This window comes from Ostrinia nubilalis, chromosome 13, assembly GCF_963855985.1.
Source record: "Ostrinia nubilalis chromosome 13, ilOstNubi1.1, whole genome shotgun sequence".
NCBI lineage: Eukaryota > Metazoa > Arthropoda > Insecta > Lepidoptera > Crambidae > Ostrinia > Ostrinia nubilalis.
Genome location: NC_087100.1, coordinates 8,800,129 through 8,915,040, shown reverse-complemented (window position 1 = coordinate 8,915,040; position 114,912 = coordinate 8,800,129). Strand labels below are relative to the sequence as shown.

Here is a 114,912-nt window from a genome sequence, read left to right as displayed (position 1 = left end):
ATGCAAGTAGGAAAAGGGACACGGAGGGTCAGTAAGGAAGATATAAAAGAGGAGCGGTCATATTTAGGGCATGAAAATAGACAATGGTTTAGGTCACCCACTTCATTTGCGTCTCCACAGTCGCATTTGTCGCTGTTTACAATCTTTAATCTAGCCAAATGAAAGGGGAGGCAAACATGACCCAGTCGCATACGAATGAGGCTACTAGTCCCTGCCTTATCCAGCTTCAGTTTGAAAAACCACGGTTTGAGAGGAACATGTGGTTGAATATTCCTGTAGTGTTTCGCTTTAGTTTGACTGCTGTCAGTCCATTGACTTTCCCAAGATTCCCTAAGGGAGAGTTTGGGAAGTGAAAGTAAGTCATGACTGTAATTTTTATATGGAAACAGGTCACCACAGGAAATTGCATCATTAGCTAAGCGATCGGCCCTTTCATTCCCGGGAATATTACTGTGACCAGGAATCCAACCAAATACAACTTTCAAATCTTTTAAGAAGCAATTGTATAGTAGCCGCCTGCAATCCATGATTACAGGGTAGAAAGTATTTGACTTAAAAGGGAATTTAACAAGAGCTTGAAGAGCACTTTTTGAATCAGTGAAAATAATAGTTTGTTGCAATTTCATAATTAAGATGTATTCAAGAGATTTGAAAAGGCCGAAACATTCAGCTGTAAATACAGATGTTTCTGGGGGAAATTTGATTTTTTGAACTATTTTTAATTGCTCATGATAGACTCCAACGCCTACTTGGCTATTGGTAGAATGCTTTGATGCATCACAATACATGTGTTGCCAGTTAGACCAATCCCTGTCAATCATAAAATTAAAGTTTGTGAGGGCATTTCGATCATCTTTGTAAACACCCAAATCAAAATAAATCTCTGGGGAGAACATTAACTCTTCATATTTACTACAAAAAATTGGCAGATAAGAGGAACTATGGGTAGGAGCTTGCAGAGATATGTATTTACGATAACTGATTACTAGACACGGAGGAGATTTGTGATACCAGTATGAGGAAGATTCTACATATTCTAAAAGAGCTGTAAGTTTTGAATGGAGGGGGTGATTCGAAAACTGTAATGCTCGGAATAAAAATCTATCACTTAAGTATTGACGACGTAGCTTAAGAGGTGGATCGACACACTCGACTTGAAGAGCAATAATAGGGCTCGACTTCATGGCACCAGTTACTAATCGAAGAGCTTTATTTTGGATCAAATCCAATTTACGAAGCCCCACTATACTGCAGGGTTCAAGAAAGAAAGTTCCGTAATCGAGGATACTCCTGATAAGGGCATTATATAAAAGCTTTAAACAGAACGGATGAGCGCCCCACCAGACACCAGTTAGACATCTAAGAATATTTAATAGTCGCTCACATTTAGAACTGATGTAATAGAAATGCGGAAGACCTGTCATTTTGGAATCTAAAATGATTCCTAGAAATTTGGCTTCATTTTTAACCGGGATTGGTTGATTATCAAAATAAACACTAATTGGGGGTGGGAAACGGATTCTAGAAAACAAAACTATTGAGCTTTTAGGAGGGGAAAGGCTAAGGCCATTTTTGTCTAACCATGATTTTAATAGGGAGAGAGAATATGTAAGAGACTCACACATTAACTGTATATTATTACCACTAACATAGAGGAGCAGATCATCAGCATATTGTAAAATATGTGCACTGTTATTCATAGAAGGTTCTAAATCATAGCTATAGATGTTAAATAATAAAGGACTCAAGACGGAACCTTGAGGAAGGCCCTTACTTAATAACCTGGATGAGATTTTGTTATCATGAATAACATTTATAGTTCGCATAGATAAGATATTTAGGATGAAATTTACGAGCAAACCGGGAACTTGTAGTTGTAAAAGTTTACTTCTAAGAACAGTTAACAACACATTATCATATGCTGCTGTTATATCAAGAAAAGCCGAAAGAACTGAAGCGCCACATGAAAACGCCAATCTAATATCAGTGCAAAAAATGCCAATACTATCTGCACAACTCTTCCCTTTTCTGAAACCGTATTGACTGTTGCTGAGCAAGCCTTTACTCTCCATAAACCATTCCAACCGGTTTTTAATTAAGTGCTCAGCTACTTTCATAAGAATGGATGAGAGTGCAATTGGTCTGTAAGAGTTGGAGTCTTCTCGTGGCTTATGGGGTTTCAAAATTGGAATTACTTCCTGAGATTTCCATGAAGGTGGAACGCAACCAGAATTGAAAATAGAATTTACAAGAGTTAGATAATATAACAAGCTAGAATTACTAAGGTTACACAGAAATGAGTAGGGGATCCCATCGCCACCCGGCGCAGAGTCTTTAACATAAGTTAAAATTCCTTTAAGCTCAGAAAGTGAAAAAGGGTCGCTAAGAACTGTATGTTCAATGTTTGTAAATAAAAAAGCATCATTGGGTATAGAAAGATTCTCAGCAACAGAAGGTGGAGCAAGTTTATCTAAAAATTCTTCAATTAAAGTATCATTATGAGACGGCGGCTGGGATTCTTTAAAAGCAGATCTAAATTTTCTTATGTTAGTCCAAACAAAAGAAGGGGAAACATCTGGCGAGATGGATAAACAAAAGTTTCTCCAGCCTTCCCACTTTTTGCGTTTTAATAATTTTTTGGTATTTGACATTATTTCAACTAATAAGTTAAAATTAGCTTCTGTTGAAATAGCACAGTAATTCTTTTCCGCTTCCTTTCTTTTCCTAACAGCATCTGAGCACTCGCTATCCCACCAAGGTGGTGAGGGGATTTTATTAGTATGACGACCGTTTTTAATAGGAAATACCTGATTAGCAGATTCGATTAATAAAGAGGCTAAAGCTTCAGCACATGCTGATTGATTGTTTTCACTAACAACCGGTAGAGATGAAAGACCTTGTTCCACCTTGTCCTTAAATAGGCTCCAATCAGCTCGGTCCAGTCTGTATTTCATTCGAGGTTCGCGATTATTCACATTCCTATTAATATCTGGGAATTCAATGACAACTGGGAAATGGTCGCTGCCATACGATGAAGGTAATGTTGACCATGATAATGACGAGGCTAAATTAGTAGAACAAAGAGATAAGTCAGGAGCGCTCACTCCTTCATGAGGCGCAGTCCTGCGGGTTGCAACGCCAGAGTTTAAGATACATAAATGATTGTTATCTAAAATTTCTAAAATCCTATTACCGTAATAATTAGAACTACTACTTCCCCAAGTTTCATGTTGAGCGTTAAAATCACCCATAATAATAATAGGATAAGGAAGGTTGCCAATAATGTTATCTATTTCATCATAAATGTGGGAAGTAGGATGAGGAATATAAATTGAGACAAAAGTTATATGATTTACTGAAACTGCAATAATAGAAAAATCACTACTGTGCTGAGGAATTGGGACATGGGAAAACGGAGTAGAGTGACTAATAAGAATAGCCACGCCTCCATACCCATCACTACGATCTTCTCTAACACAGGAAAACTTAGGCACTTTAAAAATGGAAACATGCTTAAGCCATGTTTCCTGTAGAGCAATAATAAATGGATTTTCTTTATTTATTAAATATAAAAGGTCACTTTTTTTAGTTAAAATGCTGCGGCAATTCCATTGAATTGCTGAAGCTTTGTTCGTTATGTGAAATTTTGTCTAATAATCTATCTTTGATTGAGGCAGCGTTGGACGGTAGGGATGACAAATTAGTTTGCAGAGAATTAATCAGGGCTACAATTAATTCTTTTAATGATAAATTACTTAAAGAGTTTGAGTATTTCTCATCGCTGTTAATTAAAATACTTTTACTTGGAGAGATTTCAGAGTTATATCCTTGAATGATTTCATCATGAGCAGATTTATCATAACCTTTAGAAAACCTAGGAGGAGATCTAGGCTTTAAGAAAACAGTTTTTTTGTATGAGGTCTTATTAGAGTAATTTGATGACACATGATTGTATGAATTCTGAGGTGTAGGAGATACTAAAACATCTGCATAAGATTTAGAACAAGGAGGGTGTAATTTAAGTGCCTCAGCATATGTAATGCAGTCTTTTGCCATAGATTCCTTTATGTTCTTTTGCCTATTATATTCAGGACATACTTTGCTAGTAGCCATATGAAGACCTGAACATAAACAACACCTCATTTCATCTTCCTCCACTGAACAGGTATGTCCTGAGTGGCCTAGACCACACTTAAAGCATCTAGGAGTTGAACGGCATTGACTTTTCACGTGGCCATACCGACAGCAGCTAAAACATTGAATGGTAGGATAGATATACAGGTCAACGGGCAGTGAGTTAAAACATAAAAACACTCTCTTAGGGAGGACCTGACCGTCAAAAGTTAACACCACTGTTTCTATAGGTACAAACTGAGCCTCACCATTAACTATATTTTTCCTTTTAAGGCGCCTAGCTTTCAGAATTTTCCCACAACCTATTGGTACTGAAATATTGCTCACAATCTCTTCTTCAGTCCAGTCTGTCGGCACACCTCTCACCACACCCATACGTGTCACATTAAAAGAAGGTATGAACGCTTTATATTTATTGAACTTCAAACTCCCGTTATCTAGAAATGAGTTAGCATCTTCAAATTTGGAGAAAGATATTGATAATCGGTTCCTTCCAATTCTCTTTAAACTACCATCAATGATGTTTCTAATCCCATTCTTTTTTAAGAAAAAGCCAAATGATATAGGATGAATGGTGCAGTTTTCATTAGGGTCAGATGGAACTCTTTGTATGTGAACAACATATGGTGCCAAATCTGAAGCTACATAAGAAGGTCTAGCAACTGGGGCACTTGGGGAGTTGGTTAAGTTTTCATTGGCCGACAAATTCGCAGTGGATGGAGATGGATCTAATGAAGAAACTATGGGCGCATCCTGTAATTCATTAGTACTGCTACTAAGAATACACTGACATTCAAAAACGTTTGTTGAATCGAACACATTAGATTTATTATGACGGCTCCTCCTTTTTTTGTTACAATGTTTGCAAACTTTTCTAGATAAAGTTCGTTTGCGTTTTGCATGCGAAACATTTGACTCACAGTTATTATTATCAGTTACCGATCCTTCAGTGTCCAGACATGAACTATTACGTGAAATAGTAACGTAATTAGATACCGGGGGGGCTGTCCCACCCGGGTCATGAGGATCGTCGTCCATTGGACGAAATGGAAAGTTAAAAAGTTAAAACTTACCCAATATGTGATGAGATATGATACACTAATATGATATATAAATAAAAATTAAGTTAACAAACTACACTGCACTACTTATCTGATCCTATAAATAGAAAATTAATGAAAAAATAATTTCTCCAAAAAAAGACGTCCACCGAAACCGACGTTTCCCGCGCTTTTTTTCAAAAAAAAAAAAAAAAAAAAAAAAAAAAACTTATGATGATGCCCCTTCGTTACGATTCGGAGTCTCTCGCTCGCTCGACTGCTCTCGACCACAACACTAGTTGAAATCTCAGATGACGGAATACAAAAATTTTAATTGTATTCATCGGATTATTTGTTTCAACTAAAGTAATTGCTGTCGGAGTTTGTAAATTTACCGTGTTTAATTTAAAATGGGTGACGGACAAAGTGAAAATCAGCCTTTGCTGCGAGATGGTAGGTGTACAAAGATTTCGTTGTTTTGACAGCTGATGATTCAACCAAGACTTATTTTTTGTTGCTAAACAAATGATTTTAGCTGATTGTGAACAGGTTTTTCGAAATCCTCGTGTTGTGTAACTATGTATGTTATTCGGTGCAAGTTTGTAGGTTGATCGGTAACTTTGTTACGTATTCCATCGAAGCACGCCTAATTAGAATTTTGCATTGACAGAGGAGGTGAATGTCAGCACAATATCTCCAATTGGACCAGACGAATTGCCTCCGCCGTATCTGCAGCAAGGGACGCCCATGGTGACATGCCGAGTATGTCAGGCTATGATAGACATCTCCGGGAAGAAAGAACAACATGTAGTTAAATGCTCTGATTGTAACGAAGCTACGGTAAGCCAAACTACATTAAAGTCAGCCTGATTAACACAAATGAAGCTCAATTCGATACATCTATAAATAAAAATTGTAAACATATTGTGGAGCATCTTTGTTATCTTTACTAATTGAGACCACGCTGATAAGTTTGTAGAAACAATATTCTTGAGATTAAATTATACTGAAGAAAGTTCCTTTACAATGTTAATACGGTATCTTAAGTTAATTTTAGTGAAGGTATTTGTAAAGTTTGCACCAATTTACTTTATTAATATTATATTTTTGTTTGTTTACAGCCTATAAGGAATGCTCCCCCAGGGAAAAAATATGTTCGTTGTCCATGTAATTGCCTGCTAATTTGCAAGTCTTCTTCTCAACGAATTGCATGCCCTCGACCAGACTGCAAGAGGATTATCAACCTTGCGCCATCGCCTGTAACACCACCAGTACCGACCTTGCCTGGCATGTGCAGAGTCATCTGTGCTCACTGCCAAGACACTTTTCTGGTGAGTCCTAGCATTATTACTTAATAATTCATTTAAAATTTTAGATATTCCTATGTCAAGACAGCTTGGCATAGGCCACCTGCTCTTTAATAATAAAAAGACAATACATCTGATTATAGTCTGGCAACTGATTGCAGAACAAAAAAAAAGATATTTCTATGCATTTTGTGTCATTTTCAACTGTTTTCCCATTGTGTAAATTATTTGTGTCATCAATACCATGTAGGTATAATTAATCAGTAATCATTGGGGGAGGTATATGTTCAGCAGTGGACATTTACTGTGTCACTCAATTATAATTTTGAATTTTGTTTCCTTATTAGCTAAGAAAAAATATTGAGTAATTTCATAATACAACTTATTGATAATGATACAATGTTGTTCAATTAAATAAAGTATAACTGTAGTTTTATCTTTACCCTATCAACTTGTACCTTTATGTTAATACTAGCGTTTGCCCGCGGCTTCACCCGCGTGAAATTTAGTGTCACAGATTGGCATAAATTTAAGCCTATATGTTAATCTAGGTTACAAACAATAATACTGTAAAGTTTCAACAAAATCCGTTCAGTAGTTTTTGCATGAAAAAATATGTCAGTGATTAAATAGGCAACATACATTGATTTTTATAACATAAAATGTGAATGTAAGATATATTTAACCATAGCTTTAAAGTAATACCTTCTAAAATCTATTCTCATTAAACTGGACATTTATGGTAATTCTATTCAGCACAAAACCTGACTGTCGAATTTAGATGTGTTAATTCTTAAGATGAGGGCTTTGCATTACTTTAGAAAACTGGTCTGTAGAGCTGACTTTGCCATAATAGCCCTTTGTTCTGAAATACATTTTTTATTTTACTCACAAAACAAGTTTCAGTCATCATTAGGAATTCATTTTTCACGACAGATATATAAAAAGTAATATAAAAGCTGTTGAAACATTGTTAAACAAATAATGTAATGCTATCTTTCCTGAACACTATAATCCGTGCCTTTTCAAGGTGAGAGTGAATATGCACTTACAGGGCAGATATGTACCATCCTAGACTGCATCTTCTCACTTAACACCAGGTGTGATTGTGAACAAATACCCGCCTTGCATGTATAAAAAAAGTAAACAATAAATTATTATCTCATAATTAAGTGTGCCTCTTAATGCTTGGCGAGAATGAACACGCGGGCGCGGGGTGGGCGCTACGCATTGTACTCAAACACGAAATCTTATTCGTGTGTCCAATGTCCATAGTGACCCGCGTGTGCAGCCAGGCCAAGTACTTAGTCATTCCATAGTCGCCACCAAAATTATTTACTTACTGGCTACCTAATAAACTCTTTGCTATAAGCACTGTTTAAAATTTTCAGTATCAGCTGCTGAAGAACGCACCGGTGCGGTGCCCGCACTGCCGCAAGGTGTCGTCGGTGGGGTCGCGGGTGGCGCGCGTCAAGGGCACAATATTCGCGGTGCTCGCGCTCATCTTCCTCGCCATCGCCATCGGCGTCACGCTCGGGACGCTCTCGGCCGCCAAGTCGCACGGCGGCGGCGTCTACGTCGCCTACGTCGGAGCATTCCTCGTCGCATTCCTCCTCGGCAGCCGCGCCGTCTACTACTTCGCGATGAAAGTGAGTACGATCGAGGGCCCCATGTAAACTATTACCGACATAGTTTGTGATAAAATTTGTATGACTAGAAAATATAAAAGGTTTCTCGATTCCATATTGTAACCAGCGTTATTATGTAGTTTGGTTTTATACTGTATTAATGTATAATTTAACCAATACAGTGACGGGTGGTGAGTTAATATTTCAAATATTATTATTATAGGAATGTATTGATCGACAGCCACTACGATAGAATATATTCATAGCTTCTAAGTTGTTGACTTGATCACCTAAATTCAGCAAAGTTATCATTGTCGGTTACTGTATCCCACCTGTATATCTGGTTCATGGATCTTAATTTGTCATATTTCAAAATGTAGTTCTGTATTTTTAAATGCCATGACACAATAATTTATGAGTGTCGCTTATCGTGCATGGTGATCGTATTTTAATGCGTTAATTACAATACCACATACTATCAAGCAATCACAAATCATGTATGTTGTTGACATAGGCAGCAATAAATTTTCAATAGATTTTCTAGGACAATAATTTATCTGCTTTACAGGCAGTGAATAATATAATATAGCCATTATATGACTTTAGGTGCGAGTTGATAGCCGATTGCAGACCATAACTGCAGGCCTCTTTTATGTATTCTAATTCCGAAATTGAATAAAAAGAAGTAAAAGAATATTGCATTAGATAAGACAACGCAAAGCAAAAATAGACTATAAAACACGAATAAACGAATACATATTATGTCGATGACTGTGTGTATGAATTCTTTAATAGATAATACTAATGTTGATAATTTTCCATTCATACGAAATTACTTATATCGCGGTATATTAACATCAGTGGCCATTGAGGTCAGTCCGCGCAGTTGTAAGGATTTAAAGACAGCTATGGGTGATAGTAGTCTACATACGGTTTTCAATTCACACCTCAATTTCAATTAACGATAAACATTTGAAAAAAATCTCTAGTGTATCCATTTTAAGCTCTACAAAATCGTATAGTTTGTTGTTTGATTGGTTGAGTATAGTGTGAATATTGAAAAAATCACCAATTTATATTAAAAGTTTGTTTGAATTATAGTAATATTATTATTAATAATTACCATAATTTAGCTAAATTTAAACATGTTGCATCAATTGTTACACTCATATGCGATCTCATTGCTAATTAATAAAATATGGAGAGTTAAAATATCGTATCAAAAAACGCTATTATTAACGACCTCAGTCGCGAAACTTTGGTCGCTCTGAATGATATAGAGATGGTGTGATATTAATGACGGGTTTCCTTCGTTACATACTGCGCTAGCTAGGTCAAATTAATTAAAATAACCAAGCATAGTGAATTGGAGGATTATACGAATCATTAAAATACTCCTGCACCGTTTTCGACTATAGTATAATATTGTGTTATAGTATAATATTATTAGCAATGAGATTATTAAATAAATTGAAAGGTATTTCTTGTGATTGTGTGCTTATACATGTAATTCGATTATTTATTTCAGTACCTCTAGCATGAACAACTTTCGTCTTCGAATCGTTTGCGTACTGGATAAAATTCGATACTCAATCTTCGAATTAAACGATAAAGTGACAATTTTCATTCTCAAAATAAGTTTTGTGCAACCACATCTCATACTAAGTTCACTTTACGACACGTTCACAAGGGCGCTGTTGTAGTTTTCATACTAAATCTTTTGATGGCGTTTCGAGTACGCAAACTATTTGAACTCGAAAGTTTTTCGTGCTAGCCGTACAGGGTTTAAACCATTGGGCGGTGTTAAATGAAATTACCAATCCAATTACTCTATTTTGTATTTTGTGACATGAAAATAAGTTCTGAATTGCTATGACATCTGTTGAGTTCTCTCACATTGATTTGTCATTCATCCTTCACCAAACACGACAATCATTAAAGTGAACGCACTCGAACCTGCACTGAACGAACCGAAAGAATTAGCCAATTACCGATGTGACGTGTGAGCGTGAGCCTTGGTCCAAGGCGTGAGCCTGTTGCGGTGAAGTGTGCGTTTACCTTTAGATAGGTTCATATTAACGCATTCACAAATAGCATGGAAGAAAGACTGACTCTTGACGGATTTATACGGATGCACCTTTTCAAAACGATTATTCATTGAATATATTATTTTCCTGTATATTCAAATCATGTCCTTTTGCTTTTGTATTATTGTTAACAATTATAAACATTTCGAATCATTGATGATAGTGTATGCAATTATTTAATGTTAATTATTTTACGATATAAATAACAATTCATTTTGCATGCATTATTCGACTTGGTTTTTTAATAGAGCCCTCATTTTAACTTTACTTACTGTTAATAAAATTGTATTTAATCTACTGTAAAGACGATACGAATAGTTTTTTTAATAGGTACACACAACAACACATGAAACGTTACACGTTGATCTTATTAGCACCCAAAATACTAAAAAATAATAATACATTGGCATGGTAACTGTTACGATTGATGTGTCGTCGAGTGTACATTATTATATTCATATTTGACTACGAATATTTAGTCAAAAAGTAGATTACTACCTTGCTTGCTACTCTGCCTACCTAGCTCCATGCTGGGTCTTGTTATATTTGTTATTATTTTATCGAAATGGCTAGCCTTACCTCCTTGTAATCTTATACGATTACAATAAAAATGCAGGAACTGTGTTTAATGATGTTCTCGTCGTTTTACGTTATTAGGTATGTAACATAAAAAGCGTATTCAGAATGAAAGCTCCTTCCTGTGAATTTCTACTTTGCCAATCACCACATAAAGTTGTAAGCCAAAACACGCTGGTACAGTAAGTGTCCGCTAGCGGATCTTCGAGAAGCGTACATAGTAACTCGAACATTACAAAAATTCCCATAAGGCTCTAGATTCCGCCTCAGTGTGTTATAAGCTTAAGATACTTTACAGACGCGCTATGCTAACGGACGAGCTATGCCTCGGATACTTGTATAATCTGAACCTTTTTAGCTGATCTTGATTGTGACCGCGATCAAACCTTTTTGGAGTTTTAGAAAATCTTGCAGTTATTTGCTTTTTATCAACCTAAAAAAGACTCGAAGAGATTTTACCGCGGTCATAATGTAAAGCATCGACCGCTTACAGGCCATTATGAAAATATACATCTTGATTATTGGACTGGTAAGGCTAGCAGACTTTTATTTGTTTTTGATGTGATATTATGCTTTATTCTTATAGTCAAACTATAAATTCAAACATTATGTGGATTAAGACTTAGAATTATTTGAGCATTCTGTTTTTATATAAAAATTTAAGTAGGATTTTCTGTATTACCATTATTTTCATAAAATGTTAGGGCTTTAACCATGTATTTTTAGTTGTAAGTTAAATAAATGGTACCTATTGAAATGATTTTCGTATTTTTTTATAAAAATACTGGGTCTGGGGAACTTAATGGAAAAATATAGCATAATATTAGAAATAAAAACTGGAAGTAAAATATGTTTATTTCGATAAAATAACAAAATACATTTTAGGTGTAACACCTAGTGGTTATCTTATTATCATGTTTACAAGAACCATTCAAGTAATAAATAAAGCACAAACCTCAACAATATGTGAGTGTGATATTACATTAAAATAAACTTACAACATACGTATTTTATATGTATTTACTAAAATGCTTATGTACAAAAAATACTAAAACAACCTTTTGAAAAAAACACATCACATATTTATGAAGTCGTAGCTGCATCATTTTATACAAATTTTGTGTAGTATCTCCAATTTGTACTTTTTGATTCCTTACAAGTTTTGGACTTAAATATTTGAATTCATGATCATATTATTATAAGGGTAAATACTTGAAAATTTTAAATACCTTTTAGTGATACCAACATAGATAATTACCAGCTTACTTAGGACTAGAAAACAAATATATTTCAAGAATCTTATGAGTGCTTATCTAAGTGTAAGTTACTACATATTATTTGAATAAAAATAAATCCTAGTTAAGGATGTGAAGGAATGCACAACATACAAAGCTGTATTGGTTTGCTAAATGCTATAATATTACGTTCTAGAACTCTAGGACAATACAAAAAATAAATTAGGTATACTGTACTTAATAAAATAAATGTTTCTTTTTTTTAATTAGTTAATCCGGTTGAATCTATTTGGCACCTCACTTTAATCTTTCTCTTAGTAGTTTTGCAGTGTTGTTTTATAAAATAACAACGGACAACACATTATTTCCTATGTTAAAACTTCTATTACTTGATTGTTTTGTTTCTTTTCTTTGGAAATACCAAATTTATTCAATCGGATATATTTATTATTGAATTATATGTATTATTAATCGTTAATTAAATTTTAAAAAGTTTGCGGAAATCCTTATCGATTTATACAGGTATAGAATTTTTGATAAATGACCTGCAAGGGTTGTCGACTACATTATTCCCGTTTTTGCACTTCTAAACGAGATCTTTGTTCAACTATAGAATGATTTTCTAAATTATTCAATCACGTAAATGTAAATTTAGAAAAAAGTTACATTATAAAAGAGGTAAAACATGCGAGTTATAAATATTGTGCAATATCAGTCACTCAAACGGTAGGTACTTAGTTTCTTTGTTTGAGAACTTATTTTTTAGTATTTGTTAGATTGTAGTTAGGCGTAATTTATATTGGTCTATGTGTGCGTAAATATTAGGTAGGTAAAACAGGGAGCATTAACAGTGCCCCAAAATTTTCTGAAGTAACATAGTGTAATGTAATAGATATTAAGAAAGCTATTGAATCGAATTATTGGAATGCTAGAGGATGAGGAATGCCACTCAATAATGGCACTGAATGAAAGTCTTCCACAATCTAATTTATGCACTTTTACAAATGGTCGTATTTTTCGCGCGTACTTTTAATTTGAAATGGACGCCAATTCTTGCCACACAGGTCGAATCAAATCGTTTGTGTTTGACAATCAATTATTGGGAACTACATACGTGGTTACGAATACCTTGTAGCCGCTTTATAGAATGATGTAGTTTTGTTTAGTGAGTTTTGTCGTACGTGTCCTTGTGCTGGTACCCGGACACGTAGCCGGAGCCGTCGACGAGGTCCTTTCTGCCGGCGATGCCCTTGCCTTTGCCGGTTTCGTCGAACCGCTGCCTGTGGGAGCCAGTGTACTTGGTGGTGTCTGTAAGTCGGTCCACGGCTGCTGCGGCGGCTTGGGATTTTGTCACCTGTAAATAGAAAACATTGTTTAAAAGTAAGTTGGTATTTTTTGATAAAATTACATACATTCGCTATTCGAAACTTTAACCTATGTTTGGGATAACTTTTGCTCACATCTCATGCATTAATTCTAAAGATAACATTTCTTTCAGTACAGCGGAATGACCTAGCAGTTGCTATGTTGCGAAACTTCCATGCAGTAGGCATCAGAAGGGGACAACAGAAACTAGTGTTGCAGAAGAAATAAAAGAACCGGTACAAGGAATACCGTACAAAAGCTGAGTTGAACATTGACTTACATGAGATGTTATTCCTGGCTGTCCACAAGTGGTGAGTTTCTTTTTTATGTCTTCAACCTCGACCTTTTTACTCTTGGCCAATTCCTCGAGGAATTTCTGGTAATCTTCAAGCCCAACTTTGAGCGATTTAAGTTTCTTGAAGTTTATGGCGGTGTCTGTGGTGGTAATCTTCTTGCCGTCGATCACCTTGGCTTGCTTCATCCACTTGTCACTTTGTGATAAAGTAATGTGCTTCCCGTCAGATTTTGGATCGCCGAACTTAGAAAAGGCTTTGAACGCATCCTGCAAGAACAGAAACACGAATTCATTATTGATATTGAATGTCTTAGCACAGATAATATAATACTAGGTCTTTGTTTGTAAGATAACTTTTAATACCTCTGAATAAGTATTCTACGTTCTAAAATGCGGTCGTACAGAACTAGGGTAGCTTATTGAACCAACACACAACTAAAACTATGACGTGGTGGGCCGCTTTCGCGTTGTTACAAGGGTGCCTATATATTTCTCCACCCTTTCAGGCGTGTTAGGTGCTACATTAGCATAATAAATGGCAAAAGTGAAAAAGCGTTTCAAGGACTCGCTAGAGGCTTTGTTTAGCGTACTTTGGTAGATGTTTAACAAACATTAATTTGTTGAAATACTTATAACAACTTTTTCTTTTTATTTAATGTGAAAGAAAATGTTTTATTAATGGTAATAATAATGTTAAATGCTTAAGCATAAAACTAAATTAATTACTTCAGTAATTCATTTAAATAAACACGACAGTCATCTGCTATATGCCCCTTGCACATACCTACACGGGAACTAATTTCAAAACTACATTTTTTTAAATTGGCCTGAACCTGTAGATAATGAATCGTAAATCGTCTGCTTCTTTTTTATCGTCAAGGGGAAATTGATACAATAATAATAATTGAGGTATCTTTGTAACGGATATAAGAATAAAGCCATTAAGTAGTCGTAGGCGGGTAATCTTAAAGATTGCTTAGGTATTTGATTTCATGTATCTGATTTCATAACTGCCATAGATGGAATGTAAAGCCCACATGAGTACCTACATGGATACTTATAACATTGTCTCCCCTCAAGGTATTAGTCCTAGTTAGCGCCGCAACTGAAGTTTCCTTATTAGTATGCAAACGTGCAACGTGCATTGTTCGTTCCTTTTCAGAAATAATTTTGTTGAGCAATTTTTTTCTATCTACGACGTGTATGTACAATACAATACGAGTCTCGGGATACTCTTACAGCCTGGCATCAGAAGGTCCATAGACGTCGGATTTATACCGTGACCCATGGCCGTGACCCAGCATACCCAGACACCAATTGGATTTGAAATAATTTTCGTATTTACATTTATTTTGTATTCAAAGAATTTGAATCAGCAGTCCGACACCGACACCGCCTTATCACCTTAAAATTCATTCTTCTTTTATTCGCTACTACTTTCCGCCCGCGGCTTCGCCTGCGTGGAATTTTGTCTGTCACAGATAATATTTTTATCGCGCGCGTCCCTGTTTCAAATACCGAGATAAAAACTATCCTATGTCCTTTCCCAGGACTCAAACTATCTCTATGCCAAATTTCATCAAAATCGGTTCAGTGGTTTAGGCGTGAAAGCAAGACAGACAGACAGTTACTTTCGCATTTATAATATTAGTCTGTGCCCCGCGGTGTTACCCGCGGTAAAATGTAGCCTATGTGTTAATCCAGGGTGTCAGCTAACTCCATACCAAATTTTATAAAATCGCTCCAGCCGTTTAGATGTGAAGAAGTAACAAACATACACACTCATAAACTTTCGATTTTATAATGTTTTACATTTCTTGAGAATTACCTATTGTGGTACGTAATTTGGTTATACGATACATTGTAGAGTGCATACCTTAAGCGGCACGGCATTGTCTTCGTTCTTGGCGGGCGTTCCGTTGGCCGACGCGGGCGCCGAGCCGTTCCCGTTCTCCAGCGAGACGTCCTTGACGTCGCGCGTCACCTGCTCCACGGAGTCCTGCGCCTGCGCTGATTCTTCCGACATCTTTGCCTTTTCTGAAATCTAAAATACGTAACTATGAGCAAACTAACAAACTTGAATCATACAGTAGGATAGGTAACAAATGGTCCACTTAAAGCACGTAATTTAAAAATATGCATGTAACGAATAAAATTGGTATGGCCTTACTCTCATGAAATCAAATACATGAGCTACTTAAAGCTGCCTACTTGCTCATTTTAAGCGGCCATCTAGTTGGCTATTTCGTCCATTCGTCCCGGAAATAATATTAGGTGACCTACCTACATAAAAATGTTTGGTCCATTACCAACACCAAGGCAACACGCAAACGATCGGGACGGGCGTGATGTCATACAAAAATAACCAAACATACTATCTAGTATCGAAGCTATAGCGGCTGTTTGGTGCTAAATGTGGCAATTACATCATCGACCTTGCGAACGAAACGTTTTGCAGCAAACTTGTAAACATCAGCTGAGATTCTTGTCGGTTCTATAGAAACACAAAGATTTGCTTAGCGAACTCAATAAGTAGGTAAGACTCCTTCAATTCATGACTGATTGAAATGTTCGAAGTTTACGACTTACAAAATACTTTGATGGATTTTAAAACAGGAGGCTCATCCCTTAAGGCTTTATGACAAAAGTTTTACTACTGGCTTTCAATTTGTATAATAGACAAGTAACTTACAATTGAATAACTTTTAAACAACCTAAGTAACTTACTTATAAGTAGGTACTTGTACAAACTTATTGCCTGTAAGTTAATTCTAATGCGTTAATTATAAGTAACATAAGCCTTTTACCCACAGTAAACAACCAATACAAAGACCAATCCTATTAACGAAATAGCATAATGCACATCATGTCACCATAAATCCTCTTAGATAATATGCTAGAAGCAAATTCATCTATCAACCACTTAAGCGCATGTGGGGGCTGTAACAATGCACTATTAAACACCTCCGCGATCTAAAACTGTGGGTGCCCTGACTATTAGCCGGGCTAAATGATCTGACCTATACAGATCAAGGTAGGAAGCGACGGAGGACCTGGAGCCAATCATTACCACGACCACTGGCCAACCAATCTTGAGATCTTTAAATTATAATATTCATGAGCTCTACACTCTATCGTATCGTACTTATCTATACCGGTCCCGCATTTTTGATCGTTTGTCTTTTGATTTATGTGAGAAAGAACCTATGAGTTACTAATAATAACCTGTAGTAACTCCTATACTCAGTTCATGTACTTATTTTTAGATTACTTTTGGTATTTGTTACGTTTTGTTATGGAACAATTGGCAGACATTATTTCTATGCATGTTTATACAAGTCATTTGTCTAGTCTAGAAGGTTACTGAAATGAAAATTATGTCCTTGGTTGTTGTTACAATAAGTCGCACTGCGACTGTTATTCTTCGCAATGAACAATGAATGTATTTCATAGATTGAGTATTCTACCTACACATTGTCAAATTTTTTTTAGAGCTTAACGTAGAGTCAGAAAATTGATTACTTTTATTAACTCGGGAACTAAACTATCCGGTTTTTCCTTTACTATAAAAAGACCACAAAGAACAAAGTCATCCTCATCTTGTTTGTTGAGTGGTCATTACTTTAATTACCTAAGCACACAAATGTTAGTCATAGATATCAATCACCCATCGGTATTGCCAAAAAACTACCTACGAGTGTGTAACGATTATTATTAACGTAAGATAAAATCTTTGTACGAAAAAATGTTTCCGCAATATACCAATTTAATTGCATGTACCTACTTAAGTATTAAGTAATTTTCTTTGATGTATTTGATACCAGCTCTTTAAAGGTGCTACGTTATCCTGTTACTACGCTTATCGTTTAAATGCACAATCTTCTATTAATTTCCCGTTGTCACAAACTAGTCGCTTCCTGCAAATAGTTACATAGTTGTTTGTTTTGCACCAGCTGGCATACTTATTAAATGACGGCCATATAACGTGTCTCGGTCGATGCCACAGACCTCCCCGACCTAGTTAGTTCCTTGGTGTTGTTTCTAGGATAATTAGAACGCAGATATTTTACTACAAGCGAAGTTTTTGCAATATCTGTTTAGATAGTGATTGTGAAGCTTTTGTCTGTGAACTGTAAAATGTGTGTTGCAAATGCAACAATCTAACTCGGAAAATATTGAGGGATTGTTATTATGTTGATTGTTCATTGAGGGATGATTGCTACGAGCTGCTACGAGATTTCAGTGTCGTAGCATAGACTTCAATAAATTGTTGTAGCATTTGCATGTTTTGGGGGTTTTAAATTAAATATTATTCCTTGTTTTGTTTTATTAATAATACCTCTGGAAACCCCTTATAGTTTTCTTGAATTAATGATTAGAATATAATTAACTAAACTTTTCTGTGCTATTACTTCGCTCTTAGCCTACTTATGCACCTATGGTCATTGGCCTCACGTTATAAATATACGTTCTTACACGCATGAACAATCACCTAAATGCTGTTAATTACTTTTATATTATATGCTTAATTAGTACTGGCATTTATATTTGTAAATAATATTAATTACATAGCTACTTGTGGAAATGTCTAAGCTTCAAGAGAATGTGCTAAACGTTGATAAATAACAAAAGTTACGATAGAACGCGATAGCACAGTGATATATTATTATTAATTATCCGTAAGGTTTAACGGTTTCGGACATAATTCAGTACCTAATACTGTAATGGTGATCGCTCGTTGGTACAAGGCTAATCTAGAAATGACATTACCTAATTAACCAAAATTTTAAACAAGCTTCTGTTGTTGTTTTTGTTGGTTTATTTATTATTACCTATATCTTGTTATAAATAAAGAAGATTAATACCATATAAAAGCAAGTAAACACATTGGCTCATTATCAAACATTACACATACAAAACAGCCGTTATCTTATCGTAAACTGAATTAGCGACTGCAAAGAAACATCGAATGTAAAATTACGTTACGAAAAAAGAAAAAAATAGAGAACTTAATTTATTAATAAGCCAAACTTATTTTAATGAATAGGATAGGAATAGGATAGCGCGTCCGCGTGACCCAGTCGGCAAGTTGACGTCATTCTGCGTCACCATTTATAATGATGACTCACTCTCTTTTTACTAGATCTAACAATAGTAAAAACATATTTTAGTCAAAAAGAAACCCAACAAAAATTCTAATACCTACCTTATTGAACTTAGGTATCCAGGCAATAGCACGTCTAAACTCACTACTAAGTATATTTAGAGTTGTATTAAACTTATTTAATCAATTTAATTAACAAAATATATGCTCGCTTATGTTTAAATCACTAAATACAATCAAGTTTTTCACAATCAAGTAGCTCGTTGGTAAATATCTCGTAAATAATGTTTTATCGTTGTTGGTATTACCTCATTCTTAAAATATCAATATCATCTACTGATACGGGTGTTTTAATGCACTTGGGCAGACCATTTATGTTTAATAAGTGTAAATAATTTTTTTTTTTCTGTTTTAATATTTTGTAAAATAGTGATGAATATTTTTTAATATCAGGGATACCTAACTAGCACAACAAAAATAATACGCTAACCGTGATAATATTGACCGTCAATTAATATTTATTGACGGCTCTACGTAAACATTATTAAGTATACCAGTCAAGTGATGTGTCATCATAATAGGCTGTAAGAATAAAAGTTAAGCAGGTACTTATCAGATATGGACATGCACCTTTATTTAACTGTACGTGCAAAGCATTACAATCCGAAATTAATCAATGTCTGAGTGATGTCAGAGACGGCGAATAATATTGCTTAACAATATACCATTTGAAACTATTGCCTATAAACTTAACATCACCTAAAGGTACACGAGACCATTATACCTAAATAAATATTTTTGTAGATAAGTAGTCGCTCATTAAGTAGTTATCTATTTCAGTTTTAATTGGAGTTGAAAGTGGCACTTCTTAATCTAAATAAACCTACTAAAAATTACACTTTAAGCATTTAAAAAGTCTAAAATGAGTGAACTCTACTCATTAAAACCTGCTAATTGAATAGTGTATCAAAATAGAATATGCCATCAGTTTAATAGCGTCAAAAGTTTTGAAAGATTTAATGGAACCCTCTTAGATGTGTTCCTTAACGTGCCTGTTGTGAAAATCTACTTGATGGAGTAGCTAAAGTTTAACGTATTAACTTCAAATAAGTACTTATACATACTTATATTAAAACAGCGACTACATAACTTAGTAATATGTATTTACCAAATCGATAAGCGAAAGGTTTAAAAACTGGATGTGTTGCTCTACAAATGGGGGGAAATCGGGAAAGTGTGTAGCGTGCGAAAAACTAGACACAAACGTGAACGGCCTTGCAAGTTTCTATAATCGAGTTTATAGCCTCTAGACTAGGCATACAAACTTTCCCTGTCGCTTACGACATTCACACAGATGCATGAATGTAAGTATTAAGTAAACACCGTAACAATTAAAATTTAATTATACTCATAATGCATATTAATATGAATATTATTCGTATTGTTCGATATAACTCTTCAATGGATCAAATTTTTCCAAGTGAAAATGATTATAATTGTGTCTAGTTTTCCACCGCGGCACAAAGGTGTCTTAACCTCGTACGTAACTTAACTTCAACTACTTAACATGTTCACAAAACAAAATAAATATAAAATGATATGTTCATACGAATAATCCCGCTTTTAAAAATATAGGGAAAATCTAATAAAAAGAATTACGGTACCTATTCTGAGAGTTTGCAATATTTTGGGACCTTGAAATTTTATTGTCGTCAATGATGGCTGTCCACCGATATAATTTATGTGCTAACTTGTAAACTTAGCACGTCTCGTATCGGAGCAGACGTGCAAATGAATTCAATTAAGGAAACCAATACTTAATTAGTTTTGTTTTAATTTAAAGGAAGCCAAGAAGGTAGGTAGAGTACGTACGAGTATACGAGTAATACCTACTTAACTGAAGGTATTTAATAACAATAGCAATTACAAGTAAGTTGTATCAATCCAACTAATTTCGTCAAGAGCAATAGATACATCAAAAAGGTCATTTAAATTGAACCTATATGTAGACTAAAGATTTAATTATGCAAATCAAATGACACACCGTCAGAGAGCTATAGATATCCACCGCTGTGAAATAAGGACTGAAATAACAAAATTGTGACACAATACCGCTGCGAAACATAACTTTGCAGGATTAGGATACTACTTACTACTTATAGAATAGAGTTAGGTTCGTTAGTATCGGTAGTTAATAGTTACGCATAGTTAGATCAATTTTTTCTACTAGTCTTTTACTATGGGGGCTAATCTTTCCGCATGATTTCACATACGAGACCTACTACTACCTTTTGTGTATTTTTACTTATACGTGACGAAACCAAGGTTAATGCAACAGCTTTGATCGGATTATATCAGTAATTGCTCGTCCAAATTTGAGTGCGGCGATACTTCAGATAAGGCTTATCGTCAGGAAACCACATATTGTTTATAATCGCTTACACCTTACGCTTACGAGTATTAATAAAATTATGCACTGATTATTAAAAACTACTTTTTATTTTCGTAATTAAATTGAATTATTATATTAGAACTATCCAAATAGTGAGTAACTAATTATTAAACATGACTAGTTATCAGTTTCACAGTCCTGAAAAACTTCGCAAACAGTGCAATTAAGCGTACGGAAATATGGGTTAATAGCAATATAAATAGTCAAACCCATGAAAACTGTTTTATATCCCCACGAGAAACGATTCGTTTAATATTGTGTTACAAGGGGGAGTGTCGAGACATCCATGGGGGTGGCTCTACTACACCCTCTACTGTCCAAATTCTTTGTTTGAGGCAAGCGAATTTGAGCACCAAATGGGAATTTCGATTCCACTCAATTTTATGCGTTGATAAACTTGTTTTATCTTCGCTTGTTTATGTAAGTTTCATAAATCACAAGTGCGAATAACTGGTTATAATATTTAGACAAAACAAAATTCGCCAGATAAATCTGTGTCTATTTTTAACCCGAAAATGGCGGGTCATTCTTCGTGACCCTCCGTCGGGGGTGGTTCAGTACGAGAGGATATGAATGCAAATATTGACTTACTCTGTGCAGTTAATGAGATGTGTTGTATGAGATCACATTCAACGTGTGCGGAACGTTTGTGGCGGCGGCGCGCGTGATCGCGGTTGCACTAGCACTGGCGGGTGGCGCGAAACGCCGCGGATATTGTTGACAAGCAGAGATGCGCCGCGCGGTTCGCCCAGCCCGACAACGACGCATGCGTCGCAATCCTGTCTTCCGGCTATGCTATGAGGCTTCTAATTAGGTGCTTAGCTAGCTGCTTGTAATATGCAGCATTAAAATCCTTAAAACAGATTACTTCTTGATTAAAACAAACCGTACCTCCCTACTCAGATTAAGTATGAACTGAAAAAAAGGTTTAATGAAATTAAAAATTCCGAATCTGCCCCTATAGTGCCCCCTATAGTGCAGGCATGAAACTGCCCTAATAGCAGAAAAAACTTACAATCAATGGCTTTTTGGGAACTTTGGCAACATTTATAGTGTTAGATGATACCTACTAGAATATTAGTGTCTACTGAAGATTAGCTCTTCTAATAAATAAGAAGAGAATAATGTAGTTTTCTTTTTTTAAACCACGGTACCTAGGTTCCCGTCTGGACGAGATCGCTTCATAGCAATAAGTTCGCCTAAATTGTGCAGTCTCTTTTGTGTACATATTTATTTCTTCTCTTGGGTCTTACTGCAATTATTTTGTTGTTAACAAAAATAGCATTAGTTTTATTGTTGACATAAAGACAACAAGGTAGGTGACAAGGACCTAAGATATTATGTACAATATTATGTTCTACCAACCCTTATCCATGTGACGTGCAATAAATAATTTGAATTTGAATAATAAGCTCCTAACAAGGTTCGTGGTAGGCACCTATGTATAATAATAATTAATCATTAAAACGTCCAGACTAAAAATAATATATCTATTTATTACGCTCGTTAGTTCCAGCCATTGATGCGTGAACAATTTTTTACTATAACGCTGTTGGTAACCGTTTCACATCCTGTGTCCCATCCCATAGCAACCCACATGAAAACACCCATTGAATCGTGCTCTTATTCTTGAGTAGGTTACTCGCGCAGCTCTATACAGTTGACCCGCTTTTGATATTCAATGATGAATGGGATGTTCTAATTTCAGCTGCAGCATAAAATTATTAGACAGTGAAAGCACAAATAGAATTCGAAATACCGTGTCATGCTTTTGTAGCGATCATGCTTGCTATAGTGCTGAGTGAAGTATAATGTAACTGTGGCTACTGTAGGAAAACTCATGATTAAACTATAATGAGGTTATCCTTTAAGGTACGTATGAATTTAATAATGGTTCTCTCTTGGTTCATAATGCGTTACAATTATTTAACAATGTATGTACCTATACCAAATTAATAGATGGACTTCGTTGAGCATTCCTTGCGTTTTATGAAAAAATCTTTCGTAAGTACTAAAACATTCAACGAATAAAAATAAATAATATATAATTTGAATACAAATTCTGTCAAAAATCACAGAAAAAACGTCCAGATAATTTTGTTTTATTGCTACGATTTATTGGTCACTAAGGCCTTTATAATGAACCACTACTAACATATCAGACATATTCATATCAGCTAATGAGCTAAGGATATTATTAATTAAACAGCAAAATAAAATTCTTACAAAATTATATATTCCGTAAAAAACAATTAATTCAACGGCAACAGCGTCAACAGCATTGATATATTAAATGTACCTACATAAAAAGCTCGTATCTAAATAAATGAATATTACTGTTGAGTATTAACTAATCCATTTTAATAAGCACACTACGTCAACTACCAGTTATTAAATACATAGGTTTGTATTTATTGTAATATATTAAGTAATTCGTTATTTAAAATATATGGAAACAAAAATAATCACTGAGAACAAAATAAGGCACTCCACAGACAGGAGTCGCCGACTTTATTGTGGTGAAACTTTAGAATATAAAGTTCTAAACTCTACCAAATTTTTAATGACTTGTGTGGAGTGCATAACACATTATTTATTACAAAAGTAACTGTTTAAAATGGCACATGGCCCACGATCACAGCAAATAGTATGTATAACAATAACCAAACTTAATACTTAAAATACTTTTACGTAAAAAGCTTAAGCTTATCACATGGTTAGAATTGACCTATTGAATTACACTAAACAGAATTGCTATTTAAATGTACTATGAAGGTATTAGGGAGAGCAGATCTCCAAGCTTAGGTAGGACCACATCAGGTAGAGGTGGTATCTTTTGATTGCGAATGTCATCCAGTTCCTTGTTAGAGGTGACACCAGTGAGTACAAGCAATGTTTGGAACCCACAGCGTACACCCAGCTCAATGTCAGTGTTGCATCTGAAATATTATAATATTTTCTTTAATACAAAAACAAATATAAATCAGTAGGCAGAGAAACTATCAAGTTTCCATAAAAAAATATGTAACTACTATAATATTTTCAAATTATTTTTAGTAATGATTGCATTACCTGTCACCAATCATCAAGGTCCTAGCAGGATCAAGTCCACATGACTCTAGATACTTTCTGACATAAGCATGAGGTTTGCCCAACACAAGTGCCTTTCTCTCTGAACATGTCTCCACTGCCCGCACCAGGGTACCGGTACCAGGCAACACTATTGAGCCAGCCATGGGGAACCTTTCATCAGTGTTTGTGGCAACAAATAGACATTCCTCAGAAGAGAGATAGGAGGCAGCTTTCATGAACTTGGGGTAGCTGACGTGCTCATCAAAACCCACAACCACAGCTCCCACTTCTGGGTCCAGTTCTGATGGCTGCATATTTTTGAAATCTGCTTTCACAGGATCTGGCTGTAATAAAATAAAGAGTTTTATTACTAATAGATTAATTAAAAATATAACCATATGCCACCAGATGCTTTCTTAACTCTTATTCATAACATATATCATATAATTTTCTTTTATCATAATTGTTTAAAAGATTTACTGATTTAGTAATTGGTATTGCACAAATTACTAATATAAGACAAATAACATTTTTAATAATGTTAATTTAATAATTATGTTACAATAATAAGAGGGATACTTACTCCAACACCAAAATTCCGAATGCCAACCGCCTTCAGTTCCTCCCCAATTCCATTTGAACCCAGTATGTAAACCTTTTTTGTGAATCCAATACCTTTTAGATAATGAGCTGCAAGGAAAGCAGTAGACAGAATTTCCTCCTGAAACAATAAATTAATAATGAGCACATAATACTTGAGTAACAAATCGAACAAATATATTTTTTTCTCTAATTAATTTAATATTTATAAAAAAAATACCTGGCTAGCAATGAAGCCCAATTCCTGAGCTTTAGCAGCAAACTCACTGCGAGTTTTCGTGGAATTATTTGTCACATAAAATATTTTCTTCCCCAATTTCCGAAAATAGTTCATAGCATCTGCTGATCCAGGAATGGCATTTTTATCGATCCATAGCACCCCTGTAATAAGAAAATTGTATTGTTAATGATGAAATCAAATTCAATTACTTGAATCATGGTCTGGCATTGAGCCATTGCATATTTAAATAATTTCAAAATGAGTGCACAAACTATTTACATACCATCACAATCAGTTAACACTGTATCAAAAGAGTTCAGAAATTCTTGAACTTGATCTTTTGTAGCATCTTGCAGGTTAAATACAGCAGATTTAAACATTTTATTGGACACGCTAAAACTTCTCGATTGACCACACGCTATTGCATTACTGTAAAAAATATTTTTATCAATAGAATACAAAGTTTTCCAGACCCGAAAGTTATTAATACACTTTAACATAACTATTACACTCAGTTACTCATAAAAATTAAATACCTAGTAATTATAGTAAATAAAAATTTACCAGAATGAAATCGTAAACCTAGCTCGGCTGTCACAATTGACATTAAAATGACATTGAAAATTTGATTGAAATGTTCTAGTGATGTGCTCGTGAAATCGATTAATTACATTTTCAAATTATAAAAACTCAAAATACATAGAAATTATTTATTTAAAATAAAATAAATAAGTTTCCGTGAGGCAAAGAGCTTAGCTTCCATTTCCCTGTTAACATGGGCTAGTGTCGGCTCTTATACCCATTTACCTAACACCCTGTAAATTAAAAATAATAAGTTGTTTAAATTCATACTTTGCTTTCTTCAAAGCGGCGCAATATACATTTAAAGGCACTGGGTCTCTATCAGAAGGAACTCTAGGGGTGGAATCTCCATTGGCGTGGGTTAACGGGCAAGGAGATAATATCTTGGATGGTTGACAATCACTTTTCCTACAATTTAACGTTCCACCAAACTCAACACGCTTTCAAAGATAACCTCGCAGCCGCCTGCTCACACTTGACATGACACAACTGATTGACAGTTATCTTTTTCTGCGCATCAGTCGGGTGTTACGTTTAGGAATCACAAACCTTCCGCTCTACAGATTTATACAGATAACATAATATTAAGATTGGTACTATTAATCATCAATAATAATTGCAGCATCTGTGTCCGGCGCCGACACGGCCAGCCTGACTATCGCACGGCCTCGTGCGCTTAGTCCAGGGTTTGTCCATCTGTAAACATTCAATTTCTCATTATCACAGCTCGTCCATTCCTGACTACAGAGCGTGCGAATATCAGATCATAGAATCACAATAAATACAGCTGATCAGGGCGTGATGACCCTCAGATGATCAGGAAACCAAACCATTACAGCTGGCCCGGGCGCGAAGCACGACCAGGAAACCAAAACATTACAGCTGGCCCGGGCGTGAGGCCCCTTCGACCAGGAAACCGGGGTTTAGGTAACATGGCCCGACGCGCAAGGCCTAAGCCAAGGCTCCTTCAACCATTTACCTCAAACCGCACCACTACTACTGCTGATCCAGGCATGCAGCCATGCGACCAGGAAATCAGGGTTTAGGTAACATGGCCCGACGCGCAAGGCTTAAGCCAAGGCTCCTTCAACCATTTACCTCAAACCGCACCACTACTACTGCTGATCCAGGCATGCAGCCGTGCGACCAGGAAACCAACATTACACCAGCGTGGCCCGGGCGTAAACAGCCCCTTCAACCACGGCAACAGGGTGGCCCGGGCGCCCTTGGCCCGGCCCCCTCAACTCACTCACTCACAAAGCCCCTTCCAGTTTACGTCAATCACAATAATTTCCGTCAACCTGCACTGCACCAACTCTCAATGTCTGAGCCAGCATCCTCCATGTAAAACTTGATGAGTTGCGTAGCGTAGGTGTGCATGCTGAAAGATTTATCTCCTTTGAATAGTGCCCTTCGAATCCCACTTCTGATAAAGGCACTGGGTCTCTATCAGAAGGAACTCTAGGGGTGGAATCTCCATTGGCGTGGGTTAACGGGCAAGGAGATAATATCTTGGATGGTTGACAATCACTTTTCCTACAATTTAACGTTCCACCAAACTCAACACGCTTTCAAAGATAACCTCGCAGCCGCCTGCTCACACTTGACATGACACAACTGATTGACAGTTATCTTTTTCTGCGCATCAGTCGGGTGTTACGTTTAGGAATCACAAACCTTCCGCTCTACAGATTTATACAGATAACATAATATTAAGATTGGTACTATTAATCATCAATAATAATTGCAGCATCTGTGTCCGGCGCCGACACATTCATTTGTTAAGAATGAAGAAATGCTTATAAGCAGGAAGGATCTATTTTGCTCTCTTTCGTATCATGATCATTCATGTCTATGATTTTTTTTTTAAATGAAGTTCACAGTATCGATTTATTAATTGCAGTTTCAAATTATCAACAATTCAAATGCCGGTCACGTGTTCACAATATTCTACATCCCTTGCTTGTCACATACTCATTCATACAACATGCGTACCATATTGACCTTTAAAGGTACAGCATTAAGAAACAAAATGGCCTCACCCTATTGCGTGCTATCACTGATAACATTGACAAGCAGCTGATAATCTGACATGACATCTACTATCACGTCAAACAGTGACAACAGTGTGGGAGTGTGGTGTGTGGTGGTTTATCAACAATTTTAATAATTTATTTTGTACTAACAAATGTTTCCGAATTTTACTTCTTTGTGTACATAAATTTAATAAATAATTTTATACCAAATTATATCAAGTAATGGATATTGAAGATATTATAACCGAGGTATGTGACGGAGGTATCATACTGATACGATACAACAAACCCAAGAAGAAAAATGCACTGAACTTGAACATGTACCGTCGGGTGATAGATATTCTTCAAGAAGCGTCCAGGGATGATAATGTCGGTGTTGTAGTGCTAACGGGCACCGGAGACTTCTACAGCAGTGGCAATGACCTCACAGCGGCATTCAACTATGAAGGAGTTTACGATCTTTATCCCGTATTACGAGACTTCATCAGAGCATTTATTGAATTTCCAAAAATACTTGTAGCAATTGTTAATGGGCCTGCCATTGGCATAGCAGCCACAACCTTACCACTTTGTGATTTAGTGTTTGCTTCAGAAAATGTAAGTATTGTTAAATGAGCAGTAGGTAAGAGGAAAATGATCTAAAAATCACTGACAGATCTGAAAAGTGTGCAGTACCTAAGTAGGTATCTAACCATAAATTATGTTTTTTCAGTCTTACTTTTATACTCCATTTACAAAACTGGGTATAGTTGCAGAAGGATGTTCATCATTTACATTTTCAAGGATAATGGGAGAAAGGAAGGTAAAACAACTTTTATAAGTACCTATTAATAAATGTGTAATATAAATATTTTGTTCTTTATGTACTTTTCTTTGTTCTCAGGCACTGGAAATGTTACTATTTAATTACAAAATGCCTGCTATTGAAGCTTTACAATGTGGTTTTGTTAATGAGCTCTACAAACCTGAAGAATTGCAGCACAAAGTTTGGGACAAAATAATTGAAGTGACTAACATGAAAAGAGAATCTTTGATTGAAAGTAAAAAGCTGATAAGGGGTCAAATAAAAGACCATCTGCTAGAGATAAATGATAAAGAGTTAAAAACTGTAAATGATATGCATCCACTTAAAAAAATAGGAAAAAGTAAACTTTGAAAGACATTGTAATAGGGTGTGAATTTTATGAAATACGTCGTATTATGGTATTATTATTTCTGAGAGATTAAAAATAAAAATATTTTTATTAAAATAAGGCTTGCTTAATTTTGCTTTAATTAAAGTATGGGCTACTTAAATTGCGGTGTGTAGGAAATAGGTTCATTTAATTTTATTTTATTATATTCACAAAGGTCTACCAACAACACATCTTTATCATTGCAAAATCCACACATTAGAAATTTGACTTCTGTGAACTAAGTAAGTTATTATACGCTAGTAGTAGTAACATACTTACTTGCAACTAAAGTACCTACTTACGCTCAAAGTCCCTCTTGCCGCTGCGTCCTGACTACAACAATCCCTCAAGCTAATTAAAGTAAAGCAACCCAAACAAATTAAAGTAGAGTAACAGACAATTTTAGTGACTAACAACATGGATCAATCAATTGAGATATTAGTCCATGCCATCTACTTGCAAGTTAAAAGAACTCTCTTAGAACTTATTTTAATTAAGTAACTCTTAAGTACTCGTACCTCATTTACATCTGCTTATGTTTCAATGATACAGTTTAATCTATACTTTTTAGTTTCTAATTTTAATTAAGTACGCATGACCTTCCCGATTAAAAACCGTCAATTACTCTACTGCAATTCATAAGCCCTCGTAAAAATGAACTCCAGAAGCTCAAGCTTTTCATCCATATCTGATTTATTTCGACCCAACAATCCTAAGGGATTGAGGTCTCGAGACCTTAGTAGCACTCGGTTGAGTGTACTGAAAAAGGAGATCCAAACGGACATACATCTTATACCACTAAGTAAGTTCCAGTCTCTACCTTTCGTAAAATCACATTAGCTTCGCAAGATTCCGAATCATGGATCATCAATATGATGCAAAACCTTAAATAGGTACATACATATACAGTGGCGTAGCTAGAGATGGGTAAGTGCTAATAATCCGATTAATAGCAATTGGCTAATAACGGATTAAAAGCAGTTATTAGCCATTAATAGCCAATAATAGCCGATTTCAGATGGTAACCCTGCTATTAATGTTATACTAATGATTAAACATATCCCTTCATAGTTTACAAATTTAGCACTTGAAATTTAGAAGGGACGTAGCTTAGGTACCGTAGAGGTGCATTAAGAAAGGAATACCCGAAATTCCCACGGGCACGGGAATTAGCGGGAAAATCCTTTTGTATGAAAAATCTAAACCGCTTAAGTTAGACGCTTGAAATTTGGCATGCAGGTACCTTAGTAAACTTAAAGCTTAGTTACAAGAGGATATTGCAAAATTCCCACGGGAACGGGAGTTAGCGGGAAAAAACATTTGTATGAAAAAATCTAAACCACGTAAGATAGACGCTTGAAATTTGGCATGCAAGTACCTTAGTAAAGTCAAAGCTTAGTTACAAGAGAATATTGCAAAATTCCCACGGGAACGGGAGTTAGCGGGAAAAAACATTTGTATGAAAAAATCTAAACCACGTAAGATAGACGCTTGAAATTTGGCATGCAAGTACCTTAGTAAAGTCAAAGCTTAGTTACAAGAGGATATTGCAAAATTCCCACGGGAACGGGAGTTAGCGGGAAAAAACATTTGTTTGAAAAAATCTTAACCGCGTGAGATAGATGTAGGGGGTAAAACGGGATCCACGCGTACGAAGTCGCGGGCGGCCGCTAGTCTAAATATTGTATAAAAGGAGAAACTGACTGACTTAGTGACATATCAACGCACAGCCTAAACGGCTAAACGTATGCACTTGAAATTTGGAAGGGACGTAGCTTAGGTACCGTAGAGGTGCACTAAGAAAGGAATTCCCGAAATTCTAACGGGAACGGGAATTAGCGGGAAAATCCTTTTGTATGAAAAATCTAAACCGCTTAAGTTAGACGCTTGAAATTTGGCATGCAGGTACCTTAGTTAACTGAAAGCTTAGTTACAACAAGGAATTCCCGAAATTCCCACGGGAACGGGAATTATCGGGAAAGTCCTTTTGTATGAAAAATCTAAACCGCGTAAGATAGACGCTTGAAATTTGGCATGTAGGTACCTTAGTAAACTGAAAGCTTAGTTACAACAAGGAATTCCCGAAATTCCCACGGGAACGGGAATTATCGGGAAAATCCTTTTGTATGAAAAATCTAAACCGCCTAAGTTAGACGCTTGAAATTTGGCATGCAGGTACCTTAGTAAACTTAAAGCTTAGTTACAACAGGATATTGCAAAATTCCCCCGGGAACAAGAGTTAGCGGGAAAAAACATTTGTATGAAAAAATCTAAACCGCGTAAGATAGATGAAGGGGGTAAAACGGAATCCACGCGAACGAAGTCGCGGGCGGCCTCTAGTACAGTATGAGTCTTGAGAAAGTGCACATATGAAAATATGCAGAACTACTAAACCTATTTTTATCGACAAAAAAAGTCAAATAATATCTGAGTTTTTATGATTTATTGACATTTTTCTGGGTATTTTATGTATTTTTTTAGTATCGCCTGTTATTAAGCACTAGCGGCCGCCCACGACTTCGTACGCGTGGATCCCGTTTTACCCCCTTCATCTATCTTACGCGGTTTAGATTTTTTCATACAAATGTTTTTTCCTAACTCCCTGCATGTACCTGCAGGTACCTGCATGCCAAATTTCAAGCGTCTAACTTAAGCGGTTTAGATTTTGCATACAAAAGGATTTTCCCGCTAATTCCAGTTACCGTGGGAATTTCGGGAATTCCTTGTTGTAACTAAGCTATAAGTTTACTAATGTACCTACATGCCAAATTTCAAGCGTCTGACTTAAGCGGTTTAGATTTTTCATACAAAAGGATTTTCCCGATAATTCCCGTTCCCGTGGGAATTTCGGAAATTCCTTGTTGTAACTAAGCTTTAAGTTTACTAATGTACCTACATGCCAAATTTCAAGCGTCTAACTTAAGCGGTTTAGATTTTTCATACAAAAATATTTTCCCGCTAATTCCCGTTCCCTTGGGAATTTCGGTAATTCCTTTCTTATTGCACCTCTACGGTATTTAAGCTACGTCCCTTCCAAATTTCAAGTGCCTACGTTTAGCCGTTTAGGCTGTGCGTTGATCTGTCACTAAGTCAGTCAGTTTCTCCTTTTATAAAATATATTATGTTCTTTTTTAACTACAATGTCGTTTATATAAATTACATTGATGTTTTTTAATATTTTAGTTCTTTTTTGTTTCTTTGAATAATATTTGATTATAATATTGATTTGATTTTAAAGGTGGAAGAAAAAACGTAAGAAACTATTAATAGCCATTGAAGTAATATTACTACGTATAGAACAGACATCGCGAACAAAATATGTACAGTGCGGGGTGCGGGGCGGGAATTTGACGGACAGCTGTCAGTCAAATCCATGACTATCAAGTTTCATAATTATGGCGATAAAATCTGCACCAGAAAATGTCGTACTTCATTGATAGGATTGCACGAATAGTGACGTTCCTGCGGTCGCCTCATCATAGACATTGTGAATCGATTGTGAAAATAAACAAATCGGCTAAATTGTGTTAAATTTTCATGGTGCTCAATAGCAAAAAGGTTCAGCTACTTACATTATTTTATTTTATTATATTGTGCGTTTCCTGTAATGTAATCTAAGCTCCCCTCCCTTAGACTAAAATTAGCCCTCCTAGACAAGTGACAAAACGTAGCAGTTGAAACATTCGAAATCACTTCGCTCTGCCGTTTTTTGGTGTTAGTTACTTCACTCTGTGATGCGATTTTAAAATTACAACTGGCGATTCCGAATTCACAACTGAGGGGACTGAGGCTAATCGTGTTACTTGTGCTACAAGTGCGTATGGGCTTCATACTGATGCTTAAGCCATTAATTATTTTTCTTCCCGATTAAAATCTAATGTAATCGATAATCGCCTTGAGAATCGTTAACTGGTATTTTCTAATTCGATAAAAAAATTACCCATCTCTAGTTTAAAACTGTCATCCAACAGCGCACGAAATATTATGAGTTATAGATAATGATACCATTACAGAGGCGACACTTCGTTTACGTTTAGTTTCTGCCTATGGAATTGGATACTGTAAGGAAACATCGTCATCATCATTTTAGCTACTGGACGTCCACTGCTGAACAAAGGCCTCCTCTAATGATTTCCACATCGCCCAGTTGATAGTGGCCTGCACCCAGCGTCTTCCTGCTATCTTCAGTCAGTCCATCTTGAGATTTTAGAAAAATTCCCACTCGTCACGGTAGGAACAAAGCTAGGGATGACCCACGCCTTCATTCCAGAACCAATAAAATAACTGAAAGTCAGAAACTTTCAGTTATTTTATTGTCTCTATTGTTAACTATCTCAGTGGTTGAGTACACGTATAATAGCTGTGAGGTAGAAGTTACTGGACTATTCCCACCTCTCCTTTTCACCGCTGCATCTCCTTTGTAGCTAGCACCTAGACTAGTTGATTTAAAGCCAAGTTATATCAGTTTTTAGGTAATGACTTAGTGCATCTAAAAATGTAAAACTTTCTAGTTTTTTGTAACATTGAAAAATCTAAAAAGAAGCATCATTTTTTTTACGTTCAAGTGTTTCTAAGAAATTTAAATGGAAGCTTTTGATGACAACGTATTGCTTACTTTTTCAGCTGTCGAACGAATCACTTTTATACTCATAGGTCCTGTACATCGGTAGATTTGGTAAATAAATGAATCCATCCGGACTCAGAAACTAAAAAAATTAAAATAGCTGTAATTTTTTAATACTGGATTTGTCGATTAAATTGATCATTTATTGCGCCCTAACGGGTCGGACACTGGTGACCAGACACACTGTACAATTATTATAATTTTAGCCTATCTCGTGAGCTAGGTGTCAATAATTAGGGTGATTTACTAACTAACCAGTCGCATACGAACAACAGCAGTGAGATTCAAACAAGTTTGATCCATGATGCCGCACGACTATTGTGTGAGCCCACCCGTAACCCAAGCTTATTTAGCTTAACACAAGGGGCTGGACGGGACTATTAGTAATTTGTACAATACAAAGTGCTTATAATCTTTAAAAAAATCTTTTTATTGCTGTATTTAACCTTCCTTTCGTATACTAATTTATGCGTCAGTGTCAAGTCTGCGATTTTTATTCTTTGAAATTTTCGTAAAATGGCTGCCGCCGCGGTGACGCCTTGTAATTAACAAATTAAAATTAAATTAGTGTTTTAAAGTGCATAAATGTACAACTTAATGGTAAAAAGTCATTCCTTGATTTTTACTTAATATGTATCTGGAGTTATTTGAACAGTATTTTCGTCTATAGGATGGCATATTTCAAAAAACAAAACTGCACTCAAGCGTGTTGTCACAGCAACCGCTGAGCACATACTAATTGAATTTCGGTCCATGGACCTGTTTGCGTGCCAGAAACAGTCTAGTTGACATGTCTTCTCTAGTACGTAGTACATTATAACTCAATGTTAATAGCAGGGTTACTAGCCAATGGATGGCTAATAATGGCTATTAATAGATAATAATCAGTTATTATCCAAACTAGCTGGCTACAAACCCATCTCTAGGCGTAGCGTAGCTAGGTAACCAAGGCCCTGGAGCAAATAAAAATGGGGCATGGGGCCCCACTGCAATCTAAACTGGTTAGATTTTATCTTTATTGACATTAAACTTACTTACTCCTGATACAGCTTTCGAATTTCTCTCTATTTATTTTGAAAATGAGAGTTTTCAAAGTTCAGTTCAACTGAGATTTTCTGGCCCCCGCCTTGCCCCTTAGTAGCTATGCCCCTGGGTACGTATTAATTTCAATCTATTTTTATTTAGAGGATGTTTACGAAATTCTCGGAACTGATCCCGTTCGAGGACTATCAAGTGCAAGGGCTGCTGAACTGTTGATGTACTATGGGCATAACTGCCTTACGCCAGCAACGCAAGACGGATGGCCACGAGTCTTATTTTTGTCTTTATGTACAGGTACATAGAGTTTATTCTTAGGGGGTCGCGAAGTCTTAGTAGCTAGGGGATCGCGGGCAAAAGGAAAAAGCCAAGGCACTACACTATATAATAAAATCACAATTTCAGTGAGAAGGATGGTCTTGCTTGCATGCTTTTTGCCTGTCTAGTGTACCTATGGTCCAAGATTAAATGGTCGCTAGAATTTTTTAGCCTGTAAAGGGGTAGCGCTCTACATTAACATCTTAAAAAGATGATGTTTACTAAATACCAATGTCTACTGATGTTGAGCATGCTCGTAATAACTCATTAGACGTTTGTTTTAGGGTTTTCCGTTCTAATATGGTTTGGCGCACTGTTGTGCCTCCTTGCATATCTGATAGAAACGTCTACGAAGGCCAATGCTAGCAAAGACAACTTGTATTTGGGATGTGTGCTCATTGGAGTTGATGTTGTTTGTGGACTCTTCAGTTTTTACCAAAGTTTCAAGAGTACGAAGGTAAGTTTTCGGCTGGAATAAGGCTTTCCTAACTACTTACACAGACACTCGTTCGTTTCTGATACAATTAGATAGGTACTTATGGAATCTCCCATCGTAGCAACAGTGATACCTGCCTTTAATGACAATACTAATGAAACATTCACAGATAATGAAAACTTTCAATAGCATGATACCGGAGTATGCATCTTGCGTTCGAAATGGGGTTCTGAACTCCAACACGCTTGTCCGAAATCTTGTGAAAGGCGACATCGTTCATGTGAAGGCTGGAGACGTGGTCCCAGCAGACATCCGCATTATTGATAGCAAAGGGTTCAAAGTAAGTTAACCTATTGCATCAATTCTTGGTAAACAGACAAGAATGTAGGACTTAGAGGCTATCGCACATTCTACTCAAGACACACAATATTACGATAACAAAACTTGTTAATTAAGAACCTCGTATTTAATCTATTCCGTTCACTCTTAGAATACTACTTACATATGCCCAATAGGCATATCAAGTACCTTGCTTTATTACATTGAAAGGTGGATAACTCTTCCTTGACGGGAGAAAGCGTGGCTGTTTCCCGAGGAAACCTGGAAGGAACTGCAAATATACTCGAATCGCCTAACGTAGCATTTTTCTCCACCCTCTGCGTTGAAGGATGGGCTTCAGGTAAAACGATTTGTATATTTAATTAATACTACTTTGACAAACGATTACCTACCGACATTACACAAGAAATTAAGCATTAAGTAACTTTAATGACACCTATTAAACGAACGACGTCTCGCACGGCGCAATTTCATTAGGTAAGCCGTGTTATCTAAGGAAGGTCACGATGAAACAGACGCAAATAAATATTTAGCATAGGTACCTAAGTACCTACATACCTACAGAATATTATCCTTATGTTTGTTTATTTAAGAACTGGCTTTACGCCTGAAATCGTTAAATAAATTATAGCCTGTAAAATTTCATGAAAATCCGTAGTTTTTGCGTGAAAGAATAACAAAACATCCTTAAAAACTTTCTCGTTTATTATAATGGGTAAGTATTAGTAAGTTGAATACTTAGGTATTGTATGTAAATAGGTTTTTTATTGGTTTTTCTGGTAGACGGTTTATTCGAAATACCTATCTAAAATGCGAACGAAATGATCATAGGTAGATAGGCGATAGCTAAATAAGGTAATGTCATTATCATACCCATTTTTATTATTGTCATAATCGTGGTCGATAAAGAATATGAACATTATGCGCAGATGGCATTATAAGCGTGTTGATGTAAAGTCCATGCTGATAAAGAACATGCTGTTACAAAAACAGTCGACAGTACTAGACTTGTTATTAGTATTTCTATTTATTTAACCTTTAACTATGGACGTCGGGTCTCAGAGGCCCACCCCACTTTTCAATTTCTCGGTTTAAATACCTTCCCGCCACGTGCTGCTCTTGACCATCTCAGTAGCTTCAGTTTTAACTGTGTTTGGACCGAGGAGGCATAAAATCGCGTCTTCCGGCAATTATTACGTGAGTAATAACCATCCAAAATTTTATCCGGGTCTGGGAGACCCGATGACTATAATTTCCATACAAACATACTTGTATGGATGTGACTTGTCAACTATAATATTTTTATAGTAAATCATTATAATATGTTGTAAATTGTTTTAGTTTAAGAATACATAATGGTAGAAAGTATCTGAGTACATCAGCTATATTATTAGCCCAACTATCTAAGAAACATTCCAGAAGTAAGGTTTTACTTGTAGACGATCCTTCTTTTGAGTTTAGATGTCTTAGAAGGTACCATTGCTGCAGATTCCGATTCTGAATGGTGTATATTTTGCCTATCAAAGCTCTCAAAGTAAGATGACACATGCCTGTAGAGATAATTTATCTTTAGTGTTCTAGGCCACTGTTTATAATTTTAGTAAGTTTAACCCTTGTCAAAATTTTTATATTATGTCTTTCAGAAATTCTGTTTATGTTTTTATGTTACACGGTTATTAATTAACAAGGAAAAAAATATTAGTTTGATTTATTATTAATCGACAGTAATTGAGGAGCCTTTATGTGATGCCAAGTCAATTAACACTGAAAAATGTCTATGTTTTTTAAATTTGCCAAGAAATAATTAAATAATGATTGAAAATTGATTACATTTACTACTAGATCCTTTATTAATAGTTATTAGATATATATCAACTCTTTGATAAATTCAAATTGGTTCAAATATGAAATTATGAAGAATTTTAGATAGGGGTCTGTGAGACCCGACGTCCATGGGAGTGTGATTATTTTTTCACGACTATAGTTAAAGGTTAAGTATCTGACAAACAGCAGTGGACGTCATTTGGCTGAAACGAACGAACGAACGAATATGTATCTACCTATATTATGATGTTACAATGTAATAAGCTAGCGTTATAACTTCATAACTTTATAGTCTCCTAATAGCTAAAACAATGCATATCTTTGATCATGTTAATATTTTGAGCTTCGTTCTGTAATACGCCATTGTAACATGTTAGCTATTATGCTCAAGTCATTATCATAAATGCCTCCTTTAAGTGAAAGTCAATTGGTTTTTAGGCTTCACCTAATTCAAAATTCCAGGTGTCGTTATGTGCTGCGGGGATCTCACAGCCCTAGGTCGCGTCGCGGGACTCGCGGCTCGCCTGCGTCCCGCGCCGTCCCCGCTGTCCCGGGAAATATCCCGGTTCATGCGCTACGTGTCAGTGTGGGCTCTGAGCCTAGGAGTATTCATAGCTGCAGCCTCGCTTGCCCTGGGCTACCCGTTTATGCAAACCACGGTATTCGTCATCGGAATGATCGTCGCTAATGTGCCTGAAGGTCAGCAGTTTGAACCTTACTAGACCTTTTGTGTCGTGACAAGCATTCAACAAAAAATATTGAACTTTTAACTTAAAAACAGACATGCTCTGCATGTGTTTTGTTCATACTCAAAGCGTAGTGTTCTACTGTTTTCTTGCGTCCCTATAAAATCCTACAAAATATCTGGTGGTCTTCTTGCCCAAGAAATACTTTCATTTATTTGAGTCACTTAGGCTGGGGTGCACCAACGATCACCACCATCGATGGTTATAATCATAATCACGGTTGAAATAAGGCGGTGCAACTCAGCCTTAAATTACTAAACCATTTAACCTGAATAAGTGGAAATTCACAGAAAATTCTACGTTGAAAGACATCGCTACAGTGGGTGGACTATCTACATTATTCTACATATAGGTACGAGTATGATGTTATGTACAGGTCTTCAACCCACAATCACAGCATCGCTTACGCTGACAGCTCAGCACATGATCAAGAAGAACTGCCTCATCAAGAATCTGGAAGCGATCGAGGCTCTGGGCGCGTGCACCACAATTTGCTCTGACAAAACCGGCACGCTCACTGAAAACAAGATGTGTGTTCAACATGTTTGGATGGCCAACAAAACTTATTCCGTGACAGATTCACAATTCCTAAGTAAGCGCAAAAACTTTTTATTTTCACCACAAAAATAAAAAAAATGTTTCCACTTTTTTTACTTAATTCCCAGTCATCTAAGGTATCTTAATGTTTAATGATTACTTGAATATTGATGAATTGAATACTTTTGTGTTTACATAGCCACTTTAAATAATATCCCCAAAAAACCTTGCTACGGGATACATACAGTATTTTATTACAAAAGACATCAACGTCATCCTCGATTTTCTTTTAATATTAAAATAAATTTTGATTTTGATCTATTGAACTTGAATTAATTATGAAGTAAGTAATAAATAGGTAAATGTGCACTCAGAAACCCTGTGTGATGGATGATATTATACCAACTAAGTATCACTCGTATTTCTGAGACACCATTAGGTACCAATTATTATTTCATTTCAGATATCGTGAAAAATAACCAAGGTGGGTCTAATTTGAATAATATTATTTGGAATACAGTGATCATGAAACAATCGTAATTTACGTCTCATTTCATTACAATGCTCAATTAGCATTAAAATTGACGTTGTACCTATTCTACTTACGCTAGTATTAGAAACACTGACATCACATTTTCTTGTAGCGTTTAACGCGTTAAAACTATGTGGTGCTTTATGCAGCACTGCAAAACTCAATATTGAAGGCGTATCAGGCGATGCTTCTGAAACCGCCATTTTAAAGTTTTTGAGCAAGTACGACGACTTGATTGCAATAAGAAATAAGTATCCTAAGGTCGCTGAAATTCCTTTTAACTCAGTGAACAAATATCAAGTAAGTTATTTTTGATACTAGGACATACGTAAGTCTATACCTATCTACTTTTCAAGCATGCACATCAGAATAATTTACAGGTAAGTTAAAAGATATCGCAGGGTTTACTTTGTAGTCTAGTCTCACGTAATTTAATTACTACACGCCATTTCCCCGCAGATTTTCTTATGGTATTACATATATACAGTGTGAGTCACGTTAAAGTGTACATATGAAAATAGATGAAACTAGACCTATTTTTATCGACAAAAAAGAGGTCAAAAAATTTTTGAGAGTTTTTTTTTATTTTTTATAGAATTTTTTTTCTTCCAATTACTTATTGTAAAGAAAACGTAATAACTTTTAAACTAAGCGGTATATCGTGATAAAATAAAAACAGTAATAATATTTAATAACAGGCGATACTAAAAAAACACATAAAACACAAAAAAGGCCAACAAATAATAAAAAATGATACTTTTTGAAAAAAATCTGCTTTTAAATTCGTGTTTTTTTGGTTATTTGATAAATTTCTCCAAAAAATGCCCCTATAACCGGTAGTTTTTATTACTTTGTATTATTCTCTATCGTATTATCTTAGTAAAACCAAAAATCGCATGTCTCTATCCCTATCACAACATTTGCTATGATCGTTTGAACAAAGGCCTGCCACAACATTATTCTCCGCTACAGGTAGAGACAATTTTAATTTTAACTAAAATGCTTATTTTACTTCGAAATCTTTTGTTTTTATTTTAAATCTAACTTGTCTTTATCAAAATTACAAATCTACAGCCATTTTCAGTTTCGTTGTTAACGAAGCGTTGAATGGCGCGTCCGGAGAGGCTTAGTTCAAACGATCATTGCAAACGTTGTGATAGGGATAGAGACATGCGGTTTTTGGTTTTACGAAGGTAATACGATAGAGAATAATACAAAGTAATAAAAACTACCAGTTATAGGGGCATTTTTTGGAGAAATTTAGCAAATAACCAAAAAAACACGAATTTAAAAGCAGATTTTTTTCAAAAAGTATCATTTTTTTATTATTTGTTGGCCTTTTTTGTATATTTTATGTATTTTTTTAGTATCGCCTGTTATTTAGCATTATTACTGTTTTTATTTTGTCAGGATATACCGCTTAGTTTAAAAGTTATTACATTTTCTTTACAATAAGTAATTTGAAGAAAAAAAATTCTATAAAAAATTAAAAAAAAATCTCAAAAAATTTTTGACCTCTTTTTTGTCGATAAAAATAGGTCTAGTTTCATCTATTTTCATATGTACACTTTAACGTGACTCACACTGTATAATATCTCATTTAACAATTCCGTTTAAAAGAAAACTATTACTGATGTGCTGATATTTTATTTGCAGCTCAGTATACATCTAGATACTAATGCTTCACGGTACATAGTAGTTATGAAAGGCGCACCCGAATGTATTTTCGAACGCTGCACGACTCTAGCTTTAGAAAACAATAATATTAGTTTGACGAAAGAAATCAGAGTGGCCGCTGAAAAGGCCAGCGATGTTCTAGCAAATACGGGTACATAAAAGATTTACTTAAAGTGAAAATAACACTGAAAATTATTCAAACTAAAATGTTTTTAACCAATTTTATGCACTTTTGCCAGGAGAAAGAATTTTAGCTTTCGCCGATTTGTATCTTGACCCCAAGGAATTTCCCTTGAAATATCCATTTGATACTGAAGAAATTAATTTCCCTATGCAAAACCTAAGATTTTTGGGAGTTATGGGACTGATGGATCCACCAAGAGAAGAGGTAACTAGGAGTTACCTACTAACATGACGTTACAAGACGGCCAAGAATCTTCTGTCTTTTATTTAAAGGTTCACTTGTTTTTATTATACCAAATTTTCCCATTCCAGGTGCGCAATTCAATACAAAGGGTAAGAGAAGCGGGTGTCCGTGTGATGATGGTGACGGGCGACCACCCTTCCACCGCCCGCGCAATCGCATTAGAAGTCGGCATCGCCACTTCACCCAAATGTCGTGTACTAACCGGCTCTGAACTCCGGAATATGACTCCAGACTTGCTTAATTGGACACTTGAGAAGCATTATGAAATAGGTCGAATACCAGCATACATTAATTCTTACAACTTTACCCAGCATTTTCAGCTCATCCTACCTAAGAACAACCTACCTATATAGAGATAGCTTCAGTAGCGTCTGAGTTATTATATTCTGATTTATTATCTATTTTGTTTTTAATCATAAGTATTTTCGTGCATCTTTTATAGTATTCGCTAGAACATCTCCAACTCAAAAGCTGCAAATTGTGGAAGCGTGCCAACGCGGCGGGGGAGTGGTGGCGGTGACCGGCGACGGCGTTAACGATGCGCCTGCGCTGCGCCGCGCTGACATCGGCATCTCTATGGGCATCACTGGTTCTCAAGTGCGTGATTACCTTCTTTATCTCTCTCTTTTAATTGTAATGTGCTCTACCTACATGTACCTCCTGTAGAAAAGTAGTTTTAGTGGAATTAGAATAAGTTTGTATTATTGTATGTACTCGTATCTAACGTATAGAGTACATAAGTAACAAAGGTTCAAATTCCAGGTTTCCAAACAGACCGCAGATATCATTCTTTTGGATGACAACTTCGCAACAATAGTTGTAGGGATAGAGGAAGGTCGAAAAATATTTGATAATCTTAAGAAATCCGTCTGTTACATCCTAATATCGAACGTACCTGAAATTCTTCCAGTATTAATGTTTATCTTGTTCTCCATTCCTCTGCCACTAGGTTAGTACATTTTAGATAATCAACTTCGTTTATTTATTAAGTAGGTACCTATACGTATAGCCATTTTTAATTTACGATACAAATATTACACCCAATGTACCTTTAGGTACGTCTACGACCGGCACTAGGATAATGGAACGTTTCCGTCATCGTGATCGTAGTCCTGAATCATCATTCTCTTCAGGAATTGGCAATTCCGAATTGTAATATTAAAACGCTGACTTTCCAGGTGTAATGACGATTCTCTGCATAGACTTGGGCACGGACATGTGGCCTGCTGTAGCTCTGTCTCACGAAAAAGCGGAATCCGATGTAATGGCGCGTCCACCTCGCACCGACGACCCACTGGTGTCCTGCCGAATGCTCACGCTCGTGTATGGGCATCTGGGCCTGGTAGAGTTCGCCGCTGGAATGTTCGCCTACTTCATGGTTATGGCTGAACATGGGTTCTATCCTCCGCAGTTATTCGGTTTGTAACTTGGGCGATTTCGAATATGAACAATATAACTAGTCAAAATACGTACGTGATGGGCCAATAGAAATACGCCAATTTCGTAAATAAGCTTATTTCTAAATGCTGTTATTAGATTAGTCTAACATAAATATGAACCATCTCAGTATTGCAATAAAAATAGGTTACTAAAATCACTAGGTACAGACAGTACCAATGAATGTTATTCGCTTTCAATATAGCAATAGTCTATATTGGCTCTTTAGTAATATTCATTGGTTAGTAAATCTTAATGATCATTTTTTTTAAAGTAAGTTAAGCTTTTTTTTATAAGTATGATAAAGTATGCTAACCATACTGCCTAGGTATAAGACGAAGATGGGACAACGAAGCAGTGACAGACGTCCAAGACTCCCTGGGCCAAGAGTGGACGTACGCTGAGCGCAAAGAGCTGGAGCGAGCGTGTCAGGCGGCTTACTTCGTGGCCGTGGTCGTCACGCAAATGATGAACGGCATCATCTGCAAGACTCGATTCAATTCGCTCTTCCATGTTGGTAAGAATGTGACTATTATTTATGTTTTAATTTGTTAAATAAGGAATAAGTACGTGCTCCTTCGATCCCTATACTAAAACTGTCTTTTTAGGAATGAAGAATCACGTCCTGAATGCTGGCCTGATATTTGAACTCATATTATCTAGTGTTATATGTTACGTACCAAGTGTTAATGTGTTCTTCCGGACGTATCCATTAAAATGGAGATGGTTAGTTACATTTCAACTTTTTATGGTATAATTTAATAGGCACCTTGAATATTTATTTATTGATCCTACTAATCAACCGTAAAGAAAGTTTCCCAAACTACGTAGCCGATCTACTTTCAGGTATTAATTAAGTAGTAGATTCTTTTGAACTTGATGCAATTTTTTGAAAGAGTCTACGAGTTCAATTAGAATCGTTGTTTCCAGGTGGTTCCTAGCTTTACCATTTTCAGCCTTCATGTTTGCGTTTGACGAGTTCAGAAAATATTGCATTCGCAGGAAATTATTTAAAGGCTGGTACAATGATCTAACCTATTATTAAACATAATTAAGTATACCTAATAGATTTTGAGTAAAGGATTGTTTAATAAAAAACTGGAATCCATATTGATATTTATTTCCACATAACTTTGTTCCCACATAAACCACAATCCATTAACAATCATATTAAGTCAATAATTTAAATGAGCAAAAACGCAACACTCAGGTCACTGTAAAATATGATCACAAAAGGCTCAACAATTAATATCCTAAACGATAGGGATGACAGTAGCGACAATAAAGTGAGTCTAAACATCGATACTTTTAAACAGTCTAGCTACGTTACTTTTGCTCATATCTGAACAGTCTGGCTACATTGAGTACATTAGGTACATTTTTTATTTTATAATAGTAGTCCGCAGTCAGTTATATCAGTGGCGGAGATAGTAGAATTATCAGATTATTCAATGATTATTCTGTTATTTCAATGAGATACAGTCAGGGTCAAATAGTTCGTGACGTGACACCCAAAGTGGTGGCATTTGACGCTGACTAATCAATTTTAATTCAATATTAAATTTTATTTTTCTTTGTCCGAGTAAAAACGTAGCCAAGCTGTTATACATTATTATAATAATTAGGGACACATTTCATAGCGAATAATCACTTTAAACCAAAACAAAACATGCAATTTATTCTAGTTTTATGTACCTAGTTCAATAAGGCACGTGTCAAATGATATTTTCTGTAGCCATCCCTTCTCTACATTCACGCGTTAAACATTAAATCTTATAGTTCTACATCTATTCTAATAAAATTGTAAGTGGCATAATAATATAACAAAGACATCACATAACAGTATAAATTGATCATTACAATAAATTGTGCTCTTTATTATGATCATGTTTCAATAAATAAGAGTAACAACTGGTGCAAAGCGATTAAAACCCATTAGCAGAAAGATTCAGAAACCGAACACAAAATACCTACATCTTTTATTAGTTTACTGAAAAACTAATGCTACTAATTAAATTATTTCTTAATTTTTTCTATAACTCGTCGTCTAAATAGTTTTAACAGAGATTTATTACTACTTACATACTACTCAATGAAGTTTTTTTTTAAGTATTTCAAGACCTATATTTAAAATGTAAGTAGACATTTGTACTACGTCCGTTTTCATTAGATATAAGCACTTAAAAATCTAAGAGTTTAATGTAACTTAGAGGCAAGTTTGACACCAATATTAAGAATTTAATTTATTCAAATGTAAAAATATAAGTATTTGACCTAGATACATTCCATGATAAGTACGCTGATACATATTACATTTTCTCATCAGTCAGGTTTTATAGAAAAATGTCTAGTGAAACTACTGTAAGCTCTCAAGGATTAAATTCAATAAATAGTTAAAACCTAAACAGACTAAGCCTGTAAGATTCAGTATCAGATCCAAAGTTGATATTAATTTGTAGTAATGTTTTAGAAACATCGTAGTAGTAAAAATACAAGTGTAGAATATTCACGACAATAGTTTCATTTTGTTTTTCTTAAGCGATTACTCATACCTACCATTTAATCCATACTCATACTGACAAATTTATCATTATTATTTTTATTTCTATGAATATACACGCGGTGTGTTCGCGCCTTGCTTAATAATAATCTATTATTCATCATCATCGTCCATCACCATCACTTAGTGTGATATAATCACATAAAGATAAAAATATATAAATTTTATAATTCTCACTACAGATAGACTTAAGAATAAGAAACTACGGTACATATAGATTTGACTTTAAATCTCTACTCGTAATAGTTGTCTTTTATTTTTATTTCATTTAGAATTTCTACGGTATTATGATATTACATGTGTATATTACTATTGTAAATAATTTCGTACTCTACAAGTATAAACATGGTCTATATTATTTATAAATGGGATATAAAACTATGTAATAAATAATTCATTTAAGCATATTAATAAATCACTGCTGTATAGTTTATAAACCTACCCCGATAACCTATTTGCCTTATCCCGGATAATATAAATCGGCAGTGGAATATTATTTGTCACATGTGTCTGATATATTACTTTAAATCCAGTACAGAAAAATTATAATCGTAACAAGTCACATTCCTGATAACAGGCTCCAAATGAGATAAATATTTTCTTGGGTCGGGAATGGGTTTATTTATAGTTGTTGCAAATCACGAAGGCGAGAGAGCTTTACATGTGTGGTGGCTCGCTACTGTTCGTTTTTCAAGTTTTGATAGACATTCCACTATAGTTGTGCATGTACACGTACACACACAAGTAAAACTCACTCGCCTTTGTGAGTTGCAAGAACTTATACAAAAATAATCCTGCGGTCGACGGAGATGACGAAATCGCGAATCGGAAGTCCGATAACGATGGACTATTATTACCTCATTTCGTTTATTTCATGAGCGCTACCGCTAATGCGTTTGCCGAACATGTCTTGTGCTGCACATCAAGTACCCTACATACACCATAAAATCAGAAAGTACAGTCCGCTTAAGTAGTTGGCGAGTTAATCTAATTTTCATAGTTGGAGCTTGATACAGGAAAATGTTACTAATAATTTCAGTTTCAGTGCGTTTTTATGAAAAAAGTATGACAGTGGATACTTTTAACACTGTGTGTATTCTTTATTTTCTTTTTTTCAGGACAACTTGGTTTTAAATGAAATGCATAACTTACAAGAAGCAACTCGCCACGTAGCTTCGAGATCTCTTTCAAACATCAATCAGTGGCATTAAAAATTGTGGTAAAATGAAAATGAACAAAGTAATTTTTACTAAGTCACAACTGCGCTCAGAAAAGTCTCCATAATGCTTTCATGACAAAAAATTATACCTAACAAAATTTTTAATTTATCGTTCTTAATACACGCTCCGCGCTAAACAAGACTCCGCCATCTATCGCTGTCTAAGGACCCTCGCCCACGGCGACTTTTTGTAGCGATGCAGTCGCGCTGCTATAGCACGTTGGCATCACTTCTGTAGTGCGTTGCAAATGCGACTAACGCGCGTTAGTAGCGATGCTGTCGAAAAAGTCGCCGTGGGCGAGGCCCCTAAGAAGTAGACCAGCGTTATTGCAGCATTAAGCGATCACTCAAATATAAACTTACTGGTGTTCAATTGTTTCGGAACCGGGACGCTAGGAAGCCGTAGGCAGCGGGCGGCAGGCGCATATCCCCTATTGAGTGGCGTGCTTTCGTGAGCGCCTCCTCGCGGCACACGTCATCTTGGAGTATCCGCTCCATTATCTTAGCTACAATTGTCGACGGTGGAACATGAGGATTCCCTGGAATAATCAATTTACCATTAAATTTCTGTCTGAATTGTTCATTTTATGTACAACAGTTGACAACATAAAAAATAAATAATACATTTTTGTTGCATTCCCACCTAGGTATTAAAAATAAGATGCCATGCCACAGTGTTTAGTCAACGTTAAATTACGATACGACACGCTCTATTTTTAGGGGACCAACAGTGTCCTTAAACACAGGTCCAAACATTAAATAGGAATATTAAGGAACTTTGTATTTACAGTATTAGTAAGTGAGTAGATAACCCAACAGGTAAAGACTATAAAATTCCATTTATTAGAAAATCCCAAGCAAGCAGAAACCATGATCCTATGAAAGTCTCTTACTTATTTACATTGCTGTTAATAATCTGGGGGCACGGCAGTGCCCCCACCAAGTCGAGCAAAAAAGCGGCACGGCCGTACCATCCTTTTCTCGAAGCAATTCAGGCCATTTTCGACTGCCTGTAACTTCGTTGTGGATAAAACTAGAAGGCTGAATTTTCATTAGCTATGCAGGCATTGTAAAGACACGGTATATTTAAAATTTCATTCAATTTGAACCAGTAGTTTAAGAATTATAAAGGGTCAAAGTTACTTAATTTTGTCACTCACTGACTCACCGATCATCAAAACTCTAAGGCACTTCTAGCAGACCTAGAAGCTTCAAATTTGGAATATAAGTAGTGTTTGGTGTATGAATCAAGGAAAAACTAAAATATTTGGGGGCACGGTAGTGCAACCGCCAAGTCGAGTAAAATTTTTCAATTTCGGTCCAGTTTTCTAGATACATAACTGCTGTCTACAAAATACAAAAAGAAATGAGATTTGGGGGCACGGTAGTGCAACCGCCAAGTCGAGATAAATTTTTCAATTTCGGTCCAGTTTTCTAGATACATAACTGCTGTCTACAAAATACAAAAAGAAATGAGATCCCATCAAAAACAATACTTGTCAAAAAAACCAAGTCTCGCAACTCAGTTGTTCTACGGTAAAAAGTTGTGAGATCCATGTAATACCAAGTCCAGGCCAGGAAATCTTTAACGTTTTACATAAATATATTGACTTGGCCATCGCATGAAAACACGTGTAAATTAAATTATTTAGTGCGATGGCCAAGTCAATAATTTATGTAAAACGTTAAAGATTTCCTGGCCTGGACTTGGTATTACATGGATCTCACAACTTTTTACCGTAGAACAACTGAGTTGCGAGACTTGGTTTTTTTGACAAGTATTGTTTTTGATGGGATAATATATTACTACAACAATATTAAAAACAACTTTAAATTATAAAGATAACACAGTTAATAATACTCACTGCACCGCAATCTCTGGAACCTGGTATGACCTGTGATAAGCTGATACAGGTTTCATAAAACGGCAAACTGGAGTGCAGTGCTCTGTTAGTCAGTTAATAGCATTAGTAGTTTGTAGGTACACCCATCGTTATTAATGATATGATATTTGGTTAGTAAACTAAATGAACTATGTAAATATACATGAAACATTTTGTACAGTATACTACACAGCATATTATACTATTTACCAAATTATTACCAAAACCATCGTTAGTTGTCAGATTGTTATACAAGTAATTTAAGATTATTAATATGTAAAGGTATTTTGATGTATTTAAAATAATTAAGTGAAAATACCTGTTAATCCTCTGTAACCAAAAACACCACAGTCATGCATACGCATTGAATGTTGTTCATTTTTTATGAATTCTTCTGTACTGATGCCTTTTAACTGAAATATAACAAAAATCATTTGCATATTCACACAACATTCATGTTTTGAATAAATTTATCTCGACTAAAAATAACCAATGCAGATAAAACTTGTCTGAAATTAGTAATGACATATTTCCTGCAAATAGAACTTGAAAATAATATGCAGATTTATCCTTTGGAAGCTGAAATATTTTGTAATAACAATTAATTACCTTAGATGGTACTAGAAATCTATCTGGAATTCTTTGCAATTTTTGCTGCTTTTCACTTGGACCAAAGCCTAGTGCTATCAATACTGACTCAGCATCCACTTTCCTTGCGCCCAAAACATTCAAAACTGAGCTGCCACTCGATCCGCTTGCATCAGACTGCAAACGAAATAAAATTATAAAAATAACTAAGATAACTGTGAAGGTCACTTGCACAACAGTGATAATAAAATAAACAAAAGAATTCTTTTAATAAATCATTAATGTGATAACACAGTAAAGTGTAAAATTCTCACCTGAAGGGAATGATCTCTAAACAAAGGATTTTTTAATCTAGGTGAACAACCTTCCGACTGCACAGAGTAATCTCTCTGCAACTTCTTAACCGTCCCACATCTGCCACTCAATAAGCCACTCTCTAAAGATTTTCTCTTGTTTATGTCTTTTGAGCTTGGAACTTCTAAATTATTGTCATCTTGTGGTTTTTCTTGTTTTTCCACAAGGGTGCTATCTTCACCATTGAATTCCAAAACTGTGTTTTCAGTAACAGATTCTTCAGGTTTACTCTCATCAGACTTTATGTCAAGAGTTTTGGTTTCTTCATCCAACTTGCTGTTGTCAAGAACGGTTTCAGCAGGGAGCGAGTCTAGCCACTGCTGCACAGGACTACTGCGCCGCATGTCGTCTATAACTCCGCTGAGCCAACCACGTACTTTCCTCTCTAATATTGTAGATACAGATTCGTTAAAAGTACCTGCAAAAACCAAAACAAAATATTTAACAAAATATTTTTATTGATGTATGAAATATTTTGTGCATTTCTAAATGTCAAAAAGTGCACCATGCTATTTGAATAGTTAGGTATCCAATAAATTATTATCATTATGTTAGTACAACAATTTTATTACCAGATAATAATCTATTTAAGTGCTATCAAGGAAAATGGTTTAAAAACACAAAGTAGGTAGCATGTAAGAAATATTGTTTAGATAGATAATTGCAGGGTTTGGAAGTCAATGTTAGTGTTGGATGTGAGTAGGTGTAGGTATCAATATCACAGCAATCCAAATGATATTATGGCATGAAACAACAACAGTTGTAATACCAATAAGTTCACAAATCCTAAAAAAACTTAATTCTTGAAAAGTAAGGTCAATAATGTTGTTTTATGTTCTTTTCTATGAGCTTTTCTACGTAAATTCGTTGGTGGAACCAACCTTGCTTAGGATCCATCTTCAGTTTAGGTAACGCTGCATGCAATACCAGAGGAATTATATGAAACGATCGTGCATGAAGCTATTTTACTTGATAATCACACAAGAGTAATAAGGACTGTAAAACATGAACTTACCTCTGCATTTATTTTTGATGAGTACTGTTCTATCACGAGAAATCGACGTCAATTATTTTGATTAAGTAAACTGGCCCACAATGTTAATTATATTTTGATCGTTTTCACTATTATTTACGCTTTGAATCTAGGTATTTATTTAATTTTCACGTACGAGTTAGATTAAAACTATTTGAGACATTTTTGACAATCAATCACATCACCTGACATTGACGTTTCTTTGCTTTTCCTTTTATAGGAAAAGGCAAAAGCAATAAGCTATTGAGCCAAGTGCAGAAAAAGTTGTGGTGATCAACACAAGAAAATATTTATTTATTAATGATTTAATGCCATCTAATTGGTACGATAAGACGAACTTAATGCCTTATAGAAAAGGCATTTTCTGCCAGTTGTATTGTATTAGCCTAGAGATGGTAAATTTCTGTTTTGTCTTCGAAGCCATCATTCGCTAAAGAAGTTCTCTGATGGGCGTGAAGAATGGCATCTTGAAAACATTAGCAGATAGTGTCCCTTCACCGCGAAGAAGAATAAGAATGACTAGGCATCACGGGAATTTACCTATACCCCTTCTCCTGATGAATGAATATGGCTTCGAAGCCATCAGTTTAGTAGGATAGGAACTTTGCAAACATCCCTGATACATTGCAAAAGCGCGGAAAAACCAACATCATCCCATCCTGAAGATATTGTACCTACTGGATTCGTACGAGTAGTTTCCAGCAATCGTAATTTAAGTAATTGTGTAAAAACTGCTAAAAAATAAAATCCAAATAGGGTAGGTACCTACCTAATTTAGATACCTTTGATCTTTAGTTTTGATTTCTATAGGTACCTGTAATTCTCTCTAGGTTGACCGACGATCGAATGAAGGTCGCGGGAAGCGCCTGGATGCGGGCAGCGCACCTACTTACTTACCGGTCGTTGTGAAAATCCTAAGAAATTTTTCAGCAGATAAGTATGTAGAAGTCTTTATGTTGAACCATATGGCCTTACTTAGGCTGTGAGCAAGATCTGGCAGACAGTGTTTTATATGATGTAATCAAGTTTAGTTATTTGTTATATTTTCTAATCTTCGAAATCAAATTAATGCCCGCGACTGGATGGTAAGTAGGTTAGGTACCTACCTAATTTAGAAATTGCGTTGTCGAGGTCGCTCCCTACTGTCATTAAGACTGTTTGGGCCGTAGTTTGGGCAATATTCCAATCACGTAGACACAATGCGGGTAAGGTGCGCGGTGGGCCTTGTAAGCAAGCAAACCTGTGGCAATATTTCTCAACAACACAGTTCACACTACACCTCCTCAACCTCAATCTCTAAGCATAATGCAACGAATTACCTACTTAATCACTTCCTTTTGGACACAGAATTTAAAAGAATATAGAATAACGAATAATGGAAACCGAAAGAATTAATTACCTAACTAAGTACATTGGGGTTTTTATATGTAGGATGATGATAGTGACTTCATTCAGCATCTCTTTTCTTCAAAGTTGCAAATGAGATAGCGGTCATACACATTGATTCAACTTTGTTATGTTAATATGTTTTGATACCCAATTGACATTCATCAACATCATCATTTCAGCCACAGGACGTCCATGGCTGAACATAGGCCTGCATCCAGCTCCCTTCCTGTATGAGGTCAAATCGTCGGTCCACCTCGTGGGTTTTCCGGTACTTCCTCCTCTTTTAGAACCTTGCTGCCCCAGCCCCCATCGGCCGTCAGTTCTGCGTACTATGTGCCCTGCCCATTGATTCCCAAATGTTTCTTATTGCATTAAATAATGTTATGTAATTGAGTGACCATGCAGCTGGAATCAAAATCTTCATCATTCAGATAACATGAATTGAATCTTCCTTTTTCAATCTCATTCTCATGTAGGTCAAACGTATTAAACAAAAACCAACAAGGAACCTTTTTCTATTCCATAAAATAAATAAAAGCCATAGGTATTATAAATAAAGAATATTTATTTTTCTATAAACACATTATTCCTTTTTTTATATCATCAATGGCTCACATCATATAAATCGCGGATCGCATTGGGCTTTCGTCAACGAAGTCGTGTGCATGGATGGAGAAGAGTTCAGCGGGCAGGCCGCGGGCCGACGCCGCGACGGCGAGACGAAGCGCCCAGCGCGCGCGGCTCCTTAGCTAAACAATTTGTGCATCGAGGTCAGGTAGAGATTACTTTAATCACTAAATCACATTTGGACACTAATATACATGTATAAACTACGATCAACAAGTGTCAATATTGAGCAGTACGAGGTTGGCCGCGGTACCGCGCGGCGCTCAGCCTGCGTCACGCGGGCCCGTACACGCAGTCGCCGCGGCGCGCGCCGGCCGACTCCTCGCCGGGCAGCACGGCGGCGCGCCGCCACTGGTCGCGCACGCGCTCCACGTGCTGCAGCACGCGCACCACGTTCATGCCGGCCAGCTTGCGCACGTCCTCCTCGCTCCAGTCCGGGTCGCGCAGCAGCTCCGCCAGCAGGTGCGGGTAGCGCGACACGTCCTCCAGCCCCTCGGGCGGCGCGTCGATGCCGTCGTAGCCCGCGCCCAGCCCCACATGCTCTACGCCGGCCACTCTCCGCACGTGATTTATGTGTGCGACCACGTCCTCCACTGTTGCTCGCTCACCGCACGTCACTAACTTTGCGTAAAAATTTATCATTACAACGCCCCCGTTAGCGGCGATCAGACGCAGCAGCTCATCTGGAACGTTTCGAGTTGAATTGCAGAGTGCCGCCGCTCCAGAATGAGAGAAGACCACCGGCGCTTGTGAAGTTTCTATTGCGTCTCGCGCCGTTTCCTCCCCTGCATGCGAAAGGTCTACTATCATGCCCAGACGATTCATCTCCCGTACGACGGCGCGACCGAATTCTGTTAAACCACCAGCAGTGCCAGCTGCTCGAGCCCACCGATTGTCACATGTGTGGGTGACGGTGAGATAGCGCGCTCCTAGTTGATAAAAAGCGCGTAACACTGCTAAAGAATCGCCCAGCGCATGACCACCCTCCACGCCTATGAGGGAAGCTATACGACCGTCGCGATGAGCGTCCAGCAGCTCGGCGGCGTCTGTGACCAACGCTAAATGGGCTGCATTCATTTCCACTATACGTTTTATAACGTCCATCTGTTCGAGAGCCAACTGCACGGCGTCCCTGTCTCTCGCGCCGCACGGAACATACGCTGACCAAAACTGAGCACCGACCTGACCGAGCCTCAGCCGCGGGATATCCGTATGCGACCAGCGCGACCTCGCCCAAGGCTCAAGTCCTTCGAGGCCGGCGCTCAGATTGAATTCGCTAATCTTATTATGTAGAAATTTTCTGACGTTCCACGCCAAGTCGTTGTGTCCATCGACGAGTGGCGAGTCGCGTAGCATGCGGCGTATGGTGGTGAGCCGCTGCTCTGGGGTGGCGCGGCCGCCGCCGCCGAGGGCCAGGGGCAGCGCGAGCGCGGCGCCGAGCGCGGCCAGCACGACGAGCGCCGCGAGCGCGATGCGCCAGCGTGGGCGGCGCGGCGTCGGCTTCTCGTCAGAGCTGCCCGACGCCGACGCCGAGAGAGAGTCCGGCGCCCAGCGCCCGCACCGCTCGGCCACGTCCGGCAGGGGGCCCGGGAACGTCATGCCTTCCGGTACCGCGGCCTGCAAAAATAACGCACACGTTAAAGTTTTAAGAACCGTCATACGAGTAATAGTTGACTTGATGAGGCAGTTCCATTATTTTGTTAAATCTGATGGTAATTTTATTAGCATCGTCTCAGTTCAAAAGTCGTATATAAGTTTACACAATTTTTTCAGCTAAATATGTCGTAATATAATCAACAAGATTAATACCTACTGGGAATGCTGTAGGCTAAGCTATAACTTGTGAGATTTTATGCTTGGGTTATGCAACATAAAACATCACATTATGCCTAGTAAGTCATCTAAAACATGCAAATAAACAAAGGTGCGTAAGCAATTTAGTTACATGCGAACCTAATAAATATACAGTAACTCGTTATGCTCGTGCGTGTGCCTTCATCCCGCACCATGTTTCCTGATTAAATAAGTATATAATCTCACCCATGCGAGGCGCTCAAATAACAATGGATTTAAATGACTCGCATATTGTACTAAGTGACGTCTTCAATAATTTATCTTAAGCCTAACACAGAAAGCAAGAGGTAACATATACAAATATTAACATAGATAATATCTAGTTCAAAATCTTAGGTTCCCTAGCTACGGATCTATAGGTATATATCCTAATCGCATAATCCTCAATGCCATTATTCCACACGATTAGCTATAAGTTTTCGACTTGCGTAATTAATTAAGGATCAAAAAGATTTTTATAGAATTAACTTAAGTAGAGATTTAATCAGTTCTGTGTAATCAACAACAGGTTCACGAATAATTAACTTAATAATTAAATTAGCTTACAATTAAGGTCGGCCAACATCGCTGTAAACACATAATAAAACCATAAACAAGCTAATAACCGACACCACTTAAGGGGTGCTTGAAGGTGCCTAAAGGGTAGTTCTCGTGTGCTCGGAGCTTAGCTAATAACTATTCAGGACACGCGGGACCGCGAATGAGGTGACTTGAGGAGTTGCAGATGTCAGGCGTGACAATAATTTGCGCGTGTTCAATTATGCAAGGAGCACACGCGGAGAATGGGCTGCAGACAGGGGAGGGGTAGGGGTGAGCTGAATAGCCTCTGACCCATTTACAGAGAAATGGCGCGAAGGCCTGTAGTCGCTGGGATTTCACTTGTTGGTGACAGCCCTGAGTGATATTACACTGTTCATATTGCAGTCGTTTGTTGCGACAGTCAAAGGGCATATAACTTACAGTTTGATTTTAGTTTAGGTACAAAAAAGTGTTTGTTAAACAATAGGTACCTACACGAGATTATCCATCCATTTAAGTATTTATGATAGTTATCAAATAGGTAAGTAAACCTAAAGTAATTCGCAGTCCTTACGGGAAAAAGTGCTCGTTGGTTCTACTTAATTGAGAGCAACATAATAATTTTGCAGGGACTGCCGGGCTCGGTTCCCGGGTCTCGACATACACAAGTATACGAAATATGTTCGTCCGTGACATGAGAGCGGAGGCACGTGCGGCTCTCGCTACGAAACTTCTGATTTGGTTGGATTCCTCAAAATGGACGAATCTGGTTGATTAATAAAAATACCTATTCTGCTTAATTACATTTACGGTAATATGCAAAATGCGAAACAGTAAAAAGTAATTAAATTAATCGAGAATAATAATCAAATGATATTATCTGTAGGTAATGGACTCTACTTTGCCTCCGCTTCAGATAAATAAATTATATGAAGATACTTATGCGATGAGAAAAGACAAAGAACACATTTTCATATAGAAATAAATAGATAAGGTACCGTGCAAAAAATAAACCATGAGAATAGAAACGGTAATTAAGATGTTTAATTATTTTGAGCATTTGAAGTGAGACTAAATAAAAGTGTTTTTATGGGGTGCCCTCTTAGACGCATAACATTTTTCATCATAATTTAGTTTGGTATAACAGTATTTGCATAAAGTTTTTTCGCATAAACTTTGATATGCATAGTTTTCTAAATGCATAATGGTTTCTTAGGCATAATAATAACTTTCTCTAATTTTCAATACCATAATTTAAATAATCATAAATGTAAAGAACATAATTTTTATATACATAAAGATTGTTTTTAATAAAATACTATAAACATAATTTAATTATTTATAACATTTAAAGTCATAAATATTGTCTGTAAGAGCAACCAACATTGAAGAGTAAATAATTATGTATTTGTGATGTTGCGAATGATCCTCCTTCCACCTTTATACTCTTTCGGCCTATAGATTTGCAAAAACTAAATTCTCTGTATCATTGTCATTTTTGTTCTTAATTTTTGACCTGTTTCTTAGAAAACTTAAGCTCGTGAAAATACATTCTGTTTGATCTCGAATCCCTCTTATCTATTATAACGCACATATTATACAGTCCACATTTCTTTTACAACATTAAGCTTGCCTGGTCTGAAATTATGTTGATCCCGACTGGCCGTGGTCTCTTCCACGTGGTACTAGTCTGCCCTATACTAGAGTGTAATTTAAAAGCCGGAGGCGCGGAGGGAGTGCGGTCCTCGCTCGCTGTAACATATATCCGGCAGCCGTGCGAGCTGCGAGCATGGCATGCCGGGTATATGTTACGCCAGAGCGGAAGGACCGCACTTCCCGCAGCGCCGGAGATAAGGCAAAACTAATGCTTGCTTGCATGCTTGCTTGCTTGCTTGCTTGCATGCTTGCTTGCTGCTTGCTTGCATGCTTGCGTGCTTGCTGCTTGATTGCATGCTTGCTGCTTGCTTGCATGCTTGCTTGCTGCTTGCTTGCTGCTTGCTGGCTGCTTGCTTGCTGCTTGCTTGCAGGCTTGCTTGTTTGCATCCTTGCTTGCATGCATGCTTACATGCTTCCTTGCAGCTTGCTTGCATGCTTGCTGCTTGCTTGCATGCTTGTTTGCATGCTTGCTTGTCTATTTATATTTGTTAACTTATAACACTTTTATAGTATTTCATATTTGTTAAAATTATGGTATTTTGTATATTATGAATGATAATATTTATGGCATTGGTTTAGATGCCAATAAATGTTATGCCTAGAAATCGTTATTAAAAAAACAAGAATACAGAAAAAATATATACTAAAATATTATTATAATAAAAGTGGTTATGGCAAAAAAAAATATGCCTTATGATTTATTCTGTATGAACGTTATGCGAAATGATGAGTATGCCAAAAAACTTTATGCACTCTTAAATTATGACAATATTTTTTATGCAACCGAATATGGACCCGTTTTTATGGCCCCACGGAGGAATGAAAACAAGATCCAACGAAGAATTTAATGCTCGAACAAAACGGTCATATTTTCATACGAAAGGCTTGGTGAGAGAATAAAGAATGGAAAATATCTATTGTATCTCTTCCTATTGTTATTTGCTCAAGCAAGCCCTCTTTTGTATGCATGTATCTGTGCGCATACATTAAAGCTTGTGCTGGAGCTGGGATGAAGGCAAAATGGCGACCTAAGCAGTTCCGGTTATTAAGGTAGGCCCACCGCGCTTTGTGCTGTTGGCTCGGTCAATTTCGTTCGCCCGATAGAGTGGAATGAACATTTAACACGCCTGTGCCTTTGCTCCCTGGTTCAAAACACAAAGCAAATTCCTCGCCGAAAGGTTTAGAAAACATACCACCCGCTATATCAAAGGACGACTTGGCACTCTCACTCACACAAGATTAGAGTCATGCTAACATACATTAACGACACACAAAATATGGCCATAAATATAAGAAAGTTAGTTAATCATCGTAAATAACGTTGTTATGATGGAGCTCTACCATAGTAAATCGTAACCATTTTATTCTGAATACCTCAACGTAAATAAGTAAGTAGTTCTTCCTTTTGCCCCCGCAACATAATTAAGTACCAAGTATAATTTATTTCATGATACTCTTAAGTAAAAATTATTTTATTGTATTAACTAAGTAGCGTATTTTATTCTGAGCTTACATAATAAAAGAGTAAAGTGTGATATACGATAAATTACGAGTTACGAGATAATATTTCTTTGAGAGTATGATTTGAGATGTAGAGAGCTTATAATAAAAGCCTCATTATCAATCACTGATGCTGTCCACGTCTCTATCTAGAACCTACCTACGACGCGGCCCCACTTATAGCTGATTGTACGAACAGTACGAATTCTTGGGTATATGGAGGTAGTCTATATTCATCTATAGTCTACCGCATACTCGCAGTAATATGCTCTATCAAGTGTGCAGGCGACAGGGATGCAAATTGCTCCCGGGTGCAATTAATAGCATTTAGCAGTAGTTAATAGCTAACAAGACTCGATTTGGGTATTAAGTTTATCGCGTCGAGTCCCAGCTCGTTAGCGTTTCAAACAGTTCGTATTGTGCTAATAAACCTGTTTTCCCATTTGAGCAAGTATATTTTATAGTATTGTCTTTTACTTTAGTCATTTATTTTATTAATAGCGGAGACCTATCAGCTTATTCTCCGAATCCATTTTCAAAATGTCATGAATTTTTCTGAATAAAATTCTGTATTCAATTTCTTATCTATTTTTACTAAATAACAGACCATCTTTAAGGTACTCAAGAAACATATCTTACTCTAGCCAGCTATCCCCATATTCCCAGCCCAGCAAAGTGCATTGGGTTCGCATAAAACGTAAGTAAGTTATGACCACTGGGACGGAGTTGAAGTGGTGGCCGCGTCCGACCACGGCACGGGCGGCAGCTGGGAGCACCGCCCGGCCGCGTAGCTGCATCGATTGCAGCCAGGCGCCGGCCCCGGCACGGATGATGTTGCCAGGTGCCCTGCTTACCCTTGGAGTTCTATGACCTGTCTCCCAAAAACGGTACGTGTCTAGAATGGTCAGTTCGGTACTGCAGTCAATACAAACAATGTCTGCTACGAAATGAAAATTAGTCATGTGTTGGTATTTTGCTTTATAAGTGAGTTTTAGTGAGTTAAAATTATTGTTTAGTGAGTTGTTAATAAATTAATATCCTACGAAGACATGCATGAAAGCTGACACTATTACAAAATTAATCGTGTCGAGCCAACGGTAATGAGGTGCTTTGAGCTGCACGAAGCTCTCAAACGATTAAAATTAACACGTAGTTATAAAACAACGAAGATGCGAGTTTAATAACCCGTCTGCGCAAGAAAATAAGAATATTTTTCTAAAAAAAACTTCGCAAGTGCCGTTATAACTTTGTAGAAGTTGGGTTTTAAAAAAAGTTTAAATTGCTGCCACATTTCACGACATTAAGTGCTATTTCATCACGAAATGATATTGCAGTTTTTGCGATCCCCGTGACCGTGCAGCAGTGTGGCGTGCGGCCGACGCGCCGCGCTGCCCCGGCCGGCATAATGTTGCGTGAAATTCGCGCCCCTTTGTTACCTTCCCACTACCCAGCCTCCCGTAGCGCTTTATAGAGCGCGGACCTCGATGCTCCATGGACCACGCTCCGATAAATATTAACCCTTAACTGGTATCGTGGGGGCCGCGCGGCCCCCACGCATGACGTTTTCTTTGATTTCTAAGAAGCTACGCATCGTGGGCAGCCAAAATTTTTGGTATTCTCATTTCGGCGCTACTCGCGTCTGGTGCAGGCGTTTCAGCAATGCATCATTCACCAGGACGAAGATATGCACGTGTTGGGGTCCGCGCGGCCCCCACAATACCAGTTACGTTAGTTTTTTTTTCATGGCAATTTTTATTTGTTTTTTGTTTTTTTGCAGTATTGATGGCTTTTTAGTGATAAAACAATAGAAGATACCTAGAACAAAGTTTTTGATTCGAAATTAGTGATTAGTAGCATGCCAGAAGAAGGATATAGTGATAATAAAATTATAGGTCATTGTGAAGACCCAAATATTCGGTCGATAATGAGGATATTGATTCTGATTTTCTAGTTTTTTCTTCAGAGAGTGAAAATGAAGATGTTGTAGGACCTAGTCAATCCAGCTGCTATGAAAAAATAAATACAAGTGGTCTGAAAATCCACCAGTACCTGGTAATGTTTGTCAACATAATATTTGTGTTTTTATTTTTATAAAATGCTTATTATTTTTATTATACATTACATCAAAACGTTATTTATTATTAAGTTCACATTATTATGGATTAATTAAAATAATAGTATTTTTGGTTGTAACTTTCTAAACGTAGGTTTCATAGATATTTGTAACGTTAAAAAAATATTACGTAAAAAGTTGTTACTATTTATGTAATGTCTTGAAGTAATAATGTAAGAAGATTTAATACAATAAAAACTAAATGATTACATAGAAAAAGCCTGATATATATCATTTATGAGCATTTATTCAAGTATATAAGGTAAAACATGCTTGCTAGAAGCAAACATAGTATGGGGGCCGCGCGGCCCCCACGATACCAGTTACGTATGTCCAATTTACGATACCAGTTAAGGGTTAAGAATCACGAGATGTTAATGGAACTGGATCGGATATTTACGTTTTTATTTTTGCAGGAAATTGAAACCGGTTGTGTTTTTGTTTCATACTGGCATTGAAAATCACTACATCATTATTGAAAATCTCTGTAGCCGCATTATCTTGTTGGGTTAAAATACATACCAATAGGAATAAGGTTTACGGTTTGCAGTTAAGTATCACTAGTAATTTGTACTGTGACTGCACTTTGTCATTAAAATCACTACAGTAAAAAATTGTAATAATGTATTCATTACTTAATCTTAATATGTATATGTAGTTTATAAATTAGTTGTGAGTAATAACGCGTTCAGGTAAGTTTTCGTTAAGTAAAGCCTTAACTCTTCAAATCTTGTGTTAAACATTAACATTAGGTATGTAATTATTCTTATTAGATTATTTTAGCAAAGTTCAAAATAATATGGCGACTATAAATAATTCATAACTTTTTAAAAGAAATTCCTGTAATCGAGGTCATATGCACTTAACGAGTTAGGCAATGTTCCAAAAATAACGTACTGTATGTATGACAAGACAACCCACCATACGTATTTATAAATACATGGATGTGCAACTCATCTTTACTCATATCTCAGTAATCTTTGTAAGCTACAGGTACTCAGCTATGTAGCAATAACTTTGTGATATATTTTGATATTCAAAAAGTGTTAATAATGTGTTGATGATGACCGAGATGCGGCATTCTAGGGTGCGCGGTTAACCGCGTAATTGCGTTAATTATGTGCAATTTTCGTATTATGCTCACACTGAGCTTAATAATAATATTTATTTTCAAGTTGATTAAGCACACTCATTTAGGTGGCTATAAAGAGTCCATACAACAACAGTTTAACTAATTATAGAGTATAGTGATCTTATTTACTGTAAAAGTAAACATACCAAACGAGACACCGTATACAGCTTAGTAAGTGACGTGATAGACCTAGTTGAACAAACAAACGAAATAATAAAAGAGGACCTTTGGTTCTACTCGTATCCATATTTTATGGGTTTCGGTGTGGTCCTGATTTGTAAGAGCCTTTCTTTTCTATACAAATGTCCCCTTAGCTGTTTCCATGCAAATTTCATGACGTAAAAGGATTTCTCAGGAGACCTTATTTGAGTATTGGGTTATATGGTGAAATATGGTCCTATAGTAAGTTAGGCACTGCAATTTTATACTTTTTGTTGCCTTTGACCGCTACCAATACTCATTTGAGTTCTCTGTTAATTAAAAGTATTTTTCCTTCGTCTGTTTTGTAAGTATTAAAGTGTCCTGCTTTTTTTTGCTGTTCTCATAAATTTTACCTACCTGTCAAAGTGTTGAAACAAACTTTGGCAACTAATGTGGGCCATATTTTCCAGGTAAGCATGTGGGTACGATGAGGCTTTCAACAACATTAGGTGCTCACCCTCTGCATGCATTGTCACGTTTTTTAGTGGATTCTTTTTTGGATGACCGAATTTTTCAACTAGGTCATCCCTTAAAATTAGATGAGCCATGCCGCCCTCATAAGCAACCGCTGCTCTAATGCTTTACAAAGATAGCGCCGATCAATATCTCAAATAGACCGTTTGCTACTGTGTTATTGCATAGTCAGTCTACACCAAATCAGTGTTAAGGAAGCATACCACCACTTTGATCTTGTAACATACAAACAAACGTGAACCACCCCATATTTTGGACGTCAGGGCTCTCGTAATACCTACCATTAAGTGCCTATGCCGAAAGGAACTCATAAAATGGTTCCAGGAAAATATTTGTTAAAAGAAGCGAGCGAGGAGAACCGTTTACCCGCCATGATTAAGGAAGAGATATCTGATGTTTTCCTTCCTTTCGGTACCTGCACGAATAGGTAGTAAGTACCAAGTTTAAGAACTTTCACCACCGTAATTCATTGGAAATATAGTGTTTACTTAGGCACCTACATCAAACAAAAACTTTTACCTCGAAGAATAGAAATGGCACAAACTTAGGTAACTACTTACAGTATATCACTCAGAAATCATTCTATATGATAAGATTAGAAGATTGTGTCTCAATCCTTTTACCTTTCATAGGAGCAAACATGTCATAAATAACAAAATAAGTATTCTAGTAATAACAACAACAACCGTACTTATTAATATTATGATATACCTAGGGTATACTACCACACTGTGCCTACTACCACAGAATTTTACTATCAAACTGTAACATTTATCGCTGATAACATAATACTACTTAGATTAATATTAGTTATCCCGAACTGCATTAATACGGATCTACACAAAATTGATTTACTTAACTATAGTTTGACCTTATTATTGCACCAACGCTAAAATAGAACTTTCCATTTACAGCTCAGTTTGTCAGACTCAAAATGTATTGGGTAGGCTCGCAGTAATATTTCGTAGTAGTGACTATTATCACTTTAGAGGTACTAAATATGTCTTTAATCTTTAATCATAAATTGTACCCAATAATATCTCATTCTCAGGTTTTCTTTAGGTTAGGAATTTTTCTACCTAATAGCTCGAGATAAAATCACACTAAGATAAAATTGTAATGACTGCTACCTAGTTGATGCCCGCGCGTAGGCACACTAAAACAAATAAAACAAGGTGTCTCTATAAAACTGCGTTACACGGAAGCAGACAGAAGAGACAAGCAGTCAGAGCTTGTTAAATTGTTGTTTCTATGAACACAAAGAAATCCAAGTCTAGACGGATACATTGTATGGACGAGTGCTAAGAAATAATTAAGTAGGTACATTCACTCAAGGGCGGAGAAAGCTCTTGGACTAGAGAGTAAACGAAACGATAGTGTGTAAGGGTGAGTTTTCACAGTAGTTGCTGGGATATTCACAGCGGCCATTGACTTTCATTGTTGTTAACAATGCAGATTGAATCTTTGTTTATTCAAAGACGAGTTTTATATCTATCTGGTTTATCATTACGTAGAAATATGTCTGAGTCAAAATAGTGTTGTCTGCAATAATGTTATGATAAATACGAATATAGGTAGGTACGAAATACTTCTCCTATAGCGACAAGCCCCTAAATTGTTCAGATAAAAACAATAACAACAACATTAAAAGCACAAGCTAAGCGTGAAAAAGAAATTATAAAATCAATAAAATCATTTACACAACATATTATTTTCTAGTGGTAGAGAAAGCATATCAATGTAAGTAATAAGTTACCATTATGTTACCTAAGTACCTACCTATTCTATGACAATATATTAACATTCTACTTTAACAAAACACCCTCTCAAGATTTATGTCCAAGGACGACGGACCTTTATTGTTGAGATTGAGGACAATATAATTTTTACGCTCGTACTTTACAGTGTGGATTGGGGAAATCTAAAAGGAATGATGTCAAAGCCTTACTAGACTATAAAATTTACTACTATCGCCTTGAAAGAAAGTGTTTAATTCTAGTATTCGTCCTCAAAATGAGCACACCAGCGTGTAAAACGATTTTTATGACTGCTCGAGTTAAAAAGTAACGATTATTTGTATTTTGTACAACTTGAATTAAAGATCTATCCAGTAATACTCGTATTTATTATAATAACTAAGTAGGCACCTACTTATCTCTATTTTAGTCAACTCTCTCAAAACTAACTCGGAGTCTCTAGGAAACCCTGGAATCTTAATTAAATAACTACTTCCCGTTCTTCTAATCAGTTTTCTTCATTCATTAGAGCAAACATTGATTGTGTTCCAAAAAGTAGCGAAAAAGTAAATATAAAGCACATGATAACATGTACACAAGCGTTAGGGATGAATGAACTCGGCGAAGCAAACGCCTCGGAGTGAAATCAAGTGTGTAACCGGAGACAGTTCTTGCTAGAGGACTTTCATCGCTGCGAGGATCGGGACGATTTATAACGTCATGAATACCTTTTGTTGTACTTATTCTGTAAACCGCTTGATTTCTTATTTTCTAATGCAAAGATTTTATTTATTTATAGTTTTACAATTATATCATTCTACTTCAAATGCTTTTTACGATGGCGAATTTGAATAAATTAGCTAGCTCATAACCAAGTGTGATCACAATATAAAAATTTTATAACAGCTCAAATATTTCTATGGAATAGGTATATAGACTCCCAAAATAATAAAGATGTTAAGTAGGTTCCGAAACCCATTGCGTGGGTCTACTGATAGCAAGGTCTGGCCTAAAGATATAAAAATAAAATTACGCTCGTAGTCGCTTCTAAACAGATCTTTACTTTCAACGGATACATATTTTATGCATATGAATGTGTGTACTTACACACAGTTTAACGAGTTAGACAGTTTCAAACTTTTCATATTAGTATGCCCAAATTGCTTGTGCTCCTTAATATTTGGGTACCTAAGTACCTACTTCTTTGCACAGCATTCGAAGTAGGAAAGGAAATTATCATACGTTAATTATAAGACTTCTTGCGATATTTGGGTAGCTTTAAAGCTTCTTTGTATACCTACCCGCGACTTCCAATTCTAGCGTCAAACCGGTGTCTAAAAACCTTCCAAAAATAAATTCTAGAGTAGGTAATGTAGAGATACTGAAAACCCAATCCCTATTTCAGTTTTATCTTGGGCGACAATGCGACTCCCACGTCTAAGAAAAATTGATAATTTATTTAGTTCGCCTACATATTATTATACAGATCAAAAAGACAACAGACAAACTTGGCCCTTCAAGATAATTTAACAAAATAATGAATGCAAGCAGCGCTGCGCTGCAAAGCATAGCGGCTATGTCGTGCTCGTAGCCACGGTCCAGATTCAGATTAGCTGGCCAGCATTGGAAGAGGTCGATTAAAGTGGTTTGATGAATAATAAACAAATACGTATTGGTGGCTTTTTATTTGTTTTATTTCAAAATAAATATCTTTTAAATAATTTATTCAAAGTTAATTTTAAATATTTACGTGTTGTTAATTTTAAGTTGGCGTGAACTGAATAAACGTAAAAGAATGTCCTAACTCACTAGGAGTTTACAAAATTAAATAATTGTTAACTAATGAAAATAATAATTATTTTTAGGGCCACACAAAAGGGTTCTGATACTATGATGAATCTAGCTCCAAATACCTATCTGTATTAGTGCCAACCGATTCTTATATTAAACGATCTGTCCCTAGCTTTACTTTTATTATTAAAGTATCATAATGAATTAACCTAAGACCATCATTGTCATCTTTAATTTATTAATTCAAAATAATAATTCTTTTAAAATTTTTAATATTAATGCTACTGTATGGTTTTATTTTACTTCGTTACAAAAAAGTATTGAACTCTACCTTCGACCTACAGGAGGACTCAATTAGGACCACGTTACTCATATTAACTAGAATGTAAGAGTGTGATAATACTAAACATCTAGCTTTTTAAAACTAGGCACTACACGGTACTAATGATAAAATTATTGAGTGGTTGTTGCTACGAATTGTAGGTACCTAGGTATCTTTGCAGGTAACAAACACTAGAAGCTGCTGTTAGGTATGATTTAGTGGCTAAGGACAATGATTGAGGATTATGAACTTAAGTAAATATGAATACGTAAGTAATTAAATATAAGAATCAAATTAAATTGTGTATTGACAACATACAGAAACTTATTTACAGATGATTGTATGAAAGTAAAAATTACATTAGTACGAGTAAGTATTCACTTGAACATTGAAACAGCGACTATCCAACTGAACAACACATTTACAAACATTAACGATGCGAGTGCGGGTGACATGTGTGGTGTGAACTCTACAAACAAAATCAACGTGGAAGCGGTCCCTAGCGGACCGCCGGGGATCATGCGGGCCGGGGCTCGGAGCAGCGGCTAGCGGGCAGGCATTCAACACACGTACGTGGGCGTGCGGCGAGGTGATCGCGCGGCACAGGCAGGCGTGTGCCGCCGGCGGCACCTGGTAGTCCATGTAGTTCCCGTAGCCCATGTGGTCGCACGTGCAGGCGCAGGACTCGATGTGCCGCCGCAGTTCCAGTTCCACCTCCCACGGCGGCTCCATGAGCGCGTCGAGGCGGGCGGCCGCGCGCCGCGGCGAGCCCGCGCCTCCGCGCGCTGCGAATGCGGCCCCGGGCCGGGCGCGGGCCGCACCTGCGCGACGCCACCTGCCGCCCCGTCCCCCGCCCGGCTCGCTCCACCATACAAAGCGGCCGTTAGCGCGGCTCGGCGCCGCCGACGCAGCCCTCGCACTGGCAGCTGGCCCGGGACGCTACGGCCGGTGAGCGGCGACCCGCGGCGCGCGCGGGCTCTCGCGTGGTGGCGCGCATCGTCGCGGCCGGCAGCCGGCAGGGGAATGCCGCGCGCTGAGCCCGGCTGAGCGCGAGGCCCGGGCGGCCCGGCCGCGCCGGCGCCCCGAGCTCCACGTGACAGCCGCGCCCCGCGACGCCCGCACCGGCCGCGCTCGCCTCCTCTCCCGCCGCGCCGGACAACATCTTTCAGATGCACAATCGTCAGCCATCAATTAACTCTTCGACATAGGTACATTAGTCGGAAATTGGATTCGAGATTACGAAGAAAATCCTTTGTGTTCTCGGCGCAGGGAACATCATTAATAACAACAACTCTTACCACGAGCATAATAATAGGGAATTAGATTTAGGTGGATACGTTTCGTAAAAACATTCCGGAAGCAATAAATCAAATAGTTTTGTCCCGAGTCAATGGTGACTAGTTTGTTGGAACCTTAGTTGGAACGAGTACATTGCCGGGTCCCTTTGTCAAAATATGGATCTCTTGAGCTTTGAACTTCTCTCATTCTAACGTTAGGTACCATAAGTTCCTCCAAAGTTATGATAAAGTACGCACATTATGTAAACTCTTCAAAATTCTGTTTCTTTTTTCAAGAGACGGTAAATTCTCCGTTTTATTATTTTAATAATATTATCAATATTAAGAACAATACTTTATGAAAATCTTTATGAAAGTTTAGTATTATTACTTGGGGTTTCTTTCGATTTATTTATTTTCTCTTGCAACTGTAAACGGCAAAGTTTACTTATTTAGTTTTTCCGTTATCTTTATAACCAGTTCCTAATAAGTTAAGCAATTTCATTGTTTAGTTTATTAGGATAACGAATATTTAAAATCTCCTCTAGATGGTATAATAATATGTTTGTCTTTTAAACAAGCACCCAGAGTTACAACAAGTAATGTGTAAAAAAGTTTCGGTAATATATGCGCATTTCCTCGAAATATGCAAAAGTTGCGAGAACTGCGCCATGAACTAACACGCGGCGAATGTCTCTCGCATCCGAGTGTAGCCTCCGAGGGCGACGCAGTGCACTATTTGCATATTAATTACTGGACTGCGCAAAACAATGTAGCTCTGTAATGGGTGTAATTCAAACTGGCCAACCTAAATAGCGCGAGCGTTGCAAATGACCCCTAATATAAACAAACATATAAATAGGCCTATGCCCGTTTTCACTATCAATCCCAAATTTTTAAGGACCCCTATGGTAACACATATCAGGCATTTTGTTTTCATACAGGTCACTTATTATTATCTTAAATATGTTAATAGTAATTTTAACTTAGGTACTTATTTTTTTATTAAAACATGACAAATTTCAATTTTCTAAAACTAATTACGTAAAAGTTGTTTATTTATTAGCATTATCTTTAAATTGTGGACTAGTTTTTTAATAATTTCTTTTAGAATTCAAGTAGGTACGTAGGTATAAGAAAATATGTCCTATGGCTTAAGCTAAGTAATTTTATCTATTTTAATAATATCTAAATATGTTTTGATATACGTCTCATGGGTACATCGAATTAGATCCGCTATAAAAAATATTTATTAGGTATCAAAAAATACAAATCAAAATAATATCGCTTTTATATTTAGATAGTTATTAAAATATGTAGATTTCTTTAAAGGTAATATTGTAAAAAATCCTCCCTCAATAAGCGTAGATTGAGCCATCTACCCAAGTCCCCGACGATGAATGTGGTAACACTTCATTTCACACTAAATACTGTACACGTAACTACGATATTCCATTCACTGATTAACACGTTGAGTGCGAAACCAGGTCTATAGACCTTGTGCACGTCTCGCTTACCGTGCGGCTAAGAAAATTATAGTCTTCCTTGTCGTGCGTAAGGCATAACTTCAATTGGGTCCGGTGTAGGAAAGTGATGAATATATATCTATGATGTATTCTTAAAATAGAATCCAATGATGTACCTACCTTAATACCAGGTTTTTAGACCTGGTACCGCACGGAATTAATAAAATGTCTTCACAATGCGAAACCAGGTCGAAGCACCTTGTACCCTGCGCACCTGGTACCGCACCCCACGCTAGCTACGTGCAGCCAGTGTTGCCTCGCATTCGTAAGAAACGCACATATCGACATGGCGTTAAGAGAAACAAACAAAATCAAAACTGCAAATTGATTATAATTTAATTTGCTACACGATTTATTGCTAATTTAAATAATGTTTTTCGTGACAAACATTTGAAGTTGTAACTAAATGTTCTTAAATAATATGTTTTCTTTAAATATAGCTTATTTAAGTATTTATGCACGTATATCTTGTTTGTAAAATATTTAGACTAAATTATTACAACATCTTTGTTTGTTACTTTTCTAAAATTTTATTAAAACTTAATTTAAACTATCGATATTTGTATTTCACATCCCTAGAATACCCACCAGACTTCCCTACTTCAGTGCGGCACAGGGTGCATAAGCCTTGTATTTTGAATATAGCTATAATTTTTATACTAAACAAGTTATTCACGAACGCCTTCAGATGTATGTCAATAAATGCATTATTATTAATATTCAAAGAAAAAAAAACACAATATCTATTAACATGAAGCCAAAAATAAAATTAATGTATCTTAAATATTACAAGGTCTTTAAGCCTTGTGCCGCCACAATGTAAGTTTTAATACCAGGTTTAATGACCTTGTACCGAAGGAATGGAAAGTATTTGAAATAAACTGCCGCAGCAAAGGTGTTAACAAGCATTTTCTTAGGTGTTTTTGTAGTAAATACGACATTGGTAAAATGCTCGTAGCATAGCTCTACTACGAAAAAACTGTAGCAATGTTTGTAGCAAAGCTACAATTCTAACGTTCGTAGGCTCGTAGCGTAGCTACGAAATTGAATGTTCATTGAAATTAAGACAACTATTTAAAACTGCCTACTTGAATTTACTTATTAACTAATATTTTCTAACAAAATTAATATTTTCGTATCATATCATATCATAATAAATTAATTAATTTACAAAAGATACGTATAATTGATTTGATTAAAACGTAAGTAAAATAACAAACTTACTTATACATTACCTCACACACCATTACGCCTACGTTCGAGTGGCAGGGGTCGTAACGGGCACTTCAGTCTATTTTAGACCCCAAGAGCTTAGTTAGCAAGATGTCGAATTTCAACAGCCGCGTCCGGACAAAGAAAGTGTTCTTTGTTTTTTCCTTTATACTTGAGTGTGCAATTTATATCCATAAATATTACAACGCTTACAATATTTTATACTAAAATAATTACTAATAATAAATAATTAAGCTTACTCGGTTTTGTTATACTGACCTAGCAAACCGAGTTCATTGGCACTGGAACAACATCCGTCCGACAAACAGCATGAATCGTCGTAGGTCACAATTTATGACCTAACGAATACGAAATCGATGCAGCTATGGGCATCTAGTACTTACAGGAGTACGCGTGGTGATAAGCGCGCGTGTAAATAATGCGTGAAGACTAGCGTGCTTGCATAACTTAGAGTGCTGTGTTGAAATAAGTAAGTAGGTCCCTATATTTGGACATTTCGTTGACTGTGTTTTGTGTCATTCGATATCGTTACGATTAAGGTTCGATTTGTTGAGTAAATTGGGACACAGGTGGCCTGGAGCAAAGAGGCTGTATGCGCGCGCAGCGGCGGGAGAGCGTGCGAAGCGGGCGCGCGGCAGTCGACATGCGACGCGCGCGGAGCGTCACCGGCCCGCTGCGCCGGGCGCACCCCGCCTCCGGCGCCACCTGGAACGTCCAGGTACACTACGATCACGCACCCACCACCTCCCTTAATCATCTTCTACCCACAGCTGCCACTTATATCTCCGACCTCCCAATACGAGATGTACTCCTCTCCCAACTACCAAGTTTCTGGTGAACCTGTCAAAACTTGATGGTATTTGTGCAATTCGCGACTGTGACCACCAAACCCAGACTCAACAGTTGGCCGAGAACTTGTTGCGCACGCAACTCACACTCTTGAATATATTAAAACTATTGTCTGATATTGTTGAATACATTGGAACATATTAGTCTTTAAACAATCCATGGAAATAAATGCTTCTGCAAACAGCACCCTCAAAACCTTGTTCTCTTCAACGTTTTGCACGCAGATACGAGATGTAACACAAATCACGATCGATTATTTACATTCAAAACTGAAGAGAGAATTTGTCAATGTTAAAAATAATTTTGGTAAACAACATAAAAAGTAAATATTATGTATTTAATTTGGAATTGTAATCATGCAATTAGTCATTTTTAATTTATTTATAGAAACCAACAGCGATACATTGAAAATGTTAGCTTTATAAGATTTAGACTGATAGTATAGCCAATGACAGGTTTCCCTCTTTATAAAAGTACATTGTTGTTGGAAAAAATGTTTTATTTTTTATTGTTTCGTAGTTATTTCGTACTTTATAGAAATCTCGTAAAGCACCTCACGTCGATAAAAAGTCTTGAAACGCCCAAAGTTTAGTTTTGTTGCATGGAAAAGGGCAAAGGTTAGACCAACATTGAAATCGAGAGAGAGAGATGTATTGTGGAATTGTTACGATATTGTGACTAAGGCTGTGTAGCACCATCTTACTTTAATAATAACAAACGTCAAAATTCTGTGAAACTCCATACAAAAAACAACGGTTATGGTTATTTATGGTTATAGTAAGGTGATGAAACTCAGCCTTAGTCGTAATGAACCGATTGCAGGTGGTGCGGGGGAAGATGAGCTCGCAGTGCCTGTGGCATGCCTGCCGCGCGCTGTCCGCTGGCTTGCTTCTGATGCTGCTAGGAGCGGCGATGGCAGTGATAGGTACCTAATTATATTTCTCACTAAAAACTTAATTAGTATTCATAATGTATTTTATATGTATATCTCTACACTGTTTGGAGTCGTGACTTTGATATAAATATTTGATAAGTAGTTTCACTAAATATGTACCTTTTATTCGCGATTTCTTAATCATATTCAAACACAAAAATCCATTCAGGTGCTTAAGTTACATAAAATTATGTTATTATAGATAATAACATTACCTCTACGCAATGAGTTAATAAAGCACTTTAAAAATAAACCCCTCTAAAAAGATACAAACGAAGGACGACTCATCAAAGTGTTATCTTATAAGTTAGAGTAAGCACTTTCGAATCTACATAAAGCTTTTAATTTTTTACCACAACTTTTTAACTACATTCTATATTAATTTATGAATAAAAATGAGTTTGGTTGAGTATATTAGATCAGCCCAGTCTCTATTAATTTCACTGAACAGTACCTACCAGCAACTTCCAATAAAACCTATAGTAACTCTTTCTTCTGCTTTACTTTTTTTAAGGAACCGGCTAGTGGTCATAAGAACGATTGACCCAACTCAATCTTAAATATTTTTTTATTTTTTTATTTTATAAATAACAAGAAGTTACGAGATAAAAATAACAAAATATCAATAATCGAAAATACAAACAGCGTCAATTTCCATCGCTTCTCTTTCGAATCGTTGTGCACATAATGGTGTATTTTGGCGTAATAAACTCATACTATATCTTGGCCATACCAGCCATACATAAATACATGTACACGTGTAACAAATACAATAGGGTTGTATGCTTGGTTTAACGTAATAAATTGATGTGCACACATCTTTTGTTTACTTGCTCGTGTATTCACTATAGCCTCATATACAGTGTGAGTCACGTTAAAGTGTACATATGAAAATGGATGAAACTAGACCTATTTTTATCGACAAAAAAGAGGTCAAAAAATTTTTGAGATTTTTTTAAAATTTTTATAGAATTTTTTTTCTTCCAATTACTTATTGTAAAGAAAACGTAATAACTTTTAAACTAAGCGGTATATCCTGATAAAATAAAAACTGTAATAATGCTAAATAACAGGCGATACTAAAAAAATACATACAATACACAAAAAATGCCAACAAGTAATAAAAAATGACACTTTTTGAAAAAAATCTGCTTAAAAATTCGTGTTTTTTGGTTATTTGATAAATTTCTCCAAAAAATGCCCCTATAACAGGTGGTTTTTATTGTTGTGTATTATTCTCTATCGTATTACCTTTGTAAAACCAAAAATTGCATGTCTCTATCCCTATCACAACATTTGCTATGATAATTTGAACAAAGGCCTACCACAACATTATTCTCCTCTACAGGTAGGGACAATTTTAATTTTATCTAAAATGCTTATTTTACTTCGAAATCTTTTGTTTTTACTTGAAATCTAACTTGTCTTTATCAAAATTACAAATCTAGAGCCATTTTCAGTTTCGTTGTTAACGAAGCGTTGAATGGCGCGCCCGGAGAGGCTTAGTTCAAACGATCATAGCAAATGTTGTGATAGGGATAAAGACATGCAATTTTTGGTTTTACAAAGATAATACAATAGAGAATAATACAAAACAATAAAAACCACCTATTATAGGGACATTTTTCGGAGAAATTTATCAAATAACCAAAAAAACACGAATTTTTAAGCAGATTTTTTTCAAAAAGTATCATTTTTTATTATTTGTTGGCATTTTTTGTGTATTGTATGTATTTTTTTAGTATCGCCTGTTATTTAGCATTATTATTGTTTTCATTTTATCAGGATGTACTGCTTAGTTTAAAAGTTATTACGTTTTCTTTACAATAAGTAATTGGAAGAAAAAAAATTCTATAAAAAATTAAAAAAAAATCTCAAAAAAATTTTGAACACTTTTTTGTCGATAAAAATAGGTCTAGTTTCATTTATTTTCATATGTACACTTTAACGTGAATCACACTGTATATTGTTACTCAGGGATAATGCAGCATTCTGATGATGATATATTTTTTGAGATACATTCAGTAGTTTTTGAGTTTCATCTCTGATCATTGAGTACTGTTTAAAAGATTTTAAGAAGCAAGAAAAAAACCTAATTAATTTAGGTTTTGATAATACTTGAACAAGTGACAACCCTAACACACCTATTTCCCCCACATCTCATGGAGAGCAACGCGATGTGGGTAGTGGGGGAGCACTTCCTGTCAGCGAGCGGTCGTTCCGGAGCTGACACTTCCGGCTTGATGCCTCCGGTCCTGCCTGTTGAACTGATGGGACTCGCTTTGCTACCGGAATAAGTTCTGGTATTGTCAGACATTTCATTATTGGGTGATGCGTCAATACTTTTCTATTTTTAGATTTTTTTCATTGTATTTGTATCATCGAAGTACTATTCGAATCAAATAAGAAAATACTTTTATGAACAGGTAGGTATTTAAACAAAAACATAACCCTCCTTCTGACGCAGTCGGGTAAAAACAAGGCAAACCAACGTCCAACTACGAATCTATTAATATCATGTACAAAAATACCACCAAAATTTCGGTGGTTACGTAGCTTAGTCATAGTCACATACAAAACTAACAACTCGTAATAATGTTGTTAACTAACATAATTATATTCGTTCGTATTACGTATTTACGTTACAGTTAAAAACTTTGTCGCTATTTTCACTTTGCAGGGTACTATGCAGACACGCTGTCGGTGGCGCAGGAGATCCGCGGCAACTCCACCATCTCCGTGAAGGATGAGGCGCGCGGGTTCCACCTCAACAACCTGTCCTACGCCGGCCCTATTGTCATGGGGTTTGGAGGTACAAGTGTATCTAATTTATTTATTATATTATGTTCAATGTATCATAATAGTCTAAGATCCCGCTATAGACGGACCTTTAAACAAGGGTTGGTTGTGTCAATAATGTATATTGCACATGGGTTGTCCAAAATTTTAAGTCCAGAAACAATAATTTATTTAAAAAAATGTTTTTTACCTTTTACTGATTCACAATACCACCGTGTTCGTAATGAAATAAATATTTATATTAATTTAACTTTAATTCAGTAACCAGACCAGTGCCTGTTACATAGTATCGATTTACCTTTTTGTACCTGCCTACCCCAGAGTTGTGACGGGAAAAAAATAGTAACTACACTCGTCTCTAAACGGGAGGGGGTTGGTCCTACGAGGGTGGGATAACTACATGACCTATTCGCCTTGGTCCGACAGCATCCAGAATCTAGATGATGGCAGCATAGATTTGCCCTTTTTTCTCGGTTTGAGGTCCCCTACACCTAATGGAGGCTAGAAAATAACAAGTTTTGCTAAATATTTCAGGTTTCATCGTAGTAGCTGCGTGCGTGATGACGTTCGAGGCCCGCGACAGTGCGGCCAAGGTGACGCCCGCGCGGCCGCAGGCGATGCCGCGGCCGGTACCCCGGCGTGGTCCACCTTGCGCGGCGCCTGCACGACTTGATCAACTTGGTAGGTTTCTCTATTCAATCACATGAAAATCGTGGTTTGCAGTTGGCATGGTCCTACAAAAAACAAAACCTACAAAGCAGAGTAACTAAGAAATATTTTTGTTTTTCTTTAATTCAAATATAACATTTGTAAACAAACCTAACATTTCGAAACCCCAAACAAGTTCAGCAAACATAAATTTTTGAAAACCTCTTGCAGAAAATCCAACTTCCTGAAAACTGCACTATTCGAAAATTTTGTTTTTGGACCGATTCTAAATACTAACCCTCTATAAAAAGTTACACGCTTGTTGAATACTGTATTAAAGATATTTTCATATTTAACGTCACTTTTAAAACACTATTCAACGAGTGTTTAATTTTTATTAGTAAGGGTATAAAAACCTAACCTCGGACATCTAACTTATCCTTAACAACACTCTGAAATCCCAGTACCTACTATTTAAAACGAAAACCTAACTTTCTCTCTCTACTATTTAAAACGAAAATCTCAACATAGGTTTTCGCAGAGGTTAGGCTAAGTTAGGTTTTCAATATGTTCTAGGTTTGGTTAAAGTTGGGTATGGGTAGGTTTTAAGTAAGTTATTTTCGGAGAGATAAGTTTTCAAAAATTTCATTTCAGTTAAATAAAGTTGGGGTTCTGAAAAGTTAGGATTTCAGAGGGTAGGTTCGGTTTTGGAAAAGTTCGGTTTTCAGAAGTATGTTTTTGAAAAATTACGTTAGGTCAGGACTTTGAATATATTTAGGTTCGGTTACAAGTTAGGTTTCCAAAACAACACCTGAAAACCTATTTTATGGAAAACCCAACCCAATTTTCGCAAAAACTTAATTTAATTCTTGTAATAATCGACCCCTGTACGTTTGCAGGAGTATATCGGCTGCCGCACGTTCTGCCACTCCCGCACGCGCTGCCGCTGGCGCCGCTGCACAGGCACCGCGCGCCGCATACCTCCAGGTACCTGCCGCGGCCGACAGCCTCCATCGCGAGCAAACATCACGCTGTACGGTATTTGACGCCATTTAATGACCCAATGAAAAACATTTTACAAATCATTAAAACAATACTTAGTTACACAGTACAACATTTACGTTACTGGCTCAAAATAGGAAGCCTTTGATTGTTTTTAAATTAAGATAATTTTGAAGATCACAGATTTGGTTCATTTTGGACTTTAATTAGGTGAATCACATTATTACGTCATAATAATACTTGCATAATAATTGTTATTAATAATATTAATCGATAGTTAAATGTGAATGGCGTCAACTACAACTGTATTTAGAAATAAAAGCTTGTTAAAATGCTGTTTTCTCGCGATAGAGTCGTTGTTCTGTTGTACTTAAAATACCATTGAGAAGTAGATGTAGTTATGCAGATCCTCCTGCTTACTTGTAGTAATCCATGACGTTCATGTGTAATTCGAGTTAAAATCACCGACATGGTATTTAAAAATTAACCAATTTATCAATCGAAATCGTGGTAACATCATTGAGTCGTAAGGATCAGGACGGCAGCTCGCAGTCCTCCTTTGGCGCCGATAGGCTTTGAGTGTGTGTGGCACAGAACCAGCGATGACAGAGCCAAGAGCCGCGCGCGGTTCGGGTCTGCGCCGGACCTGCGCGCGGGAAGCGCCCGCGCAGCGCTGCCGGCTAGCGCGCTACGCCGCCCACTGCGCCGCTACGCGCTCTCCGTAGACGAGCCGCCGCAGTCCGCCGTCAGGTAACTCTACCGCTATCCATACATCATCGAGTCATTCTCACCTGCTTTCAAACCCCGTTATTAGTTAGCGCCGTTGCGTACTTGTCCTATAAAAGTATTAATCGCCCCAGTAAATACAGAATTAGAACCAAAAAAATGTATGGTGTCAGACTTGTCCATGAGTAAAGCAAAATGAAAATTTAAGCAATTAGCGTGTTGGACATAGATCATTACAAAATGTATTGGCTCGCAGCGCTAGCGCAGCGGAGTCGGAGTGCGGGTCGCAGTCGTCGCTGGCGCTGGACCTGCACGGCAGCGGCGCGTGCGCCGGCGTGACGCTGCGCGTGCGCGATAACACGCGCCGCCGCCCGCTCGCACGTCAGCAGCGGCTAAGGGAGGACACGCTGCATCGTAAGTACTATTTTCTGTAAATATGTACCTATATTACACGTTTCCTACCTAATGTGAGATAAGTTCTGGTCCGCTTTTGATCCTATATCAGTCACACGCAAATATTTGCAATAGATACGATTAAATACCACTTGTATGTAATAACTTTTATATCTGTGCTGAGACCATTTACCACTACTGGGATACCATTATCTGCTAAGCTCGTAGTTGCTAGTGCCACGAATAATTGCTACGGTTTACTACGGCACTACGAACCGTATGCTACGATCTACGTTATCTGTAGCGTAGTAGCTGACGCCGCCGTAGTATTGCGATGTATCTGTGCTACGAATAATTGCTACGGTTTGCTACGGCAGTATGAACCGTATGCTACAATCTACGTTATTTGTAGCTTTGTAGCAGATTCCGTCACGTCGTAGTATAGCGATGTGCTAGTGCTACGAATAATTGCTACGGTTTTCAGTGCACTACGAACCGTTTGCTACGATCAACGTTATCTGTAGCGTAGCATCGTAGGGCGTTAGCATCAAAAAGCTTTGTAGCATTATTGCTCTAACGTACAAACGTTACTTTGACATTGTTACAAAATATTTTAATAACGTGACTCTTGTAGTGACTGTGTGAGAGTTGCTTTACTCTTATGTAATAGGTACCTACTTACCGTGCCCATCCCATATGGCCACATTATTGTGTTCAATGATGAGATGTATTTTGTATGATCACGTGAATGTTGTCTTTTCAGCAACACCTGGCGAAAGCATAAACAACATAAATAATCCGGACGACTCCACAGTCAGGTAAGTTTAATTAAACAAATTGAAAATACCATTTAAAATAAATATATAATTGCTAGGAAAATTGTTTTAGAAACTACAATAATGAGGCAGCTAACAAAGATTCCGTGGAGATGGTTCACCTGTCGTCCGATAGGAGCGACAGTGAATTGCGCGCGAGTAGCGCCCCGCCGGCGCCCGCGCTGTGCTCGCCGCCGCCCTCGCCGCGCCTCGTGGTCACGCCCTGCGCGCTGCCCGCCACGCCTCCCTCCGCGGACACCTGCATACTCATAGAGCAGCCCGAGGCAGAAGCCAGCGACGAGCCGCCGCCGGCCGTCTGAGACCTGCCTCCGTCTCGGCTTCCCGAGACCGAACCCACCTCCCCCGACGAACCTTGTTGATAATTTTGTACCAGTATACAAAGTTTCTAAATTCTTTATAGTATGTTCCTGTGAACTAAACGTTTACAGAGGGACTTTTCGATGTGTCTTCGAAAAACGACGACAATTATCTATTTTTTAGACCCACTGTTGTATATAATATAGTTGGTTACGTATGTTTATAAATTAGATAGAGTTGCGTGGCGAAATTCACTGAATTTTACACATAATAACTTATATTTGGAGCCAAGTCCAGTATTTGACGCCACGCACTAATTCGATGTGTAGTAGCCGTCACCCCTAGTTGTAAAAAAACTGAGTTTCAATAAAAGCTAAAACAAATTAAAAAATAAGTACATAATGTGCAAAATACTTATATCTATCTATATGATAAGGTTAAAGTACCTACACTTTACATTGAACAACGACATCTTTGAGGTATGTACGTACAAGTATCAAAGCGCTAAATTGTCTTGTTTCTTACCGAAATGAAATCGAATAAGAGTGGTTATCGAGCTAATATTGTAGTAGGTAATCATATATTCAGTTTAAATTAGCCAGAATACATTTTAGCGTCTATTAAAATCACTACACTATTAAATATTGCGACGCGACGGCGCGAATCGTATCGTGCATCTGTCAGGTTGAGACGAGTCATAGCGCCGCATGGAGCGCTCTGCTTTGAAAAAGCTCGTGAAATTGCCGTAGAAGCCATAAAAATGTACAGCTCTCCAGTTGTCTACAACATAATTAATGAAATTTCTGAATTATTTGTAATTAATGTGGAAATTATTCATTTCTATTTAAATAAGCAATTTATTATAGGATAAGTCTATTACGAATATCATGTGACTAAAACTTTTTCTAAATAACCCGTTGTTGATATAAAAAAGACTGATAAAAGCGAATTTTGTAAAAAAAAACCGCTTAATGCTAATTATTATGACGTAAACAGTAATTAAAAACACATTAAATAAAATCACCTTAATACCAAAGCTTCTTCATGCAAAATACATTAATAAGGGAGAGTCCGGTAATTTGGACCACTTTTTTTCAATCCTATTTTACACATAGTTTTGTTGTTTTTGCTAATGTCCATGGTATTTAATAAAAGGTAAATTATTCAACTAACTATTTTATAGGTATTAATCAACATGATTGTTGTATATTTAGCACAAATCAACAAAATACGAGCTCAGAGCTTCGGTCCAATTTAGCCAACTGGTTCGATAATTTGTACCACGGGGTTACTAAATTGGATTTCAATAAATTTCAAGCCTATAAAAAAACTGGAAAAATATTATACGATACAAAAATTTTCAAAATCCGTTGGTAAATTTCCATACAACTTGATGTGGTACAATTTAACCGACTAGGTGATAGTGCTTTAAAAATTCGGTAAAAAAATATAGCTTATAAATACCAAAAAATGTTTCAAATAATTGTAATCCACACAAATTTACGCTTCTAATTAATAAATTAGAAACACTGTGTGATTAAATTTAACAAAATTACAAACTAAACATCATGCATTCTCAAAAGTTACTTGAAAACAATGAAAAAATATTTTCAAAATAAAACACACGTGTTGATTGTGACGGCAAAGACCATATATTATGGCCAATATTCAATGAATTTAGTTGTATATCGCTGAGTGTTGCAATTACAGACATTCAATAAATACATTACGAAATATGAGGGTGGTACAATTTACCGAACTCTCCCCTAATATTGAGAAAGATAATTACTGGTGGTTACCACTCTCAAATCATAACGGAGTAGGTATTTGAGCTGGTAGGCCATACGTGACACTTTGAAACCCAGTGGCGTGCAATACTTCCCTGAAAAATATTAAAATGATCATGAAATGATACGTTGGTCTGTCACCGCGCCACGCTATGCATTATGAGTGTGCCTACCTCACTACCGCGATAATATTTCTCTAATGTAGAGACAGTAATAAGCTAAACGTGACGCTCACAGTATCCATTAGCAATCGTCAATCAATGAAATAGCTAATCACTTTAACCGCACACGGGAGGTATGTTAGTTATTTGAACTGAGCTGGGGCCACATGATATCCCAAAATGAGTCAGAAATTAATATAACAAGCAATAAAAATGCAACTCGCAATACATATCAGTTGCATTTGTTTGGTAGCTATTAAAAATAATAGTCTCTCGTCGTCTCTCTGTGTGGTCTCACATTTTACAATGCCCATGTTTAGAGCTCTTTTAGGAAATTAACGTTACAAATGTGATAGCATTTCGACGGCATGTACTTATTCGCTATTATAGTCAATGTTACAAGTAATAAAGTGAAGGAACTTGATAAGTTAAGTAGGTAATAGACAGTATTTGTAAGTTTTGTAATATGTATTGAAATAAACCTCGTATGTAATTATTAGGTAGATAATTCCTTGACAATACCCTTTTAATTGAATCTGTAGGAGAACGGGTAGAATCCACAAAATTAGTCATTCTTGTTTTGAAGTGGTTTAATTATATTGTACGAACTCTTAAAATGTTTATATAACCGTATTACAGGTATATTGTATTCATAATCATTAATATAATACACACTTGTGCAATTATTTTAGTTAGTTTATTCACATTTAAACAAAGGCACTTCAACTTGATGAATCATAAATACGTACTTTTCTGATATTTCGTCCATTAATACTTTCTAATTATAACACTAGACTGTAACCCTTATGAGAACATTTATTGTATTTGAACATATTATAATATGATAGTTTTTACCAAACTATTTTTTATTTTTTTATTGTTGTAAATGTTGATGCTCGCATCACATGGCCTATGTCAATGTAATGGAATAATATTTTAGTGATTTGTGATATTACATGGTTATAACTATGTTTAATTAATATAATTATCCAGTTTTTTCAATGATGTTAAAATGTACATGGAAGATCTACGTCTGAAAAGTATTTGATACCTACTGGACTTATCTATTATATCCGATTTTTATCAGTAGTCATTATAATTTGAAACTTCTATGAAAGTCCTATATATGAAAGGATTCATTCTTTCAAAGAAGACGTACTATGTATTGAGTTCTCATCTTTTCATGCTATCACGAAAAGAGGCAAGGCTCGAAACTTTATTCATACCAAACTCCCTTGATGGTTGAAATAAAATGTTTACTTAAAACTTTCACGCGACAAAATGTAGGTATTCGTAAGATTCAATCGGGATTCGAGCTTCGCTTCGTAATGCAGACAACTTAAATAATTACAGAACCATTTGTCTACACTACAGTCCTTCCAGATTCTGTAGTGCTATTTTCATGACGTGTGGATAAGTATTTTTATTAAATAAAAAGTAAAAAACATTTCTAATTTTGGTAAATAAATACTAGATATAAAAAATCCCAATCCCCATTCTGCTCTCATCTGTACAGTAAAGAAAAACATTTGTCTGTAAATAAAGGTTTGTATAAATTCAAAATAAAGTCGCATTAAGCTGACATTTGATCATTATCTGACTGATTCGCCAATTGGTAGGAATTTATTACACTTCTAAACAGACATAAAAATGTATTTTAACTGTAATTATACATCATTCTTGTAAACGTAGACATATTATTAATTGTGTACTCAAATCCAAGTGGTTGTTGTGATGTCTATTAAATTTGTTGATTCAATGCCAATTTGAGATTTTTATTTACAAAATAATATATATCAATAAGTAAGTAACTAAAGTAGCTATCGCTGCATTTAATTTTATAATAGTTGTTAAAAAGAGTGTTGTTGCTAATAAAGTACAAATAGAAAAAAGTTAAAAAGGGATTTATTAATACGTACATTAATTAATCACATGTCAATTTGTATGGTTTCCACTGAACGTCACCCACAACACGTAACAACGCACATCCAGCGGTTTTATAAAATAAAGCAGTGATTTTATCACAAATCTGTGAGCAGTACCTTCTTTAATCCTATCAAAGGTGTCCGAGTGGATAATCCGCGGAATCTCGTTACCAAATGATATAAAACCCGGCGATGGCATGATAGGATCAGCAGTTAGTCAGTCGGGTGGGCAGAAGCGCACTACCGAGGGCTGCTCACAACAAACAAACCCAATCCATCATCATGGAAAACCGGACGGACGAGTATTACAATGGCGCCCATTTTGCACCACTCAGGTAATATTTTTATTTTAAAACCTTATTTAAACTAACTAGTTATCATAAACGTAGCAATTATAAACGAATCTTTTGATGTAAGCAATATTTTTAATTTTGGTAACAAGTTTTTAAGTTTAGTAACAATTTTAGTACACGAAAACGAAAATAAAGAATATAATTAATTGTATACGTAATTACCTAGTACAGTATTAAACAAGTGTAAATTAATCAAGTGAGGTCCAGAACTAAGGAAATGAGACAAAAAATCTTGAAACCTTAGTGTTAAAAACTAAGATGTTTTCAGATCGGGAGCTCAAACTGGCGTGGAGATGCTGGGCGCGGGGCTGACGGGCGAGGACCTGGCGATGGTGCCCGAGCACTGGTTCGCGTTCCCCGCGCCGCCGGCCAGCGCGCACACCGCCTTGGCTCTACTCTACATATTTTTCACAGCCGCTGCGTTGTTAGGAAATGGACTTGTCATTTTCATATTTTCAACGTTAGTATTTTGTCATTTAGCTAGACGTTTTATTCCATAGATAGCCTAGGACATGTGAAACCTGTAGGTAAATACTCATGGCGCATTGCTGAAAAGTGCGTGTTACGGTAACGCATAGATTACCAGCTTTAAGCTGTACTATAATTAATTTACTAGAACTTTTGAGAATAAATACCTATCTACTTTTGTTTACTTACAGGACAAAAAGTTTGAGGACATCAAGCAATCTTCTGATTTTACAATTAGCAATTCTGGATTTCATAATGATGGCAAAGGCACCGATTTTTATTTACAATAGTGCGATGCGTGGTTTTGCAACGGGAGCGCTGGGCTGTCAGATATTCGCTCTGATGGGGGCCTACAGCGGCATCGGTGCAGGCATGACAAATGCTTGCATCGCCTACGACAGGTTAGTTAATGACTCTACTATTCTAAGTACTTGCAAATGCAAGCAATTACGAGTACATTTTGAAATTACCTAATAAGTAGGTAATCATAATTATATTTTTTTTGTCTTTTAATAGGCATTCTACTATCACACGACCTTTAGACGGAAGGCTTTCTAAAGGGAAAGCACTGCTAATGATCGCTGTGGTCTGGATTTATGCGACTCCGTGGGCTCTACTGCCCCTTTTCAAAATTTGGGGCAGATACGTACCGGGTAAACCAATTTAATTTAACTAGTAAAGCCAAGCTTAATTCCTTTCAGAGTGTTTTTATTAATTTATGTTTTTTACAGAGGGTTACTTGACGTCCTGCACTTTCGACTACCTCACTAACACGTTTGACACGAAATTATTCGTCGCTTGCATCTTCGCATGCAGTTACGTGCTACCAATGTCCCTCATCATCTATTTCTATAGTGGCATCGTCAAACAAGTGTTCGCTCATGAAGCTGCTTTAAGGTAAGTAGTTAATAAAATTATGGTACCTATGTGCCTCACACATAAAACACTTAATTGATCAAAAAGTTAAAGTTATGGTGCATTAAGTATTTACATTTTGTTGTTGTTAATTTCAGGGAGCAAGCTAAAAAGATGAACGTCGAGTCTCTCAGGTCGAACCAAAACGCTAACGCTCAGTCGGCTGAGATCAGAATCGCAAAGGCTGCACTCACAGTGTGCTTCCTTTTCGTCGCCTCCTGGACTCCATACGGTGTGATGGCACTCATTGGAGCTTTTGGAAACCAACAATTACTTACTCCCGGGGTATGTTTTAAGATTTTCTACGATTTATTTGTAAGACTGTCGTCTTATTATTTATAATGAGAAACAAAATAATCATTAAAATCCTAACATTTTTCTAAATCTCTTTGTTTTTCTGCAGGTAACAATGATTCCTGCTGTGGCTTGCAAGGCTGTTGCTTGTATAGACCCGTGGGTTTATGCTATTAGTCATCCAAAATACAGGTAAGCATACTTTACACTGTAAAGTACTATAAAGTATTAAATATTACCAATTACTTACTTCTAAAAAAAAAGATAACATTTAACTAGATAAGTACATCTTTGTACGAGTACATAGAATATTTTTATAGCTATTGCTCTCAACTAGTATTATAATTATAGCACTGATGTGCTAAAAAACTAAGGCTGAGTTGAACCATCTTACTTTAACCGTAACTATAACAATAACCGCTGTTTTTGTGTAGAGTTTGACAGACTTCTTAACCCAGCAACTACTTATTTATGCTTTTTTTCCGACTGCGCCAGAAGGAGGGTTATGTTTTTGTTGCAAGTGCACAGTATTTACCAAATTATTCCGACGTCGTTGTACGTATTTTCCACTAATAAAAATCATTTATCTTCAGACAAGAGCTGCAGCGTCGTATGCCATGGCTGCAAATCGACGAGCCGGATGACACCGCTTCTACCGCCACCAGCAATACAGTCAGCGCTCCACCGCCCGCCTCTGCGTAGTCGAATAACGTCATTAAAAACACTTTGTAAACTACTGATGAGTATCCGGAAAATATTGCATTTGGCACCTAATATATCGCCGCCAGATGCCTTATTAAAACGGATATTTAGCATTTTAGATACTTTATTCCGACCGCATTGGAAACCCAAAGCTTTTTACTTATTTGAAAAAATATTATAGTCTACAATACATCGAAATGTTTAAGTAGAAACCGATACTTATTAACTTGATAAAATTTTCCTAATAATTTATTCGAGAGATGTATACCTAAGTATTTAATAAACATACGAGTACTACAATTTACTAGAATAAAACATGAAAAAGCTTGCTGATGCGGTCCGGACAAAGATTAACCGTAGTTTATGTTATATTAAACATATTTTTATACAAGCTCAAAATGAGATTTCAATGTTTACAATATCATTGACGACAAAGGCATTGTACATGGACTTCGATCATACATTATTCAATTTGTATATTTATTAAATTATCGTTATGAACATGATATTTTGGTACTTATTTCTTTAAAACTTACTTTAATACATTTTAGCTGCATTGGCGCTAAAACAACACTTAATTACCTACTGCCAGAATTGCTGCCAGAGCGTTACAAAGTTTAAAATAAATGCTTCCCGTATCTTTAATACAAACTACGTGTTACAGGTTCCATTTTCCTTTTGTATAGCATTCAAGACATGGAAACTCGCCCTTTTTTCAAAATTCTGAATTAATCGATAGATATCCTTGAGTTCGCGCGGGTCTCTGGGTGTAAAAATTTCTATTTTTTTTTCGGGAACCAGTAGCATACCACAAAGTATATATGTAATGATTATGATGATGGTACTTACCTACCAGAACTATTTCAGTAAAAAAATATGATAATGATAAAAAATAGATGTGTAATAATAATATAAACATTTACCTAATATGCATTTTTTTTTTAATTTGAATGTAATTTTATCAACAACCATAGGACGTCCACAGCTGAACATAGCCTCCCCCAATGAAGCATGAAGCTTCTGCTGCTTCTTTCTTAGCAAGCTGAAATAGCAATGGGCAGGGCACATGGGCCGACGACCTCATAAAGTGCTGGCTGCAGACCGCTACCAACATGGTCATTATGTAATTGTTCACTCTTTCTAGCAATTACTTCAATTAAAACAAATTAATAATGTTTATAGAAAACCTTTCATGTAGCTTTTATCTTGAAACTGCTTTCTTGGCGCTCCACTGTTGATGCTTGCTGATGGGTTGTATTCTGCTTCTTGTCTCTTCACAACAACACTTTTTAGTTTTTGTTAATAGTGCCGCATACTTAGAAGGACTTTTATTGTGAAGACCATACTCTCATGGGACAGATTCTCCCGCATACCTTTACTTTGAGTTACAGTAAATGGGTATTTCTCATCGCTACGGTTCTCATCGTCACCTTCGTGGCAAATTTTATTTCTAACTTATTTCAACTTTTTGTAAACAAAAATTGTAGCGCTTGATGTAAAGATTGTATTCTCAGTAAATCAGTCAAATAGTGAGTCTCGTTTGGAAGCTTTAACGTTTTGAATTTTTTGATGCCACGAAAGTGATTCTGTACTTCACAGCAATAATTTTTTCAAACTTTACTACTGTAAATGACTCTTAAGTGTTTATAAAACATATATTTAGTCTTATTTTCATAGATAAATAGCAATAACATACTATAAATAGGTACCTACTTAAAAACAAGATAAAATTTTACCGATAACGTCACCTACAAAGTTACAAGATTCTACGCAATTGGTTTTAAGGGTGACACTGGTGGCATTCTGAAATGCTGAAGAAGCAAAAAAAGGATTATCAGTACCTCAATAAAAAGAACTCTAACTGATTATCAGTCCCTCAACAAAAATATATATTTTTATTGAGGCCAGAGGGCCTCGTATTTTTGTTGTACAACTTTTAACTCAAACTTCAGATTAAATTGATCTTACAAACAGATACACAGTCACATATACAGACATACATACAGTCATACAGACATACATACAGTCATACAGACATACATACAGTCATACAGAGAGACAGACAACAAAAATACGAGGCCCATATTTTTTTATTGATGTACTGAACTCTACTTACCACGTATAATTTATTAGTTATTAAAATATTGTAAAAACATAAACACCAGTCACTATATTTTAAAATAAACCAAAGCAAGAAATCACTTTCGTGGCCTAAAATCACCTTCGTGTATAAAACACCACGAAGGTGATGCCACGAAGGTGACGAAAATTTTAGTTTTTTATGAATTATCCTTAAATTTGAATTTAACGGTTCAAGTCGAATACTACACAAATAAGTCTAACATGTTAAGTTTTCAATGGCCTAATAGTCCAGTAGAATTAGCTTTTAAATCGGAAATAATTCCTACAAAAGATTTTATTGTTTTAATGGCTTCATTGGTTGCCCATTAAGATTCTCCTAAGTTTTCGACTTCGACGGAGTTGTGCTTAAGTGGTGGGGGCCCCCGAAAGAGGCATTTTTTCGGTTTTCCGGTTATACCGCGTAAAGGACTTACCCTATCAAAAAGTGGTCTTCATGACGGTTGAAGGGCACTTAATCCTGCATTGAATAAGACCAAATTTATATGTTTTGGACAAACCGTTCTCGCGCTAAAGTTCGGCAAAGTAGAAAATATACGTATAATTAATGACCCTCTCCACGTCCAATGGTTTGTTACCCACAGGCTTCCAAGTCTTGAAAAGGGCCACCTCAACCAGTGTAACCCTATCAAGGCTTACGAGCTTGATGCGCCTATCCTTGTTCGTCCCAGCCGTTCCTTAACTGCGGTTGCTGCACCTCTTCCTGGCACTCACCTGAACTACTATGTGTTACCTACTGTGGCTGCCCCTCTTCCTTGTATCCTCCTGCATGACTACGTTGCCTAGCCGTATGCCTGGTCTAAGGTTCGACGCCAAAAATCAACAACAACAAGTTCATATTAAAACGCTGAAGAGTTTTTTGTTTGTTTGTTTGAACGCGCTAATCTTAAGAATTACTAGTTTGATTGAAATCATTATTTTTGTGTTGAATAGCTCATACATTGAGGAAGGCTATAGGATATATACAATCACTCTACGACTAATAGAGGCGAAGCAGTAAAGAAAAATGTAGCAAGCACGGAAAATAGTATTTTAACTATTTTCACGCGTACAAAGTTGATTTTGTGGCGTCGAACCTTGGACCAGGCATAAAGCTAAGCAATGCAATCGTACAGGAGGGTACAAGGAAGAGAGGCAGCCACATTAGGTAACACAGAGTCGTTCAGGAGAGTGTCAGGAAGAGGTGCAGCAACCGCAGTTAAGGAACGGCTGGGACGAACAAGGATAAGCGAATCAAACTCGTGAGCCTTGTTAGGGTTACACTGGTTAAGGCGACCCTTTACAAGGCTTGGAAGCATGTGGGCAACAAGCCATTGGACGTGGAGAGGGTCATTAATTATACGTATATTTTCTACTTTGCCGAACTTTAGCGCGAGAACGGTTTGTCCAAAACATATGAATTTGGTCTTATTCAATGCAGGATTAAGTGCCCTTTAACCGTCATGAAGACCACTTTTCGATAGGGTAAGTCCTTTACGCGGTATAACCGGAAAACCGAAAAAACGCCGCTTTCGGGGGCCCCCACCACTTAAGCACAACTCCGTCGAAGTCGAAAACTTAGGAGAGTTTTAATGGGCAACCAATGAAGCCATTAAAGCAAAAAAATCTTTTGTAGGAATTATTTCCGATTTAATCAATTTTTGTGTTTAATTCTACTGGCCTATAAGTTTCAATTAAATTGGTTAAATTTTAGAGGTAGAAAATATTGTTCAAGCAAGCGACGGTATGTCTATGGATAATCACAAAAAGTTACGTATTTTTTTCGCGGAGCGACGATCGACCTATCTCACCTCCCCAATGGCCGGAGCACGACTGACGTTAACCGAATAAAACGCTGTGATTGGTTGCTGGTGTTCGGTTTAACGGTAATCTTGTATAATTATTCAAAATTTTAGGTACCTAAAATCGTGTGACCAACGTATTTCCCTTTCTCAATTCGAAATAATTATAAGAAGATATTTTTTTGACTATTGTGTGAAAAGTATATTTAATTGCGATGATTTTAGTATATGCTACACACAAATTGAATGAAAATTGTGAATGCAGTAACCAAATGTTTCATTGAAACCGAAGGTGTGACACGATGAGAACGCGAAAAATGACCCCGTTTTTTATCGTTTCATGTGATGTTTTCGTATTAGTTTTGCTTCTATTACGATAAAATTTATTTTGTATGTAGCTAAATAGATATTTTATCATCTGATTTCAAAGTTATTGTTCTAACTTATACCGTTTATGAACTATTATTGTGTGACCATCACATTTGAGTGTAAATGAGAAGTACCCAAATATGAGAATTTGCTGAGACCGCCACGCAAATTTCTTGAAATGATTATTTGAAATGTATGCTACACACTATTTTTATTTTCATTTGCTTACATGCTCGTTCGCAAACACTAATAAAATATTTTAGAACTTGATAAACATGTCGCTTGACGGTCTATTCCACTTTGATCACCTGGCTTTGATGACCCAGGTGATCAAAGTCCACTTCCAGCGACAATTTAGTGTCCTTTGATCACCCACGGATATGATGCCCTGGGTGATCAAAGTGGACTCCAATTAAATTATTATTTTAGTGTCCTTTGATCACCTACATACAAATCACACCTCCTCTGATTAGACACGTCATGTCCAATTGTAAGTACAAACATTTTCTTAATATAGTCAATTTTTTTACAGCATGAAATATTTTAAAGCGTTACTTACCTGAACAATGTTTGTCCGTACATTAAGTATAAGTGGAGGTGTGATTTGTATGTAGGTGATCAAAGGACACTAAAATAATAATTTAACTGGGGTCCACTTTGCTCACCCAGGGCATCGTATCCGTGGGTGATCAAAGGACACTAAATTGTCGCTGAAAGTGGACTTTGATCACCTGGGTCATCAAAGCCAGGTGATCAAAGTGGAATAGACCCGCTTGACTTTCCCGCCAACCGCCAAGAAGACCTCTGCACAGATTATGTAAAAAGTATGCCAAAACGATACGATTGTCATACGATGCATTGCGTACCATAGATATTACAAATACTAAGTTCGTGCCCAGTGCCCAACGAGGATGGATCAGGATGGATGGAGGATCAAAGGAGGACCCTGTGCGATTCTTGTCACTGAGCAAGTAATCACTTCGTTCATTCTTGTTTACGGGAGGATAAAACTCGTTCAATGAAAATTGTGGCGAACACGAACACTGGGATTTGATTTTGACTGTTCTCTATTATTTTATTATGTCTTTGGACTCTTTGCTCTTTGGTTTGATTTTTTTGACATTGAATCATAGACTATAGAAAGGAGAATAAAATGTCCGGACTTGTTTCCTTTGTCGTCATCGTGTGCACTAAACTGAGGCACTAAATAATTTACTCATACTCACTGTGAAATTCAGCCGTTTTCGATAGAGGAAAAGATAATGGAAAGTTTTTATTAGCATCAGATAGAGAAAGGTATTGATTTTTCTAAGTTTTATTATTTTTAAATTGGATTCTGGGCACTGAGTTGTAATGACGCCATTTTGATCATAAAATAATTTTTGCGTCAAACGCAGTGATCGAACCATCAACTTGATACGTGTGAAGTGAACTGTTGCTAATAAAATGGCAGAAAATAATTCAAAAGAACCTCCTATACAGACTATGAACGGTATGCCGCCCAATCATAACCCCTGGATGTATGGCATGTATCATCACCAGTACAATGGAATGGGATACGGTGGAATGTACCCACCGTACTTTAATCCCTATTTTAACCAAATGGGCAATAATGGAGGGTATTCTAACAATAATAGTCAACATTTATTACAAATGAACAAACCTAAAAACAATTTTGGGCCGCCACAATTTTCCAAGCCCCCTCCAGCTCCATTGTTAGGAATGTCGCCACTTGACCCAAATCGACCCTTTTTTAACCAATCTCCCATTAGATTTAATCTCAACGGTAATAGAAAAACTGCACCAATCCCACCAAATGAAAATCCTCTTTTGGGTAACAATGGATCAAAAAATAAACGCAAAAAAGGGAATAAAGCGTTTAACGATGATGATGACGATGATAATGATGTGAACACTTCTCCAAATGCTTTGCCTCCTTTACCCAGTCATCCTCCTCCCCTGCCCCCTTGCCCACCTCCTGAAATTCCTAAGCCACCACCACCACCACCAATTGACGTTCCATTACCACCTCCATTGGCTACTGAAGATATCCCAGAACCACCAGAGGAGCCTAAAAGCGAAAGCATTCAGGAGAAGGAAGCTAAAGATGTTTTTCTAAACAATGATTCCTCACACCTTTTAAACTCATCATCAATGTGTCAGACTTCATCTGGAACATGGCCAGAGAGTTTGGAAAGATACATCAAAAGATGTTATGAGAAATGTAAAACAGCCTTTGATCGTGACCAGATAGATATATGTTTAAAGGGAAGAATTACAGCAGCAGCAAACAAAGATGAAATATGGACTAGAAATTGGGATGAGGAACCAATACCTAGTGTTCACAGTGAACGTAATAACTTATCTGTGAAACCCTTACCTGTGCGTGGGACATTGTCATTGTATCAAAAACATGAACAAGAATCATCTAAAAGTAGGTCTAGCCATGGTTTTCACAAAACATCTCCACAAAGGAGACGTAGGCAGCACTCTAGGAGTACTAGGAGTAGATCTAAATCCAGGAGTCCACCTAGAAAGAGAACTAGGTAAGTTTGAAGCTATAATTTCTACTTTACATATTTTACCTTATTGAGAAAATGTTCATGACGTTATACCTACAAATAATAATATTTTAGAGTTATTATAGCAAGATTTCTTGATAACAACCTTTTTAGTTAAGTTTGCAAAGTACAAATTATTATTTTTTTGTTTACAGTGCCTCCTCGGCTTCTGGTGATGAAATTGAAGAGAAAAAGACTTTCAAAAGTAAAGGTCGTCAGAAGGTCAAAGATAGGTTATCTTTAGATCAGAAAAAGACAGATAAATACAAGAATTCCAAAAAGAAGTCTAATTATACTGAATTTGTTCTTGAAGATGTTCCAGGAAATGCAGAAAAGCTACAAAAAAGAGCAGAAAGATTTGGAAACTCAGGTCATGTACCCTCCATAGCAAGTTCAATTCAACCAGGTAAGAAAGGAGAACCATGTACAAGAAGGCCTATTGTTGAAGATACTGAAGGAGATTATGATTTGAATGACATGCATATTGTGGGGACATGCTTAGACATTGAAAAATCATTCTTGAGACTTACTAAAGCTCCAGAAGCATGTGATGTGCGACCTGTGTCTGTCTTAAGAAGCTCCCTGAAAAATGTCAAGGAAAGATGGATTGAAAGACAAGACTACAGATATGCTTGTGATCAATTAAAGTCTATAAGACAGGATTTGACAGTAAGTTTATTTGCATAGTTGGTACTGATGCTTTCTGTAAAAATTCAATAGTCTAATATTAATTCAGCTCTTTATAAATTATTTGGTGCTTGTATTTTTATTGCTCATTTCCTAATTTTTTTCTATGGTTTCAGGTGCAAGGAGTACGGGATAACTTTACAGTAGAAGTATATGAGACTCATGCCAGAATAGCTTTAGAAAGAGGTGATCATGAAGAATTCAATCAGTGCCAAACGCAACTGAAAATGCTGTATCATGAGCTACCTGACTGCAGAACTAATACAGCAGAATTTACAGCATATCGGATATTGTATTATATTTTCACCAAAAACACTTTAGGTTGGGTTTCACTTAAATTTTATTTATTATGCTATTTCGTGATCAATGTCTTTTTTCAATTTTCAAATGTAAAGAAGTTTTATCATTAATGTTCTAAATTTTCTTTCTTTTTTTCAGATATAACTACAATATTCCAAAGTCTCTCCAAGGAAGAAAGAGAAAATGAATGTATAAATCACGCACTGCAGACGAGATGTGCTTGGGCGACAGGAAATCTGCACAAATTTTTCATTTTGTATAAAACAGCTCCCCTGATGGCAGGCTACCTAATGGACTGGTTTGTGGAGAGAGAACGGAAACTGTACCTCAAATACATCATTAAGTCGTATGTCCTTTCTTTCGTACTTTTACTAACGAGACATTATGCATTGTTAGGTAGACTTCTAAATGTCTGACATCTATGATAAGTAGTTGACAGATATTTAATGAACACCTAACAGTGCATATAAAAACTCATTAATATGGTATTTATTTACTTAATATAATACAACACAAGTTTAATAAGTCAAGTTCTAAAGAAAACATTAACTTGGAGATTTAATTAATTATTTGTTACATTTACAAATGGAAGTACACATGAAATTCAGATATCTATTAGTCGTGAATTACATATTAATTCATTTACAGAAGAACTTATGTCAAAGTCAAAAAGTGAAACTTAGGTGTATTTCAAAGTATTATTAATTACATCATAGGTCAAAGTTTGCATTAGACAAGTAATGACATTTAATATTTTCAGTAATATTGAAACAGTGAAACTTTCATTTTGTGTATAAAATTAAGTGTACTGAAAATTTTTTGGAATCTGGGTTCAATGCCTGGTTGTTTAAGATTTATTAAATCCCCTTTTGACATAATATGCACTGCGAAAGTAGTTGTTATTTAATTTAGTACATAATTATGAACCACCTGGGATTGATTAAGAAAATCAGCCAATTAATTTGTATTTTTCATGATCATTACATTACAAAGAAAGATTGGTAAGTGTGGTAAAATTCATGATATTGTTAAAGTTTTTTGTTTCGTAAACTCTAGTCCACGGTTATTAACAGACTATTCTCAACTGCAGCACATCAAAATCACACACAAATGCATTTTTCGATATAAAGTAATAGATTTCCCCCTACAACATAAAATGAAATTAATGCTCCACTGTTCTAATTATTATCTTTTATAGAAAATATTATTTTCGTAAAACGATAAAAATTGCCATCAAGTAATAAAACTCAGATGGTTTAGGCTGAGCTGTTGCGTTTTTCATTAGGTGTTGTAAATATCCAGCTGCTCATCTACAAACTTGATATTAGTGGTTTGGTTACTAATGTTGATGTTTCTATTTATGAATATGCTACATTAACTTTTGATTTCAGGTATGCCAGCTTTGCTGGTCTGTTTATTTAATATTTTCTTATATGTACAGCTACAGGCAGACAGTTCCAGTGGACTTCATCGTTCGTGAGCTGGCGTTTGAGTCAACTCCTAAGGCCTTCGAATTCTTAAACAAATTCCCCATTACATATACTGCCGAAGACCAAACTCAAATAGATTGCAAGGCCACTCATGCAACTTTAGGCAGTATATAACATTTTGTGCTTGATAAAAGCGATCGTAATAGTCGTATCATTATGTCGTGTTGTTGCGTGGTGATGTAATGACCACGCGCCGCAGGGTTCACCACTTTTGCAGCATTATTGTCCTGATTGGTGTCATTCGCAGCATTATTTCATCAGCTTAAACAGGATCAAGCGGCAAACTATCAACACAACATTGAGTTACTACAGCAGAAGATTGCATCAATTATCAAGAAATCGACTTCGCAAGAAACACGGTCGCGCAAGTTTCAGTGTCTAAATATGAACAATATTAATGAAGTTACAGTGCTAACAAAGGACTAAAAGACAATTTTTATGTGTTATTATATGAACTCTCTTATTTCTTCAGAAGATGTAAATATATACCAGTTGTAAATGTTCATTTTAGTACTATTTTAGTTGCATGTAATTATTATTATACACAAATTGTAATAATTAGTGTTAATATAAATCATTTTTTAAAGATGTTGTTCTTATTTCTTTATCAAAATTAAATTCTAAAAAGGGACACACAATAACATTATTTAAAAATATCATAGATCATCTCGTGGCGAAAAATGGAACTAATATACATGAAAGAAGAACGGTCATCTGTGACCCAGACCCGATAGAAACGAGACATTACCTCAGTTTTTTTGTTAGTTCTTAAAGTTAAATTATACAGGCTGTCTCAAAAAGTAGTGTCAAGCCGAAGCCCAGAGTTAATAGAGCATCACACTAGGGCTAACTATTCAAATCCCCCACGTATGTTCCGCGATTTTTGATAGTTTTCGAGTTATGATTGTTTTTTTCTATGCTTAGGCACTTTTTTGGTCACTGTGGCGCAAATAGGTGTGCGTCAGAATGGGACGGTCACTACCACCCATATTTTACATCGAAACAAATATTGAAAGTTGCTTCCCAGTTGGTACTAATCGTTAAATAGGTGTTTCCTTCGATTTAAAGAAAATAATCTACTTTCTTAGGTGACGCGCCATCCTAGCATCAGAATGGCTGGTCACCTATCCAGCGAGAACAAACTGCGCTAGTTAAAAGAGTTTATTTTAACCAACAGTTGCTACTAACTGCTACCTTCATTCTGTTGGCGTTGAGATATCGAAAAAGTAAATACATAATTACTTTTTAGCCTTAAAAGCTATTGAGCTCCTAGACGTGGTATATGAAGGTAGCAGTTAGTAGCAACTGTTGGTAAAAAACAAACTCTTTTAACTAGCGCAGTTTGTTCTCGCTGGATAGGTGACCAGCCATTCTGATGCTAGGATGGCGCGTCACCTAAGAAAGTAGATTATTTTTCTTTAAATCGAGGGTAGCAACTGGGAAGCAACTTTCAATATTTATTTCGATGTAAAATATGGGTAGTGACCGTCCATTCTGACGCACACGCAAATAGTCAAATTACCTACATGCCTAATTTTTTATTATTATTAGATTAATACTAGGCCTACCTAATTCAGAAGTAGGTATTTACATCCAAAACACGAATGTAAACTAAAATCCTGTATGTTGTAAGTAAAGAAAAAACAACGAAAGCTATCAAAAGTCACGGTGTACGAACATATTTCCAACTTCTCGTTTTTTTTTTTATCCGAATCGCGCTTTCTTGTCCCAATTTTTAGAAAAAGTGGTGTGACTGAGTCTGACAATGCTACTCGCGTGAAGGGTGGTGCAGTTGTTGTACCACCCATTTCATTGAAAGATAAATTAACTGAAATTAGGTAGGTAAATGATAGATTATTTGTAACATGGATAAGTATTTATTTTTTTCTTAACATAATGAAGGTACATAATTACATCTTTTTCAGTTATTTCAAATAATATATATGGGTCATTCCATGAAAATCTGTATATTTTCGACGTCATTTTGTCCTAAACTTTTTTAAGATGCTTTTGAATACTTTATTAGTGTAAATTATAGTTTATTTGGTGTAATATACGTTTAAATAGATTATTCGTTAATTAAAACAAAGGATCAAGTTGATGTTTCTATAAATATAGGTTCCAAAACACAAACTTTTGGAGTACGGACATGCCTAGGGAATGACGTTATGGGTTATTTAAAAGGAAAATAAGATGTTTTAAAGATAGTTTTAAAAAATATAAATGGGTGATGAATAAAACACATTGCGAGCTGTTATTTAACAATTTTGGAATAAAATATTAACAAATATTTCATGTGAAATGTGGCGCGGACTAAGAGTTGACATATTTTTGTGGAATGACCCATATATTTTTAATAATACTTAATAAACAATATAATTCTAACATTAAATCAAAGTAAAGGGGGTTTTTGCTTAAAATTAAATGATCCATTTAAAATGTATAGTAGGTACACTTATAGGCTATCACATGACATTATGGCATTGCTGACCTTAAGTTAACACCATTCAGTCCTTTGTCACACACACTCATATTAATAACAGACCAAACACCGAGATTCAAGACGCAATGTACATTTAAAGTAATTGTAATTTTTTTCTAAATGTTACTTTTGCATTAAATTAATTAAACATAATATAGGTACTTATCATTTTCAGATCCTTTAGTCTTATTAGGTCACAGTAGGTAATTTATTTTAACAAGGTTTGCTCACTGCTGGACCAGTACTAAAATTATAGGCTTTATTAGCATTTGATAGTAAAGCCTAGACTGTTTGTATTATTTGTTTTCTTCTATTACCATATCTAGCAGTCATTAATTACCCATTACGTAATATACAAGATGTCCCAAATACAATGGATAACCATGCAACCATTCATAGGCCTCATGATCTCTAATATAAAATTTTGACCTTAGTAGAAATATCAGTTTTCAAGATTTTTTAGAAAATTGCCACCTGAAATTAGTTTTTCTCATGCAATTCAACAAACTAGGTAAAGTATTATAAAAAGAAGTAGAAAAAAAGAAAAATGTAATTCATTGTCTTAAATTGCAATAGCAGGTGGCAATTTTCTAAAAATTTAAAAATCTTGAAAACCTTATAGTATTAACAGGTCAAAATTTTATAATTGAGAGACCATACTGAGGCTTATTGATGGTACAAGGTTATCCATTATTTTTAGAACATCCTATATCACAATAAACACATTTTAATGACAACTTAGCTTAAAAATGTGGTAAACAAACTTTACCAGCAAATAACTCTGATATCACAGTTATCCACAAAGAAAGAACAAATAATATATATGATATCCCAACTTGATGACTGTTAGGAAGCTGGTATGGTTGGCCACCAATTTCATCAACATGAAAGCCCATTGGAAATATTACAGCTGCCAAACAAAACACCACCACTGAAAAGAATGTACCAATCAATTAGACTCATGTAAAATTATTGAAATAAAGGAATTACCTATGTTACAAAATGATTTCATACTTGCTGCAAATCCCACCCATCTTGCATAAGGAATCACATTACGATCAAAATGACTTGAAGCCAGCAATATAACAGTTGTAGTTATACATATACAGCCAATAAATATACAGATCAAAGCAAGTAACCACTCTGGTTGTAGATCTGGAGTGAAACAAACTTGTGGTCTGTTGTACAGTGTTATGCATGACCACATTAAACCAAGACGGGTATCACCTAAAAAAACAAACAATCATTAGTCATTAAGATGGGAAAGTTACAAAGAACAAAAATATCACAATCTCGGCTAGTATAAATACCTCCAACATCGGTGATTATCCAGTCGGGCATAGCTAGGCTTACAATAGCAAAAACATCGGCTGCCATAAATAGGGTTCCAGATATTACAGTGAGTTTGTCCATTTTTAGGGTGTTACAAATCAAAAATTTGGTCAGAGGGAAGGTTAAAGAATATTCAACATTATTATTGGTAACGATTCTTCCAGATAATCGTATCACAAATCCCAAAAGCCTTGTTAACAATAGAAGGAAATCGCAGAAGCCAAGGATCTGTCCGTCAATATTCCGTATTTCCGTCATTTACCAAATGTCATTAATGTCATGTGTGTCAAGCAACTTTTATTTTTTAATCGATTATCAGGCCAAGGTCAACGACTATACTGCGCGCAAAATGATGTTACAACTAGTACTATCGGCCACATTTCCGGTCATGTCGTCTCGTTCTATCGCAAAGAATCACCATTTGGTGAGAGCGAGAAAAAAAACGGAAATGGGTAGCTGTGGCCCGCGTATATACACTATTGTCTTTACCTTTTTACATTATCTTTGTTAATATCAATATGTGATACAATATGAACTGTGATACGATCATAGTACGATTTGATACGATAGTGTTAATGATATTACTAACAAGTTTGACATATTTGACATAATAAAACGATCGGCAAAATAATAATGAACTGACTGATCATCGGAATTCGGACAAAATTGAGTTTTTATTTAATAAAATAAGTTTAACTGTGTATGTTACTTTTCAGTGTTAGTTCAATAAATTATATTCTTAAATATTTTACTAGTTTTATGAACAATTAGTACAAATAGGCAGGAAACTGTTGATAAATTACATTATTCCTTTGATAGTGTCATTATGGATTTGTTAAAAACACCCTCTATACAATCTTTATTAGATTCCGATTTAGAATCAGTTGAGAGTCTTCAATATCTGGATATCGAAGAAGTAAGTATTATCATAGTAACTTACAGAACTCAAGTGTATGTAGCAAGTAAAAACTATGACTGATCCGCCCCCAATGGTTAACTAAATAGAATAAAAGGTCCGGGAGTACCAAAGGGGGTCCATTAAAATAACACTTAATTATTTTTTTTCGAAAATAGCAAATAACATAGTGATCAAAAAAAGATAGACTGATTTTTAAAAAAAAATTAGGTTTTCTGACACTTAGAAAAATTTTGACGACTTTAGTATGGAGTTTAGACAGCCGAATTTTCGAGCGTAATTTGTATGGAGCTGGGACTTGTAATATTTTTCGCTTTTCACTTAGTGTAGCAAGGGGGGTCTGAGAACATATCTTCTCATTTTATTTTCAACAAATTACTTCACAATAAACAATTTGGTTTTACCAAAGGTAGAAGTACTACTGACGCTGGAGTAGCACTACTGAAACACGTCTTTGATGCTTGGGAGAGTAAAAAAGACGCTGTTGGTATTTTTTGTGACCTTTCAAAAGCGTTTGATTGTGTAGACCACCAAACCTTACTAAAAAAATTGCGACATTATGGTGTTTCGGATGAGGCACTTGATCTGTTGAACTCGTATCTCACAGGCAGAAAGCAAAAAGTTTGTATTAATGGAACTGAGTCTTCTGGAGCACCTCTTACCATGGGTGTGCCGCAGGGATCGATATTGGGACCTTTGCTATTTCTTATTTATATTAATGACCTTCCCTACTTTGTAAAAGATCTATGTGATATTGTGTTATTTGCTGATGACACATCTCTCATTTTCAAAGTTGATAGAGGTAAAGTAAACCTTGATGATATAAATGACACACTCTCACAGGTTTTGCATTTTTACTGTTAACAACTTATTGTTAAATGCAAACAAAACTAAGTGCATTAAATTTACCTTACCTAATGTGAGGCAGGTTCCCACACAATTGATGGTGAAGAATGAACCATTAAATAGCATAAGTTCCACAACATTCTTGGGAATCACTTTAGACTCTAAACTTCAGTGGGGTCCTCATATTGAAACCTTGTCAGCAAGGCTCAGTTCAGCTGCTTTTGCAGTGAGAAAGATAAGGCAATTAACTGACATTGAAACGGCAAGGCTAGTTTATTTTAGCTATTTTCATAGTATAATGTCATACGGCATATTGTTGTGGGGCTCAGCTGCGGACATTGAAACTGTGTTCGTTCTGCAGAAGAGAGCAGTGCGGGCCATTTATAACCTTGGACCCCGATTTTCCTTGAGAGAATTCTTTAAGGAGATTAATATACTGACAGTAGCTTCACAGTTCATTTATGAAAACCTTTTATATGTTCGCAAAAATATAGAGCAATTTACTAGAAAGAGTGATTTACACAAGTTCAATACAAGAAACAAAAATAAACTTGCCGTTCCAAATTTCAGACTGCACAAGATTGGTAATTCATTTATGGGGAAATGTATTAAACTTTTCAATAAATTACCACAAACTGTTGTAGAATTGCCCATTCATAAATTTAAAGCACATATCAAAAGCACCTTAATGAAAAAGGGCTACTATAAAGTTGATGATTATATAAAGGATAAAAATGTTTGGAATGTTTAACTACCTAGCTCGCATTAATACTTATGACTATAATTTGTATATTTTAAAGACTGTAAAACCTTGAAAAGGAGGCTGACAATAGTGACTGAGTTTCTTGCGCTGCTTCTTCTCAGCACTGGCCCATTTATTGTCCGGAAGCAGTGGTAGGGTTAATATTGGGACGTGTAAAAGCGCTTTTTTAAAGCCTATTTGCAAAAATAAATGAATTTTATGAATTTTATTTTTAATTTAATTTTTTATGAATTTTATAGCCGAATTTTCGAAGGCATTTTGTATGGAGCCGAGACTTGTAAAAATTTTCGCAAATTGTTTACGCTGCGCGTCGTAATGCGATGGCTTAATTCGGATTTCCTCGTCTCCGGCGCTGCGGGATGAGCAGCCTCTTCGCCCTTACGTAACAAGGCGTAATCACCCACGCTCGCCTCCGCAGCTTCGGCTTGCTGGTCGCCTCCGGCGACCAGCCTCAGCCGCTCCAGCTCGCACGGGTGACTACGCCTTGTTACAGTGGGCGGAGGCTGCTCACCCTCCGCGCCTCCGGCTAAGGAATTACACTCTAGTATCGGGCAGAAGACAAGTACCACGGCCAAAGGACCACGGCGAGTCGGGGTAAACGCAATTGGATAATGGTCTTTCATACATAGATTAATAGACTAGAAAACTGCAAATATCTCAGTAACGGTGCGTCGGATCGAAAAAATAATGGAATTTTGAACCCCCTTAAGAGCCCCGTCCGGCACCTAGGCCTATAATATTCCGACCTCAAAAAACGGTCAAGTGTGAGTCGGACATAAAGGACAATGGGCAAAATGGTACCCGGCTCCAATAGATATGTGTCTAGTATCGTTTGAAAGGTCTTACCAAGATAAACAACTTTTACTATGACCACCAGCCTCAGATCTGGTTGTGTTCGAAGATAAACATACTTTTTTGCAGATTGGTACCCGGCTCCAATAGTTATGTTTGTAGTGTCATTTGAAAGATCTTACCAAGACGAACAACATTTACTATGGCCACCAGCCTCAGATCTTTTTATGTTCGTAGATAAACATACTTTTTGTGTAACCGAAGTATCATACGTGTTCATCGTATGGTAGTTATGCGAGGCATGAAGTGTTTACTGCTCCAGCATCCTTCCTTAACTCTATAATTATTGGTAGGGATAATTGTAAAAAAAATATTTTTATTTGAAGAACTACTACCCCCTTATTAATAAAAAGTGACACCTAGGAACGACGGACGGAAAGAACCTTGGATTAAAATGACATTTCCATACCAAATGACAATTTAAGCCAGAGTTCAACTAGGGTGTAACTTTTATTAATAAAGGGGTTAAAGTTTTATTATTTCTTAAGGGTTTTATTATGGGTTGCTAAAGCGAATAAACCCACAAGACCCAATAAGTCCACCCACAAGATGGACCGACGACCTCATAAAGGTAGCGGGAAGGCGTTGGATGCAGGCCGCCACCAACCGGCCATTGTGGAAATCATTGGGGGAGGCCTATGTTCAAAATAAATGGACGTCCTATGGCTAAAATGATCATGATAATGATGATGAAAGCGAATAAAGGGCTAATAGCTTGGGTAGTTCATCGTAGGTATAATCCTTTTCTTTTCAATGTTTCTTTTGGTTATATTAATAGATTGTTAGTCATAGTGCATACTCGTATACATGGATGATTGTGTTATACTTTCATTTATATAATACTTAGTGGAATTACTACTTTCAAAACGTGAATTAGAACTGGCCCCATAGCAGACATTTTCCTACATCTAAAGGCCTTTTAAAATATATATTGGTTATGGCTATTGGAGTGGGTACCACTTTCCATACATTTGTGCCCATCATCCTTTGCGAAAATTTTACAAGTCTCGGCTCCATACAAAATGCCTTTGAAAATTCGGCTATGTTCTCAGACCCCCCTTGCTACACTAAGTGAAAGCGAAAAATATTACAAGTCCCAGCTCCATACAAAACACGATCAAAAATTCGGCTAAGTCTAAACTCCATACTAAAGCCGTCGAAATTTTTCTAAGTGTCGGCGCCATACAAATTACGCTCGAAAATTCGGCTATGTCTCGGACCCCCTTTGCTATACCCTAACCGAATAAAACTTCAGTATGTTACGATGTACACTTTTAAGTGGTAACTTTTAGAATAATTATATTACATCAATTTATTAGATCATTTTCCAATAACTATCTGTGTAGGAAATTTATTTAGTCAGTTCACAAGATTTTTGCTTAATGTCTTTATTAAGGCTGTTAGGCCACAGATACCTTATTAAGGTTGTTTTTAAGCATGTAACATAATAGTCATAACATTGTATAACAGTCACACACATTATTTTAAGGATTAATATTTTACCTGACAATAACTTCTCCTACAACTTGTAAATGTCTGTGATTTGTTACAGTTAGATGAGGTTGAATATGCGTTACCAGCCAGTGAGGCTCCCACCCTTGCTGAAGTTCTATCTGCAGAAGAAGAAGATGGCAAAATTGCTGATGCTTTTAAAACTCCCGAAGAGCCGTCAGCTTGTTCAGCCCTCCAAGCAGACTTCATGCAAGCAGTGTCACAACAAATAACACAAGCACAGGTGAGTTGTTGTGGTAATGATATGGATTAACATGAATGATTCAAATAGAATACTGAAACTTGTGTGATTCTCTTCTGGTATAAGTTTTAAAACACCCATCATCATCATTTCAGATGTAGGGCATCCACTGCTGAACATACACCTCCCCCAATGATTTAGTTTTAAAACATATCTGATAATTATTAAACATGGGTCCAACCACAATGACCACAGCAGCTGTTATGTTTATAATATCTTTTTACCAGAATTTTTTTTATTTGATTTCAAATTGTAGTTATGGTTTATTTATCTGTAATGTAAGCCAACATCAGATACCTTAATCCTATAATTACCACCCTTAAAGCAGTAATTAGCATTTATAGATGTCATATACGCATCATGGTGTTAACCATGTTAAAATTTATGAACTGTATGTGACTTTTTTGGTGTACCTAAAAAAGAAATAAATAAACATTCTGGCTGGCTTACAAGTATAATAAAATGGAAACCACTTCCTTAAAATTCCAGGAACGATCTTCTGCAGGAGCAGCAACTGCACTGAGTGTAGGAACATCGGGGAAGTTAACTGTTGGGACAGCACATGGTCACCTTCTATCTTTTTTTGACCAAACCTTACGATGGGTCTGCAACTCTAACTCGGATAAAGGAGCTGTGTCCTGTTTATGCTACAATAAAGATAGCACTCGATTGTTAGCTGGATATGCAAGAGGGCTCATATGCCAATATGAAAGTATTCGAGGTATACTGCTAAGGCGTGTGACACTTGGAGGTGAAACATGGGGAACACTACGCGTCACGTGGGCCGGCACATCGGGACTGGCGTTAGACACTGGTGGATCGGTGTGGCTCATAAAATTCTCCAGGCCACTAGGTGTTCGTTCTGCACGCACCTCTTGTCTTTTCTCAGGCGCAAGAGGTGAAGTAGTGGCCATGACGGCTCGAGACGCCCGCATCTTGGCCTTGGCGACGCTGTCACGTGTCATCATTGTGGCCGGCGGCCGCGCTGCGGGAGTGCGACTCGGAGGCCCTCCCGACACATTACCAGTCTTGGAATGGAGCGACACCGACGACAGAGTTCTAGTATGTGGGCGCTCCAAAACATTACAATGGTTAACGGTCTCAATCACTGGATCTTCCATATCACTTCGACCATTACAACGCGTGGAATTGAAGACTGCGCCGCTTTGGCTCGGGTGGCTTGGCGGCAATTTGGCCATTTTCGACACTGACGAGAATCTTAGATTGTGGGGGGATGATTATGACAAACCATTAGATTTGTCACATATTGAGCCTGTTTACGCATCGGCTTTCTTCAAGGTACGTGAATGAATCTCTAAGTAAATAATTTATTAACACAGAGAATGACTTAAATTAACATGCAAATATTATTTCAGGGCCTTTGGACAGACGGCAGAGTGTCTCGCGCCATGAGTACCGCCGGCGTGAGTGCCCTCGGCGGCGCCTGCGTCGTGGAAGGCGCGCTATCCTTATTGGGCAGACGCGGCATAGTCCGCGTCAAGCCCAGGGACCTTCTCGCCCGAGCGAAAGCGTTCATCTTCTCAGGCCATCACCTGCAAGCATTGCGTTTGCTCTGCTCGTCCCAAGGACCAGAAGCGAAATCGCTCGCTAATGAATTCATATTATTCTTATCTGAAAGGCCATCCTTGATGAAGAATAGAAGTGTTGCTGAACAGACTATCAAACTGTGTTTGAAATACAATTTACAGTAGGTATTATTTTATAGAAGTTAAAAAGTACTTTTTGTTTGGATCAGCAATTAAAGGATTATATTCTTTTTAGTGAAGAGTTATGGTCCACCTTATGGGAGCAATGCTCAAGAGAAAATGCATTTGTAGAAGCACTTGGAGATGCCGCTGTACGAGGTGAATTATCAGAGAATCCACCATCTCCTGATTCCACTCAGGTATTTATAAAATGAAACATCCATGATAGTGTATTGTTTATTATGACTTGCTCTAATGTGCACTAAAAATTCAGTACCTGTGTCATACTGTCAGTTGTATACTATTTGTAAACGACTTGTTTAGGCATTGATCGAGCGTTTGGCTGAGTTTGAGCCGATGCTGGTCGAGAGAGTGGTCGCTTCGCTGCCGCTGACTTCGCTCGACCCGCATCGCGCCAGTGTCTTCACGAGGGAGAAGAAACTATGGCGAGGCGTAGGAGCTATCGCCGCGGCACTAGGTTTGTCATTTTGTGTATGAATCGTGTACAAAGTTCGGTAACAATTTAATTATTACAGATGTCTTGATTTTTTCGGATTACGGCACATGAATCAATCAATAAGAAAAACTTTATTTAGCATTTATAAAAACATATCTATCTAACTAGAACATCTAGATCAATAGCCTTAAATTAATAAGCTGAGGCTGTAGTATAAGCCTCATAGAAATATAACGTCCACTCATTCCTTGTGATTCTGACTACCACTTCCACAGTCCACTCGACCTGATGATGACGAAAAGAATCAGAGTGGATCGTGCTTTAGCAGTGGCGACCTAATGATAAGCAGCAGTTAAGGTACAAGTTGGTAGCAGACGACATGAGACAGCAGCGGACGACTTGTCGCGACACTACTGGTTTCTACACTCGTCGTCAAATAAATCGCACCTCCCGCGACAAGCACTTTTAAACGTATGCATCCCCACTTCCCACCAATATTGGCACTATTTAAAAGCCTAGTTCTAAACTTGATCTCATTATAGGAAAGGTTTTTACTCCAAAAATGTGTCTTTAGAAGGATCCAGAGTCACTTCTTCAAAAAATAGGTAGTTACTAGAGATGGGCCGACTAGTCGCCGACTAGTCGGGAAAGCCGACTATTCGGCATCATTTGTAGTCGGCCGACTAGTGACGACTATTCGGCAAAATATGCCGATTATAATCGGCGCATTACAAAATTAATTAGGTGAATGAAATAAAACTCATAATCACCAAGATGATTATGAGATAGACCAAGGGCGTTTATCTAAACCACTTTTGACTGCAAAAATCAGCAAAAAGTGGTTTCACCTGATTTAAAATTTTGGCAATCAGAAAAAAAAATTAAACAAAGTTAAGATTAATTAAAAATACCAGGAAATCATCACAATGTGTATAGTTTATGCAATTTGTCGATATAAAATTTTTGACTTTTTTTCGGGAAAAAAATGCATGGAATTGCATAGCTACCCTGCGGGGAAGTGGTAGATTATGTGGGGCTCCTCTCATCGGAAGGATGAGGAATACCCACATAAATAACTCCTGAGATCTGACGATCGCCTTAGTGTGAAGAACTATGGGAATCCGGACCTGTATGGCGGGCCCTGCCTATCCGATGGTGGTGGTAGTCCGCGCTATGCAGGCGGGGGTACCCCTACGCCCTCAGCTTGCTGACCATCACCGTGGAGGGTGGAGAGGAATCAGTGGGCCTAGGATGCGTGCCGCGGTAAGCGGTTATCACGCCATTTTATAAATTTTTCACATACATTTTGACGTCGATAAGAATATCACGGCGCGCATCCTAGCCCAGCAGGAGGCGATCATATTGTCACCTACCCTGACCCCTCCACCGTCGAAAATGATGACATCTACCTTAGGCCTACTGTTAGGTGATTGTAATGTTGCTTTTCATTTTTTCTCATATTAAAGAAATCTTAATTCTCAAGAAGTTATATGTATGTCGGCGCCGGACACAGATGCTGCAAATTATTATTGATGATTAATAGTACCAATCTTAATATTATGTTATCTGTATAAATCTGTAGAGCGGAAGGTTTGTGATTCCTAAACGTAACACCCGACTGATGCGCAGAAAAAGATAACTGTCAATCAGTTGTGTCATGTCAAGTGTGAGCAGGCGGCTGCGAGGTTATCTTTGAAAGCGTGTTGAGTTTGGTGGAACGTTAAATTGTAGGAAAAGTGATTGTCAACCATCCAAGATATTATCTCCTTGCCCGTTAACCCACGCCTATGGAGATTCCACCCCTAGAGTTCCTTCTGATAGAGACCCAGTGCCTTTATGTATATCTCTTAAGAAATCTAGATTATTCTTATTTCTTTGAGAAATCTAGATATTATTCTTTCTCGACAAGTAGGTATTAGAATGATCGGCATTGCCGATTAGTCGGCCGACTAATCGGCGATTTGAAAACCGATTAGTCGGCTAGTCGGTTAGTCGGCAAAGACCATAGTCGGCCCATCACTAGTAGTTACGCTTGAGCCAACTTTTAGGGCTATAAAACTGTTAAGTTGGGATTAATCGCTATCCATCTGTTAAAGAGGACACGTGAGATCATTATTTGGTTTTATAACCATAAAAATCGGTCTAATTGATCCCAGAGGTGAGCCCAAAGTGAGGTCTTCTTTCAAGTCACATTTATGGTATATGTTAATCATTTATTAAGAAATTGAATGTGTTTTTCTTTAAGGATATTTATTGGGCTTTCAAATAACACCAATATTGTTGGGGTACCATGATTGTGTCAGAAGAAAATCTTTAAAGTTCGCGTCGCGGAAGGTGCGATTTATTTGATGTTGAGTATATGTATTTCTATGAAATACTATTCGTAGTAAGCGACACGTCGCCTGGAAGTATTCATAAAAATACATAGAAAGTGACGTGTCACGTCGTCTGCTGCTGCTGCGTGCAGTCGGCTACGAACTTTTTTATCCACAACAAGGAAGCTCTTGGCCTGTATCTTACCTGATGGTAATACTTGTACCTTTATAAGGTTTTAAACTTTCGCGTTCCATTTTAACTAAAATAGTAAGACACCGCCGTTTAGCCGTTTAGGCTGTGCGTTGATATGTCAGTCAGTCAGTTTCTCCTTTTGTATATTTAGATTTTGCACCTTTATGTCCTGCAGGCGGCAGCAGCGGCGCGATGCGCGAGCTGGCGCCGTACGTCGAGGAGGGGTGCGCGGGGCGCGGCGGGGCGGGCGGGTGTGGCTGCGCGGGCGCCGCGCTCGTGTTGGCGGCGGCCGACGCGCTGGCGGGCCGCGGCGCCGCCGGCCGCCCGCTGCCTGACCACGCCCAGCCCTCGGCGAGACACGACGCGTTGCATACACTGCTGGCTGAGGACGTGAGTGACCATGGATTTATTTTAAACTATCGGCATTTGCATACATTACTGGCTAAAAATGTGAGTACCATACTGATCATCTGTATCTGTCATCTTCGAATCGGTAACCCAAAATCTACCCCCCCGGTAAAATACTTTTGCTGCGCTTTTCCTGCCTGGTCACGCTCTGCCCTCAGCGAGACACGACGCGTTGCATACTTTACTGGCTAAGGACGTGAGTAGCCATGGATTTATTTTAAACTATCAACATTTAAATAGGATGTCGCAGATTGCCGGTTGCGATATTATGTAAACGTACTAAAATACTTTTACTGCGGCGGACGCGCTGGCGGGCCGCGGCGCCGCAGGCCGCCCGCTGCCTAACCACGCCCAGCCCTCGGCGAGGCACGACGCGTTGCATACTTTACTGGCTGAGGACGTGAATGACGTATTTGTTTTATGGTGCGTCCACACTGGGCTAACGGGCTCTCGCGGCAAACTCGACATCCTGCTCACTCAAGAGCAGGGTGAGTAGGATGTCGAGTTTGCCGCGCGAGCCCGTTCGCCCAGGTGTGGACGCACCATTAGACTAATGTCGTAAATGTAGGATGACGCAGTATCACTTCTTCTTTGCCTGGCTCTTTCCCATTTTATTTGGGATCGGCCCTCCTAATCAGGCGCAGGTGATGACGTAGTATCACTATTGGCGGTAATCATGTAGAAATACTGTAAAACACTCGCCGCGCTCGTGTTGGCGGCGGCGGACGCGCTGGCGGGCCGCGGCGCCGCCGGCCGCCCGCTGCCTGACCACGCCCAGCCCTCGGCGAGACACGACGCGTTGCATACACTGCTGGCTGAGGACGTGAGTAACCATGGATTTATTTTACCATAGTACAAGCTTTGCTTAGTTTGGGACTAGAAACGCAGTGTAAAATGTCCAAGGATATTTTAAACTATCGGCATTTAAATAGGATTTCGCAGATTGCCGGTTGCGATACCATATGTAAACGTACTAAAATATTTTTACTGCGGCGGACGCGCTGGCGGGCCGCGGCGCCGTCGGCCGCCCGCTGCCTGACCACGCCCAGCCCTCGGCGAGGCACGACGCGTTGCATACTTTACTGGCTGAGGACGTGAGTGACGTATTTGTTTTATGGTGCGTCCACACTGGGCTAACGGGCTCTCGCGGCAAACTCGACATCCTGCTCACTCAAGAGCAGGGTGAGTAGGATGTCAAGTTTGCCGCGCGTGCCCATTCGCCCAGTGTGGACGCACCATTAGACTAATGTCGTTTATGTAGGATGAAGCAGTATCACTTCTTCTTCTTTGCCTGGCTCATTCCCATTTTATTTGGGATCGGCCCTCCTAATCAGACGCAGGTGATGACGCAGTATCACTATTTGCGATAATAATATGTAGAAATACTGAAAACACTTGCCGCGCTCGTGTTGGCGGCGGCCGACGCGCTGGCGGGCCGCGGCGCTGCCGGCCGCCTGCTGCCTGACCACGCCCAGCCCTCGGCCAGACACGACGCCGACGCTTTGCATACGCTGCTGGCTGAAGACGTAAGTGACGTATTTGTTTTATGGTGTGTCCACACTGGGCGAACGGGCTCGCGCGGCAAACTCGACATCCTGCTCACTCAAGAGCAGGGTGAGCAGGATGTGGAGTTTGCCGCGCGAGCCCGTGCGCCCAGGTGTGGACGCACCATTAGACTAATGTCGTTTATGTAGGATGACGCAGTATCACTTCTTCTTCTTTGCCTGGCTCTTTCCCATTTTATTTGGGATCGGCCCTCCTAATCAGACGCAGGTGATGACGCAGTATCACTATTTGCGATAATATGTAGAAATACTGAAAACACTTGCCGCGCTCGTGTTGGCGGCGGCCGACGCGCTGGCGGGCCGCGGCGCTGCCGGCCGCCCGCTGCCTGACCACGCCCAGCCCTCGGCCAGACACGACGCCGACGCTTTGCATACGCTGCTGGCTGAAGACGTAAGTGACGTATTTGTTTTATGGTGTGTCCACACTGGGCGAACGGGCTCGCGCGGCAAACTCGACATCCTGCTCACTCAAGAGCAGGGTGAGCAGGATGTGGAGTTTGCCGCGCGAGCCCGTGCGCCCAGGTGTGGACGCACCATTAGACTAATGTCGTTTATGTAGGATGACGCAGTATCACTTCTTCTTCTTTGCCTGGCTCTTTCCCATTTTATTTGGGATCGGCCCTCCTAATCAGACGCAGGTGATGACGCAGTATCACTATATTTGCGGTAATATGTAGAAATACTGAAAACACACTTGCCGCGCTCCCGCTGGCGGGCCGCGGCGCTGCTGGCCGCCCGCTGCCTGACCACGCCCAGCCCTCGGCGAGGCACTACGCTTTGCATACGCTGCTGGCTGAGGATGTGAGTGACTCTTATTTAGGACTAGCGGCCGCCTGCGACTTCGTACGCGACTACGCGTGGATCCAGTTTTACCTGAGCACCTACGTTCTAAAAAGAACCCTCATGAGAAATTTGAGACTCCCGGCACTTGCAGTTTCTGAGATTTCGTGATGAGTGAGTGAGTCAGTCAATCAGTGACCTTTTGCTTTTATAAACATAGATGACAGATACTTACTGTTTACGATAAATGTAAAAGTACTAAAACTTGCTGCGCGTGGTCAGACGGCAGACGCGCTGCCGCCCGCTGCCTGACCACGCGCAGCCCTCGGCGAGACACGACGTCTTGCACACCTTACTGGCCGAAGATGTTAATGACGATGGATTTATTTTAAACTATGGACGCTTATGCAAGATGATGATTACGGAGAATCACAGTTTGTGATATTAAATAGAAGTAGGTATTAAAAATTGTATGTTAAATTAGTCACGAATCTTTTCTATGGACAAAATTAGACTTATTCGATGAGTTTAGGCCCATTTACCTCCGGAGTGACGTGATAATTGGGACATCCTGTATAGACTTTTTGTTTTCTGTACCGTTTGTTTGAATGTTGAACGCGCAGGGCCCGGGCGGGCGCTCGATCCTGCGCGTGCTGGTGGCGCACGAGGCGGCGGCGGCGGCGCGGCTGCTGGAGCAGAGCGCGCGCGAGGCACCCTTCGCGGGCCCGCTGGCCAAGCAGAACCGCCTGCGAGTCGCGCGCGCGCTGCTCGCCTTCGCGCCTGACCTCCAGGTACACAACCATACGAAAATAAAACCTATTCCGATGTAATGAGGGCTATCGTTTTAGCGCTCACCAGTTGGCGCCACTGTAGAGTAAGGTCCTGTCACTTGCTAGTCGCGAAGACAGTGGCGCCAACTTGTGAGCGCTAAAGTGGTAGGAGGACTATCGCATTTGCACTCATCAAGATGGCGCCACTGTAGAGTAAGGTCCTGTCAATCGCCAGGGGTGCCAACTGTTAAGTATAAAAACGATAGCCCTCATTGAGGCCGTATTTTGCCTATTAGTGGTCCTTATTGAGCTGGAGCAAGCGCGCGCGAGGCGCCCTTCGCGGGCCTGCTGGCAAAGCAGAACCGCCTGCGGGTCGCGCGCGCGCTGCTCGCCTTCGCGCCCGACCTACAGGTACACGACCATACGAAAATGAAACCTATTCCGATGTAATTGAGGCCGTATTTTGCCTACTAGTGGTCCTTATTGAGGTGGAGCAGAGCGCGCGCGAGGCGCCCTTCGCGGGCCCGCTGGCCAAGCAGAACCGTCTGCGAGTCGCGCGCGCGCTGCTCGCCTTCGCGCCCGATCTCCAGGTACACAATCATACGAAAATTAAACCTATTCCGATGTAATTGAGGCCGTATTTTGCCTACTAGTGGTCCTTATTGAGCTGGAGCAGAGCGCGCGCGAGGCGCCCTACGCGGGCCCGCTGGCCAAGCAGAACCGTCTGCGCGTCGCGCGCGCGCTGCTCGCCTTCGCGCCCGACCTACAAGTAACCTTGTACTTTATTTCAATGGAATAAGGTTTAAATTCTAATGAAATTGTGCATACAAGTTGGCCCAAAAGAGCGTGCCAAATCGTGGCGTGTGGTCATGCATTAGTTTGGACCGCTCTTTTTGGGACATCCTGTCCTGTATATTTTTGCACGTGATCATGCACTTATGCAATACGGTTTTAAACCTTATTCGGTTTAAAAAATCTCAACCTCATAAAGCAACATGACAGATTAAATAACAACGATTGAAATGATTGCAGAATTATGTTCGCTCTAAATATTGAAATATTATTTCATAATTTCAGACTTCGAACGAAATGCACCGTCTACATGATGTAATGTAAAAGGGAGCTAATACTCATATACATTGTTGTAAAATTATAAAACGCCGTTGCACTGGTGTAAAGCTGGAGCGAATCTAATCTACAATACTTTTTTAGGAAGATGCGCGAGTAGAAGTATTGGAATTCATCGCCGGGCAAGTCTCATCAGGAGCTCTGCCCACCGATCCAGAACTGATGAAAAGTGTTTTAGAACTCGCGGCAACCACGAGCAGTGAGCGAAGTGATCGCGCTTGGCTCGCCTTGATAATGCGCTCCAAGCCCAAAATGGACCGCCTTCTGGCCCAAAGGGACTCGTCTGCCGCTAGACCGAGAGTCCGCTGGCGGGTCGAAGCGCTACTGGAGAGACACAACGACGCTATAAGGCACTTCTTCACAATCCAAAACCCTTCTGAGACAGATGTGGACGAGTTTTTTGAGTACCTAAGAACCAGGTGAGAGGCTAGGATTGCAGCTTTGATTATTTATTTATTTATTTATTTATTAGGTCTACCAACATTGTTACATTACAACATGTACACTTAAAAAAATTACAATTATGAACAAAGTTACAATGCAACAACAATTATAGGCTGACACAACATGCAATATAGATTCAATGCAGTTTGTTCCGAACCGATTAAACAGAATAGTCACATAGTATACCTAACTTTAGAGTAATAAATAATTTGCTCGTACATTTGTAAAGCATTTAGGTTATACAAATGCAGTAGGCATCCATCGATTTCTCGCACATCGGTTCCTTTTTATTTCACTTTCAGTTTGGTTTCAAGATTAGCTAACATCCAACCTAGACACTAAGCCTAGGCGCAGACAGTCGACTTTTTGTCGGCCTATAGTTTTATTCGGGCAGTTAATCAGTGGCATGTATGGAAGTGCGCACATTACGCCGATTTGGTATTGGCCGATTCTTCATACAAATTAGAATCGAGCCCAACTATCAGCCAACTAACTGTCGGTGGTCTGCGCCTAGGTTAACTGCTCATTGGCCCAACATAAAGCCATGTATATTTTCCATAGGTTAGAAGCAGACGATTCTCTGTCCCTCGAGAGCCACCTCGCGGCATTGATTCGCCTCAAGCCGCGCGCGGCGGCTGCATTAATGCCGGACAGTCTACTGGACACCGTGGCGGACAAGCTGGAGCCTGCTTGCGAGCGAACGCTGGAGTTCGGAGAGTGTTTGCTGGAGACCGCCCGGTTAAAGGGCGATGCTGCCGCAGCTCATTTAAAAGTAAGCTGTCATTTTTATAACATATCATCATGTATTTTCCAGCATATCATCATCAATTAGTACATGCAGGGCTGACGTATTTGCGATCATCAGTTGGCGCCACTGGAGATTAAGGTTCTGTCACATGCCAGTGGCGCCAACTAGTGAGCACAAATACGAAATCCGTCATTGACTGTGCGTTATAGGTTTAGCGCTTAACTCAGTCAGTGCCTGAAGTATAGGAGCGGCACGTGGAGAGTATTTCTGAGACGTGCCAAACGTCAGCTAGACTTCAAATGTGCTTTATAGTTCCAAAATACTGAACTGTCCATGACATTGACAGTGGGGCGCCACCGTCAATACCGGATCGCTGGTTCCGATTTTTGGAAACAATATAGTTGAACGATGCGAACGATGAGCGCCCCCCTGTCATTGAGTTTGGTGGGACAGTTCAGCGTGGGTCATCTATAGATGTATGTTCTGTCACGTCATAATATGTTAATGCCACCCCTCCCGTGCCGCTCCTATACCTCAGGTACTGACTGAGTTAATCGCTAAACCTACTATTCTATCGTCCCACTTTAGGCGCTGTGTGCTCTCCGGCCGGACGACGTGAGCGATTTCCTCCAACGGAACCCGGGCGTTGTGCGGCCTGAGGATGCTCTCAGCATCGTGCGGGCGGCTAAACTGGGCGCGGCCGAGGCGCTGTGCTTGGAAGCGGCCGGTGACCCCGCCGCCGCGCTCGAGGCCATGCTGCGAGGCCTCGCCAGCGCCGACCCGGACGCTGCGGCGCGGTAGGTAATGTTTGTGCTTGTGATTATACAATACTCTGAGGGTTGCTTTACTAAGCTGGGCGCGGCCGAGGCGCTGTGCTTGGAAGCGGCCAGTGACCCCGCCGCCGCGCTCGAGGCCATGCTGCGAGGCCTCGCCAGCGCCGACCCGGACGCTGCGGCGCGGTAGGTAATGTTTGTGCTTGTGATTTTTTTTTTTTTTATGTGATAGGAGGCAAACGAGCAAACGGATCACCTGATGGTAAGTGATTACCGTCGCCCATAGACACCCGCAGACCCAGGGGCGTTACAGGTGCGTTGCCGGCCTTTAAGGTAAAGATACGCTCTCCTCTTGAAAGCTTGCAGGTCGTATCCGTCCGGAAACACCGCAGACGACAGTCCATTCCACAGTTTGGTTGTACGGGGCAGAAAGTT

At 37.6% G+C, this 114,912-nt stretch overlaps 11 protein-coding genes and 1 long non-coding RNA gene across 17 annotated transcripts; 7 read left to right on the top strand and 5 right to left on the bottom strand.

Annotated features, from left to right (window-relative positions):
* The first annotated feature begins 5,454 nt into the window (after positions 1-5,454).
* LOC135077586 (type 1 phosphatidylinositol 4,5-bisphosphate 4-phosphatase) lies at positions 5,455-11,532 on the top strand. Its single transcript, XM_063972139.1, has 4 exons — positions 5,455-5,627; positions 5,845-6,014; positions 6,296-6,505; positions 7,873-11,532. The coding sequence occupies exons 1-4, from the start codon at positions 5,585-5,587 to the stop codon at positions 8,155-8,157; spliced, it is 708 nt and encodes a 235-aa protein (XP_063828209.1). The 5' UTR covers positions 5,455-5,584; the 3' UTR covers positions 8,158-11,532.
* A 77-nt stretch (positions 11,533-11,609) lies between these two features.
* On the bottom strand, positions 11,610-21,923 carry LOC135077587 (tubulin polymerization-promoting protein homolog). 2 transcript variants are annotated; one of them, XM_063972140.1, is made up of 4 exons: positions 21,815-21,923; positions 15,544-15,711; positions 13,653-13,934; positions 11,610-13,361 (listed from the first exon to the last, which is right to left on the bottom strand). In XM_063972140.1, exons 2-4 carry the CDS (start codon positions 15,691-15,693, stop codon positions 13,170-13,172), a joined length of 624 nt encoding a protein of 207 aa, XP_063828210.1. In that variant the 5' UTR covers positions 15,694-15,711; positions 21,815-21,923; the 3' UTR covers positions 11,610-13,169. The 2 variants fall into 2 exon arrangements, with proteins under 2 accessions (XP_063828210.1, XP_063828211.1); XM_063972141.1 differs by lacking the exon at positions 21,815-21,923 and adding an exon at positions 18,874-19,016.
* Positions 21,924-23,437: 1,514 nt separating this feature from the next.
* LOC135077177 (glycerol-3-phosphate phosphatase) lies at positions 23,438-25,746 on the bottom strand. 2 transcript variants are annotated; one of them, XM_063971726.1, is made up of 6 exons: positions 25,680-25,746; positions 25,399-25,544; positions 25,116-25,276; positions 24,879-25,016; positions 24,296-24,639; positions 23,438-24,162 (listed from the first exon to the last, which is right to left on the bottom strand). In XM_063971726.1, exons 2-6 carry the CDS (start codon positions 25,493-25,495, stop codon positions 23,991-23,993), a joined length of 912 nt encoding a protein of 303 aa, XP_063827796.1. In that variant the 5' UTR covers positions 25,496-25,544; positions 25,680-25,746; the 3' UTR covers positions 23,438-23,990. The 2 variants fall into 2 exon arrangements, with proteins under 2 accessions (XP_063827796.1, XP_063827795.1); XM_063971725.1 differs by having other exon boundaries at positions 25,652-25,681.
* A 2,043-nt stretch (positions 25,747-27,789) lies between these two features.
* LOC135077585 (enoyl-CoA delta isomerase 2-like) lies at positions 27,790-28,987 on the top strand. Its single transcript, XM_063972138.1, has 3 exons — positions 27,790-28,330; positions 28,446-28,535; positions 28,617-28,987. The coding sequence occupies exons 1-3, from the start codon at positions 27,956-27,958 to the stop codon at positions 28,887-28,889; spliced, it is 738 nt and encodes a 245-aa protein (XP_063828208.1). The 5' UTR covers positions 27,790-27,955; the 3' UTR covers positions 28,890-28,987.
* Positions 28,988-29,072: 85 nt separating this feature from the next.
* Positions 29,073-43,951, top strand: LOC135077582 (sodium/potassium-transporting ATPase subunit alpha-like). Of its 3 annotated transcripts, none has more exons than XM_063972133.1 (18): positions 29,073-29,710; positions 34,718-34,867; positions 35,173-35,345; positions 35,494-35,664; positions 35,874-36,003; positions 37,950-38,186; positions 38,610-38,825; positions 39,234-39,254; positions 39,415-39,602; positions 40,959-41,130; positions 41,219-41,367; positions 41,475-41,676; positions 41,849-42,003; positions 42,169-42,355; positions 42,585-42,824; positions 43,172-43,360; positions 43,452-43,569; positions 43,774-43,951. In XM_063972133.1, exons 1-18 carry the CDS (start codon positions 29,563-29,565, stop codon positions 43,886-43,888), a joined length of 2,961 nt encoding a protein of 986 aa, XP_063828203.1. In that variant the 5' UTR covers positions 29,073-29,562; the 3' UTR covers positions 43,889-43,951. The 3 variants fall into 3 exon arrangements, with proteins under 3 accessions (XP_063828203.1, XP_063828204.1, XP_063828205.1); XM_063972135.1 differs by having other exon boundaries at positions 29,627-29,819; positions 34,459-34,867; XM_063972134.1 differs by lacking the exon at positions 34,718-34,867.
* On the bottom strand, positions 43,948-50,644 carry LOC135077584 (uncharacterized). 2 transcript variants are annotated; one of them, XM_063972137.1, is made up of 6 exons: positions 50,463-50,644; positions 49,408-49,865; positions 49,115-49,270; positions 48,825-48,918; positions 48,488-48,569; positions 47,023-47,161 (listed from the first exon to the last, which is right to left on the bottom strand). In XM_063972137.1, the coding sequence occupies exons 2-6, from the start codon at positions 49,789-49,791 to the stop codon at positions 47,125-47,127; spliced, it is 753 nt and encodes a 250-aa protein (XP_063828207.1). In that variant the 5' UTR covers positions 49,792-49,865; positions 50,463-50,644; the 3' UTR covers positions 47,023-47,124. The 2 variants fall into 2 exon arrangements, with proteins under 2 accessions (XP_063828206.1, XP_063828207.1); XM_063972136.1 differs by lacking the exon at positions 48,488-48,569 and having other exon boundaries at positions 43,948-47,161.
* A 2,125-nt stretch (positions 50,645-52,769) lies between these two features.
* Positions 52,770-66,526, bottom strand: LOC135077304 (dipeptidase 1-like). Its single transcript, XM_063971836.1, has 2 exons — positions 66,272-66,526; positions 52,770-54,113 (listed from the first exon to the last, which is right to left on the bottom strand). Exons 1-2 carry the CDS (start codon positions 66,524-66,526, stop codon positions 52,770-52,772), a joined length of 1,599 nt encoding a protein of 532 aa, XP_063827906.1.
* Positions 66,527-77,152: 10,626 nt separating this feature from the next.
* Positions 77,153-79,967, top strand: LOC135077176 (uncharacterized). The gene is made up of 3 exons (XR_010258418.1): positions 77,153-77,202; positions 77,945-77,999; positions 78,070-79,967. It is a non-coding gene; the product is annotated as an uncharacterized LOC135077176 (long non-coding RNA).
* Positions 79,968-82,385: 2,418 nt separating this feature from the next.
* On the top strand, positions 82,386-85,425 carry LOC135077581 (opsin-2). Its single transcript, XM_063972132.1, has 8 exons — positions 82,386-82,522; positions 82,809-83,000; positions 83,200-83,409; positions 83,525-83,661; positions 83,740-83,905; positions 84,022-84,208; positions 84,327-84,409; positions 84,811-85,425. The coding sequence occupies exons 1-8, from the start codon at positions 82,470-82,472 to the stop codon at positions 84,917-84,919; spliced, it is 1,137 nt and encodes a 378-aa protein (XP_063828202.1). The 5' UTR covers positions 82,386-82,469; the 3' UTR covers positions 84,920-85,425.
* Positions 85,426-90,369: 4,944 nt separating this feature from the next.
* LOC135077580 (leukocyte receptor cluster member 8 homolog) lies at positions 90,370-94,832 on the top strand. Its single transcript, XM_063972131.1, has 5 exons — positions 90,370-91,754; positions 91,925-92,438; positions 92,573-92,777; positions 92,895-93,102; positions 94,198-94,832. Exons 1-5 carry the CDS (start codon positions 90,655-90,657, stop codon positions 94,358-94,360), a joined length of 2,190 nt encoding a protein of 729 aa, XP_063828201.1. The 5' UTR covers positions 90,370-90,654; the 3' UTR covers positions 94,361-94,832.
* Positions 94,833-97,247: 2,415 nt separating this feature from the next.
* On the bottom strand, positions 97,248-98,285 carry LOC135077175 (uncharacterized protein C16orf52 homolog A). The gene is made up of 3 exons (XM_063971723.1): positions 98,039-98,285; positions 97,743-97,955; positions 97,248-97,659 (listed from the first exon to the last, which is right to left on the bottom strand). Exons 1-3 carry the CDS (start codon positions 98,139-98,141, stop codon positions 97,472-97,474), a joined length of 504 nt encoding a protein of 167 aa, XP_063827793.1. The 5' UTR covers positions 98,142-98,285; the 3' UTR covers positions 97,248-97,471.
* Positions 98,286-98,752: 467 nt separating this feature from the next.
* Positions 98,753-114,505, top strand: LOC135077253 (vacuolar protein sorting-associated protein 8 homolog). Its single transcript, XM_063971791.1, has 13 exons — positions 98,753-98,976; positions 102,990-103,172; positions 103,680-104,489; positions 104,567-104,898; positions 104,973-105,096; positions 105,221-105,374; positions 108,037-108,251; positions 108,952-109,092; positions 111,238-111,405; positions 111,681-111,974; positions 112,597-112,931; positions 113,518-113,728; positions 114,293-114,505. Exons 1-13 carry the CDS (start codon positions 98,887-98,889, stop codon positions 114,503-114,505), a joined length of 3,270 nt encoding a protein of 1,089 aa, XP_063827861.1. The 5' UTR covers positions 98,753-98,886.
* Positions 114,506-114,912: the final 407 nt, after the last annotated feature.

Bases quoted from the DNA above. Each gene is read 5' to 3' on its own strand.
- LOC135077586 (XM_063972139.1), top strand. From the start codon at position 5,585: ATGGGTGACGGACAAAGTGAAAATCAGCCTTTGCTGCGAGATG. The intron at 5,628-5,844 runs GTAGGTGTACAA...TTGCATTGACAG, and splicing joins TCAGCCTTTGCTGCGAGATG to AGGAGGTGAATGTCAGCACA. The intron at 6,015-6,295 runs GTAAGCCAAACT...GTTTGTTTACAG, and splicing joins CTGATTGTAACGAAGCTACG to CCTATAAGGAATGCTCCCCC.
- LOC135077587 (XM_063972140.1), bottom strand. From the start codon at position 15,693: ATGTCGGAAGAATCAGCGCAGGCGCAGGACTCCGTGGAGCAGGTGACG. The intron at 13,935-15,543 runs GTATGCACTCTA...CTGTTCTTGCAG, and splicing joins ACAATGCCGTGCCGCTTAAG to GATGCGTTCAAAGCCTTTTC. The intron at 13,362-13,652 runs GTAAGTCAATGT...TTCTATTTACAG, and splicing joins AGCCAGGAATAACATCTCAT to GTGACAAAATCCCAAGCCGC.
- LOC135077177 (XM_063971726.1), bottom strand. From the start codon at position 25,495: ATGTTTAAATCTGCTGTATTTAACCTGCAAGATGCTACAAAAGATCAA. The intron at 25,277-25,398 runs GTATGTAAATAG...TTCTTATTACAG, and splicing joins AGTGTTAACTGATTGTGATG to GGGTGCTATGGATCGATAAA. The intron at 24,640-24,878 runs GTAAGTATCCCT...ATTTTATTACAG, and splicing joins TTCGGAATTTTGGTGTTGGA to CCAGATCCTGTGAAAGCAGA.
- LOC135077585 (XM_063972138.1), top strand. From the start codon at position 27,956: ATGGATATTGAAGATATTATAACCGAGGTATGTGACGGAGGTATCATA. The intron at 28,331-28,445 runs GTAAGTATTGTT...ATGTTTTTTCAG, and splicing joins TAGTGTTTGCTTCAGAAAAT to TCTTACTTTTATACTCCATT. The intron at 28,536-28,616 runs GTAAAACAACTT...CTTTGTTCTCAG, and splicing joins GGATAATGGGAGAAAGGAAG to GCACTGGAAATGTTACTATT.
- LOC135077582 (XM_063972133.1), top strand. From the start codon at position 29,563: ATGAACTCCAGAAGCTCAAGCTTTTCATCCATATCTGATTTATTTCGA. The intron at 42,004-42,168 runs GTGCGTGATTAC...TTCAAATTCCAG, and splicing joins TGGGCATCACTGGTTCTCAA to GTTTCCAAACAGACCGCAGA. The intron at 42,825-43,171 runs GTTTGTAACTTG...CATACTGCCTAG, and splicing joins CTATCCTCCGCAGTTATTCG to GTATAAGACGAAGATGGGAC.
- LOC135077584 (XM_063972136.1), bottom strand. From the start codon at position 49,791: ATGCGGCGCAGTAGTCCTGTGCAGCAGTGGCTAGACTCGCTCCCTGCT. The intron at 48,919-49,114 runs GTAATTAATTGT...GTTATATTTCAG, and splicing joins GATTTCTAGTACCATCTAAG to TTAAAAGGCATCAGTACAGA. The intron at 47,162-48,824 runs GTATTTTCACTT...TGATTATTCCAG, and splicing joins TGGTTACAGAGGATTAACAG to GGAATCCTCATGTTCCACCG.
- LOC135077304 (XM_063971836.1), bottom strand. From the start codon at position 66,526: ATGGAGCCGCCGTGGGAGGTGGAACTGGAACTGCGGCGGCACATCGAG. The intron at 54,114-66,271 runs GTTTGTAGAGTT...TTATTTTTGCAG, and splicing joins ACCGCTTCCACGTTGATTTT to GCCGCGGTACCGGAAGGCAT.
- LOC135077581 (XM_063972132.1), top strand. From the start codon at position 82,470: ATGGAAAACCGGACGGACGAGTATTACAATGGCGCCCATTTTGCACCA. The intron at 83,410-83,524 runs GTTAGTTAATGA...GTCTTTTAATAG, and splicing joins GCTTGCATCGCCTACGACAG to GCATTCTACTATCACACGAC. The intron at 83,662-83,739 runs GTAAACCAATTT...TGTTTTTTACAG, and splicing joins TTGGGGCAGATACGTACCGG to AGGGTTACTTGACGTCCTGC.
- LOC135077580 (XM_063972131.1), top strand. From the start codon at position 90,655: ATGGCAGAAAATAATTCAAAAGAACCTCCTATACAGACTATGAACGGT. The intron at 92,439-92,572 runs GTAAGTTTATTT...CTATGGTTTCAG, and splicing joins CTATAAGACAGGATTTGACA to GTGCAAGGAGTACGGGATAA. The intron at 93,103-94,197 runs GTATGTCCTTTC...TTATATGTACAG, and splicing joins CTCAAATACATCATTAAGTC to CTACAGGCAGACAGTTCCAG.
- LOC135077175 (XM_063971723.1), bottom strand. From the start codon at position 98,141: ATGGACAAACTCACTGTAATATCTGGAACCCTATTTATGGCAGCCGAT. The intron at 97,956-98,038 runs GTATTTATACTA...TTGTTTTTTTAG, and splicing joins GATAATCACCGATGTTGGAG to GTGATACCCGTCTTGGTTTA. The intron at 97,660-97,742 runs GTATGAAATCAT...CATTCTTTTCAG, and splicing joins ATGGGTGGGATTTGCAGCAA to TGGTGGTGTTTTGTTTGGCA.
- LOC135077253 (XM_063971791.1), top strand. From the start codon at position 98,887: ATGGATTTGTTAAAAACACCCTCTATACAATCTTTATTAGATTCCGAT. The intron at 103,173-103,679 runs GTGAGTTGTTGT...TTAAAATTCCAG, and splicing joins AACAAATAACACAAGCACAG to GAACGATCTTCTGCAGGAGC. The intron at 109,093-111,237 runs GTGAGTAACCAT...TTGAACGCGCAG, and splicing joins ATACACTGCTGGCTGAGGAC to GGCCCGGGCGGGCGCTCGAT.